This window comes from Moschus berezovskii, chromosome 1, assembly GCF_049115385.1.
Source record: "Moschus berezovskii isolate FMDL1 chromosome 1, NW_MosBer_1.0, whole genome shotgun sequence".
NCBI lineage: Eukaryota > Metazoa > Chordata > Mammalia > Artiodactyla > Moschidae > Moschus > Moschus berezovskii.
In genome coordinates, this window is record NC_142460.1 from 15,342,052 (window position 1) to 15,449,906 (window position 107,855).

The 107,855-nt window shown below is 48.5% G+C and overlaps 1 protein-coding gene across 2 annotated transcripts; it reads left to right on the top strand.

The window, feature by feature from the left end:
• The first annotated feature begins 13,970 nt into the window (after window positions 1-13,970).
• Window positions 13,971-106,676, top strand: KAT2B (lysine acetyltransferase 2B). 2 transcript variants are annotated; one of them, XM_055417157.2, is made up of 18 exons: window positions 13,974-14,345; window positions 37,896-38,022; window positions 55,193-55,338; window positions 59,804-59,896; window positions 61,152-61,333; window positions 68,566-68,757; window positions 73,152-73,258; window positions 77,244-77,369; window positions 79,689-79,825; window positions 82,514-82,722; window positions 84,043-84,169; window positions 91,227-91,337; window positions 94,275-94,418; window positions 99,111-99,225; window positions 100,738-100,774; window positions 101,015-101,078; window positions 101,177-101,261; window positions 104,621-106,676. In XM_055417157.2, the coding sequence occupies exons 1-18, from the start codon at window positions 14,103-14,105 to the stop codon at window positions 104,812-104,814; spliced, it is 2,439 nt and encodes an 812-aa protein (XP_055273132.1). In that variant the 5' UTR covers window positions 13,974-14,102; the 3' UTR covers window positions 104,815-106,676. The 2 variants fall into 2 exon arrangements, with proteins under 2 accessions (XP_088691583.1, XP_055273132.1); XM_088835457.1 differs by lacking the exon at window positions 68,566-68,757 and having other exon boundaries at window positions 13,971-14,345.
• Window positions 106,677-107,855: the final 1,179 nt, after the last annotated feature.

The window sequence follows — 107,855 nt, forward strand, 5'->3', positions numbered from 1 at the left end:
CCATAAGGCAACCAAGTTCCAAACAGGATATGTATGTTTGTATTTGGAGAGTGGAGAGTGGGAAACAAAGAGGGAAGGAAAGGATGTTTAATCTGATGTCGAGTTAAAACCAAGAAAGGAAAGGTGTGGGTGGCAGAAAGGGAGCCCTAATATTTCCTGAATGCCCACCATTTGCCAGGCGATGTTCTGAGTACTTTTTCTTGTGGACTTTATTTTTTCTTAATTTTTTTTAATTCAAAAGAATACTTACCCATATGGTCAAAATGTAATTATATTTAAAGTCTATAAAATTTAAATGCATGTTTGTTTATATTAAAAAGGTAAATGACATGAATGTAAAAAATTTTTTTTAATTAAAACTATTTTTACATTTAAAAAAATGCTATTTTTCTTCTACCATGGGCAAAGTGACCTTTCAAAACTAAAAAACAAAATGAAGTCATAATCACTGTCAGATTTTTAGTCAAAGATGCTAAAATAAGCTGTTTTATTAGCTTTTGAGAAAATTCAATGATGTCTTCCTAAATAATTTTATAAAATTGTTCATATTTTTACACTCAAAAGTTCATCTATTAATGAAAAAGAAAATCTACTTCATGCTTCCCAGATGTAAGGTTTAGATGTATAAGCACATACATTTAAGAGGAGCATGAATTCTTTACCGTTACCAAACGTCCGGGCACTGTGAGAGGCATTAGAGAATGTAGGTCTCCTGGATGAGAAGCTTCAGAACTGGGAACTGAAGACAAAGGGAAGCCAGGAAGCGGCGCCTGGTGCTCTGGGAAACAGCACTTTGTTATGCAAGTCTTCTGCATTCATGCTTAGAAGGAGGATTTGACAAGTTAATTAATTTGTCTTTTCTCTTACCTAAGCATTCCTGCCACTCAAAACCTTCCTGCACTCCAAAACGGTGCCTCTTTCAGATGCAAAACTTCTCAGTATTCTGATGAGGGCGACTTCTGTTTCCAGGCTCCAGGACGAGAGATGCAGGGAACAGCGTCTCAAGTGCGGCCTTGCTGCTGCGGGCAGAAGGTGCCGGCTCGGCTCTCTAGGAACTGCACCATCTGGAGCTCACACCAAGTGACAAGTGAAACGCTGAGTGTTAACGACTCGAGGGATTCTCTGAGCTGTGGATCCCAGCTTAGGGCTCCTCTTGCCTGAGCCTAAGGGTGATCCTGCTCTAGAAAGGAACTAAACAGCACGCAATCTTTCATAGGGGTGTGAAGACTGTTCTTAAAAGGCAACATTACAGTGAACTCTCAACGAAGACTGCGCTAGAGGGCCATGCAATACCGCACTCCTTTTGCTCCAAACATCTCACACGATGGTTTAGAGATAAAATACAAAGAGAAAGTTCAGTAAGATGATGGCCGTGGCCATGGCCACCTCACACTATACTCGGTAAGTGGTGAGACACTAAAAAGACGCACATGTGAAGGGTCAGGTCGGGAAAGCTCACAGAGCGTGTAGGGGAGGACCTTTATAAACACGGCTAAGCAGAGTCTTTAAGTGGACACACAGAAGCACTAAACACAGAACACTGACAAATTACACCTGAAAAGTAAAAAGCTTCTGATCGTTAAAGGACACTATTAAGAGTCAAAGGCAAGTCAGACCATCAAAGAGCTTCCCCAGTGGCTCAGTGGTAAAGAACCAGCCTGCCAAAGCCAGAGACAAAAGAGATGCAGGTTCGATCCCTGGGTTGGGAAGGTCCCCTGTAGAAGGAAATGGCAACCCACTGCAGTGTTCTTGTCCGGTAAATCCCAGGGACAGAGAAGCCTGGTGGGCAAAGTCCAATGGGGTCACAAAAGAGTCAGACACGACTCAGCGACTAAACAACATAGCCATTGAAGGATTCAAATCTAGGCTGTACATTTTTTTAAAAAAGGGAAGTTGCTCAGTCGTGTCTGACTCTTGTGACCCCATGGACTGTAGCCTACCAGGCTCCTCCATCCATGGGATTTTCCCAGGCAAGAATACTGGAGTGGGTTGCCATTTCTTTCTCCAGGTGATCTTCTTGAACTACGGATTGAACCTGGGTCTCCCGCACTGCAGGCAGACGCTTTACCATCTGAGCCACTAAAAGTCCACCACAAATAACAAAAAAGACAAACTGATTTTAAAATGGGTAAAAGACTAGAGCAGACATTTATTTGATGAAAGAGGATATCCTAAATGCCAATTCACAAATGAAAATGTTCTCAATGCTATTACACATGTTGTAAACGCTAATGAAAATCACAAGAAAATACAGCCACCCCAACAGTGAAAATTAAACAGACTGACAGCACCAAAGCCCAGTGAGAAGGGCAGATATTATGGTACAGTCGTTTTGGAAAACTGGCTGCTGCTGCTGCTGCTGAGTCACCCCAGTCGTGTCCGACTCTGTGCGACCCCATAGACGGAAGCCCACCAGGCTCCCCCGTCCCTGGGATTCTCCAGGCAAGAACACTGGAGTGGGTTGCCATTTCCTTCTCCAATGTGTGGAAGTGAAAAGTGAAAGTGAAGTCGCTCAGTCGTGTCCGACCCTCAGCGACCCCACCGACTGCATCCAACCAGGCTCCTCCATCCATGGGATTTTCTAGGCAATAGTACTGGAGAGGCTTGCCATTTGAACTGGCAGGACCTCCTAAAGTTTGACGTGCATTTTCCCTATGAGCTAGCAATTAACTGTTCCCCTAGGTAGGTCGGAGAAGGCAATGGCAAGCCACTCCAGTACTCTTGCCTAGAAAATCCCATGGATGGAGGAGCCTGGTGGGCTGCAGTCCGTGGGGTCGCTGAGGGTCGGACACGACTGAGCGACTTCACTTTCACTTTTCACTTTCCACTTTCACACATTGGAGAAGGAAATGGCAACCCACTCCAGTGTTCTTGCCTGGAGAATCCCAAGGACGGGGGAGCCTGGTGGGCTTCCGTCTATGGGGTCACACAGAGTCGGCCACGACTGAAGTGACTTAGCAGCAGCAGCAGCAGCAAGGTAGGTAGGTACCCTGGAGAAGTGAGCACATACTGTTAGGGGAAACCGCCCACCCTGGCCAGGCACCCCGGTGACCGTCCGCACAAGCTGTTTTACCGCAGGAGGGCCTGGTGAGCAACCGGCACTCACAAGTCACCACCAACCGGAAGAACCGGGAGAGGTCCAAGCGGAGGACGCGCCCGCGCCGTGTCCCCAGACGCCGGCCTGCGGGGAGCGCCACCCCAGGAGGGGCCCCGGGTCCGAACGATGGGCGCAGGCAGCCCCCTGTGAGGGGAGCGAATCCCCGCACCGAGACCCCGGGACCCCGGCCGCGCGCAGAGCCGCCCCCCGGGCTCCCGCACCCCGCGGCTCCGGCCGGGGCCCTGCCCAGCGACGCCTCGTGCGGTGTGAGCTCGTGCGTCTGCTCGGACGGTTCATTCTGAGACTAGGCGAGAGCCCACTCTCAGGGTCTCCCTTCCTGCAATGACATGACTACAGACAGACATTATAAAAATAGCCTTAGAAATTTTATTCATGGTAATGAAAAAAAACAACTACATTGGAACTGTTCACCAATAAAAGAAGGAATAAACCCGTGGTATAGTCATGTAATGGAATAGTAAACAACAATAAAAAGTAATATATGGGTACATGGAACAATGTAACAGACATCATAATATTAGTATTCCAAAAAATGCCTGACAATGAGAGTTCATGCTGTATGGTCATATTTATATGAAGTTCAAAACCTGTAAGACTAACCTACCATGATGAAGCCAGAATAATGATTGCCTTAGGGTCCTGACTAGAAAGGAGCAAAAAGAAGTCTTCTTGGGTATTACAAAAATTCTTTGTATCAATCTGGAAAGGCCAAGTAAATGCATCTATAAAAATCATTAAGCTGGACAATTAATGTCAGTGTGCTTATCCCAATGTTCATAGGAGCAGTGTTTTCAATTATTTGCCGAGACATGGGAGCACCCTAATGTCCAGTGACAGATGAATAAAGATGTGGTGTCTATATAGATATATATGTGTAGATACAAAATGAGCTATTAACTATAAAAAAGAATGAAATAATGCCATTTGCAGCAACACGGGAGGACCTAGAGCGTATCCTACTAAGTGAAGTCTATCAGTCTGTTTCCCTTTTGTAAATAAGTTCATTTGTATCATTTTTTCAGATTCTGCATATGTGATGTGTGTTAGTCGCTCAGTCGTGTCTGACTGTTTGTGATCCCAAGGACTGTAGCCCACCAGGTTTGTCTATCCATGGAATTTCCCGGGCAAGAATACTGGAGTGGGTTGCCATTCTCTTCTCCAGGGGATCTTCCTGACCCAGAAATCGAACCCGGATCTCCTGCATCGCAGGCAGATTCTTTACCATCTGGTGACTAGGGAAGCCTACATATGTGATACCATATGATATTTGTCTTTCTCTGTCCAAGAATATGTATATATTTATAAAATGAAGAATTATTCATTAAAGTAAAAGAAGGAAAATGTCCCATTTGCAGCTACACGGATGGAAATGTTTCACCTCCTCTAGATTTAAGGCCTTCCTTCAATAGAAGACTGAAAGAACTGCTAAACAATACGTTCAGCAAGAAAAGAAAGAAAAAAAAGAAAATCTAGACTGAAGGCATGTAGTGCCAGGAACAGTGAGCTTGGGCTTTGTTAAAATATTTTGGCTACCATGAACGGATAGAGGGAAGAAGTAGCTAGCAGGTTTGGGATGGACGTGTACACACTGCTGTATTTAAAGTGCATAACCAATAAGGACCTTCTGTACAGCACAGGGAGCTCTGCTCTATGTTCGGTGGCAGCCTGGGTGGAGGGGCTTTCAGGGGAGAATGGATACATGTATATGTATGGCTGAGTCCCTCTGCTGTCCACCTGAGGCTATCACAGCATTGTTAATCAGCTATACCCCGATACAAAATAAAAAGTTTTTAAACAGTTGGCATAAATTGTGTTAAATATGTTAATTAACTTTGTCCAGCATGTTACAAACTGAATTGTGGGACCCCTCAGAAAAACTTTATATGTTATAATCCTAAACCTTAGTACCCTGATGAGATTATCCTTTGAGACAGGATCTTTTAAGAGGCAAGGCTAAATGAGGTCACTGGGCTGGGCCTTCAGCCACCTCGTCTGGATCCTTATAGGAAGAGGAGATTAGGACACGGACACACAGACGGAAGAGCATGCGAGGACGCAGGCAGAACACAGCCGTCTGTGCACCAAGGAGGGGCCTCAAGAGAAACCACTCCTGTTGGAACCTTGATCTTGGACTTCCCGCCTTCAGCACCGTGAGGAAAGAGACCTGCTGTTTGAGCCACCAGTCTGTGGCACTTTGTTACAGCAGCCCTAGCAAACAAATGTGTTGTCCAGTCGCTCAGTGGTGTCCAACTCTTTGCAACCCCATGGACTGCAACACACCAGACTTCTCTGTACTTCTCTGTCTCCCAGAACTTGTTCAAACTCACGTCCATTGAGTCAGTGATGCCATCCAATGATCTCATCCTCTGCCATCCCCTTCTCCTCCTGCCTTCAGTCTTCCCCAGCATCAGGGTCTTTTCTGATGAGGCAGTTAAGTGGCCAAAGTATTGGAGTTTCAGCTTCACCATCAGTCCTTCCAGTGAATATTAAGGACTGATTTGATCTTGCAGTCCAAGGGATTCTCAAGAGTCTTCTCCAACACCACAGTTCAAAAGCATCAATTCCTCGGCCCTCAGCCTTTATAGTCCAACTCTCACATCCATACATGACTACTAGAAAAGCCATAGTTTTGACTATATGGACCTTTGTTGGCAAAGTGATGTCTCTGCTTTTTAATATGCTGTCTAGGTTTGTCATAGCTATTCTTCAAAGGAGCAAGTGTCTTTTAATTTTGTGGCTAAAATCACCATCTGCATTGATTTTGGAGCCCAAGAAAATGAAATCTGACAGTTTCCTCATTTTCCCCATCTATTTGCCATGAAGTAATAAGACCAGATGCCACGATCTTACTATTTTGAATGTTGACTTTTAAGCCAGCTTTCTCACTCTCTTCTTTCATCTTCATCAAGAGGCTCTTTAGTTCCTCTTCACTTTCTGCCATTAAAGTGGTATCATCTGCATATGTGAGGTTGCTGGTATTTCTCCCGGAAATCTTGATTCCAGCTTGTGCTTCATCCAGCCCAGCGTTCCTCATGATGTACTCTGCATATAAGTTAATAAGCAGAGTGACAATACACAGTCTTGATGTACTCCTTTCCCAATTTGGAGCCAGTCTATTGTTCCCTGTCTGGTTCTAACTGTTGCTTCTTGTCCTGCATACAGATTTCTCAGGAGGCAGGTAAGGTGGTCTGGTATTCCCATCTCATTAATAATATTCCACAGTTTGTTGTGATCCACACAGTCAAATATTTTAGCATGGTCAGTGAAGCATAAGTAGATGTTATTTTGGAATTCCCTTACTTTTTCTATGATCCAACGGATGTTGGCAATTTGATCTCTGGTTCCTCTGCCTTTTCTAAATCCAGTTTCAGCCACTGGAAGTGAAAGGATCACATATTGATGAAGCTGGCTTGAAGGATTTTGAGCATAATCTTGCAGGCATGTGAAATGAGTGCAGCTGTATGGTAATTTGAACATTCTTTAGCATTGCCTTTCTTTGAGATTGGAATGAAAACTGACCTTTTCCAGTCCTGTGGCCACTGCTGAGTTTTCCCAATTTGCTGGCATATTGAGTGCAGCACTTTAACAGCATCATCTTTTAAGATCTGAAATAGCTCAGCTGGAATTTCATCACTTCCACTAGCTTTGTTTGTAGTAAAGTTCCCTAAGGCCCACTTGACTTCACACTCCATGATATCTGATTCTAGGTGAGTGACCACATCATCATGGTTATTTGGGTCATTAAGAGCTTTTTTTGTACAGTTCTGTGTATTCTTGTCACCTTTTCTTAATCTCTTCTGCTTCTGTTAGGTCCTTCCTGTCCTTTATTGTATCTATCTTTGTATGACATGTTCCCTTGGTATCTCCAGTTTTCTTAAAGAGATCTCTAATCTTTTCCATTCTACTGTTTCCTCTATTTCTTGGCGTTGGTCACTTAAGGAGGCTTTCTTATCTCTCCTCGCTATTTTCTGGAACTCTGCATTCTGTTAGGCATAGCCTTCCCTTTCTCCTTTGTCTTTTGATTCTTTTTTCTTTTCTCTTCTTTTTGTTTCTCTTATCTTCTTTTGCTTTGAAGAACACAATGAAGCAGGGCAAAGGCTGACAGAGTTTTGCCGAGATAACCAGTTTTGACCAGTTTTGACCAGTTTCGCACTGGTCATAGCAAACACCCTCTTCCAACAACATAAGAGACAACTCTACATATGAACATTACCAGATGGTCAACACCGAAATCAGATTGCTTATATTCTTTGCAGCCAAAGATGAAGAAGCTCTATACAGTCAGCAAAAACAAGACCTGGAGTTCACTGTGGCTCAGATCATCAGCTCCTTATTGCCAAATTCAGGCTCAAGTTAAAGAAAGTAGGGAAAACCACTAGACCATTGTATGACCTAAATCAAATCCCTCATGATTATACAGTGGAGGTTAGTAATAGAGTCAAGGGACTAGATCTGGTAGATAGACTGCCTGAAGAACTATGAATGGAGGTTCATAACATTGTACAGGAGGTGATGACCAAAACCATCCCAAAGAAAAAGAAATACAAGCAAACAAATACATTGTGGTAAAGTGAGAAGTTGCTTTCTGTCATAGAAAATGTGGGTCAAGTATTCTAGACAGCAGGAAGAAAGTTGTGACTGTTCGGCCAGCAGTGAAAACGTTCATACGTCCTGCTTAGTTTCTATGTCAGAGAAAGCAGGGTTCCTGCCCAGAGCACTATTGGCCGAGTTGAGTGCTTCTGATAGAGACTGCCCATCAAAGCCTAAAGTACCTGGATCTAGGCCCGCAGAGTAAAGATTCATCTAACCCTTGTCTACAGGCTTCATTCTGTAAATGCTGAAAAGCAAGAATGAGAAGGACGCAGCCTTCCTTAGAGTGTTTACCTCTGGGGAGGTGGGCACTTGGGGAATGAGACAAAAGCAGTGAGAGAGGAGGGCTTCTTTCTTTTTCTCTTCTTGGCCGTGTGGCTTGGGGAGCAGCACTGGGCCCAGGCCCCCTGCAGGGAAAGCGCAGCGTTAACCACTGGCCTGCCGCTGAGGCCCTTGATTTCTTAAACTAATAATACACATCTCTCTGGCAAATGAACACATTAAGAAAATGTGGTTGGTGAACATACAGATATTAAATCTCTCCCTATATTTTTCTATAAGTTTGAGACATTTTATAACAACATACACAGCCTTGTGCTTTGGGAGGGGATCATGTTACCTTGCCTCACGTGTTTTTTTTTTTTTTGCTTGTTTTCTTCACCCAAAGTGTTTGCTGAAGTACAGCACTTCTTTTATAAATTTTGAAACATTCCCCTCCGCATTTTGATTTTAGCCCCAGAGGGTCAGCCAGCCAGGACTTAAGATTAGGGAAGTGAAGAAACCTCTTGATAAGGAGACCCTAAACTGGGAAACCTGTCCTAATACAATCATTTTCTTAATTTGTGAAATTATGTGTATGAACATTTTTATAGAGTTTGAGAATTAGACTCCCTCTTACAATGATCTGGCACTAACATTAGTAAAATTCATGATATTCAGACTTTTTACAGAAAATCTAGGTCACACCAAAGTTTGGTTCTTTGGAAATTTGATTTTATCACATAATGTTGAAGTTGCTCAAAGAGATAAATATTCACATATTACTTTAGATAAGCAGTCAGTCATTTAGCTGGAGTTCAGAAAAAGGAAACTTTATTTCTTTTACTTACTTTGCATCTTTATTGTACATGATAGGTAGGCTGGTAAAACAGGTGTATGTGTTAGTAATTATAAACAAAAAACAAGAGGGGAAAACCCTCTCTCTTTTCAAAGGCCACGCTCAGTCTAACGCATTTAGTCTTACTAACATTAGATATGAAAATTTCTATTAAGAACATCTAAAAATAAAAATGAAAAATTTAGCACTAATGGTATTTGGGGCATAGTTAAGGCTCACACTGGAAATCATGGTTTAATTGCAAAAATGCTTGAAAAACAAGGAAGGAGATTTTATGTCTCCCCATCCTAGGACTCATTTGATGATTATTTTTCAATAATTTTTCCTTAGAAGAATAGATTTGATTTTATGTATACATTTGATTTTATGTATGCTCAGTCACGGATGACTCTTTGTGACCCCATGGACTGTAGCCCGCCAGGCTCCTCTGTCCATGGAATTTTCCAGGCAAGAATATTGGTGTGAGTTGCCATTTCCTTCTCTTTCTTCTTTATTTTATTGGTTATTAAAATAAACGTCCAGTGATCACAGTCACTGATGCTAAAGCTGAAACTGCAATACTTTGGCCACCTCATGCGACCAGTTGACTCACTGGAAAAGACTCTGATGCTGGGAAAGGTTGGGGCAGGAGGAGAAGGGGATGACCGAGAATGAGATGGCTGGATGGCATCACCGACTCTGTGGACATGAGTTTGAGTGAACTCCGGGAGTTGGTGATGGACAGGGAGGCCTGGCGTGCTGTGATTCATGGGGTCGCGGAGAGTCGGACACGACTGAGCGACTGAACTGAACTGAACTGATCACAGTCACCTTCTCCAGCAGAAAGCTGGCCCAAGGATCTCCACGCTAAGGTGTCTTCATCGTGCACTCCCGCTGAGCCTCTGTCTCCAGAAGCAGGCGGCTGTGCTGGGAGGGACGACGTCAGTCACCAGGCACCTGCTCTGCTGCCACCTGGTGCAGACCCAGCCCTTGGAGAGGAGACGCGCCCTTGGTGGGAACAGCATCAATCCGCTTGTGGCCTTCAGGGTTGGTGTTTTACAGAAGCTGAGTAGGAAGAAGTATGGCCCAAAGGTACTGGATGTTGGAGCAGCGACTGATGGTCCCAAACCTGCCTTTCTTGGATGGAAAGGTGTCTCCAGCCAAAGGATCCTGGATGAATAGGGGCCAGCCGTGCTGTTTGGGGTAGGATGTCAGGCCAGACAGAAAACGCAAAGGCCCTGAGGCAGAAAAAGCTTTCTGAGTTAAACCACTCATTTGGGAGAAGGGCCCAGAGAGGTGGCCCTTGCCAATCCAGTTATGGGGTTAAGAGTGTGTTTGCAAAGTTATGAGAAGCTATCGGGGTTGTTTCAAGCAGGGGGTTGTGGGATCAGGCTTGCATTAGGCTTGAGTTGTGAGATCAGGCTTGAGTTTGAAAGCTCAACTGTGAAGAGGAGACTGGTAGAACAAGGGCAAAAGCAGACAGACCAGAAGGGAAGTTGTTAGTGGCCTGGGCAATAGGTGACAGCCATGGAGACAGAGTGGGGAAGGAAATGGCAGCCCACTCCAACATCCTTGCTGGGAAATCCCACGGGCAGAGAGGCATGGTGGGCATCAGTCCAAGGGGTCACAGAAGAGTTGAACACGACTTGGCGATGAGAAAACAGCAACGATGTGGGGACAGAGATGAACAGACTGGAGACTGAGTTTACAGGAATAGAAAAACAGGGAAAGATGGCGTATGACAGAAACCGGCACAATATTGTAAAGCAATTATCCTTCGATTAAAAACAAGTAGTTTTTTTTTAACGAGAAAAAGAAGCTTTACTCTCAAAGGAGTCCAGTGAAAGGCAACTCCATTTAGAAGTTGGCTGCAAATGTTTCTAGGTCTTTGTTTTGCTTTTGCATTTTTAAATGCACTGATTTGACACATACAGAATTGTGCTTGGATGCCAGCATGAGTTTGTTTTGTTTTTGGCCATGCGTCGAGGCATGTGAAATCTTAGTTCCTCAACCTGGGATGAAACCTGTGCCCCCTGCAGTGGAAGCATGGAGTCTTAACCACTGGACAGTCAGGAAAGCTTCAGTGTGAGTTTGGTTTTAACATAGATGGTATTATCCTGTACAGGATTCATTCAGCAGCATTTCCGGAGATTTACCTATACCCTTCTATGAGAAGGAAATGGCAACCCACTGCAGTACTCGTGCCTGGAAAATTCCATGGATGGAGGAGCTGGTGGGCTACAGTCCACGGGGTTGCAAAGAGTCGGACAGGCCTGAGCGACTTCATTCACTTTCACTTACTTGTCCTGTATGAAGGTCACTTGGGACAGCTGCATACTATTACACAGTATTTATAAGCCAGAAGTAATTTCCAGACGGCGACCTGCTCCCTTAATGCCTTTTCTCCAAGCCTTTTCTTTCCTCGTTGTGGTTTTCTTCCTGCAGCAAGTCGTGTCAGAGTAAAGGAAGAGGTAAACTGAGGCAAGCTAGAACTTTTAGAAACTGAGATTACTTGGGAAGTGAATAGGAATTGCAGTTTGAGGAAATGCAGATCCCAGGAGGCTACAGGCAAGCGAGTGAGGCTGAGGGGCTGTAGCGGGGCGGGGGGGGAGCGGGGCGCGGTCAAGCGGGGTCGGCAGCCCGGGGACCGCAGGGACTCTCTGGCTGTTACCGGTCAGGAAGCAAGGGGCTGTCTACAGGACCAGCCTTTCGGGCTAATCCCTCCCTGGCTCAGTTCTTAAGTTCAACATTTCTTTCTTTTCAGGGCCCCGGGGCGTGAGATTTCCATTTAGATCGTGGTCCTTTCACAGTTGTGAATTCTTTCTAATTGAATACCTTGCCTTTTATTTTCTTGGTGCGCTCTTCAAAAAGGACGGCACCCGGGTGCTTCCTAAACGCTCACAGCGCCTGATTATGGAGACGCAGCAAGCCTCCTGGGTCCTTTGCCCTTGAACTGTCCGGCCTGGTGCGTACAACACATTTTGAAGCAGGCCTTGACACTGTGGGCCTTCAGCCGAAGGCAGAATGTCATCTGGGCGGTCTGAGCGGGGAAATAATGAAAAATAATGTTCAGTGGATGTCACAAGCGATTCACCACTGGCACAGTGATGGTTTTCAGGGTAGGCTGAAATGAGGTTATTTTCTTCTGCTCCAAAACATCCTGGAAATAGCCTGCCTCCTGAGCTTCTGGGGACAGCTCGGGAGGGAGAGGTGATGGGCAAGTAAATATTGATACTGGGTTCCCCCCACTATTTTATGATGAAAATTTCAAACGTACAGAGAAGATTTAAAAATTGCAGTGAACACTCATATACCTACTGTCTAGATTTAACATTCCACTCTATTGGTTTGATCATATATAACTATCTGTCTATCTGCCTGCCTGTCCATTCACAGATAGATCAATCCACCTTTTTTTTAATGATTCTTAAAGCACACCATGTATATCAGGACACTGTGTCCCTAAACTTTTAGCAGGAGAACCACCAACTAGACTTTAATATTTATGATTTTTTAATTAAAAAATATTTATAATTTTTTAATATATGAAGGATATTTTTATCCAGTGAAATGCACAGATCTCAAGGGGACCATCAGTTTGACAAATGCCGCCACGTGGAACCTAAGCTCCTTGCAATATCTGCTGACATCTTGATGTTGGACTTTGCTCCTGGGATGGCAGCCTTTAAGACATCCTGCTGAGACTGTCCTGATGTAACTAAAGTCTACCATTTCAGACCTTCGGCTGGGGCTCAAGTTGGGAGGGGCCCTTTCCTTTTGCGCCGTCTAATGTCACTGGATTTACAAACTTAGGGAAAAAAAGAGTTCATTTTTATATATCACTCTGTGTTAAAAATAGAGCAGAGAGAACCTAGAAAAAGGCTAGAGAAAATTATCTGGAAAAAAGTGGGATGGGAAAGGGAATAATTCCAGGGAAAAGCACATTCCTGCAAGCGTTCTGGCTGGAGTTCGGCGAGAGCTATAAAGTATGCAAAGAATTTGATAACACGCACATTAATGGCCCGTTTTATGTAAAAATTATGACCGTTACAAAAGCAGGACGCTTGTGGAGGGTCTTGAAATATAGCGCTGGGCTTTCAAAAGCTGCTTCGGAAAGGCCGACCAAAAGTGCACAACCTTCAAATGAAAAAAACTGAAACGTATTCTCCGAATTACTAACCGCCACCCTCCTTGTCATCAACCATGAGAAGGGTAGTTTGCAACAGTCTCAACAAAGTTGAAAACGCTGAGTTGAGCTTTTTTTTTTTTTAAGTTTGAGGCCAGAATCAACACATTCTTTTGGATGCTGCCTAATTGTTTTCATGGTTAATATGCATGCTGGTGATATCAGTTTTGAAAACTGTTAAACGTTACAAGAAAGAAGGATATAGAAAAGAGTACGGTCCTAATCCCACCTGCAGAGAGTGAGCCCGAGCGGCCAACTTCCCTCCCTCTGCGTTTCGTTTCCCTACGCGCGGCGTTTCTTGGACGACCGTTCTTTCCACAACCAGCCCTTTCGAACAAAAATGTCAGAAAATATCGATTAACTGTCTTTCCCTTTCTCTGCCGGACAGGATCCAGAGATCGCTTATAGGCTGGAAGCGTTCTGGATTGAAAGAGAGACCTTGGAAGGCAAAGGAACTGCAAAGAGACACGCAAAACATCACGCCTTTATTTTGGTGAATTAGCAACAAAGAAAAGGATTAGCGTGGACGGGTACTTTTCAAAAATGTTTTTTTTTTCTCGGGCTCCCGCTAGGGTGGAGGAAGTTGCCCGGCTCCGAGGGAGGGTGGACTGGAGCCGAGGGACGGCCGGGGCGCGTCTCTCCCGCTTGCGCCCCCGCGGGGACGGCTTGGCTGGGGGCGGCCGGCAGGTGCCCGGGGCCCCCTCCCTCCGCGCCACCTCCAACCCCGGCGGGCCTCGCCCCGGCGGGCGCGGGTCTGGGGCGCGGGGGCGGGCAGGCCGCGGGGGCGGGGCGGGGGAGGAGCGCCCGGGAGGGCGGGGAGGAGCGCGGAGGAGCGGGGAGGAGCCCCGGGCGGGCGGGGAGGAGCGCGGAGGAGCGCCCGGGCGGGCGGGCGGGGAGGCCGGCGGGGAGGAGGCCCGGGCGGGCGGCGGGCGGCGCCGGCCCCTCCCTGCGCGAGCAGCTGCGGCCTCGGCGCGCGGCGGGCGGCGGCGGGCAGCGGGCGGCGGGCGGCGGGCGGCGGGCGGGGGTCCCGCGCTCCGGCGCCCAGAGCCGGGCAGAGACCCTGGCGGCGGCCGCGGCCCCGACTCGCGGCGCCTGCTGCGCTCCGGGCAGGCATGTCGGAGGCGGGCGGGCCCCCCGGGGCGCCCCCGCTGCCCCCCGCGCCCCCGCAGGGCCCCCCGGGCGCGGCGGCCGGGGGCGCGGGCTCCTGCGGGCCGGCCGCGGCGGGGGCGGCGGCGGGCGCGGCCGAGGGCCCGGGCGGCGGCGGCTCGGCCCGGATCGCCGTGAAGAAGGCGCAGCTGCGCTCCGCCCCGCGGGCCAAGAAGCTGGAGAAACTCGGGGTGTACTCCGCCTGCAAGGTAGGCGCGCCGCCCTGTCCCCGCCCGCCCCCGGGCCGGGGAGCCGCCCCGGGCCGAGCCCCGTCGGGGGGCGCCGACCCCGAGAGGCCCACCCCCGCTCCCGCGCAGTTGCTCCGCGCCCGCGCTGCCCTGGGGCGCTGCTGCTCTGTAGGAGCTCGCCGGAGGCGCCTTCCGGGAGCGGAGCGGGTCTCGGTGAGCCCCTCTCGGGGCCCCGCGCGCCCCCCTCGGCCCTCGGCCCCGCCGGGCGGAGCAGGGTGGAAGCGGGTCGCGACCCCGGACTGCGGGCTCGCGGGCCCGGGGCGCTGCGCGTGCGGGCGGCCGGGCGCCCGGTGCTGTTACTGGTGCAGCCGGGACGCCGCCCCGGCTCTCGGCTGTAAACAGCACCCGCGCTCCCCTGCCCGTCCGGACGCGGCGCCGCCGCGGGGGCCGCTGTCAGCTCGGCTTGGAGCGGGTGACGGCGGGGCGGGGACGGGCGTCCCGGCCCTGCGCCCCCCCGCAGAAACGCGGCCAGGCCGGGCGCTCGGGGTCGGTAACCCCGCGCGCGCGCGTCCCCCGACCAGGGGGCGTCAGCGTCCGCAGGGGCTTCTCGGCTCCTGGGTGCGCTCCCCTCGGCGCGGCTCAACGCCCTGGGTAGACCCTGCCCCGTTCCGTACAGGCTTGACGGCAGGTGTAGCATCCACTCAGACTTGAGTGCGCGCGGGCATCTCCCGGGAGCCGCTTCCATACTCACTCGGTGCCAAAGGGCTGGGACGAGGCTGAGACGCTGCTCTCAGGTGGTGTGATTCTGGGCGGCTCACAGGCCCCATCCCGAGGGGCAAACCCCAGTGCCACCCGGACGGCATCGGATTACTGAAACTGGGAGACAGCGGTGCCCCGAGGCTGGTGTTTCAGAAGGAGCAAAAGTGAACTAGGAGGAGAGTGCTTCTTAGAAGGGACCCGGGGGAGCCTAGATGAGTTGAGAACAAGGTGGGGGAGCCGCGGGCGCAAGGCAGGTCTGCGCCGGGCCGGGAACGGGCCCAGGTACCCGGCGGCCGCGGGTTCGGAACCAGACGGGCTCGGGCTGGCGCTTGTCCGCTCCGTGTTTCTGGTCTGGTTTTTTAATCGGGTTCCTTCTCACCCTGCTGCCATCCTAACTTGCCTGAAGTTTTGGTTCTGTCTAAAACCCTTGAGCATCTGTGCCCTGCATTCATATTTTTAATCCTTTCGAATGTCCATGAGTGAAACTAGCACCTTCTAAAGTTTGTAACTTGAGTGTTTTACCTTCACATTAACAACCAAACCTGTTGGAAGGGAAAACCTGTGTCGTCGAGGGTCTCTTGCTCCTGGGAGGCTGCAAGTGTCCATGTCTAGTTGGTCATTCAGTGTTAGAGGGATTCCCATCAGGGTGCCAGGCCTTGTGCTAGCTGGGACAGTGACACCCAGAATGTGTCCTTCTGGGGTACTGGCCGGATGTGTCCGTGGCCTTGCCTGCAAGTGGTGGGTGAACCAGTTACAGTGAATCTGAGAAAACCTGCCATCTTAGAATGCTGTTGGCGCTCAGAGCAGGGCCTTCACGGACTGGAGCAGGGGTTGGGTAGGAATAGCTTCCTGGAGGAAGTGTCAGTGGGTGCTGAGGACTCTTAGTGGTGCAGGGTGGGGTGAGCTGCAGCTGCTTGTAGTGGAGAAACTGAAAGTAGTTAGGACAGCTTGGAGCTGGGCCAGTGGGACCGAGAGTCCACTCCCCAGGGCCCCAGGTTGGTGGGGAGGTGTGTGTGGCCAAGAGGGAGGCCAGGGATCTTAATATTATCTCGGGCTTTTTGTTTGTTTGTTTGTTTGTTTGTTAACTGTTCTTGAGTGTGAGGAGGTGCAGGAGACCAGCATCTGTGTTCTTTTCTGAGCTTGCCTGTACCTTTTATGTAAGAAAACCCCACAGGACACATTCCCCTACCTTCTGTCACTGAACGGCCACTCGGCAAAAGTGACATCTCTCTGGAAAGAGACAAGTACGTTCCTGGGGGTCGGCGGAGGGGGTGGTGGTGGTGTTGGAGCTATTGAAAGAAAACAGGCCTCAGACCTGAAAAAAGATCTGGCCTTTAAACTTCACAAACAAACAGAAAAAGAAGGGAACTCGTTCCTAGCCAGGGAGGGGCCCCACACCCCGGAGAAAAAAAGAAAAAGAAACAAACTTGTTTTGCAGGATCCAGAGTAGAGTTCTTTGAACTGTGTCCTGGCCGAGGTCGCTCAGGTGACCCAGGCAGAGTGATCGTTAAAAATGTAGGCCTGACCATATTCTGTCCCTGCTGACCCTTAATTTCTCTTTACCGCAAGACCCCGCATGGGCTGGCCACTGCTGTCTCTCCGTCCTCTTTTGAGGGCTGTGCATGCAAGGTTCCCTTCTGCCTCAGGGCCTTTGCACAGACTGTTCACCAGGACCAAAAGCTCCTCTTCCCTCACCTTCAAGCGAACTCCCAGCTCTTACTGCAAATCTCAGATTCCTTGCATCACGTTTACAACCCTATTCAGCCTTCCCGTTCTAAATTTTCAGAATCCCCTCTGTACTTATTTCTTCTTCCTGGTGCTTTTATCTTGACTTTTAATTGTGTGATTATTTGATAATGTGTTTGTCACTCTGAATAGATCCTAAGTGATGTGGTTATTGACTGGCTGAATGAATTAGAAAAAACCGAGATGATTAACTGCTAGAAGACCAGTAGTGAAATTGTAGCCTGACCACTCCTTGACAGCTGGGTGGAAGGAATTGGCGATTTTTCACATAGGGCATTTCCAGGACTCTCACAGATGTGCATAGGACTAGGTTTTTAGTGTTATACAAGGAGCCCCGAGTAAGTTACAAGGAGCCCAAATCCACATCTGTTTGAATGAGAGTGTAATTTATGTACCGGAAAACCAAAACCATTACCTGACTCTTCCTAGTGAAATAGGCCATTTCTCTACAAGAGGAGACTGGAGGGGGTGGTGGGCGAGAGCCCCCTGAGTTCACATTTCAGGCCCCATTGCGTGGCCTTGGACACGGACTGTACCTAACTCTGTTTCCTTGTCTACAACGTGGGCCTAGGAGCCCCCATCTCACAGGGACACTGAGGGCTTCAAATGGGCTCCTGTGTCTGAGCCAGCAGGTGTGTGGTCCATGGTGCCATCCTCTGAGCAGCTCAGAGTAGGGGGCCCTGGAAACGCGGGAGTCGAGAAGGAACACGGGGCTTAGTCTGCTGTCTCAGCTTTGCCCCGTGTGTGGCCTTGGGCACCAGTCACGGAGTTTCCCTCCGAACCTGGCTTGCTTCATCTCTAAGACGGAGACCATGACTTCAGCCCTGAAGTTCAAAGACAGAAGGTCCCAGAATGTTCCCGGAACCTTAGACTGTTGGGTCCACAACTGGCAAAATGAACCTGCCTGGTGCTGAAACAGAAATAGAGTTTCAGATGTAGAAAACAAACTTACGGTTTCCAGGAGAAAAAGCTGTGGGAGGGGGATAAATTGGGAGATTGGGGTTGACGTGTGCACACTGCTGAGTATCAGATAAGCACAAGAAACCGTCCTCAACAATCTGTGATTCCCTCCAGGGAAAAACTCTGAGGAAGCGTGGGTGTATGTATATGTAACTGATTCACGTTGGTGGACATCTGAAACTAACGCAACACTGTAAATCCACAATACTCCACTAAAAACTATCAAAAACAAGAAAAGAAATTGCCTGGCGCTGTGCTCAGGGTCCCAGTCAGGGGCCGCCGAGCAGTCACAGGGGACGCAGTTGATGGGATTCCAGGCTGAGAGCCATACTTGAGAGAGCGACGGGGGCACAGGGCTAAAAAATTAGTCTTCGTTTAAAAAATAATGGTTTGTCATCTAGAAGGGGCCCTGGGTGTGAAAGGCAGTGGGCACAGGCACAGGTGCTGCTGTGAGAGAGAAAGCTCCCTGCGTTGAGGTATCGGGGCCGCTGGCAAATGGGGGTGGCGAGAACCAGTCTTGAAGTTGAGGGAGCACGGGAAGCCTCTGTCTGCATTTGTCCGTCCTCCTGGGAGCAGATTGCTGTTCCAGCATCTGGAGCAGCGGCTCTTACCCAGGAGCTCTTGTGCCCCCCAGGGGATGTTTGGCAAAGTCTGGGGACATTTTTGGGGAAGGTAATGGGGGGAGGCAGCCCTGCTGGCAGCTGGTGAACAGGCCCGGGGTGTTGGTGACATTCCGTGGTGCGGGCCGACCCTCCCCACCCGCTGCAGGGACCCGGCCCCCCGAGACAACGGTACAGAAGCCGAGAAACTGCCTCAGGAGAACGTTGATTTGCCCCCAAATACCATAACTTTGCGGAGGGGGGAAAAATGAATACTTTTCATGTTAATTTGAATAGCACTCACAACCTGAAAAAAATCTCGTTTGTGAATCCTGGGCATATTTTTAAACAGCTTTATTTTGGTATAATTTATAGACCATAAAACTCACCAACTGTGTGTAGTCAGATGCTTTTGAGTAAACATGTCCAGCGTTATCACTCTGCCATCCCTCCCACCCCCCCAAAAGTCTGGTCACCACCACCCCCACTTCCCACTGTGGGCGCCCTTTTAAGGTGATGTTTTACAGGTGATTGTTGGTTTGCAAACAGAAACTCAATTGAAAGTATCTTTTGGGAGACATTTTCAGATCAGTATTGTTACAGCAGACCCAGGTGGGTAGGTAAAATGTTTGAAACAAAAAAAACCTACTCAGCCTCTAGCCACATTGCTCTAAAAGGGGGTGCCGTGGAACCAAGCCCCCGGGCAGAATGTTTCATTTGGCAGGCACCATACAGAAAGTGAGAAAGATGACCAAATTGAATTATTTCCTTCTAAACTCTCAGAGAAGATTGAAATGCCAGCCTGCAAAGCCTTCGGATTACAGTTTGCAGTTTTATGTAACTGAGAAAAGTAGTTTATAGGGCAAAGCAGCACAAAAATCTGCTGGGGACTGCTGTGTTTTTGGAAGCCTGTGCTTGCAAAAATAGTGTTGTGTGAGGCCGTGCTGGTGGGTCTTGGGTGTGTCTGTGTTTGCCATTCAGTAGATCTAAACCTGGTTACCTGTCCACACTGGCAGGATTTAATCCCGCGTCCATTTAATTCTGTAAATCCATGGGTCTGACCATCGTAGGGAATGTTGGCGGGTGAAACATGCAGTTCCATTCCAGGTACCTTGGAACAATCAGAACATCTGCTTCTCAGATGACAGACCTGGATACTCAGCTCAGTGCCAGTAAAGCCTGGGTGTCCGCGGCTCAGTGGCTTCTGACGGAGTTGTCTCTTCCACCCTGAAAGGAAGGTTCGGGAAGAGTTGTCAGAGGTTTCCGGCTCTGGACAGTCTCCTAGTTCGAACCCGACTGCCACGCTTTGAATCTGCCGCAGTGCCTGTGCAGGACTGCAGGCCAGCCTTCCCCCAGCGACCTGAAGGGAACCTGGAGGGCCGCCTGCCCCCCAGCCCGGTGCCCCCGGGCAGGCCTCACCTGCCTGCCTTCCAGTCTCCTCGCGGGTGGAGTGGGAGGCAGGGGCCGCCTAGTCGGTTTACCACGAAGACAAGACTGTCGAGTGTCTCCGAGCCTTCTTAGAACACAGGCATTCCGCAGACGTCTGTTTGCTTTTTTAAAAGTTTCCGTTGCTATCAGCACTTCTGTCGCTAGCTAGCGTTTTGCTGCATGTCATCTGATGCTTCCACCTGGGGAACAGAAAGGCTGGGAGGCCGTCTCACTGGCGGGGCTGGGAGCGGAGGCGGGAGCCGCCCCCGCGCGTCCTCCGCAGGCGCTCCCCGGCGGGAGGGCGCCTTCCTGCAGATGGTTCCCAGGGGCCTGCGTTCGAGGCAGGCGTGCTCCTGCCCCCATTGATGTTCTGCTCCTATTGAGAGGATGTTCAAAGGCTTTCTCTAGTTAAGTGAGACGTGCAGGCCATAAAGCGAGCAGAGTAAGTGTTCTTTATGACTGGCCCGGGGCAGACAGATGCATGCCCCAGATTGTTTTAAAGCTGACAATCAAGAGCGCCATCGCGCTGGCCCCAGAGAGTTCCCTGTGGAAGGGAGATGAAAGGGATATCAACTCGGGCCGTCCCAGGTGCCAGATGGGCTGCAGAGGTGAGGACTCGCAGGTCCCGGGAATTTAGTAGGAGTCCCAGAATAGCTCCAGATAAGACTGCACGCGCAGCAGAATTTCAGCACAATCCAGACAGAAACAGTCTTTCTCCACTTGCGCTGCATAGCCGGTGCAGTGCTCAGATCTTCAGTGTGTATGAGGATTGGGGGTGCGCTTTTGCATATTTGCACGTCTGTGCCGCTGTCACCCAGATGACTCTGGAGCGTCTCCAGCCCCACGGAGGCCCCGTGTGCGCCCTCCCCACCGCCGGCACCCTTTTTTCTGATGCTTCATGCCAGAGACTAGCTTTGCCTCCTTTGGAGGTCACATCAGTGGAGTCACAACATGGCGTGACCTCCTTGCCTTTGGCTCTGGCACTCCACGTGGCAGCCATAGGCTGCGTGTGTGTTGTCAGCTGTAGCCCTAGTTCGTAAAAGCCTATGTTTTTAAGCTAGAAAACAAGTTAAAATTGGTTAACCATTTACAGAATGGAAGTCATTGGATGTGGACAGCTTCCTAGGATGAATTTTAATTAGGCTTGTGAAACTTTTCTATTTTTTTAAAATTTTTTGTGGCTGCACTGCTCTGCGTGGTTTGTGGGCTCTCAGTTCCCTGACCAGGGATTGAACCCAGGTTCCCAGCAGTGAAACCACGGCCTCCTAACCCCTGGACCGCCGGGGAAGTCCCCTGATTAGGCTTCTGAAAGAAAAGATGGGGATTTGATCTTCAGATGTACCGGAAGAATCTACACAAGTTTAAGAATGTGACGGGAAATCTAGGAGGCGTGCCAGCTGCGCAGATAGAGAGGGGGTCGGATGAGAGGAGGATCCTGCAGCCTGTGGCCTTCCTCCTCCCTGCAGCCTCTTGGGGAGCCCTTGCCTGTGAATGTCATGCCAAGACCTGCTGTCACCTGCCTTGGCTCCGGAAGGAGACTGAGCTGTACACTGTGTCCTGTAAGCCACGCAGAGCTGTGCATATTGCGTGCGGTGGCCAGGTTCCTAGAAGACTGGCTGAAGTCCGGTCCAGAGGCTCCAGTGGACGCTGACACCTCCGTGTTAATGGCCCAGGGGGTGGACACGCAGCACAGAGATGGTTCCTCCTGGTTCACACCCACCCAGTCTCCCGAACTGCTGAGGCCACTAGGGGCCTTGTCCTCCCCAGGAGCGGCAGTGAGGCAGCTCAATTACTGTACAGCCTCTGGTTTTCCCAAACAACTCATCCTTGAAAACCCGTGTTAAATGTTGAAGATAAGCTTACTATTTAATGGAATCATATGGACCATAAAGGAATCTTTTCTGTAGTTGATAGGGCTAACACACCAGGGTTTTCATCTTTTTGTCTTGCGTGTGCAGATATATAACACAGGGGTGTTATCCCCATGCCATTTATATATTCACTTAACATTTGTTTCCATGGGCAACTTAGGAGGACGATTGCCACTCAGGTAGGCTTTCTTTTTTTAAACTTACTGGAGTGTAGTTGATGTACACAGTGTTGAGTTAGTTTCAGGTTTCCAGCAGAGTGAATCGGTCACATATCACCACGCTGTTTTGCTTCTTTCCCATATAGCACGTTCCCTGTGCCGCACAGTATGTCCTTGAGTGACAGTGAGAGTCACTCGGTCGTGTCCCACTCTTTGGGACCCCGTGAACTATACTCCACGGAATTCTCCGGGCCAGAATACTGGAGTGGGTAGTCTTTCCCTTCTCCAGGGGATCTTCCCAAGCCAGGGATCAAACCCAGGTTCTCCTACATTGCAGGTGGATTCTTTACCAGCTGAGTGACCAGGGAAGCCCACAGTGTGTCCTTGTTAGTTATGTGTGTTACACATGGTAGTGTATTTATGTCCATTCCAATCTCCCAATTTATTCCTCCCCACACAATAGGCTTTCTTTAATTTGCTCTTCTGTTTGTACCCAGAGACCAAGACACAGGACTTATTATGTTTTTAATCAGGAGTCAAATGCATTTATTTTGGAAGAAAAAGCGTGAATGATGTCTCTGACGATTCCCTTGGAGTGACACACCACCTCACCTTAGGAGGTTTCCTGTAGTCTCTTCAGTGACCTCAGGACAAGGTGTGGGGGCATTTCCATAAAGTCCACACGATCGAGCTGGCCTCCACCCACACTGGGCCTGGGCAGCCTCCTGGGAGGCTTCTGTGGTCCGCAGGAGAGTCCGGAAGTGCAGGGTGATTCCTAACGTCCTAGTGACTGATGGCCGCTGCTCCAGTTTGCATCGGCTCTAACAAGCTGGTGTTGAAACTGGCTGGCAGAAGGCCAGGGAAGCCAAGGTCAGCGCACTTTGAGACAGCGATGTGAGTCCTGGCAGCCAGGCCTCGCGTGTCCTGCAGGACCACCTGCCCCACCGCCTCCCAGGGACGTGTCCGTGAGCACTGGCAGGCCGGACGACGGGGTGGGCTGGGGTCCCAACGTGCTGCTTTCTTGCTGTGAGTCTGTGGGGAGGTCAGGGTCCTGCCCCCTCCACAAGCCTCGGATCTCAGGGCTGTCGAGCGGAGAGAGGGTTCCTGCCAGCATCCCCATTCATCTGGCAAACCCTCCTGGAACGCACCGGGCGCTGGCGTAGATGCAGGGACACAGCGACAGATGGGCGCTCGCTCTGGGAGAGCTTGCTTTCTGGTGGCAGAAGCAGACAGTAAACAAGAAAACAGCAGAGAGTGCTAAGTGCTGCGCACCCAGAGTGAAGACAGAAAACAGTGTGGGCGAGGCTCCCTGGGCGGCTCCGCCAGACGTGTGCCCGGAAAGTCCTCTCCAAAGAGGGGGCCGTCCTGGACCTGAGTGGCAGCAGGGAGCCAGCTCTGCCTGGGGCCCCGGGCCCTAGGGAGAGGCCGCTGCAGAGACGCCGACCCAGGGGGCTTGGCGGGGTCACAGGCAGCCGGGACCGCTGGGCTGGGGGGGCTGGGTTGCCAGAGGATCGTCCTCACAGGGCGAAATGATCTGATCTCCCACTTGCGAGCAGTTTCAACAAATGCATAGGCAGACCCAGAACGTTTTTGTCACCTTGGAAAGTTCCCCCAGAAGCAACCGCCGATCTTCTTTGTGACCCCGAAGGTTAGTTTTGATATTCCTGCATTTCTTATAGATGATCCCACATGGTACACACTGTTCTTTTTCCTCTCTGCTTAGGATTTTGGGTGTTCATTCATGTTGCTGCATGCATCAGTAGTTTATTTCTTTTTACTGAGAAATATTCCACTGTATGGATGTACTATGGTTTATCTGTCTTACCTGTTGATAGATCTGGCCTGTTTCCAGTATCTTCAGAGAAGACCTGCTTATTTTAAGCATCCTCTTTGGCTGCTCTGAGAAGGATAACGTGTGTAAGAGAGAGTAGAAAGAGAGGGCCATTGGACGTTATTACAGTCCGGGTCTAAGTGTATGGTGGCTTGGACGAAGGCAGAGGCCAGGTGAGGAGACAGCTTGAGGCTGTATTATGAGTTTAGAAGCAACAGGATTTGAGTTACTGGGGGGCATGCTGGCGTGTGAAGAAAAGAGGTGACTGTGTGTGATGTGGGGGTTGTTGGCCTGAGCAACTGAGACGAGGGATCCATTTACTGAGACGGTGAGACCGCGGGAGAAACGTTGAGACGGGTGAGAGTTGAGAACTCCCTACGGTCGTGTTACGGTGTGATTCTGAGTCAAGGGTGACGTTAAAGTGGGATGATTCATTTAGCAGCTGTGTGTAATATATGGAGCATTCTAAGTAGTTAGCAAATGGTAGCTACTATTCCAGTTACAGGCAGTGCTAATGAAACCTAAGTGTCCACAAATGGATAGAGAGGTGTGGTGTGTATATACATTGGGCTGTTACTTAGCCCTAAAATGGATGAAATAATGTCACTTGCCGCAGCATGGATGGATCTAGGGGTTATCCTACCAAGTGAAGTAAGATGAATACCATATGGTATCACTTACACGTGGACGCTAAAATAGTACAAGTGAACTTACAAAACAGAAACAGACTAATAGAAAACAAGCTTACGGTCCGAAGAGTGGGGGGTGGATACCTTAGGATTCTGGGTGTACCGAATAGACACTGCTGTGTACAAAACAGGTGAACAGCAAGGCCCTGCTGTCTAGCACAAGGAACTGGATTCAGTATCTTGTGATAACCTGTTACGGAAGAGAACAGAAAATATATATATACACACACAGCATAACTGAATTACTTTGCTGTATACCTGAAACGAACACAATATTGTAAGTCAGCTAAACTTGGGGAAAAAAAAACCAGTGCTAAGTGGTAATTATTGATCCTAATCCGGTGACTTGCCCAACTGGAGGCAAAGGAAAAGTGGGGAAACAGGAACAGTGGGAAATAGGGTCCCCTGGGTAAAGAGAGCAGTTGATGGAAGGTCTTGTGTTTCAGGCAGAAAGCTTCGCACTGAATCCGCGTGCTAACAGAGCCTTTGCACCAGGAGGAGGTCGAGGTTTTGGTGTGGGGTGCTTGCTCCTTGGCCCGCCGGGTGAGTGCAGCAAGCAGGCCTCTCTGAGCGCGGACTCGCGGGTCCTGCGGGCCCTGGGGTGGGCAGGTAGGACGATGCGGGCGACAGTCGCCTTGGGAGCGGCAGACCGAAGGCCTGATTTTGCTGGTGGCATCTTTGAGCGGAGCCCGTGTTCCGTGCAGGGCAGGGCGGGCGTGTGCTCAAGCTGGGGAGGGGACCTTTCCTTCCGGCCGCTGGTGGGGGTCTGCGGGGCCTGGTGAGAGAAGAGTGACCCGGGAGAGGCTTCGGAAGGAGAGCCAGGTGGCCTGGGACGGGGCCTCGCGGGCAGCTGGGTGCCCTGGGAGCTGGGCACGCGGGTGTAGGCGAGCGCGGTGGGCAGGGTGCCGGGGCTGCGGGCGGCCTCGAGAACCCGGCTGAGGAGCCGGGTGGGGGTCTGCTCTGCGGCCGGTGCGGCTGCCAGGCCGAGCCCACGGGGAGCGGCGCCCGGACAGCGGGCGGCCCCCGGACAGCGGGCGGCCCCCAGGCTCTGCCCGCCGGCAGCCCGAGGGGCCCTTGCCCGCGCTGGGGGCTGCGCCGGCCGCCTCGGTGGTCTCCTCGAAGCCCACGTGGAACGTCCGCGGCCCTGCGCTCCAGGCCGCAGCCTCCCGAGCCCCTCCGGGGGCCGCCGCTGGCGTTGGGCCCGGGGGCGGGCTGGCTGCGATGAGGGCTCCGGCCGTTCTGACGGCCTCTGGGGGTCAGGGGGGCCTGGGCCTTGGGTTCGCCCAGGTCTGGTCAGGCACCGACTCGACTGCAGCCTGGACGCAGGGACGTCCTCCGGACCCGGGGTCTCCTCCCAGAGCTTTCCGTTGCTCTGATGTCGGCGCGTCTCCGAGGGTCTGCGGGCGCTGTGCGGACCCTGTCTGTCCCCGGTGGTCTCCCTGCGCTTGCTTCTCGGGGCTGAGTTCTCCCCTCTGCACCCGGACCTCCTCAGCCCTCGTGTTCCTGGTCCCACGTGGCTTCCAGACCAGAAGGCGCCCTGCCCCAAGTCTCCAGGGACGCCTGCGTTTCCCGGCGCCGCACTGGCCGTCGGTTCTCTCCGTCCAATTCTGCTTCCACTTTTTTTCCTTTTTATGGCTGTACCCTGCTGCACGTGGGGTCTCAGTTCCCGAACCCAGGCTCAAAGCCGCGCCCTGCAGGGGAGGCCGGAGATGTAACCGCTGACCACCAGCGGGTCCCCAGTTCTCACCTTCAGTCCCGGCAGATTCCATCTCCTGAGGGAAGACTGTCTCCCCACTTCCACTTCCTTTTACCTGCGCTCAAAGCCCCCAAATCTTAAAGACCCCGGCTTCCAGTCACAGTTCTATGCTGTCGGCGGGCCGTCCACGGGCAGTTGTGTAAGCCAGAGGGATTATCACCCAGTGAGGAAAGAAAAAAAGTTCGTGTCCCAGAAAGGATGGCTTAGCCGGTTAAATTCAGTGTGTGGAAAGCTCCGGTTAATCAGGGAGAAGACAGGTTTTAACAGTCGCATCCCCGAGGCCACCTTCACGTTTTGCTGCTCAAAGTGTGGTCCTCATGTCACTTCTTAGAAATGAGACTCTGGGGCCTCACCCTGGCCTTCTTGATTCTGAATCTGCATTTTAACAAGATTGCTGAGGTAATTCGGGGGCAGATTAAAGTTTGAGAAACACGGCTGCAAATCCCACGAGTATCGTTGAAACTGCTTCCAAAGTGGTTCACTTCCAGAGACAACATTTATTAGAATCACAGCTCATACAGCAGACCCTGGGTGTTGCTGTTTTAAAATAGGAGGAAAGAAAAAAAATTTTTTCAAAAGAAATACATGATGAAAAAAACCAAAAAGACATGCTTACAGTTAAGAGCAGAATTCAGATGGCTCACAATGGTGGCAAATAAAATCTTAGACCCTCCCACCCCAGTCCTCCCAACCCCACCTCACTCTTGCTTCTCTTGGAATCGTTTTCAGAAATTGTCAGTCTCCCTCCTTCCCCTGCCCTCCTGAGGCTGCATCTTCCATTTTCTACTGTAGTTTAAGGAGGGGAATGGAGTCAGTGTGCAGAAACCCATTTCGGATTCCGATAGAATGAATTTGCAAACAAGCCAGAAAGCTTCAGGGCAGCAGGTCAAAGGTGTCAGTGAGTGACAGGAACACCAGCAAGAGGGCTTTATTATTAGCGCGTCTTAATTGTTTCTGCCTCTCCACTCATTGTGAAAACAGGGCAGCCTACTTAACGGCTTACTTATTTCTGTCGCATGTTATTTCTCCTTTGCTGGGGTAGATTCTGATAGGCGTGGCCACCTGGATGCTCTGACTTCTTTTGCTTGCTTTTTCCCTGATCAGAAAGGACAGTGATGGAGACCCCCCCAGGGGCTGGTTTTTTATTTTGATGGTTTTTAATGTAGCTTATTAAGGTTCTTCCATTTGTATTTGAGAAAATAAGCCGCAATTTTGGGACACACTGTAGAAGACTCATATTTGAATAGATAGAATTTAATAGCAAGTTCTTGCCCTTTTAAACAACAGCTTTATTGAGGTATAATTTGCATGGCATAAATTCCTTTGGCTTTAAGTGTGCAATTCAGTAATTTTAGGAAACTGAGTAGTGTAGTTATCACCAAAATCCAGGTTTCCGTTACCCCAGAAAGGGCCTTGTGTCCTTTTGAAGTCAACCCCATGTGCACTTCCAGCCCAGACTACCGTCGATTTTCTCTGTCCATGGGATGTTCCAGGCGAGACTACTGGAGTGGGTTGCCATCCCTCCTCCAGTGGATCTTGCCAACCCAGGGATCGAACCCGGGTCTCTTGCACTGCAGGCAGTTGCTTTACCGCTGAGCCACCAGGGAAGCCCAGTCAACTTTCCACCTCTATACGTTTGCCTTTTCTGGACATTTATATAACTGAAATGTATAATATGCGATTTTTTGGTGACTGGCTCCTTGCATAATGTTTTGCAGCTCTTCCTTGGGTAGCTTGTATCATCACGTCACTGTTTTCTGCCCTGGCATATTCTAGTAGGTATGCCCCATTTTATGAATGGATTGATGGACTTTGGGTTCTTTTCACTTTTTGGCTAATATGAATAATGTTACTGAAAATGATTTTTTTAAGTTGTGGTAGAATACATATCACGTAAAATTGATCACCCTAACCATTTTTAAGTTCAGCAGTGTTGAGAGATTCACTCTGTTGTACGGCCATCCTCTCTCTCTGCTGAATCTTGTCCTGCAAACGGAAGCTGTTCTCACTGAACAACAGCTCCCCACGGCTTCAGTTCCTGTTCCTGGCAACCTCCCCTTGTCTCTGTGATTTGGCTGCTTTTCACTCTGTGTTCTTTTGAGGCACAGAAATTTTACATTTTGATTAAGTTGTGTTTTTGTTGTTGCTGTCTATGCTTCTGGTGTCCAATCCAAGAAATCATTGACAAGTCTAATGTCAAGAAGTTTTTCCCTTATGTTTTCTGTTAAGAGTTGCATTGTTTTAAGTCTTGAATCCATTTGAGGTTAGTTTTGCTATATGATGTAAGAGTACAACAACTTCATTCTTTTGCATGTGAATATTCAGTTTTTCCATTTGTCGAAAAGGTTGCCCTTTTCCCATTGAATGGTCTTGGCCCCCTTGTAGAGGATCATTTGACCACCTATGTGAGGGTTTATTTGGGGGTTTTCTGTTAGTTTAACTTTTCATGAAACTGTTGAGTTGTTTTCCAAAGCAGCTGCTCCGTGTTACAGGCCCTTCAACAGTGCCTGAGGACTCGTGTTTTCATGACCAGACGAATTACCTGCTCTTTTGATTGCAGTCATCCTCGTGGGAGAGAAGTTGTATCCCATTGTGGTTTTCGTTCTCAACCTTTGAACGTTTTGCTTTTTTCCAGCCTGGAACAGAGAGGTAGCAAAATAGACAGACACACACGCGCACACAACCACAGGCCCTGAATACACTCGGTGCTTCTGCAGGTCAGACTGAACAAACTCGGGGAGGTGTCTAGAGCTTCTGTTTTCTCTTCTGAGTAGTGGGAGCAATAAATCCCTTTCTCACACAGGGTGAGACGGGAATGTGTATGCGAGTGCCTGTTTTAGCCCATGCCATAACACTGGAGTCACAGTTTCACTCCCTAATCCCGTCTGTATGTTTTTGCTGTGGGGCATTCCCTGTCACTGGGTTAATTTCTCCAGCAAGCACGACTCTCCGCATTTTAAGCCTGACAGCGTCCTGCTGGAGGGCCTGGCGCTCCCGCTGCGGCTCCTCTGGGTGCCAACCAGGATTCTTCAGGCCTGGAGCACCCCGCTCCCTGTCTGCCTGCCATCTGGGTCACGGTTACTTGTTTATCCAGTTTTGCTTCCTTCTGTCCTGGCTTCTGCATCCTCTGACCTCTCACCCTGGATCCTGCCGGGGCAGAGACCATTTTTATGCCGTTGGCTTGTCCGCAGCAATGAGGTGGCCTTTTCTCTCTTGGCGCTGCTGCTCTGCATCCTGGGGAATGAGCTCCCCACCCCCCACCCCATGCCGGGTCGTAGCTGCTGCAGTAATTGGCTTGGCAGTCACTCCCTGCAAGCTTGTCCTGCAGCTGATACTTTGTTGAAGCTGCAAGGCCAACCCCCTTGGGAGTTCCCCGAACCAGCAGCCGTCTGGTCTAATTAAGGTATTTTGAAGGGAGCCCTCTTATCTCAGAGAACAGTGGCGGCCGGAACATCTGGAAGGGAGATAGGGAGGCCGAGGCAGAGGGCAGGTAGCAGCAGCTTGGGGCGCTTGGCAGAAAATGCGCTGCTGGCATCAGGGGTGATGCAGAGTGTTTTCTCAGGACTTAGTACGTCCTCTCTCGTAAACTGGGCCGTAGGTCCCGCACACATTAAAAATACGGTGCACTTAGGGTTCAGCGTGTCCTGTGATATTTGTGCACATGTAGGAAGTACTTTTCTTATCCCACCAACATGAAAAATCCAGAAACACGTGAGCAAAATCCAGAGACTTCCAGGTATTTCAGTTGGGTATACCTTTCATTACTTAGAAGCATTTAAGAAATGTGGGGACTCTTCTGTACCTAAGCAGTTAGGCTCCGAAGTGAAGACTTGGGTTTGGAGGGGTGAATTCCCTTTAAACTCTAGTGCAGCAGCGTCCATAGGAAGAGAATGTGAGCACATGTCTGTGACTTAACATTTCCTAATGGCCACTTGTATTGTTAAACTGTTTATTAGAGTTGATTTACAATGTTGTGTTAGCGTCTGGGGTGCAGCAAAGTGAATCAGTTATGCGTGTACATGTATCCACTCTGTTTTAGATTCTTTTCCCACGTAGGTCATTACAGAGTGTTGAGTGGAGTTCCCTGTGTTACACAGCAGGTTCTTACCTATTTTATGCCACTTGCATTAATTTTCTCGGAATGCCATAAAAAAATGATCACAAACATTATCAAGAAGTTCCTTTAATTCAGTTTTGGAGGCCAAAGGTCTGAAATCAAGGTGTCGGCAGGGCAGGGCTCTGAAGGGTCTGGGAAGGATCCTTCCTGGGTCTTCCTAGCATCTGGTGGCTCCTGGCAGCCTTGGCCAGGACCAGGGGTCGACCCGTGTTCCCTGCATTGCAGGGTGGGTTGTTAACCCCTGAACCACAGGGGAAGTTCCCTCTTGGTTTTATGGATTCTCCTCTCCAGTCTTAGCCTGTCTCCACAGGGCGTCTTCCTTATGTGTGAGTGACTTGGTGTCCAGATCTCCCTCTCCTCTCTCTTACAAAAATACCACTTATTGGTTTTAAGGCCCAGTCTAAACTAGGTTAATTTTGTCTCAAGATCCTTAAGTAATCCTGTGTCCAGACAAGGTCCCTTTGTGAGGTTCCAGGTGGTCATAAACTTTGGGGGACAAGTATTCATCACATAAAAAATGGAAAGAAAACACTTTCATTAGTTTTAATGTTTTACCTCCGATTCCGTTCCGTCGCTCAGTCGTGTCCAACTCTATGCGACCCCGTGGACTGTAGCCTACCAGGCTTCTCCGTCCATGGGATTCTCCAGGCAAGAATACTGGAGTGGGTTACCGTTTCCTTCTCCAGGAGATCTTCCCGACCCAGGGATCGAAGCCGGGTCTCCCGTATTGGAGGCAGACGCTTTAACCTCTGAGCCACCAGGGAAGCCCATTATAACATGGAATCAGTAGAAAAGAAGTCCTAATCAGATAGTTTAGCACTCTTTCCCGGCCTTTGACACCCAGTCTCTGAATTCAGAGTGGATCTGACAATGCGCCTCACCTTGGCCTTGCCTGCGGGCAGCAGAGCGGTCTGGAGCCCGCCACGTGGCTGACACAGCTTTCCCTCTTCAGGGTTTCCCTGTCCTCCCTTCTCACCCTCCCTCCACCCTTCTCTTCGTTTTCATGGAATTTTTCTGTTTATTTGGGAAAAGTCTCAGTCCTTCTGAACAAAAGAAACAAAATCCTACTTTGTAAAGCTCCTGGGTTCCCAAGACTCAGAGGAAGCAGGGTTAGCCACTTTTGAGAGAGAAGCCCTTTATTCAGTTACCTTCTACATCATCGGAGTTTCTTGTTGTGCAGTTTATTAAGCTCTCCTGTCACAAGTGGTTTCAATGTTGGGGGGTGTAGCCTTCCTTTATTGAGTAGGGGGAATGCAAGGGTCTTGGGAGGACTCTCCCTGCTGTGAGGTTCATGACCTTCGCCCCCAAGAACTCGGTAGTCTTCTGTCATATTAAGACAAGACGAGGCATCGATTTTTAACTTCCCGGCTCTAAATCTGTTGCAGTCATAAGGTTAAGACTTTTATCTCTGAAAATCCATATCCTTTTCTCCAAAAACTGGAAGCTTGTTCCTGTCTTGGCTTGAACCTCAGTGAGGGGAGGGGCTTATAAGCAGCGCCACAGGGACAAGGGTGTTGGATCCTGGAACTCTTGCATGTGGTTTATGATGAGGATGTGGTTTCCACCCTCTCTCTGTGTACTGAGCCTGTTACTGTTGTTGGAATCTCTGGAATCACGTTTTTTCCTTCAGAGGAATCAATGTTAAAGAAACTTAGCAATCAACCCATGAATATGAACTCCAGATAAGAATACAGAATATAAAGGGAATGTCCCTTCCTCTCCCCGACTTTCACTCCCGCCAAAGTGTGTATCTTTCTAGGTCCTCTGTATATCCACATTCCTACATTTGCAGTTGCTTATGCATTTAACAAACATACATCAAATCGTGCTCCGTGTTACTCTGTGGGTTTGTCTTGCTGCCATCACTAGGACCTGGGAGGTTCCTTGGCAGCACAAACATTTAGCCTCATTTTAAACCATTAAAAAATTGAAGTATAGTCGATAAATAATAGTTTTAGGTGTAAGCAAAGTGAATCAGTTACATATATATATCTTCACACATTTAAGATTCTTTCCCCATATAGTCATTAGAAGGTATTGAGTGGAGATCCCTGTGCTATACAGTAGGTGCTCATTAGTTAGTTTTATATGTAGTGTGTGTAGATGTCAATCCCAATCTCCCAGTTTATCCCTCCCCCTTTCCCTGCTGGTAACAGTAAGTTTGCTGTCTGCATCTGTAACTCTGTTTTGTAAATAAGTTCATTTGTACCTTTTTTTTAGATTCCACATGTAAGTGATATCATATGATATTTATCTCTGACTTACTTCACTTAGTATGACAATCTCTAGGTCTATCAGTGTTGTTGCAAATGGTATTCTTTTTTATGGCTGAGTAATATTCCATCGTGTATGCTTGTTTTTGTTCTGTTGGTCAGTCGTGTCTGTCTCTCTGCGACCCCACGAACTGCAGCACGCCAGGCCTCCCTGTCCATCACCAACTCCCAGAGTTTACCCAAACCCATGTCCATTGACTCAGTGATGCCATCCAACTGTTTGTCTCTCCTGCCCTCAATCTTTTCCAGTATCAGGGCCTTTTCCAGTGAGTCGGCTCTTAGCATCAGGTGGCCAAAGTATTGGAGCTCTAGCTCCAGCCCTTCCAGTTTATATTGTGCATATGTACCACATCTTTTATCCATTCCTCTGTCGATGGACATTTAAATTGCTTCCATGTCTTGGCTATTGTAAATAGTGTTGGAGTGAATGTTGGGATGCGTGTATCTTTTTTGTTGTTTAATATCAAGTGAGCAAGTGACTTTAAGTTAGGAATAACATTTTTTTGTTAGAGGATAATTGCTTTACAGTATTGTGTTAGTTTGCATGTATCTTTGAAATTAGTTTTCTCCAGATTCATGCCCAGGAATGGGATTGCCGGATCATGTTCGTGAGGAGCGTCACTTTTCGTTTGTAAGCTGACCAATCTTATTTTCAAGCTACTTTCGTTGCTTGAATCCTCTTCAGGGCCTTGCTTTAAAGTATTAACTGTCAAAGTTGATCATAACTTACAGAGCTCTGGTCTTAAGCTAATCTTTCACCTAACAGGGCTCTCCTACCATGTTACCAGCGTCTTCATTACCACTTCCATCCATTCAGCGCCTACCTACCTTCATTTCTTAAGTGCCTCTAACAGTCTTGTGGGATGGATATTTTGTGCTCCTTTCATAGATTAGGAAGCTTAAGGTTAAGGGATTTACCCTAGGTTCATACAGTTAGAAGATGCTGAAGATTTTAAATTGCCTTTACATCACTCCAGGCCCACCCTCCTGAACAGAGCTTTGATAATGTGCGCTGTCCCCTGCCGCCTGGCTGCCAACCTCAGCCCAGGATGAAACACTTGGCTGGCAAACACATTCCTTGCTCCGTCGCTGCTGTGGGCTGGTCGGGGGCAGGTGCCGGGGGCCGTGGGGGAAGTGGCCGAGTCCTCTCGGACGCGCTCCGCTTTCCCCAGGTTCCTGCCAGCCTCTGCGGCGGGCGGGCGCGGTCCTGCCTTCCCCCTGCCCTCTCCGCTGGCTCCATCCCTGCCTTCTGCGCGCCTCCAGGCTCGGAGGAAGCATATCCTGAAGGACGGTCCCAATCCCGGGTCTTTGCTGCGTGAAGATCCAGTCTCCTCCTACTGGGTTGTCTGGGAGAATTTAATCACTCGTTTAGAGAAGACGGATGCTTGCCGCCCTCTGGCGCTGCCCGCGCTCCCAGACGCAGCTTTACTTCTCTGCGGAAGTTCTCCAGTGACTCCAGCGCCTCTTAAGGCCTAGCGCCACTGGGCTGCGCCTTTATCTCCTGTGAAGAGAGGGTTCTGGTGTCTCAGCATCCAGGCTTGTGATGTGAGGGACACGCAGAGCGTGCTCAGGGTTTGAAGAGTGAGTACACGGGGCGTGAGGAGCAGGCGAGGCTCGGGGCTCGCCTCCTTTGCCCTCTCCCTGGGCCCGTCGCCCCCCGGCCTCCAAACGCAGGGAGCCCGCCCGCAGCCGGGCCTCGTGAGCTGATCGTCTGCGTGCCGCCGTCTGCGTGCCGCCGTCTGCGTGCCGCCGTCTGCGTGCCGCCGTCTGCGTGCCGCCGTCTGCGTGCCGCCGTCTGCGTGCCGCCGTCTGCGTGCCGCCGTCTGCGTGCCGCCGTCTGCGTGCCGCCGTCTGCGTGCCGCCGTCTGCGTGCCGCCGTCTGCGTGCCGCCGTCTGCGTGCCGCCGTCTGCGTGCCGCCGTCTGCGTGCCGCCGTCTGCGTGCCGCCGTCTGCGTGCCGCCGTCTGCGTGCCGCCGTCTGCGTGCCGTGGGAGGAGCCGCAGGGAGGCCCCACCCCAGGCATGCCCATGGGCTTTCTAACCTGAGGTCTCCGACTTTGGCCGCAGGAAATGCTGTCTTGGGGTGATGGCGGTCGTCGTAGCCGTGGAGTGAACAGGGTTGATGAAGCCTGCTGGCGGCCTCCCCGCGTCCTCGTAATGAGGAACCTCATGCCTAACTCGGTCAGCGCCTCTCTGAGCGTCTGGAGTGACTGGTGCGGCCTTTGGTGGCTTTAATGCTGGTCCACACAGCGCTTCTGCCACGGGTACTTCCTTCCCGGGGCTGGCCTGCCCGTGAAGCAGACCGCGGCTGTGGTTATTTCCGTGACCAGGTGCAAAATCCATCGTGTCCGTCAAAAGCTGCAGAGGTCGCTGAGGCAGACTGAGCACAGACTGCACTTCGGTCATTATCCGCTTGACCTCACACCCACCGTAAGCCCTCGGCCTTGCTAAGTCAGGAAACCCTTGACTAGGCAGCTTGGCACCTTTACGACAATTCAGGGAGCATCCTGCAGTCTCTTGGTGGGCCTTCCTTTCTGTCCAGGTACCAGAAATTTGTAAGTGCTGGGTCGTATTTGTTGTTAATGTGCTTCCCTGTGTGATAAGAGCATCGTTATCCTGGACTGGAAGTTAAAAGCAGAAGGAAGTAAGGTGATTTACTGATATAAATTAGTGACAGGAAAGTGGGTGGATTCCCGTCCCCCACGCCCCCTTGATTGCTATTTAAGGAAAAAAAGAGTGGGGATGGTTGACCCTAATGACTGAAGGAAAGAGTGAAAGAGAAAGAAAATGTTTGCAGACACCCTGCCTCAAGTCCTTGTGTTCTGTTTCCACTCCTGTTTGAAGCCCAGAGGACCCTCCTTGAGAGGGAGAGAAGAGACAAGTAACCGGGCTGACGTGTTCTCGTCCTCAGGAGGCCTTCTCTGGGGGGTCCCCACTGCCCTGAGCTCCGCCCGCCCTGGCCGTTGTGCTCCGTTGAGCAAACCAGGCATGGCTGCCTTTGCACAGGCTGCCGCTTCTGCCTTGGATGCTCTTCTGCCAGAGAGCGTCATCGCCAAACCTTGGCTCGAATGCCCCCGTCTCAAAAAGTCCCGGTTAAAACCGTGCGTTTGACTTCTCTGTTCCCAGACCTTCCTGACCCGCCGTCCGTCTTTCTCTCCCAGCACCACTCTTCTCTAAGACCCCGTGAGCTGTGCTCACCCGTGCTGCCCGTCCGCCACCCCAAGCGCCCCCGCGGCTGCTCTCCCGTGCCCGGCAGGGTCTCCTTGGCTCCTTCCATACCCAGCAAACGTAGCCGGCAGGGGTAGACCCTCAGCGCGCATCATGAGTCCTTGACTTGGGATGTACTCCAGGCTTCTGGCCACTGCTGTTTTCTCCTTTTAGGTTTGGCACGCCCTCCTTCATTGGCTTCATTTGTCATTACTTTTCTCTAGCCAAAGGCCTTTTTTGGAAAGGGCAGCTGAATCTGACCAACTGCTCAGAACAGCTGGAGGCGGGGCCGCTGGCCCACCACGAGGAGAAGAGGAGTGGATGGGGGGGCGTCTCCCCCAGCCCTCGAGATTGTGGGGTGCTTTCTGGGGAGCAGACTCTCATGAACATCCCCTCAGGAACATGGCCTTGGAGACCTTGTCTCTAAGAGGCAGATGGCTTGCCTAAGAGAATTTCAGAGCCCGGTTTAGCTTAGTATCAGAGCATGTGGTACCTGGCCAGACCGAAGAAGGCCCCTGGAACTGGGCACCGGGGGCTGCTCTTTTGGGGTCGCTGGTGGAAGGTCCTTCCTCGGCCCGTCCTCACTGTGAGGAGCAGTCAGGTGGGGCTCGCCAGCTTCCATGCACCCACGGGGAAGGGCTAACCATGAAAAGCAGGTTTTTCTTCTTGCATCTTGACCCTTCCTGCCTTGCTGGTTGTTCTTTCTTTTCTTACTCTCCTTTACACGCATTCACTTCAGAAACTATTTCTATCTTGGGGAATTTTCCGTGTGAAGTCAAGGCAGCAGCAGCAGCAGTTCTGAAATTTTCAAACTTTTGTTAACTTCAGCCATCTGGTACACCAGGGACTGGGAGGGCTGGGAGATCGAAACCAGGGAGAAAAGACGTCTGAGGGGACGAAAGATCTAACACAAAGCCCAAACACAAAAGTCTATTGCAGTTTATTTAAAGGCCAGGACTGTCCAGGAGAAGTGTAGTGTGAACCACATGTGTGATTTTAAATGTTCTGTAGCCACATTAAAAAAGAAACCGGCCAAATGGATTTTAATATCTCTTAACTCTGTGTATCTAAAATATTGACATTTCAGCATGTAACGAATATGAAGATTGTCGAGATTATTTCTTTTTGCGCCAGTCTTCAAAGTCTGTCGTGTACCGTGCATCTCCAGTGTGTTTCAGTGTGCACAGACCACGTTGCAGGGGCCCAGTAGCCTTGTGACTAGTGACTCCTGTGTTGGACGGTGCACACAGAGGGCTCTGACCCAGAGTGAATCAGCCTGTGTTTCATGTTGTTTTAGCAACTCGTATTTTTATTTCTCAGCCGTAGATTTCGAGCTTTCAATAAGAGAGGGCTGATGTGGTAAGGGATAGAGTCAGTGCAAGCCTTCCACGTTTCCCTCCTCACCTTATAACGCGTGAAGACCCAGAGTGGCACTCGGTAGGATAATCGGGGATGATTGATAGCTTTCCACTCTCGTCCTCTGCTTTATAACCCAAGGTCATCACAGAAACACTTGAGCATGTTCGCCGTTTTCTAAGAAGGTGGGGAAATGTGAAGAGTAAGTGGGAAAAGTTAAGATGCTGTCAAGCGTTAGTAAAAAGTGCTCTGGCATGGGGAACCGGGGAGATTCTTGGGAGGGAGAACTCGCGGCCTCCATAAAGAACCCTCTCCACGTGTACAGCTGGGGACCCGCGGGGACTGGGAGGAGCCCGCGGGGGACTGCGAGGAGCCGGTGAGGGTGTCCTCACCTGCTGTGTCCCTCCGTTGGCCCCAGTGTCACTGACCCCGTCAGTCCCTTGGTCAGAGCTGTCGCCGGAGCCCCACGTGTTGCGGGGACCTCAGGAGTCTGGCTTTTCCCTTCAGAAAGCTTGAGGGATGGACTCCGTGGATGCTTGCTGGGGGCCGTGGTACCAGAGTGGAGGGCACAGTCCTCTCTCTGTGAGGCAGGATCAGCAGAAAATACACCAAAACCCAAAAAGCAACGACAAAACAACATGTCTGAGTCACACACTTTCTTTGCCTTTTTTCTGCTTTTGTTTCCTGCTAATATAGAGAACATTATTAAGTCAGGAGTGGGAAGGTTGCTGTCCTGTGACTAGTGTGTGTTATTTATGTGTAAAACATTGAGTTCCTTGCTGGCTATTATATAATTTTGTTTTTTTCTTCATTCGTTTTTTAGGCAGAGGAATCTTGTAAATGCAATGGCTGGAAAAACCCCAACCCTTCGCCCACACCCCCCAGAGCCGACCTGCAGCAGATCATCGTCAGCCTGACAGAGTCCTGCCGGAGCTGCAGCCACGCCCTCGGTGAGTCCTGCCCCTTGGGGAGACCAGCGGTGCCCCCTGAGACTCTGCCCTGCTGGGCTCGGCGGCTTAGCCAGACTTGTACACCTCCCCTCTTAGGAGGCCGCAAGCACGACCCCTTAACCTCCTGGTTCTGTTGGGAGTCTTCCCGTGGGAGGCGAATCCTGCCCTGTGTGCACTCATTGTTTGTTTTCTTGAATTATCGGCTGTGCCGGGTCTTCGCTGCGGCTCAGGCTTTTCTCGAGCTGTGGCATGCAGAGCCTGCTCTGACCGCGGTGTGAGGGCTTCCCATCTGGCGGCTCCTCTGAAAGGGGCTCGAGCTGCTGGGCCCAGGAGTTGACACTTGGGCTTAGACCATCTGGCGCGCGGGATCTTCGGATCAGGGGTCGGGCCGTGTGTCCTGCGGGCGGACTCTTCGCGTTCTCAACAGTCGCTCTCATCCCTCTGTGTCTCGGCTCACTTTCCCCAGGAGCTGGGCTGACCGCTGACGGGGGCGGGGCGGGGGATTGCCAAATGGGACGAAACGTGGCCGCTGAACTAGTTAGAATAATACGTTGCACGTGCTGATTCACTCTGATTTTTATTTTTTTAAATTCTTTTCTGGTTCCCTGAACTTTCTGGGAGTGCTTCATTTTATCTTCATATTCTTTAGTTTCCTGGGTCTGCTATCTCTTTTCTTACTTGGAATTGTGTTTGGTAAATATTCACTTGTCTTTTTCCTTTCACCATTCTTATCTGTCCCTGCAAGCTAATCACTGTCAGCCCAGCCAGCCTCTGCCCGAGTTAGTCACCAGGGCTGTGCTGGTGCAGTCTGCGCCCTCATGCTAGTTTTAGGACAGTCATTTTCTTGTTAAATTACATTCTGTCTGAGGGGATAAAAGTTACTGAGTAGTTTTCCCTAGATATTCAAATTCAAATTCACAAGGGATGTTGGATGTTGCTCGTACTTTTCTGCCTTCAGTCATCAGGTCTCCCAAAGAATGGGTGGTTTGCTGTCCAGTGTCACACTGGTGCAGCCCTGGCCACACATCCTAATGTATTTTGTCTTTTCCACCTGCCCCCTTGTGAGGGTGGGTGCTTTTAGCCATCATCTTTCTCTCAAGCTTCCCGCGCATCTCGGATGGAGCATCAGCCTTCGTTAGCCAGCAGTTAGGTCTAGTTTGAATGTGATTTTGTATTCAGCTAGAGAGGGTTTCAGTCTGTATAGAACAAAGTAGGAAACAGCGCGACCAGAGTGACCAGAGAAAAGGAACTAGAGAACCTCAGTCTCACGGGAGATATAAATGCACCCACACTCACGTCACTGTGTTGGTTTAACTGGTGTCTCTTCTGGCTTTTGAAGCAAGCCGGTGCAAAGGAAAGAGGCCAAGAGTCACAGGAACGTCTGCGTGTAGCTCACCTTTCCCACAGTCATCCCTGAGCGCTGCCCTTTAGAATTGCCTCGGGGAATGTGACGCAATAGACTGAACTTGAACTGCATTTGGTATTGATTGGGAAATCCTATTATCCTTCACCAATTAACATTTAAAAACAGAGTCTTCTTTCTTATTTAGTTGAGCATATTGTCTCCTTTCCGAGCACACAGGAATGCCCAGAGGCAGAAACAGCTTCTCAAAGAAAAGCTGACTTTGTTCCCTTTTATATTTCTTAACAAGCTGTGAAGACAAATACCCTTACTGTCCTATACATAATTGAGAATGGGAGAAAGGGTACACATCCTTTGACCTGACAAATCCATGCCAGAAAGTTAACTGTAAATTGGGTGCGCCTTCAGATTAAAAGGGCAGCTATTAGAGCCATATTCATGATACTGAAAAACTAAAACAACCTAAATATCCCGATGGAAGAGGTCCTTGTTGAATTATGAAATTCATTGTGGCTATTAATAAAAGGTGTATTTTCCAACATGCAAAGACATTCTTAACATATTGTTCATGAAAAAAGCAGGCCAGAAAGAAGCTTAATTGAAGGTCTTATGATTTTGGACGAAATGGCAAGATCCGCCAGCCTAAGTTCAAATCCCAACCCAACACCCAGTAGCTGTGAGCTGGGGCATGTTAGTTAATCGCCTGGGTCCCCAGTTTTTCGGTTCTGAATGGAATCAGTGGGAGTATTTACCTCATGGGAGCGTTTGAGGAGTGAACGAATTAACGCCAGTCAAAATTTTAGCACAGTGCCTGGCGGAAGATTTGTTATTACTCTTATTGGAGTTCTTTCCTTCAAACAACAGATGGGAACGCCATCCAGCTTAAATGAGAAAACCGTGTTTGTTAGAAGGGTACTGGTTGCTTTCACAAGCTGGAGACAGAGAAATGCGGAGTCAGTTGGGTCCTGGAATCCCAGCTGCAGGAATTCAAGGTCCTCTGTCCACGCCCCTGGATGATTCCCATCCACTACCCAGAGAAGACTCTTGAGAGTCCCTTGGAGTGCAGGGAGATCACACCAGTCAAATCTAAAGGAAATTATATCTAAATATTGTTTGGAAGGACTGAGGCTGATGCTTCAGTGGTTTGGCAACCCTATGCAAAGAGCCGACTCGTCGGGAGAGACCCTGATGCTGGGAAAGACTGAAGGCCAAAGGAGAGGGCAGCAGAGGATGAGATGGTTGAATGGCATCACTGCCTCGACGGACAGTAATCTGAGTGAACTCCAGGACGTAGTGAAGGACAGGAGCTAGGTGTGCTGCAGTCCCTGGGGTTACAAAGAGTGGGACACACTCAGGGACTGAACAGCAGCCACTGCACTGCCCTGGTTGGGGATTTAAATCTTCAGAGGAGGGGCTGTGTCACGCAAGTGCCCATCACTTGCCCAGTCCACAGAGTTTGACCCTTCTGCTGAGAACCACCTAGAAGGTGGCCCTTCCCGAGGCGGGCCCGCCGCTCACCACAACAGGCTGGAGGCCGTGATGGCGCGTTTCAGTAAACAGACTGGGGTCCGGAGGGTGTATGTTGAGTTGCTGCTGACAGTGGTTTTCTCAGGGCGTCGGGGTTGTGGGCGTTTTAAAAAGATTTTCCCTCTTTCCCCCCTTCTGCTCTCCATTCGGGCGCTTCCTTAAAATGGAAACATCTGCACATTTTCAAGTGCTCTTGGAATTATCAGCAGAACGCCGGAGTTTGTTTATTTGTCCAGGTATTAGGGCTCTGACACTAAGAAGCTTCCTCTTTTAGAAGGAGGACTATGCCCCCCCACTACTTACTTAAAAAAACCAAAACTTTTTATTGTGGAAACTTTCACATATACATAAAGGAAGGCAGAATCATTTAATATAATAAGTAGTCTTGTATTCGTCACCCAGCTTTAACAATGATTAACATATGACAGTTTCCCCCTTTTTTGGGGCAGAGTATTTTCTTTTAAGCAAGACATCTTTTCTTATTCCTGCAGATTGCTGCTTTTTCTTTATGATTTCTTTGCCTTTGGCGGTGCTGGGTCTTTGTCACTGTATATGGGCTGTCTCTAGTTGTGCTGAGTGGGGCTGCCCTGCAGAGCGCCGGCTTGCCTTCATGGAGCCTCTCCTTTTGCAGAGCGTGGGCTCTAGGCTCCTGGGCTGCAGTAGTTGCTGCCGCATGCAGGCTCTTCCCGGGCCAGGAATCGAACCCATGTCCCCTGCATTGGCAGGCGGATTTTTGTCCACTGCACCACCAGGGAAGCCCCCGATTACTTCTTAAGTATTAACAACAGTGTAGAGGAGCAGGGTGTCATGTAAGCGTGAATTCTCAAACACCTTTCCATCTGTGCGCACCGTGCTATTTTCACAGGCACTATTCTGAGCCTGGGGAATTTGGATCGTACAGTACGTGTAATGTTCTCAGACTTGTCAAAACAAAGCATCCAGGCTTACCAATTGAGATAGGGTCTGCTGTGTTGATTTACTGTTGGGTGTCCTTTGGTTCAGCCAGACACAGTCTTTTGACAGTGAGCTCTGGTTTCACACGGTCTCTTGACAGTGACTTGTATCCTGGGCGTCCTTGCCGCTGCTGCTAAGTCACTTCAGTTGTGTCTGACTCTGTGTGACCCCATAGACGGAAGCCCACCAGGCTCCCCGGTCCCTGGGATTCTCCAGGCAAGAACACTGGAGTGGGTTGCCATTTCCTTCTCCAATGTGTGAAAGTGAAAAGTGAAAGTGAAGTTGCTCAGTCGTGTCCGACCCATAGTGACCCCATGGACTGCAGCCCACCAGGCTCCTCCATCCATGGGATTTTCTAGGCAAGGGTACTGAAGTGGCTTGCCATTGCCTTCTCTGCTGGGCGTCCTTGGCCTGCCTTAATTTGATACTCTGTGTCTCCTGGGTGTAAATCGCAGGGCCGACGGTCTGATTAAATAGAAGGAACATTTGGTCAGGAGGTAGAAGCAACTCTAGGTCTGCCTGGGCAGTTTACCGGGCTAGCCGCTTTGCTCTTTAGAATCTTCGCCACAGGATGGCGCTGTCTCGGTCTTTGCTAATATTACAGCCACTTGCTACATTTGGCTAATGAGCATTTGAATTGTGGCTGCTCCAAATTGAGATGAGCTGTAGGTGTGAAATCCAGGCCAAATGTTGAAGGTTTTGTATGAGAAAAAGTGAGATATCATTAATTTTGATTACATGGTGAAATGATATTTTGGATATATTCAGTTAATAAAATGTGTAAATATTCTTCAAATTAATCTCACCTGTTTCTTTTTTCTTTCAAGTTGCTACTGGAAAACTTAAAATCACGTGTGTCTAGCATTATATTTCTATTGGATAGCATAGGCCTAGAACATTCTACTCCATTCTCTGAAATTGTTTGATATTTGGGATTGTTATAATTACATCCAAAGTTTGACAAAGAGTCCTACCAGAGCAATTCAGTTGGCCCAAACACATCTTCTTACTGTAGTATTAATCAGAATTTCTTGTTTTGGGACTGCTTGTTTAAATGGCAGCCTCCTATGACCAGGACACGAGGAACACTCACTGTGATCACAACACAACTGGGACATTTGTTGTCATTTTGGAGCCCGCTGTTGTGAACTGTGCAAGGCACACTGCTTATTACATGGAGAAGTGGCCATGTTCTGCAGTTTGATGGAGATTTCTCACTGTTTTGATTTTTAATTTATTTCTCTTTGGCTGAGCTGAGTCTTCCTTGCTGGGTGGGCCTTTCTCCATTCCTGAACGGGGGCTGCTCTCCAGCTGTGACGCTTGGGTCTCGCACTGGGGCTCCGTCTCTAGAGCAGGGCTCAGTAGTTGCGGCTCCTGAGTTCAGTCACCCTGCAGCATGTGCGGTCCTCCCAGACCAGGACTGAAGACCACGGCACCGTCAGGGAAGCCCCTGATTTTTCGTTTAATGTCATCAGACTTTCCTTATATACACATGTATTTAAATATCAAAAAAGTGGAAATTGGTGTTTATTCGACCTGGGAAGATCCCCTGAAAAAGGGAAAGGCTCCCCACTCCAGTATTCTGGCTTGGAGAATTCCATGGACTGTGTAGTCCATGGGATTGCAAAGAGTTGGACACGACTCAGTGACTTTCACTTTCACTTGTGGTCATCTCTGCTTACCTGCTTGTTTACGGTGGAAACTTTCCGAGCAGAGTGAAGACAGGCAGTAACGATTCCACAGACATGTTTCTTGAGCAGCATGAAGCGTCTCACCGCCTGTCTTACGCCACTGTCTTCCTCAGGGACTGTTGAAGTTGAATCTGGCCTTTGTACCCCAACATCAAATTAAATCTCGGAAACTTTTGGAGATTTGGGAAATTTTGGAAAGACTTTTGGGTGAAATAGCAGAGAATAGCTTTATTGGTTTGTCAGGCAAAAGGGGACACAGCAGGCTAATGCCCTAAAAACTGTGTGTTTCCACCTGGCAGGTAGCGTGAAGTTTTACAGTAATGGTTCAGAGGGAGCCATCAGCTGGAAGATATTCTTCTGACTGGTTGGTGGCGAGGTCATCGGGTGTAGGCATCAAAAGCCTGGTTCCAGGTGCTCTGGGGTCTGCATGCTTACGGGCAGCAAACAGCTAACTTCTCCCACGTGGTGGGGGTTTCATAGCTGAAAGCCGCTCAGAGTCACTGCTCTGTACTCCGGGAGGGGCCCCGGGGCCCTGCCTCAAGGCTGCCTTCTTTCTGACTGCTCCTCCCTTGTCTTGCGTCCCCTCCCTTCCCTGCCTGCTGCTGCCGCTAAGTCGTTTCAGTCGTGTCCGACTCTGTGCGACCCCATAGACGGCAGCCCACCAGGCTCCGCCATCCATGGATTCTCCAGGCAAGAACACTGGACTGGGTTGCCATTCCCTTCCCCGCCCTTCCCTGACTAGCAGCTGTTTGGACCTGCTGTTTGGAATTTCTGGAAGGTCATAGAGAAGGAATGAAGCCTGTTTCCTGTAAGCAAGAGATGGGGACACGGGCAGGCTCTCCTGCCTGGGACCCTCACAGGGCCCTGCCTGGAATCACAGGGGACCAAGCCCTCCTCTGTGTTCCCACCACATCGTGAGCCCCCCACCACTTGGTCACCCCTGGGCCCGGTGTACACGTGTACCAGGCAGACGCCGCGTGATGGACGCACAGGGCCCAGCCAGACACAGAAACAGCCGCCTGGGCCACATCTGCTTATTTGTCTCGGGGAGGGGCCCCTGCTTTTCCGTACTCTGTCTTCACGGCCTCAGAATTTTCGGAAGCTGTGAGTCTGGCAGGAGTCAGGGATAAAGCTGGTAGCATTTTGTGCTCACTTGGTATATCATTACTTTCCCAGTGCCCTGGGGTCCTGAAGTCCTGGGATCTCTTTGAGCCACTTGGGTCCTGAAGTCCTGGGGGAACTCTCTGAGCCCCTGGGTCCTGAAGTCCTGGGGTTGCTCTGAGCGCCCTGAGGTCCTGAAGGCCTGGGATTGCTCTGAGCCCCTGGGGTCCTGAAGTCCTGGGGCATCTTTCTGAGCCCCAGGATCCTGAAGTCCTGGGATTGCTCTGAGCCCCTGGGTCCTGAAGTCTTGGGATTGCTCTGAGCGCCTGAGGTCCTGAAGTCCTGGGGGATTGCTCTGAGCATCCTGAAGTCCTGGGGGATTGCTCTGAGCGCCCCCTGGGTCCTGAAGTCCTGGGGGATTGCCCTGAGCCCCCGGGGTCCTGAAGTCATGGGGGATTGCTCTGAGTGCCCCTCGCACCAGCCGGTCCTGTGCTAACACCTGCAGCAGCTCTGGGAGCTGAGTCTTTTCTTGCACACCTGGCTTCCCACACAGGTGTGCGTGTGTACGTTCAGTTGTGTCCTCGCAGTCTAATCTGGGCATGTTCTTCTGCTTCGGCCCTCTGGGCACCTCTTCCTCTCGGACGGAGCCCCCTGGGCTGAGTGTGTGAGGGTCGGGCGCCTGCCGGCCCGTCCTCCCCTCTGCCTTGCACGTGGAGGCGCACAGCGCCAGGCTTACCCTTCCGTCCTTCCCTACATGGGAGCCTGACTCACCTCTGCGTCCTGGCTAACCCAGCCCTTGGTACAGAGAACCCAGAGCTCCCTGTCACTGCACTGCAGCAGTGCTCCCCTTGTGCAGCTGTGGTTCTTAACCCTCGTTGCTCTTCTGTGCTGGACTGACGTGAAGGCAGAACAAGGCCAGGAGCGGACTGCGGCTCAGATCGTGAACTCCTTACTTCCAAATTCAGACTGAAATGGAAGAAAGTGGAGAAAACCACTAGGCCATTTAGGTATGACCTAAATCAAATCCCTTAGGACTATATAGTGGAAGTGAGAAATAGATTTAAGGGACTAGATCTGATAGAGTGCCTGATGAACTATGGACGGAGGTTCATGACATTGTACAGGAGACAGGAATCAAGACCATCCCCAAGAAAAAGAAATGCAAAAAAGCAAAATAGCTGTCTGAGGAGGTCTTCCAAATAGCTGTGAAAAGAAGAGAAGCAAAAAGCAAAGGAGAAAAGGAAAGATATACCCATTTGAATGCAGAGTTCCAGAGAATAGCAAGGAGAGATAAGAAACCCTTCCTCAGCGATCAGTGCAAAGAAATAGAGGAAAACAATAGAATGGGAAAGACTAGAGATCTCTTCAAGAAAATTAGAGATACAAAGGGGACATTTCATGCAAAAATGGGCTCGATAAAGGATAGAAATGGTCTGGACCTAACAGAAGCAGAAGATATTAAGAAGAGGTGGCAAGAATACACAGAAGAACTGTACAAAAAAGATCTTCACAACCCAGACAATCATGATGGTGTGATCACTCACCTAGAGCCAGACATCCTGGAATGTGAAGTCAAGTGGGCCTTAGGAAGCATCACTATGAACAAAGCTAGTGGAGGTGATAGAATTCCAGTTGAGCTATTTCAAATCCTGAAAGATGATGCTGTGAAAGTGCTGCACTCAGTATGCCAACAAATTTGGAAAACTCAGCAGTGGCCACAGGACTGGAACAGGTCCGTTTTCATTCCAATCCCGAAGAAAGGCAATGCCAAAGAATGCTCAACTACCGCACAATTGCACTCATCTCACACACTAATAAAGTCATGCTCAAAATTCTCCAAGCCAGGCTTTAGCAATATGTGAACCGTGAACTTCCAGATGTTCAAGCTGGTTTTAGAAAAGGCAGAGGCACCAGAGATCAAATTGCCAACATCCACTGGATCATGGAAAAAGCAAGAAAATTCCAGAAAAACATCTATTTCTGCTTTATTGACTATGCCAAAGGCTTTGACTGTGTGGATCACAATAAACTGTGGAAAATTCTGAAAGAGACGAGAATACCAGACCATTTGACCTTCCTCTTGAGAAACCTGTATGCAGGTCAGGAAGCAAGAGTTAGAACTGGACATGGAACAACAGACTGGTTCCAAATAGGAAAAGGAGTACGTCAAGGCTGTATATTGTTACCCTGCTTATTTAGCTTATATGCAGAGTACATCATGCTAAATGCTGGGCTGGAAGAAGCACAGGCTGGAATCAAGATTGCCGGGAGAAATATCAATAATCTCAGATATGCAGATGACACCACCCTTATGGCAGGAAGTGAAGAAGAACTAAAGAGCATCTTGATGAAAGTGAAAGAGGAGAGTGAAAAGGTTGGTTTGAAGCTCAACATTCAGAAAACAAAGATCATGGCATCCGGTCCCATCACTTCATGGCAAATAGATGGGGAAACAGCAGCTGACTTTATTTTTTTGGGCTCCAAAATCACTGCAGATGGTGATTGCAGCTATGAAATTAAAAGATGCTGACTCCTTGGAAGGAAAGTTATGACCAACCTAGACAGCATATTAAAAAGCAGAGACATTACTTTGCCAACAAAGGTCCGTCTAGTCAAGGCTATGGTTTTTCCAGTGGTCATGTATGGATGTGAGAGTTGAACTGTGAAGAAAGGTGATCACCGAAGAATTGATGCTTTTGAACTGTGGTGCTGGAGAAGACTCTTGAGAGTCCCTTGGACTGCAAGGAGATCCAGCCAGTCCATCCTAAAGGAGATCAGTCCTGGGTGTTCATTGGAAGGACTGATGCTGAAGCTGAAACTCCAATATTTTGGCCACCTGATTCGACGAGCTGACTCATTTGAAAAGACCCTGATACTTGGAAAGATTGAGGGCAGGAGGAGGGGTCGACAGAGGATGAGATGGCTGATGGCATCACCGACTCAATGGACATGGGTTTGGGTTAACTCCGGGAGTTGGTGATGGCCAGGGAGGCCTGGTGTGCTGTGGTTCATGGGGTCGCAAAGAGTCAGACACGACTGAGCGACTGAAGTGAACTGAACTGACATGAAGGGGATTGAGTTTTTCCCTAGTTCTTGGTATGTTTAGTTCCTTGGGCATCACTGAATTTGTTTCTTCATTACTAAAATATCCATTGCATTCAGGGTCACTAAAAAGATTGCTGGTGGCGTTTATTCACAGAGGGGTTTTCATGGTTCATGATCAGTACATGTTCTATGCAGCATGGTAGTTGCCAGCCACATGTGACTGATGACCAGTCTTTAAACGTTGCTGTTCCAATTGAAATGTGCTATCTGTGGAAAATGCACATCAATCTTGAAGACTTAATATGAGAAAAGAATGTAAAATATTTTAAATTTGAGTATGCAGTGAAATAATTTGTTATCCCTATGGACGGAGGAACCTGGTAGGCTGCAGTCCATGGGGTTACTAAGAGTCGGACACAACTGAGCGACTTCACTTTCACTCTTCACTTTCGTGCATTGGAGGAGGAAATGGCAACCCACTCTAGTGTTCTTGCCTGGAGAATACCAGGGACGGGCGAGCCTGGTGGGCTGCCGTCTAAGGAGTCGCACAGAGTCAGACAAGACTGCAGCAACTTAGCAGCAGCAGCAGGTTAGATACAATGTATTAAAATTAACTTCCCCTGTTTCTTTTTACCTTTATAAAAGTGGTTCCTAGGGGCTTCCCTAGAGAAGGCAATGGCAAGCCACTCCAGTACTATTGCCTAGAAAATCCCATGGATGGAGGAGCCTGGTAGGCTGAGGTCCGTGGGGTCGTTACTAGTCGGACACGACTGAGCGACTTCACTTTCACTTTTCACTTTCACACATTGGAGAAGGAAATGGCAACCCACTCCAGTGTTCTTGCCTAGAGAATCCCAGGGACGGGGGAGCCTGGTGGGCTTCCGTCTATGGGGTCACGCAGAGTCGGACACAACTGAAGTGACTTAGCAGCAGCAGGGGCTTCCCTGATGGTCCAGAGGTCAGACTGGGTGCTTCCACTGCAGGGGGCAGAAGTTCAACCCCTGGTAGGGGAGCAAAGATCCTGCAAACTGTGTGGTGTGGCCAGATTTTTTTTTAAATTAAAATGTTCCTTGAATACCTATTGTTAAAAAATATTAAAGTGGTTGCTAAAATATTTAAATGTATATATGTGGTTCTTTGGCTTCCCTGGTGGTTCAGCTGGTAAAGAATCCACCTGCAATGCAGGAGACGTGGATTTGATCCCTGGGTCAGGAAAATCCCTTAGAGCAGGGAATAGCAAGCCACTCCAGTATTCTTCCCTGGAGAATTCCATGGGCAGAGGAGCCTGATGGGCTACAGTCCATGGGGTCGCAAATGCCTGACACACACAGACACCCCCCCACCCCCCACAGACATGGTTCACTTATTCCTTTGAACTGAGCTCTCTAGAGGGTTCTTACTCTTAAATGACCCTTTTTCTCCATTCCAGATGTGAGGTTACTCAAGATGAAACCACTTTTATTTTTAACATTGTTTCGTTTTAAATATATATATATTTTAACTGAAGTAATTGACCATGAAGGTTTACCAGGTTGTGCTAGCCTTAGGTGTATAGCACAGTGATTCAGTTATCCCTCTACCTGCCTACCCATCCATCCATTCGTCTCTATAGTACTGCGGATTCTTTTACGTTATAGCAAACTACTTTTATATTACGAGCCTTTTCCGCGTGGTCGGAAGCTGTCATTGAAGGACTTCATGTGATCTCTTCTAGCCTTGACCTCAGATTCCCACGAACCAAGTAAGTGTTTGAGCAGTTTGTGCATCCCCCAGATGCCCTGCCGCTTGCTTTCTGTAAGGTCCAGAGGAGCGAGCTGTGCCCTGGCCCCTCCTCAGGGCCTGAGGACCGGGCTGCCCCGAGAGGAGGAGGCGCTGACTGGGGGCCGGGGCTGGAGGCACGAAGGTCACAGCCCGCGGGCGCCGCGCGCGCTGGGCCCGTTCTGGCGAGGCTCGGGGCTGGGATCCCTAGCGGGTGGCTGTGGCCCGCTGGCGTCTGCGGTCTGACCTACTACACGGTCTGACCTGCTGTGCGGTGAGGGCTGCCCCGCCGGGGAGACGCACGGCTGTCAGCCTGCCGTCCAGGATGCGCCTCCTTCCCTGCGCGTGCTGTGGGCGCTGCAGGGACACCACTGCTGGAAGCGAGCCCGCCCCAAGTCGGGGGTTGGCCATTCTTGGGTGATTATGTGGATGCTGTGTACGAGGATCTTGGACGATGATTTGAAATGAAGGCAGGGTCCTTTCGGTTTGATTATCAAATTCTGGGTGGAAGAAAGATTTTTTTTAAAAAACTTTTACTTGGCAATGGTTTCAAACTTACAGAAACGTGGTGAGAACAGTAACCAGGAGCCTCCTGTGCGCATTTTGCCTGATGCGCCTGTTGGTAACGTTGTACCCTGTTTGCTCTCGTGTGTGCGCACGCCCACACTCATGTCACACGTGAGTCTGCGTGTCTGTCTGTATTGTCCTTTTTCCTGGGTCACGTGAGAGCAAGGTGCAATAACATCATGGCTTTTTCCTCTTAAAATACTTAAGTATATGCTTTCTAAAAATCAGGATATTCTTTCTTATAAAATTTTCTTTATTACTTTTTTTGGCTGTGCTGCACTGCTTGCAGGATCCTCATTGCCCACCGTGAACCCAGGCTCTGGGCAGTGAAAGTAGACCCCTGACCTCTGGACTGCCAGGGGATTCCCATATATTCTTTTACATAACATCAGTTTAGTTACCAACTTCAGTAAATATTAGCATTAATATAATACTTAATCTAGTGCTTGCGTGTGTTCCAATTTTAGAGTTGACCCAAAAATGTCTTTTAGAGCGTTTTTTCCTCTCCATTAAGCACCCAGCAGGCTAGGATCACATTCGTATTTAGTTGTCATGTGAAAGTCAGACAGTGAATCGCCTCTCCTCAGCACTTCCAGAAGCTTCTGACAGCAGACGCACGGGCTTTTCTACTCAGTTCTCCAGCAGACCCTGACTGGATGTCTGGCAAGTTAATTCCAGTGCTGCCTGCCTGTGATTAGCGCAGACCCCACAAGGCCAGGGGTCTGCACCCCCTTCAGACGCAGATCCCAAGTTGAGGTCATCACCCATCTTTCCCACTGGCCAGCTGTAAAATGGAGGTTCCTACTCCTGGGCTTTGATAACTTTGCAGAGTGGCTCACAAAAGTCAGGAAAGCAGTCACTAGATTTCCGATTTTTTATAAAATGATACAAGTCAGGAACAACCGGTGGAGGAGAAGCCTGGAGCAGGGTGGGGAGCACGGAGGGTCTCTGCCGCCTGCCAGCATCTCTCGGCTTCCCCTCCCGGAGCCTCTCAGGTCAGGGTTTGACAGAGGCCTCTTAGGCACAGTGGTCAGAGCATTGGCTGGTCTCCCCTCCCGAGGTGGGGGTTCCAGCTCTCTCCTCTCTTGTGTGCCTCCCCTGCCCGCAGTCCCCATCCTTGGGGCTTTACAAAAGCCCACTCACAAATGCAGATGTGGCTGGAACGGTCTTTATGAATAACAGCAGACACTTCTTTCACCTTTATTGTTGCCATCACTTGTGCAATTCCAGGAGTTTCAGGAGCACTTTGCTAAGAAAGGGGATAAAGACCAAGTGTGTGTTTCTTGTAAATCACAGTATCACTGCATGCCTCTTCGGTCTGCTCTGATGTGGACCAGCCCTCCTCCCCATCGCCCTCCTTTTTTTTGTCTTTTATGATATTGATGTTTTGGCTGAGGAATGTTTTCAATTTTAAGACTAAGCCTGTTAAAAGCTGGCAGAAAATACATTTTTGTCATCTTTTGATTCTACGGGAAAGCCCTTTGCAAGTAAGACCTTGATGAAATGCCAGACATACATTTGACTTTCTGAAAAATGTGAAATTCCTACATAATCAAACCACAAGCCAATAAACAAAAACCCCCAAAAATCTGGGAGGACAGACAGACCTGCATCCTAGAAAAGCAGGCAGAGGACCTGAATAGGTAGTACACAAAAGAACAAATACAAGTGGCCAGTAATATGGAAAACAATTCCAGGGGCATTCCAGTGAATGCAGATCAAAACAGTGGGGGACTTTGACTGCTTTTCGGAAGATTGAGTGAGCAGATTCTCCACTGTTGGCCAGTGTGAGGGAAGGGCTCTGTCTCAGCGCTGATATGGTGGACTGGTGTGGACTTTCCTGGGAGGATAGATCAGGGAATGTATATCAAAACTTTAAATAGCATTGACTCTATGTTATGAGTTCTGTGACTGAATTAACTGTTGTAGATTTGTGCGTTGTAGTATAGAGATGTATTTCTTCAAGAAAATATACTTTTGGCTCACTGAAGTGAACTTATTTGCATCAAAAGGTTTCTTTGGAAAATATTGAGTTTTTTTTCTTCAATAGTAAGCGAGTCTTTGGTTAAATATGAGTTCAGTAAGTAGTTTAGCTTTTCAGTTAGAGTGAAGTGTATCTGGATTTTGCATGACGTGGGGTTGACTTTGGGCTTCTTGGTGAATGTGTTTAATCCACTTGTGCATGCTTGCATGCTCAGTCGCTTCAGTCGTGTCTGACTCTTTGCGACCCCATGGACTGTGGCCCACCAGGCTCCTCTGTCCATGGTATTGTCTAGGCAAGAACACTGGAGTGGGTGGCTGTGCCCTCCTCCAGGGGGTCTTCCTGACCCAGGGATCACGCTCTATAATGTCTCCTGCACTGGTAGGTGAGTTCTTCACCACTAATTCTGGGAAGCCCCTAATTCTGCTCATCAGCCTCCAAGGAGCCATCTCTGGACTCAGTAGACGTGGGTCTGATGGGGACGGTCTCCCTCCCTCCCATGGTGACAGAGCAGTCTGGGGGAAGGTTCGAGGTCCCCATGATCAGAGGTGGAAGTGGGGAAGAGTATGGGGGGGTGCCTAGCTGTGTCTGGTGCGGGCACTGTGCCAGGGAAGGGCAGTGAAGCAGTAAGTACTGGCTCCTGGCCAGAGGAGCCGCTGTTCTGAGGATGACCTCAAGGACTGTAATTCCGAGGTCAAGTGTGTGAGGACGGTGGTGCCCTGGTTGTTGGGGTGGGGAGGTGATGAGGGGTGTGGGGATGATTGGGTTGGCGTGGGGTTTAGCTGCTGATGTGGCTTTGGTGAGAGAGAAAGCTGACTGACGGTGCTGAGAGACGGCAGGAGCGTTGGTGAGAGGGACCCGTCTGAGAACGTTTCCAGGTCCGAGCGCTCTGCGTGCTGCACAGGCGGCCAGTGAGTGCCAGAGATGAGGGCTTGAGGCAAGGACTCCTTTTACTAGGAAAGTTGGCTGACCTAGAGGAGAGCAGACTGATGTCTCAAAATAACCATTTATGGATTTTGATGGATTTGGATATGGATCCATATAAATTTATGGATCAGAGATGGAGGGATAAGGAAACAAAGGAAAGAGATCATTTAATTCTTGCAAGCCTCAGGCAGGAGGTTGTATTAGTTTCTTTCGGGTCATTCATAGGTGGGCAGGTTCACGTTATCTCCCTGTGAGCTAAACTGGAGCTCTTTAGTTTAAGAGTCAGGCAGAGGGGCAGGGTTCTTAGAGGCAGGCCATTATGTACAATTATAACTACAACATGGCAAAGACAGGCGTTCAAGTCTTAGCCTGGAGTCAAAATTAACCCTCCAGGCTACTCAGTACTGATGCCATGTGGTAGGCTGTCTGCTTTCTCACCATAGGGAAGCTTCTCTTTCTTGGCAGCTTGTCCAGAGCAGCTCTTTTCTTGTCCTGGTGGGTGGTCTGCTCCCTGTTTTCATCTGATCTCCCTCCTCCCCAACCCATTATCGGCATCTTTCTGCCTCTGAGTAGCTCCCCACCCCTGACCTGCCCCTCCCTTCTTTTCAGAGGAGGATCTGACCGTCTTTGGCTATAAGAGCCTCACCCTCCCCGCTCTGGGAACTTGCTGTTTCATTTCCATGTTCCTGCATCACCAGCTCGGGTTCTCTGTACCCTGGGTCACACAGAGCTTGAAGGAGAGATTATGGATTCCCTCTGGGCAGTCAGAAGCAGGAAGACCTCCTCAGGTCTCCTGTCTTAAGCATTTACATTTCCATCTGCCTGTGCTTCATGATGTGCAGGAGGTGGTGCTAGTGGTGAAGAACCCGCCTGTCAGTGCAGGAGCCTTGGGGTGCAGGTTCGATCCCTGGGTCGGGAAAATCCCCTGGAGGAGAGGGCAGGGCAACCCACTCCATATTCTTGCCTGGAGAATCCCGTGGACTGAGGAGCCTGGTGGGCTACAGTCCATAGGGTCACAAAGAGTTGGACACAACTGAAGCAACTTAGCATGCCCTTGAAAAAGGCAAGGAAAGGCCTACCTCTGCTCTCCACAGTTGAGACTTTCTTTAGAAGTCATCTCAAGCACTTCTCGGTCCAAGGATTTCAGCCGGCATACCACGAGCTCTTGCCAGGCCACTGTCTGTCAGCCAGTGTAGTGATGGTTCCTGGAAGACACAAACTGAGAGCCGGGCCTCCTCCCGGAGGTGCTCCTGGTGGGTTCTCGGATGGCGTGCCTCCGGAGACCCTTACGACCTTGAGACACCTTGAGAGACCCTTCCGAGTGAGGAGGACTTGAAGCGAATCAGCTCGTCGTCCGAAAAGCACATGTGCGCGTGCTTCAGGGTTGGAGTCAGACCTTCTTTGCCTTCAGATCCTGCCTCCGCCTCGTGGGCTGATATTGAAGGGAACAGCGTTAGGTCTCAGCCTCAGTTTTCTCAGCCGTAGAACAGGGTTACTCAGACCGACCTCAGGAGATGTTTGAGGAGAGAATGTGTTCACCTTGACATGTGGCCTGGGTTTGGGCAGCAGAGGGAACCTGGGTGTGGGAGGGCGGATGGTGTGGTCGGCCAGGCAAGGATAGTGAGGCCACAGAGTAGGGGCAGGGAGGGCGGTGTGGGGCGTGGCCGCGGAGGGTGCTGACTCCTGAATGCAGATTGGCCTTAGGGTTTTGCTGTAGAGACAGTGAGCTTTCAGTGAGTCTCAGGGCTGAGGAAAAGGGCTTCATTCAGAGTTTCCTGATACTGTTTCGGTCTGTCCTGAGATGTGATGTTCTTGACCACCAGAACTGTTCGCAGGACTTAGATCTAAACCCTTAGGGAGTTTGGTTTCTGGATCCTCTGAACCCATAGTCCTCAGATCCTGGATCCAGGCTCCAGGGCCACAGGGCCCTTTTGGCCTGATGGGAGTTGGCTTCTATAGGAACATAGCAGAATTTAACCTAAGTCAGTTTTATGAGCAGACTTCAGTCTTGCAGCAGTTCAGAAAGTTCCTCTATTTACAATGCAATCTGATGTAGTGGTATTCCAGAAGGTTCCTGGGAGAGAATGTTCCAGACTGGGACCTTGCTGGCAGTCCGGTGGCTATGACTCCACGCTTCCAGTGCGGGGGACCTGGGTTTGACCCCTGGGTGGGGACTGGACCTCACAGGCAGAGCAGCCTGGCTGTGAGGAAGGAGCGAGCTGTGCTGACTCCCACTGTGTTCCTTTCCGTCTGCAGCTGCTCACGTTTCGCACCTGGAGAACGTGTCGGAGGAGGAGATGAACAGACTGCTGGGGATCGTGTTGGACGTGGAGTATCTCTTTACCTGTGTCCACAGGGAAGAAGACGCCGACACCAAGCAAGTTTATTTTTACCTGTTCAAGGTGAGACGTCCACATCTGGAAAGGCTTGCTTCTCCCTCTGTCCAGATGCAGCAGGTCACGGGCGGCTGGCCCTGGGTCTGCAGAGGCGCATTTCTTCAGGGGGACCGTGCCGTGGGCACTGTGCTTGGAGCGCACCCCTCTCCCTGAGCGCCTCCTACGTGTCAGCCGCGTAGGTGTCTTTAGGCTCATGGATTTCTTTCCATCGCCCCTCTGTTCACCCCTCCATCCGTCCATTTGTCCATCCAAGCATGTGTCCTACCATCCATCTGCCGTCTGACAAGGACTTAGCGCATGCCTTCTCTGTGCGGGTGCTCTTGCGGGTGTGAAACCTGGGTCCCTGGGCAGCGAAGTCCTTGCCTTCGTGGAGTTTAGGTTTCAGTAGGAGAGGCGGAGACAGTCAGCAGGTCGGCAGTGTGCGGCTGGTGGTGGAGAACGTGCGACCCGAGCTGGCAGAGTGAGTGCGGTCCACGTGGGAGGGCGCCGGCAGGCGGGGACATGGTGCCAGGGAGACGTGGCAGGAACTTCCCAAGTCAGTTAGGGAAGATGAACTGACGGCTGTGCAGAGACACTAGCGGGGCCCCAGGGGCTGCCTCTGAAAAGGGCTGCGGAGGCGCCTTCTGGGCGGGGCACGGTCACGCAGCATCAGACCCCCAGTGGACGTGAAGCCGCCAGCCCAGCCCAGCTTCGGGGGGGCGTGTGTGGTCACAGAGCATCAAGACCCCCGGTGGGCGTGAAGCGCCCAGCCCAGTGCGGGGGCCCCGGCGGTGGGGAGGCAGGAGACCTGGCTGGATGGTGGCTGGACTCTGCTGCAAGCTCTGGTCGGTGCCTCCCTGCTCCCTGCCCTCCCAGCTCCCCGCTGCCCCCTGGTTCCCGCCCCCGGCTCCCCGCTCCCCGGCCCCCTGCCCCCCGCCGCCGCCTCGGGGAGCAGCCTCAGCTCCAGAGGGCCCCAGTCCTGTTTCGTAGATGTGCGTTGGTTTGCACTGACAGGGGAAGGAAGTGGTGGGGGCAGGGGAACAGTTAGAAGACATCCAGGTCACCAAAAAGTAGATTCATAAAGGTGGCTGACAGAAGGAATACTTAAAAAAACCCCACACCGACCATTTTGGGCTCTGTGGACTGTGCCCTTGGCTGCTGCTAAGTCACTTCAGTCATGTCCGACTGTGTGTGACCCCATAGATGGAAGCCCACCAGGTTCCCCCGTCCCTGGGATTCTCCAGGCAAGAACACTGGAGTGGGTTGCCATTTTCTTCTCCAATGTGTGAAAGTGAAGTCGCTCAGTCGTGTCTGACTCGTAGTGACCCCACGGACTGCAGCCCACCAGTTTTTACAAGGACCTTAAAAACAAAACCCCGAACCCTTCACTGGAGCTGACACCCGGGAGGCGTTTGCATCTCCTCGCGAGGCTGGGCTTCATGTCCTGTGACCAGCAGTTTCCTCTTTCGCTCTGGCTGCCGGGAATCTCAGGGCAGGTTTCGGACGCAGTTCCTGTCGCTTTGGGTTGGAGCAGGGGGGCCTGAATTTACCTGATACATACCTGTTCCTTTGCTGCTTCTGTTAACTTTTGTCTTTGAATGTAGTACTGGGGATATTCGGGGTCGATAGGGGCAAGAGTGGGAAAGACGATTATATTTTTAAACAGTGGAGTCTTGTGGGGATTTTAACACCAAAAAGGTAAGTGATGGGGGAGGGGGTGAGGGAGAGCACCAATGTTAGCAGGAACCAGGCTCCTCCAGGTGACAGCTTGTTGACACGACCGTGGGCCTGAGTCTGAGTTGTCTGGACTAAACCCCACCAGCTTCGTGCTGTTTAGGGCATCTTTGGAAAAAGCTCTTAGTTGGAGGAAAACAACGTCTGCATGGCTGCAACTATTATTGTCTTGGAACCCAGCTCCCTGGCGGGTGGTTCCCCAGTGCCCTGCTGGAGGGGAAGGTCTCCGTGCCGCTGACCTCCGCTCAGGTCTGTTTGGAACCGCCTGAGCCGCAGAGAACTCCACTCCGCCTTTCTTCCCTCTCTCACATATGTTTGCTCCTGAGAACAAAATCCAGAAGATTCAGCATCCTCCCCTCCCCTCCCCCAAAGTCACTCTTTGGGCAAGTGTGTTAGAAATCATCCATGTCTTCTTAGCTTTGGAAAAGCAGTGCCTGTGTCTCCTATGTCTCTAAATTAAAATGCAATTACACATTTTAGTGCATTCCTGAAGCTGATTTCGCCCTGGAGCCTGTCGGCATGGTGCCAGAGCATAGCTGGCTGCTTCCAGACCTGGCTGCATCCCTTAGTGACGTGACCTCGGCCAGGTTGTGCCGTTTCCTTATCTGTAAAGTGTAGATTGTGATGCATGTGTGGCTGAATCCCTTCGCTGGTCACCTGAAACTACCACAACATTGTTAATCAGCTGTACCCAAGGACAAAATGTTTTTGGTGTTAAAAAAAGATTAAAAGTGTAGACCATGATCTGATAGCACTTCCCTCAAAAGGCTCTGAGGAGGGTCCATGAGATAGTACAGGTAGAGCTACAGAGGGCACTTGGCAGGCAGGGGGCAAACGCCGCCACTGCTGCAAACATTTTCATATTGAAGATTTGCCTGTTTATCTAGCTCCGTCCTATTTTAGACAAGGAAGCTAAGATTCAGCATCTCCCCTATTCATTCATCTGCCTCCAAATTGAAACCCCCGATGGATCAAGTTTCCAAATGATTTTAACTGGGGAAAAAAAGTAGGCAGCCCAAATTATTTGTATCTAAATGTGATGGTCAGTCTTTGGATATCCTGAGAAACATATAACAGCATCATTATGGCACCTTTATTTTTGTAAAGATGGGTATGATACCCTGAAAGGATCTGCAGGTGCTCAGTGTGAGTAATTGATACGGCACCTCTAGAAGAACTGATGTCTTTGTCAGACCCAGCCCGCAGGGAACACAGGGTGATCTTCCACCTCAGGTGGCGTCATCTGTTTCCAGTAACTCCTGGGAGAAAGTTTGCCTTGTTTTGTTTCTGTTGAAAAGACGATCAGTGGAGAAAGGAGGGAAAGACGTGAATAAATGTGTCATGAACAGCTGCAGGGGTGGGTGAGTGAGCGGACGAGTGGCTGGTCATACGCCGTAAGTGGCCCGCGTGAAGCGTTATGGAGGCTCACGCCAAGGGGAGGTAAAGAAGGTCAGTATTGAACGTATGTTCACGTTGGGTCCTGATGGCTCTGTTCTTTCTCCCTCTTTGAGGAGCTGGGATTCCCGTGGCCGGGATTCAGAGCTACGTTTTGTTCTGTGGGCTCGGCGACGCCAGGACCCTTGGCCTGCACTCTGCACCCTGCGCGTGGACAGGGAGTGGGAACGAACCCGCAACTGCACGGTGCCTGCAGGAGCCTGCGGTGGCCCCTTGGGGCTGGGACCGCGCCTGTGACACGCGGCCGCTGCACACAGCTCCTGTGTGCAGAGTGGGCCTCTGCCTTTTTGGGGTTTAGAGCAGGCCCCCCAGGGTGTGAGCGCCCCTGCGTGGCCTAGGGGCATGTGCAGAGGGTGCTCCAGGCCTCAGGGTCAGCGGAAGCCACGAGCGGGTGGTGAGGGGGGTGAGCAGGAGAGGTTAGGGGGTGCCCCCCAGGACACGGAGCGTGAGACCAGCCCCTCACAGCTCAGGTCTGGACAGGGGCCGTGGGGCTTCCTGGTGGTCTCCCATCTGTTGATGTGAGGATTCACTGGCCTGTAACTGGATGGCATCACTGACTCAGTGGACATGAATTTGAGCGGACTCTGGGAGATCGCAGAGGACGGGCCAGCCTGGTGTGCTGCTATCCGTGGGGTTGCAAACAGTCAGACGTGACTTGGAGACAACAGCTACGTAATTAAGATAAATGGAATATGGTAACTTCCCTTCCAAAGGCTCTCTGCATGTGACACGGAGTGTTTTAGAGAAAAGCCTAAGCTTACATGTCTCAGAGGAAGATTTTAAAATGAAGACTAAATTTGGTACTCTTATGTATTACTTTTGTTTCACATCTTGGTTGATTAAACGCCTTAGGAAGAAAACAGCTCCGAGGTCTCAGGGGTCCTCTGACCACCTGCTGGGGCAGCCTCACGGGCTGGGACCCTCAAGCTCCTCGAGGCTGCTGTCACCCCTCCCCTTCCTCAGGCGCCATTGCACCTGGCTGTGTCCACACCCATCCCCCTTCCACACGCAGTGCATCCTTTCTCAGCTGTGACGTCTTCCCTCAGTACCAGACTGCTGAGCTCTCATCTCTGAGCTTAGACGGCACTTACTGACTTTGCAACTTACTTGGAATGTTTCTGCTGCCAACTTGAAGTTTTTGTTTGTTTCTTTTCCCTTTTGTATGTGGGAGACAGCATGGTATGACCTGTCCCAGCTCCATTATGTGGCCCTTTTTGCCCCCAACAAGATTGTAAGCTTGGAGATGCCTCTGTGTGTGTGTGTGTGTGATAGACACTGATTTTTTGAAAATGGTTTCTTACAGCTCTTGAGGAAGTCTATTTTACAAAGAGGAAAACCTGTGGTTGAAGGTTCTTTGGAGAAGAAGCCCCCTTTTGAAAAACCTAGTATTGAACAGGTAAAAAAATAAGAGAAGCCCCCTTTTTAAAATTGCTTTAAGGCTGAACAAACCTCTTCTTCATCTTCATAGCTGGCTTAGAGATGTTCAAGTCTGTAGGAATCCGTCTCAAGCCCTTTGGATCAGAAGTGAATACTCCATGTAGTAAATGATTAAGTCTTTGTCCCCGTGTTTGGCCCTGTTGAAAAGTCTGTTGAGGTGAGGGAATTCAGGAGCAATGTGAAAACATTGTAAGTCAAGCAAAAAGCACAGAAAAGAAATGAGATTTTGTATCCAGAAATTGGCTTCCTGGCACATTATGATTCCTGCAAAGAAGCCGAGGTCCACTTGGGGCATCTGTTAATATGTACAGACCTTTCCTGTCAGGTGTTGTCAGGATCTGTCATCAGTATTAAATTTTTAGCCTCTCATTATTTTCTTAAGTAAATGTCAGACACTCTGGACTGAGTTTCCTGATGAGAGTAGTTACAGAAGACATGATATGAGATACAAATAAGTAAGTGTATTTTATCAGTCAGGTTTTAGTAGAAGAAACGTTGTCTTCAAACCCTACAAAATAAGATTTCATTGTTACTTTATTTGAAGTTAAATTAGATGAGAGTGTTCTGAAGACAGATTAATCCACAGATTTTTTTCAAAAGCTCATATCAGAATTACTCAAAATGTAAGAATTTGGGGGGTAAGTTTACCAAAAACTGAAAGAAAGAATGGCAGTTAAGAGTTTAAGTCCTCGTGGTTTAGTTCATTGTACGGCCTCGCTAGCAGACTGTCGATTAAAGGCCTCGCTAGCAGACTGTCGATTAAAGGCCTCGCTAGCAGACTGTCGATTAAAGGCCTCGCTAGCAGACTGTCGATTAAAATTTTGTGAATGTAAAAACATGTTTATCCAAGAGTGTCATTATATGTGAGCTCCTGTTCTGATTGTACAGCAAGAGTTATTCTGCAAGACAGCCACATTTTACTGTTTAGGGGGTTTTGACCTTTTCAGTCCACTGTTTGGATTTTTTCTGCGCTGGCTCATCATTGCAGCAGGCAGAGAATCGCAGCTCCCAGCGTCTGCGTCCTGTCACTTTTCATAGGCTGTGATCTGAGGCATGATTCCCTCTGGGTATTCCTGTTTTCTGATAGGGGAAAAAAAAGGTTTTCGTGAATAGAGAACTGCCTGTTCTTTTGCTAATGACCGCCACTGGTGCTGACTGGGTGGGTGCTGAGGGCCGCAGAGCTGCATGAGTAAGTCCCCTTCCCTCCTTTTAAGGGCGTGAATAACTTTGTACAGTACAAATTCAGTCACCTGCCACCCAAAGAAAGGCAAACGATCGTTGAGCTGGCAAAAATGTTCCTGAACCGCATCAACTATTGGCATCTGGAGGCACCATCTCAGCGGAGGCTGCGCTCTCCCAACGATGACATCTCTGGGTACAAGGAGAACTACACCAGGTGAGCGGGGCTGGCACCTCCCCTCCGGCCTTGACACTCTGAGTGTGAAGGATCCGGGTCATTTAGGGCTGAACTGTTTACTTAGTACAATAGTTGCCCGCCACACGTGGCCACTGAGCCCTGGAAGTGTGGCTGGCCTGAATTGAAATTTACAAGACTGTACGAAAAAGAACGTGAAGTATTTCATTAATCATTTTTTATATTGATTACATGTTGAAATGGTAGCATTTTGGATATATTGAGTTAAATAATATGTTAAAGTTAATTTCACCTGTTGCTATTTACTTTTTTAATGTGACTACTGGGAAATTTAAAATTACATATGTGGCTTGCATTGTATTCCTATTGAGCACTGCTGATCTAGATAACTATATTATGCCTCTGTGATTATTATATAGAGACCTTACTCTTTTAAAAAAAAATGCAGTGCCCAAGAATATCAGTTCAGTTCAGTCACTCAGTCATGTCTGACTCTTTGCGACCCCATGGACTGCAGCACGCCAGACCTCCCTGTCCATCACCAACTCCCAGAGCTTGCTTAGACTCATCTCCATAGAGTGGGTGATGCCATCCAACCACCTCATCCTCTGTCACCCCCTTATCCTCCTGCCTTCAATCTTTCCCAGCATCAGGGTCTTTTCTAATGAGTCAGTTCTTCACATCAGGTGGCCAAAGTATTGCAGTTTTAGCTTCAGCATCAGTCATTCTAGTGAATATTCAGGGTTGATTTCCTTAAGGATGGACAGTTTTGATCTCCTTGCAGTCCAAGGACTCTCTAGAATCTTGTCCAAAGAAGGAAAGCCCACCATAGTCTCAACACCTTGGTGTAAATATAATAGTGTTATATACATGGTCTTATGGTCTTTGTCTCTTTAAATACATATTTTACATTTGTTAGAGTGAAAGAAAAGAGCATTTGCATCTTCTTTGTCCACCCCTCCCCTGCCCCGTTTAAACATTTTACTGGTTACATTATTTTCTGTTGATGCAACTTTTCTCTGTTGGTGGACATCAAACTCTGCACATATTCTTGGGTTATGTGTATTTTTTCTAAAATGGGAATTTATTTTTATTACCTATGATTTGCAGAATAATAGAATTGAGTTTATGACATAAGCATCATAAAACATGGATCATACAAAATAGTGTGACATATTCCTCCTTAAGGAAGAGAGTAGCTTGTGTTATCCACTTTATTCACCTTTTTTTTTATAACTTTTCCCATTTGTATTTTATAGGCGTATCAAGCTTGCTTCAGGGTTTTTTGTTTTTAGCCTTTTTTTTCCCCTTGAGTTAAAATAAGCAATTTTTTTTGACAGCCTGTTAAGATCACTTGTACTCAGATTTAACCACAGATGACAAATAGAAACGGGGTAGAGTTAAAGCTAAACTTTCCTCTCTAATCACTGACTTGATTTTATGAGTAATATCCATGTTTTCGTCTCTCATCCAGCCTTTTACAATATATACAGTTTGAATTATAAAATACTTTATCTTAATAAGTGTAAATAGGATTTACAGATTGCTTCATAATCCACTTTTAAGTGATAACTTTGTTTTCACACCCCATTCCAGCGTGTTGTATTAATAGTAGTTCCTGTATTGTTGTGACTCTATAATGAGCTGAAATAGTAGCGCTCTCTCTCTCTCTATATATATATATAGTTTAACAAGTTTTATTTTATTTTTTGTCTGCACAATAAGGCATGTGGCATCTTAATTTCCTGACCAGGGAGCAGACCTGAGCCCCACTGCAGCGGGAGTGCAGGGACCTAACCATTGAGCCACTGGGGAAGGCCCATATTTTTTAACTCCATCTGTGAAGAGTTGACAAAACTGAATATTTGTCAAAGCGAAACCCCTGAAATATTTGCCACTTTAAGAGAGGAAAGATTGTTTAATCATTGTGAAGCGGCCCAGGAGTTAACGCTTGATGTATTTTAGAAAACAGAATAAAAATAGTTTGTAGCAGGTGGGAATTACCACGCAATGGACAGCACGTGTGAACCCCCGCGGAGTCGTGGAAGGAGTGACGGGCTTGAACCACGGCCCCATCCCCACCCCCCGCCCCCGGGGAGGTGCTCAGACGCTGGCGGTGCTGTTCCTCCGAGCCTCAGTCACTCGAGCTGGAGCGTGTGCCGGGGGAGGAGAGCACGGGGTCTGGGGTCGGTGAAGGAAGGGCGGAGGCGGTGACCGGCTGACCCCTGGGCGGGCCACCCGCAGCCTCGGTGGGTGATAATAGGGAAGCGGAGGGGGACCAACCTGTGAACGCTGTGCGGTGCTCGGCTCGCTTCGAGTCAGACCTCACGGTCCTGACCGCTTGAGAACCGAGGGAAGCACACCGCCCGCCTCGCTGATGCCGCTTCTCAGTCGCGGCCCTCTTACCCCGCGGGCACCACGGCCCGTGGGGATGGCGGGAGCCGGGGCCCTGGACTGCTGGCTCAGCATGTCCGCGCGGTCCAGTCCTTGGGGAAGATTCTGGAATCACAGCACGGGGACGGAAGACACAGGAGCCTCGTGGAACAGGATAGACTCAGAAAGTGTGTGTTCCTTATCACGTGAGGACTTATCCGATGAAAGATTAAATGCCTGCTGAACAGCACAACTGCTTACATTACTTATACTCTCTATTCTGAAGTAAGGCAAAATATAAGTATTTTATATGTTGAAAAATCTGATATATTAATGTTAACATATACTTAACCTTAATAATCTATATGAGTATATATTAAATATACCTTTATATGTCCCCCAGAAGTCACTGTGGTTTTAGAGACAGACCTGGACAAATATTTTTCAGTTTTCTGATGGTATGCTATTATAATTCCATGAGAAAATAGCTGGAAAAGTGGGAGGAATATGACATCTTAAAATACATCTGATCAACAGAATATGCTAAAGTGAACGTGTACGTTGCTCAGTCCTGTCTGACTCTTTGTGATCCTGTGGACTGTAGCCTGCCAGGCTCCTCTGTCCATGGGATTTCCCAGGCAAGAATACTGGGGTGGTTTGCCATTTCCTTCTCCTGGAGATCTTCCCAACACAGAGATCAAATCCGGGTCTTCTGCATGGCAGGTGGATTCTTTACCGTCTGAACCCCCAGAGAAGCCCATGCTAAAGGAACGTGGCAAATTATTAGCCTTAGATTTTGAGCTGTGCAGAATATCTCAAAATTAGAAGTTACGCTTATTTTGGGGAGATGTTTTGTAAGAATCCAAGCAAATTAGATATAACTAAATTGAGTCTGGTGAAAGTTTTCTGTAACTATTGCACTGTGAGGTATGGACCATCACCAGGCTTCCAGAACGTTCATAATTAGGCGTGTCATCCTAGGATGGTGTTTATCACGAATTGTGCGAGGAACAGTGTGATGGGGCTTCACAGACCCAGCTTCTAGTCTGGACTCTAAAAATAACTAGCCTTTAGTGCAGGAAAATGGGGAGGGGTCACTTAATTCCTGAAAGCCTTAGGAGTTTCTGTCCAGCAGGTAAGTAGGTGACATGGCTTTCTTCACTGAAGCCCTCTAGCTCTACTCACGTTTTAAAGAAAGCAGGGTCACTGCAAGTAATCCAAGTGCTATGAAAATCTGAGAGTTGTTTGAACAGTCAGTGACTTGCACACCATGCTGTCTCTGTTAGGCATACAAAAATGACTGAACCATCCTTTCATTTCTTTTGAGAAGACCTGAAACCAGAGGTTTAGGTCCAACCTTGTTTTCCACGTTAGTCTTTAGAGGAACGTCTGAGCAGCAAGACACACATCCATTCCTGTTTCCTTCTGTGTCACCGCACGCCTGGACCGTGTCAACGACCGCAACACCCAAAACATGTTGACTCACCTCCTGTCTTTTCGTACAGTGCCCTTAGACATTTTTAAGATTAGTTTTGGAAGCAAAAGCAGAACTAAACTAAAAAAGTATAATCTTAAGTACTATAAAGTGATTTTCAGAGGAAATAAATGAAAACCATAAACTTGAAAATTTTGACTAGATAATATTAATCTACATTGCCTTCCTCTGCCCTGCGGAGAGTGAAAGACCTGATAAGCACTTCAGATAACATTTTGTGATTTTATAATATTTATCACTGTCATTGTAGCAGAAATAGCATCTGTCTTCAGTAGAGTCTCAAACATCTGTGACCTCCATAGATAGGAATGCTCTTCAGACTCAAAATCAGCACTGCCAAACCGAACATAACATGATCCACGAATGTGAGCCACATCTGTAATTTGACATTTTCTAGTAACTACATTTAAAAAGATAAAACAGGACATTGATATTAATGCTGTTTTATTTGACCCAATGTATAAAAATGTTATCACTTCACATGGAATCAATATGAGCAATTATTAATGATGTCTTTTACTTTTCTTTGTACTAAATCTTTCAAATCCAGTGTGGGGGGTTTATAATTACAGCATATTTTAATTCATTCGCTACATTTTAAGTGGTTAAAGCTAAATGGAGTTCTATCAAAACAGTAAAGTTGTGTTTAATGAAAACGTATTTCTCAGGGTTTCCACTTGAAAATAAATTTTTAAATATTTTTTCCTCTATTTATTTAAAAATTTCAGTGTAGTTGATTTACAATGGTGTTAGTTTCAGGCATACAGCAGAATGATTCAGACATGTGTTTGTGGTAAAGAACCCGCCTGCCGATGCAGGAAATGTAAGGGATGTGGGTTCAACCCCTGGGTCAAGAAGATCCCCTAGAGAAGGAAATGGCAACCCGCTCCAGTATTCTTGCCTGGGGAATCCCGTGGACAGAGGAGCCTGGCAGGCTACAGTCCATGGGGTCACAAAGAGTCGGACACGACTGAAGCAACTGCACATATATTAAAAGAATATAAATCTATTCTTTTTCAGAGTTTTTTGCATTATGGTTTATCATAGGGTCGTTCACTGTGCTATACAGTAGGCCCTTGTTGTTGAAAGTAAATTTTAAATTGATTAAAATTTGTTGTTCAGTTGTTCCATCATGTCTGACTTTGTGACCCATGGACGGCAGCACACCAGGCTTCCCTGTCCTTCACTATCTCCCTTTTGCTCAAACTCATGCCCATGGAGTCGGTGATGCCATCCAGCCACCTTGTTCTCTGTTGTCCCCTTCTCCTGCCTTAAATATTTCCCAGAATCAGTCTGTTGAGGAAAACAAACATGGTTACCAAAGAGAAAAGGGGTGGGGGTGAGGAATTGGGAGTTTGGGGTTCGCAGACGCAACTGCTATGTGTGAACTAGGTAACAAGGGCTGGCTGTGCGCAGCACAGGGAACCACATTCAGTGTTTCGTAATAATGACCTATAAGGGAAGAGAATCTACAAAGAAGCTCTACGCAACACACAGAAGACTGAAACTAGCACGACCTTGTAAACCAGCTGTACTTCAATCAAAACAAAAAAGAGAAATGTTTTCATTTGTACAAGTGCTCAGCAGCCACACATGGCTGGTGGCCACACTGCCAACACAGGTGTACAGCAGTCCTGTCATCACAGAAGCCTTTATTGGACAGTACTTCCAAATCCTTAAAGCCTGATATCTCCCATTGTACCACATTGGACATACTTTTATTAAGATTTACAGTCCTATGATTGCCTCAGTCTCGTGAAATTGATCAGATGGCTGCGGTTTGTGATTACATTTGTACTTTCATAATTAGTTCCCTGGGAGCTGGCCTGCCTTCAACTCCAAATATTTTAACTTCATTAAGTGGCCATGGACTAACTTCCAGCAAAGACTAGCTGTGAAGGTGATGAATTTCTATATGATGTGCCTTATAAATTACAAAATAAATGCATCCTTTAGTTTTTTCTGCTACCAAGGTCACTGTTTCCAACTTGACAGGATACAGGACAGCACTTAAGATGCCCACTTGGGTCCTGTATCATAGAGTGACATTTGGGTGTGAATTATTAGGACAGGAAAGTTGAGAGGAACAGAAATAGTAGCAGGTTTTAAGGTTAATTTTTAATCTAGGTAGATGAACTAACACTAATGAAGGTTTTCTTCCCCAAAGATGAAACGGCCCCACCCCATACAAAGGGGATCTATGAGATAATACAGAGCAACATGAATAAGTCGAAAAGCCTGAGTAGGTGAACATTACCCCACTCTGTTGAGGACTGGCGGTCATCGAGGCTCCTCCAGCCGTCTGGGCGTGTGGGAACTCGGCCGCGAACCCGAACGGGCGCCAGAAAGGGGTCCCCGGGGTCCCCGGCGGGGCGGAGGGTTCAGTCCAGGGAGAGGGGTCCTCGGTGGGGGGCAGAGGGTTCTACCGGCGAGAGGGGTCGGGAGTGGCAGAGGGTTCCGTACGAGGAAAGGGGTCCCCGGCGGGGTGGACGCTTCTATACGGCGAGAGGGGTCGGTAGTGGTGGAGGGTTCCGTCCGGGGAAGGGTCCGCGGTGGGGCAGAGGATCCTCTCTGGGGGAGAGGGGTCCCTGCAGGGCGGAGGGTCCTATCTGGGAAAGGGGTCCCAGGCGGGGCAGAGGGTTCCCTCCGGGGAGAGGGCTTTTCCCCCTGAAGAGGGGGAGCTGGGTCTGCCTCCGAGGAGCAGGACTTGGGCACTGAAACCGGCTCCCTCCCTGGTCTCTGCTGCCTGCTGGGACTTTGAGGCCTTGCGTAGCAGGTGGTGGCGGATGGATGCTCGTTTTCCAGCATCTCGGCTGACGCGGCGTCCTGAGTCTGCCGTGCATCGGCCCTGTGACCCGCTCTGTACTCAGGAGTCGGGAAAGGCCTGGTTCTCGTCCGGGGGGCACCTCTCCAGCCCCATGCAACACCAAGAAGCAGTTTTGACTTTGAGTCACTGAACATGTACCTAGGCGACAGATGGTGGAAGCATATTACTTCCTGCGTTTTGATTGAGTTTTGAGCAGTCGTGGAGATCTTTATCTTCCTACCGAAGCTGTGGGGGTGTGAGTGCTGTGTAGGCATTTTAAAGAAGCCTTAACTTTTATTCAGAGGGTTCAGTGGGGGAGTTCTGCTCCTCCAAAAGGGACATCCTCTGTTCCCTCGAATCCACCCTCCTGTTCAAAAGATGCTGCAGACCGGAGTGATTCTAGTAGAGCTGGGCCCCGAGGGCTCTGGCACGGTGAGCCAGCATCTGACCCGCTAGTGGAGCTTCCCTGGCGCGTCTGCAGGCCTGGTCTCCTGCCGAGGGCGACAGTGTCGAGCAGCGTCCTGGGTGTTCCTCCTGGCGGGGTTCGCGGGCGCTGATGCTGTGGTCTCCCCCGTGCAGGTGGCTGTGTTACTGCAACGTGCCCCAGTTCTGCGACAGCCTGCCGCGGTACGAGACGGCCCAGGTGTTCGGGAGGACGCTGCTGCGCTCCGTGTTCACTGTGATGCGGCGGCAGCTGCTGGAGCAGGCGAGGCAGGAGAAGGACAAGCTGCCGCTGGAGAAGCGGACTCTGGTCCTCACCCACTTCCCGAAGTAAGGGAGTGCTCCTGCGGCTCTTTGCACCGTGCCACACTTGAGATGGACGGATGCACACCGAAGCCTCAGGGACAGAACTGGGAGGAGGGGCAGGACCCCCATCCTCGCAGCCCCCTTGGGAGCCTCGTGGGCGTTTCCAGCCCGTCTGAGACGAGCTTTACTTTGGGCCGACTGCTCCCTTGGCCTGTCTTATCCCACCCTGAGTCTCAGAACAGAGGCCAGGGCTGTGTGGGGGGTTTTCAGCTCCAGGGCAGTTGGGACCCTGCAGAAGAGGTCTCCAAGAGTGGGTGCAGGAGAACCCAGGGCTGTTTCTAGCACCCAGTTGTCCAGCTCTTCCTGAGGCCGGCGGGTCATCCCTGTCTCAGCTAGAACGAACTGGATTCCGAGGGAGGGAGCTGGCCTCAGATGGACGGGTCTCTGGCAGGAGGATCTTCGCCCCTCTGCAGTCAGCTTCCCGGGCACGCATGTGCCCTGTGCCCCTTGCTGCTTGAACCTGCTAGACCTCCAGCGTGTAAAGACTCACTTAAATATTTTCCAAATGTAGGAAATAGGTCGGGGGGGGGGTAGGAAGGTACAGTGTACACCACTGAGCTTGGAAATGGGTTTTCAGTGTGAAGAACGCAGACTGTAAGCGAAGTGGCTGACGCGTCAGAGCTGTGACCGCGAGACAGGGCGGAGCCGGTTGGCGGGGGCGGAAGCTGTCATTTGAACGGCTTTCTAGGTCTGAGAGAGTTCTGCCACGGACACCAGAGGTGGAGAGCAGTTTAGGAGAGGTGCTGTTATGCTCCTGGAACAGAGATGAATGGAAGCCTGTTTTATCTGAAAAGATAGATTTTTGTGATCGCTACTATTTCTGGGTTACCCAGTTTGTGTCTCAGGAAAGATGATCATTTTAAAGATAAGTTAGGTCCAAAATAACAACAAAAATGATTTTCTGATGAAAACGGACAGAACAATTTGTTTTTTCAGTTTATCATGAATCTCCAGTGTTAGGTAGAGGATAATTCTCAGAAACTTTAGCTGAACATGAGTCCTAGTGACCCGATTTGCAGTATTTCCTGAAGACAGCCAGCACCCAGGATGAGGCAGAGCTGGAACACTTGGTGTCCTGCAGGGAGGAAGGTCTAGAAGGGCTTAGACAGCAGCTCGGGTGTCGTCCCTAAACAGGTTAGGAACTCTGGGATGCTCGTGTATTGCCATGGCTGCCTTTTAACTGGTCTGAGCTCCTTTCCTTAGAGACTAAAGTAGTTTTGTTGTTTCTCTGTTACGTCTGCTGCATAAGCCATATTTCGTGTGTTCAGATTATAGTTGTTCTGCCTCTAAGCCAAGGGACAGAGGACCCCTCCCTTGTCACACCTTTTATGGTGCTAAAAGAGAGATTTTAATTATCTTGCATAGGAGCAGGTTTTTGCCATAGCAAACTCATTTTCCTTCTTGCAGATATTTGCTAATTACAGTGTTTTGTTCCTTCAGCCCGTAGTTCTGGCATGCTTATGCTGTTCAGCTGAGAAAATCAATGGTGCGTTCTTTCTTTCTCTGTTACTAATGGTAGGGTAAAGCTACCACCCACTTCTCCTCTTCAGTCCCTTTCCATTGAATATGACAACATTGGAGGCTGTTAGGGATTTATACCTGCAGACTTGGCAGCAGAATCTCATGTATTGAAGCCAGAGGTGCCGTTTGGAGCCGGGGCCTGGCTCAAAGTCAGGCTGCAGATGCCTGTCACCCTGTGGGGCCCGCGTGCTTGTCGGGTGTATCCTCAGGGCTTGTACCCTTTGTTCCCGGCACTTCCTACGCCACCCTTTCTTCCTTTTTCTGGCTGTGCTGCTCGGCAGGTGGGGTCCTGGTTCCCCAGCTGGGCATTGAACCCAGGCCCCTGAAGGAGAAGCACGCCCCAACCTCTGCATCCGCAGGGACTCCAGCCTTTCCTCCTGCTTGGCTTTCGTGTGTGCCGTCCCCCACATCCACCGAGTCACACAGGTGTTCTTTAAAACTTTAGTATCTGCATTTCATTCTAAAAGTGACAAATGGACATTTGGGGAAGATTTGATTCAGAGAGAACAAAGAGGCAAAGGACAGCCCTACCATTGTGATCTACTGTTTGAGCTGTTAGATATTTCTGCTTTTTTCCTCCATGTATTGTGTTCTTTTATTCTACGTACAATTTTGTATCCTTTGTATATATAATAAGCACTTTCTCATGACATTAGAGTGTCTTTTATTGTATTGAGATAATTATGTATATGTATAACACACACATGACTATTTTCCTAAATTATTAATGCCATTCTTCTTTGGTAAGTCTCTATAGGGCTTCATGAAGTGTTCCTGTCATATAATTGCTCATAAAGAAGGAGCCTGGGAAAGGAAAGGAAAGGAAATTTGCTTCTGTGATGAAGGGCAGTTGGGAAGTCTTGAGGGCTGGGCGAGGTGACCGCAGGCTCTGCTGGGCCAGAGGAGGAGGTGCGTCAGGGACCGCCCCTGTCGTCAGCAGGTGAAGGCTGTGATCCCAATAAGGATGTTGCCTTCTGTTGCCGTCAGTCTTTCTGTGTTAGATGAGAAACATCCTCAAGGGTTTTAACTAATGGTGACTAGCTCGGCAAAAAGTGGCTTGTGCTGTTTCTTTAAACTGTGTGTCCCCTGGCTGAGTGCAGGTTGACGTTCATGCAGTGGTTCCTTATTCTTAAATCTTCTGAGTGTGAGAGGCAGTCAGAAGACCCTCAGGACCTTTCCCACCTGTCTTCACTGTTGAAACCCACCCTGTCCCTGCCTTCTGCAGTCTTACAGGGTTTGATTAATGAGGAGATTAGTGGTACTTTCCCTAATTGTGATGATGATGATGTTAATTTAAATGTTAAGTCCTTAATCAGTAACCCAAACTTGGTAGGTTTCACAATTCAAGCTTTAAGGTAGCTTGACCCCTTTATAAAGGTGACAGAATGCATGAAATATATATCACAGCTTTGGGGTGGGGGTAGATTCCCCAAAGCAAATCCATTGATATTTATAGACTGTAAATAATCTTGCATATGTTCAGGTCAGATTTTGTTGCTAAATGGATTAGGAAAAATACTTTTAAAAGGGTTTTTGGATTTCAGAATTTCAGAGACGTTTAATCGCTAACCTTTTACATCGTTGCAATATAAACTTCTTGAAGGCAAGGTAAGGTTAAATTCACTCTGTCCTCCAGGGCCGGACACGGCACCTGGCGTGTGGTGGGCATTCAGTGTTGCTGAGTGAAGGAAGGAGCCCTTTCTCAGCGGTCAGCACCAGTTGAAGCATGGCAGCGTATTCCTTGCCACCGCCTGTGCAGAAGTTACTGTTGATGTTTCCATTTTATAAAAGGGGAACCAAGGAAGAGGAAAGCTAAGACTTTGTCCCAAGGTCATGGAAATAATAAGTGGTGAGCTTGGTAGCTGGGTTTTAAACCCCAGGCTCTTAGCTGTTATTCTGTATTCCTCCATGAGGATGAATGTGCCCTGAAAAGAGCTTTGCAGGAAGACTTTGCAATACCAGAAGTATAGATTTGTGTTGGCATTTCAATCACGGTCTTTGCATTTGGGGGGAACATAAGAACTGTCCAAGGTACTTATCAACATTCAGTTGCCTGGACCTTTCTCACGGCCTCCAGCTCGGTCAGCCTGGGTGGGGTTCAGGTGTGCACTCTGACCAGGGTGTGCAGGTGACTGTGGCCCAAAACTTGAGACCTGCTTGTTTTATAACATGACAGGAAATGTAACATGGCAATTTGTCTTGGCCCTGCAATTTATTGGTTGTGGGCCTTTGAACCAGTCATTGAGACTGCCCATGCCCTAAGTTATTTTCGTCTGTGAAATGAGTACAGTAATGGATCCTATCTCATAGGGTTATTCAGAAGAGCGAGTGAGTTAATCTACGCTGACTGCTTAGAACAGTGTTCGTCCTGTAGTAAGAGCTATGAGTACCTGTGTGTGATAAATAAAAATAAAATTGTGTTGATGAGAAGATTCAATAAAACGTTCTCAGAACAGTGTAGGCATGAGGCGAGGACTCAGTAAATACGAGCAGCTTTCGTGATGCGATGACAACGACAGCTCCGAGGAGAGCCGAGCCCTTGTTCCAGGATTCTCCCAGGGGACTTGGTGAAGTGCATTTCCACTGATGTGATTCTCCGTGTGGTCTAGGTTGTATCTATTAATACCTACATGGAGCTCAAAGAAAATACATTTGTAGAAATGCATTTTTGTTTGAGTATACCAAGGCCGCCCAATTAAATCATCACCTGGGTCATACCTGACTATTTCATATTTCTGAATTGAAGATGAGATGCAGGCGTTGGTGTGATTGCCGTGGGTGCCCGGCACATGTCCCCTGGTGATGCACCTCACTCCTGCCTTTATTCTTGTGCCTAGGTTTCTGTCCATGTTAGAAGAAGAAGTTTATAGTCAAAACTCTCCCATCTGGGATCAGGATTTCCTCTCGACTTCTTCCAGAACCAGCCAGCTTGGAATCCAAACAGGTAAAAAATAAAAAATTTTTTTTGCATAAATCAGAATACAACCAGGAAGTGTTTGTTGCAGTTCACTGTGCATTTATTTGCATTTTTCATCAAGAATTTGAAGACTAGAATCAGCAAAGAACAGTAAACACTTTGGCAAACCGGGCATCGACGTCTCTGTTCCCGAGGGGAGCAGGTGCAAGGCAGAGAGCTAAGACTGCAGCAGCTGCTGCTCTGCCCCGAGGTTTGCTCAGCCTGCCCTGCACAGCTGTGCGGAGGGCGAAGCGCCTGGTGCTCAGGTCTGTAGGCAGATGCCGACCGTTGAAAGACAGAGTCTCAGGCCCGGCCGGCCCTGCAGTCGCGTCTCAGTCTGGCTCGTGAGCCTGGATGTCTGTTTTGAGCGTCAGGCTGCTCTTGGGTAATGGTGGGGCCCAGTCTCAGGACGTGCAATCCCCCATGGGCTCAGGGTCTCAGCAGGCCTTTGCAGTCACACTGAGTCTGGAGACAGGGTCTGAATTCCTGCCTAATGTTCAGAAGCTTCAGAGAACTTTGTCAGGAGGTCCCAGAGCAGGCATTTCTGTGTGGCCTCAGGGAGAGGCAGAAGGCAGAATTTTGGTGTCGACTTTTCAGTAGACCCGGTTCAGTGTGTTCCGGGGCCCGTGAGTGCCGCCTGCAGCAAAGGTCGCTTGTTCTCGGCACCTCCCTCGGTTTGTTTTTGTATCCAGCAAAAGTCACCCCTAGCGTGTGGTCCTGTGGATTCTGGTGAACGCCCAGCACTGTGTCACCCCGTGGCAGTCAGCCCAGGAAGGTCCTGGCCACGAGCTCGGCACTAAGCTCGGCCCAGAACGCCACATGAGTGGGATCACACAGCACGTAACTTTTGACTCTGGCTTCTTTCACTGTGCATACTGCACTGGAGAAGGTGATTAGAACGTTTCTTCATCTGGAGCCTGAGTTTGGATGTGAATATAATTAAATCCTACCCAGCTGAATACTTAGGGAATGAGGTATTTTGGTTTGGATGAAACCTTCTTTGTTTGGATTTTTGTTCCCAAACCATGTCACAGACACCTTTGGTGTTCAGTTTTTCACCTTAGGCCGTAAACTATAACCTCACAGTTCTCTGGTTCATAGGTCGCGGCCCTCCGGGGCCTTTCTGTGCGTGGACAGGACTCCAGCCCTGTGTCGGCCCTTCCCGGTGGGCTCCCCCCGCACCTGGGCGCCGTGTCTGTCTCTGCCCCCGTGCTGTTCGCTTGGCTCTGTCTTTAACTTGCCTGACGTCTCTCCCGCAAACCCTTTTCTAATTCTTGCACTGCCTTCCGGCAAGAGCTGGGTCTCCTTTCTTCCAAAAATTCACAGAACCTTGATAATATCCTATCCCCGGTTCTTTAACTTGGCTGCTCGGTGGCACCATCCACGGGATCTAAAATACCACTGATGTCTGGGGCTTCCCTGTGGGCCAGCGGCTCATGCTCCTCACTCCCTGTCAGGGGCCTGGCTTCCCTCCCTGGCCAGCGAACTAAATCGCACATGTCACCACGAAGAGTTTGCAGGTTGCAGCTAAAACCCCACAATCCAAAGGTATAAATATTAAAAAAATAAAAAGCCTACTGATTCTGAGGCCCCTGCCAAGAGGCTGTGGCATAATTGACCAGGGGCGTGGCCTTCAGACGTTAGAAGCTCCTGGAGGGTCTGTCGGGTGTCAGCCTGAGACCTGCTGTCCTCTGCACTCACCGTGCTACCCAGCCCCCTTTTCGTGAGTGTGATGCCTACCTGGTCAGACCCAGTTTATCCATGAGAATAGCTCACACTTGCAGTGAGTGCTGGCTGGTGAGGTTTGCTTCGGGTCTTTAAGTTCTAGCCAGAACCAGGAGAAGTTGGTGTGGCTAACCCCTGTATATGGATGAAAGATGGGAGCTCAGAGAGGAGCAGCCAGTGGCCCAAAAGCAGAGCCTCCCAAGTGACAGGACTCGGTTTCCCATCGCGTCTGATTCCCACTGCACTGCCCTGCGCGCCCCTGTGTGCCTCGCAGATGTGCAGGCAGACCCGTGCGGAAGGAGAGGGGAATGATCGGGCGGGGACCTGGGGCTCCAGGCAGGTCCAGTTAGTTCTCTACTGGAGGGACGGAGGGGGTCCTTCTCTGGCTGAGACTTCCCTGACCCTCCTGCTCAGGACGCCTCCTGGCCTGCCCTGCCCTGCTCCCTGAGTCTTGCCCGTCACCGCACAGCATGGAGACGGTGGCTGTTTCTGCCCCAGGACGTCAGGTTCACCCCAGTGGCTCTGGCTGTCACCCAGTCCAGCTGGACTGCACTCATCTGTTCCCTGCCACCGTCGGAAGCCAGCTGACTTCTGTTCTGCTGTAATTGCAGTGTGTTCTCTGGGGGGAAAGAAAAGGGTAATCTTCTCCTTAATTGGCATGTCTGCACATCCAGGCACCTGTGAGAAATGACAGTCACAGTGATGGCTCTGAACTTTGGTGAGGTTCTCAGATGTCTTGTGAGTCACCAGAGTTTCCTCTTTGTGTGGAAGCGCTCCGGCATTCTTTGAAATTCAGGAGTCCCGTTTGCTGGGAGGGAAGGCCTGCTGCCTGGTGCTTCAGTCTCTTCTGATTCCTTCGTGTGTGTGCATCTCAGGGGGTCTCACCTATATATGGCTGTTTTTATTTTTAACACTTATTGTGATGGCCCGTATGAGAAAAGAACTTAGAAAAGAGTGGATATATGTAAATGTCTAACGGATTCACCTCGTTCTGTACCTGAAGCTAACACACATTGTCGATCAGTATATTCCGGTTCTTTACATACCGGTTGCTGTTCAGTTAGGAGCTGTGTGCCAGTGTCTCCATAGCTCGTTTTGCTTATTTCACCGCCCTTGGCTGCGGGGGCGTCCCCTGTGGTCACCCCGACACCAGATGGCGTGCTCTGGGGCCTCTGTCTGTGCCGTCAGACGAGCTCTGTGCGCGGCCTCACTGATGCCCATGTTGCCATCAGCCACGCACGAGCAAACAGCGTCCTACTTTGTACCTTGGCTTTTTCTTTTTTTTAAAAGACAAAACAAAATGGTTTTGTTTGGAGACACTCTTGAACTTACAGAAAAGTAACAGGACCAGGACCAGGCAGCCCCTTGCTGTGTGTTTTCTGTCCCAGACTCACCAGTTGTCAGCGTGTGCCGTGTTGTATCGTCATTTCTCCTGCTGCTCGCTGCCTCTCTCTGTGTAGACTAACGTGTGTGTATGCACCTGTCTTCTGAACGGTCTGATGGTTACAGAGGTCATGCCCCTTTGCTGACTTCAGTGGACAAGAGTGTTTTCGTATTTAACCCCAGCAGTTACCACAGTGAGGAATTTCAGCCTTGATGCAGTATTATTCCTTAATCTGGCCACTGTTTTCCATCCTGCCTCTTATCTCAGCCATGCGGCTCATGGCCACTTCCTGTCACACTGGGAGGCACGTAAGGTAGGCCTCTCCCAGAATTGCTGGTGTGAAGTTTGTCACTGAATTAAGGTGGGGTTTTTGAGATTTCTCCACTGCAGTGTTAACTTTTCTGCTTCGGTAATTTTTTAAAAAAAGGTACTTTTGTGGGGAGATACTTTGAGGCTATTCTATCTTTATCAAAATTGCAGTCACAAGATTCAGTGTGCACAGATGATTCTTCCCTGAATCAGTCATTCTGTTCTGGCTGCTCCCTAACCGCTCCCCACCCCCAACTTCCATCATTGCTTCCTTATTTGTTGCTATTCTCCTGTAAGGAGAGTTTTACCTTCTCCTCATTAGTTATTTGTTCATTTCTTATTTTATCACTTTGGACTCAGATGTCTTTATTTTATCCAATGGGTTGTAACTACCCTTGTCTTTATTATCAAGCTCACATTGGCCCCAAAGCTTCTGTCTTAAAAATAACTTCTTTGGGGTGCTAGACAGGAATGGAATGGTCTCGTGTGCACTTGGGTCATTACTACCCAAGGAAGATGGAATTTAATACCTTCTTTTCCTTCTTCTGGGGGCAGTTATCAATCCACCTCCTGTGGCTGGGACAGTTTCCTACAATTCAAGCTCCGCTTCCCTTGAGCAGCAGAATGGAGGGAGCACCAGCCCGTCTTGTCGAGGCACGTCTGGGATTGAGGCAAACCCAGGTAAGCTCGGAGGGTGTCAGCGAGGGTTGTGATTTGCCCGAGAAGCCCCGTTATCTGAGGAGTGCCAAAGGGAGCCTTAAGTCAGCTGCGTGCTGTGCTTGTCGAGGGTACTAATGGCCGGGGCCCCACCTGAGCTGCATTGGTTAGTTGTCGCTGTAACAAGCCAGCTCGAAATGCGGAGTCTCAAACTGATCCTTTATCAGCATAGCTCGTTCACTCTGTGTGCTGCCTAGGGGGTGGCTGATACGGCTCGTCTCCGTCAGGCTGTGCTCACATAATTCTTGTCCTTCTTTGAGGACCACTGGATGTCTTTTCCTTTCCTTGGGGCAGAATACGTCCTTATGATGATGGCAGAAGCACCAGAGAGCAGGAAGAAATGCAGTGTCCTGCAGCTTAAGCTCGTAGCTGGTACACCATGATGCCTGCCTTATTTTGTCATCAGAAGCGAATCACGTGGTCAGACTCAGAGTCACGGGGTGGGGAGATGGCCTTGACACCTTTTGTAGGAAGAGCCGCAGAATCACGTGGCAGAAGCTGGAGACAGGAGGGGAAAGAATTTGGCCATGAATGTAATCTGCCATGTGGACCAAAAACCTCTTAATGCTAGAGGCGTTTCGCAGTTATAGAATGTTCCAAAGGCTGCATTTGTGTCCACCGCTGTCACATCAGACACATCTTGGCATGAGCAAAGTTTGACACTGAGAAGTGTCGTGAAATGGGGCAAGAACAGGGTTTTCTGTGGAGGACTAAGCATGCAGCACCGGGGCCACTTCCAAGGGGGACATGACTGATCATTCTAGAAACTGCTGTTGAACTCAGATATAGCCCAGGGTGCTTTCTTACTGCAGAACTCAGCAAGCTATCAAGTTTGGGGCATATTGGGTATAAATCTAAGCTCCAGAATAAATAGTTCACACCATTATTCTTGTGGAATGGTAGGATTTGATGAGTTGGTCAAATGAAGGAAAATATTCTCACTCACCTCCAATAATAACAACTAAAAAGTTGTAAAAACACGAACTCAACAAAAGCTGTTTAGTAAGTAGTCTCATATTTGGAAAAGCATCTTGTATGGACAAGATGCTTGACATTGCTCTGCTGCTGTTTAGCTCAGGATGGTTCGAATGCTATATGGAGCCTGCTTACTGGAATTCACACCTGAGGAATAAATTAGATTTGAGCATTTAAAAATTTAATTGTAAAAATAAATACATTATGACAGAAGAAAAGAAAGAAAAAGAAAAACCAAACACGATAGTAGGACAGAAGGCGGCCACGTAATCTGAGGAGGAGAGTGGGAGAGAGTTCTCCCCGCGTTTGCCTGGCCTATTCCAAGTTGTGATGTATTGGACATCCTGGGAATGAACGTGTCTACTTCCAAGGCCAGGGGCCCTACTCACTGTTGAGGCATCATTTTAAGGCAAAAAAGGATTGAGAGAGATCATGAGAGTCATTTTGTAATGACAAAAATTAAATTCACCATCAAAGTGAAATAGTTCATGAGTGTATTTCCAATATATGTAGACACACACACACACATATAACATACTTTCAAAGATGTATATATACATACATACATCCATGCAAACATATATGAAAGAAAGAGTTAACAGAACTATAAGGAGAAATGATCAAATCAACCAGAAGTTTAGTGCTTGAAGAAACATCTCTGATTAATTCATAGATCAAACAGACAAAACTATCAGAAAGGACAAACACGATCAACACAGAGAGAGCACGAAAATCGGGAAACACAGTCTCTAGAAGATGCTCAGTTTACAAACGTTGATCAAGTTTTAGGTCATAACTCATTTCAAGAAATTTTGACCTTTAGTATCAGAAGGACCATATTCTTCTGACCACAAAGGGACAATTAATCTCCAACATGGAGATTAATAACCAGTGATAATTAGACTCATCCCTCAATATGCACATGAAGAGGCGGTGCCTTAATAACTCATATGTCAAGTTAAAAAACTTAGTGTAGAGAGGAAATGTTGTTCAGAATGGTGGGCACTTGGGGGACTCCCTGATGGGCCAGCAGTTGAGACTCTGTGTCCCAGTGCAGGGGGCAGAGATTCCGTCCCTGCTTAAGGAAATCTCACATGCTGCCCAGCCAATCAATAAAGTAGAAAAAAAAAGAATGGTGGGCAGTTACTGCAAGCTCCTCTTCCCCACCTGCTGCTGCACTGCTCCTCCCTGGTACAGGGAGGCTTGATGTCCACACCTGTCAGTGTTATTAGAAAATCAGTTGGATTAGTTGGCATGTGCTTTGTGTTTAAAACAACCATCGTTTGCCCTTTTGTTTTGATCATCAAGGAGAAAAGAGGAAAATGAACGACTCTCATGTTTTGGAGGAGACCAAGAAGCCCCGGGTGATGGGCGATATCCCACTGGAGTTAATCCATGAGGTCATGTCCACCATCACAGACCCCACCGCGATGCTTGGGCCAGAGGTCAGTAGGGGGAGTGCGAGCCGCCCGCGGGTGGACCCCATCCGCTCTGCAGCTGCTGCTGTTGGGGATGGGGTGTTGTTGCCGAGGGAGCTGTGCCCCCTGTTTGCATGTTGTCTGGTCCTCAGGGTGGAGAGGCGGGCAAGCTGGTGAGAGCGTAATTCCACTGATGACGGCTGCGTCGTGGGGAAACATAATCCCCACCACTGAAGGCATTCCTCCCGCTTCAACTTTTTATCTTGAAAAATTTAAACCCTCATAAATGTTGCAAAAATTCCGTGATAAAGATCCAGAGGCTCTTTATTTAGACTCACAAATGGCTTGCATGCCACGTTCACTGTCCCTCTGTCTTCCTCTCCTGTAAGCCATGTGGAGCTGTTTCAGAATTAGATACAGATGTTGTGACACTTCACCCCTAACTGTTGTTTGCATGTGTCTCTGAACACTGAGACTATTCATTTGCATTCCCACAGTGCAGTTATCACTGCCGGAAAAGTCAGCTGGATTGCAGTATTATCTGATGTGTGGGTAGGCAGTCTACAGCCTGGGGACCAAATCCAGTCCACTTGCTGGTTTTATAAAGTTTTATTGAAGTATGTTCTCAAAGCCTAAGGTATTTGTCACCTGGCCCTTTGTCAAAAAGTTTGCTTAGAGTTATATTCAGTTCAGTGCAGTCGCTCAGTCGTGTCCGACTCTCCGCGACCCCATGAATCACAGCATGCCAGGCCTCCCTGTCCATCACCAACTCCCGGAGTTCACTCATACTCTCACGTCCATCGAGTCCGTGATGCCATCCAGCCATCTCATTCTCTGTCGTCCCCTTCTCCTCCTGCCCCCAACCTTTCCCAGCATCAAAGTCTTTTCCAGTGAGTCAACTGGTCGCATGAGGTGGCCAAAGTATTGCAGTTTCAGCTTTAGCATCAGTCCTTCCAATGAACACCCAGGACTGATCTCCTCTAGAATGGACTGGTTGGATCTCCTTGCAGTCCAAGGGACTCTCAAGAGTCTTCTCCAGCACCACAGTTCAAAAGCATCAATTCTCTTGGCCTAATGTACAGTCCATATCCAGATTCCCCATATATCCTAATTTTGTTGTTTTAGTATCTATTCTTGTTATTGGAGGATCAGTCTGGGGTCACACATTGCATTTAATTCGATCTCTTCACCTCTTTAGTCTATCTAGTTCATTCTAGAACAGTTGCCAGCCCTCTTGTGGCCTTTTGTGGCAGCTCCTGCTTTGGCATAAGGTCCCTGAGTTTGTGTCTGTTTACTCACGATTAGATTCAAGTGCTGTCATCTCGTGTCATATCCAGGGGCAAAGGAGTTTTAGATGCTCTGACAGCTTCCAGGAAATGAAGAAATGAGATGATTTTTCAAAACATCTGTAGAAATTTTTTTTAGAATGGCTCTGCTGGGTGAAGGTTCAGTTCAGTTCAGTCGCTCAGTCGTGTCCGACTCTCCGTGACCCCATGAATCACAGCACGCCAGGCCTCCCTGTCCATCACCAACTCTTGGAGTTCACTCAAACTCATGTCCATCGAGTCGGTGATGCCATCCAGCCATCTCATCCTCTGTCGTCCCCTTCTCCTCCCGCCCCCAACCTTTCCCAGCATCCATGTTTAATTTGTCATGTTTCCTTAGAAATTTATTTTGTGCAGTTGAGGATAACTCACAGAATTGGAATGCTGTTAAGAGAGTGATCTCCTTGTAAAATTGTTCTTTCCATTTCCTTTTAGGTATCCAGTCCTTGGGACTTTTTGTGTACCTGTCTGTCGGGGATTTAGTAACTTCAGAGAATAGTTTTGCTCAGTTTGTTTCAGCTGTGAAGTGTGGATGTAGTCACACATGTCAGGATTTGTTGGGTGGATTTAGTAGTGTCCTGAACTTGCCTTGTACTGGTATGCACAAGGCAACTTAAATTTTCAGGAATTTTGTGAGATGGTCGTTAAATGTGTTGACTTCAGTGGCAGATGGGCCTCCGGCATCAGCCTTAGACCAGTGAAGTGGGCACGTGCCAGCAGCTGGCCCTTCTGCCATGGGGGTTTGTTTGTTGAACACTGACCTGCACCCCACTGAGTGGGTTAAATAGGATGGGGCACAGGTTGCTGGTAGGAGGTTGTACTGCCAGCTTGGTTGAGAGTGGTCAACACGACTCCTTTGCAAAGAAGACTCTCTTCCTCTGAAAAAGAGGTGCTGGTAGTATAGATGCGACTGCCACTCTGGGCCTGCAGGGAGGATTTGGGGTCTGGGATCCCAAGGGTGCTCAGCCAGACGGGATTCCCCAAACCAAGGACTGGCAGGCTGTAGCGCCCAGGACAGACGCAGACTGCCTCCCCCATTGAATCAAGTCCTGGGGCGCTCGGCCTTGCCCACGCGGACACGTCCCTCTGCGTTCTCCCTGCTGCGGTGTCTGCAGCTGCCGCAGAGGCCTCCTGACTTGCAGATCGAAACATGAGCTGTTTGACCCTTCAGAGAAAGTCTGGTGACTCCTGGTGTGTACCAAGTCTCCATGGACACGTGGGGGGCTCTGCCTAGCTGTCTGTTTTGTTTTCATGGCTTGTGTGTTATTGTTTGGGACCCCGAAACCCACAAATACGCGTCTTATTAGCACACGGAGGAGCGGCGCTGCCGTGAACGATCCCTCCCGTCTTAGGGAGGGGCTCCGTGTAACCTCCTGTCTCCTGCTCCCAGACCAACTTTCTGTCAGCGCACTCAGCCAGGGACGAGGCAGCCAGGCTGGAGGAGCGGAGGGGTGTGATCGAGTTCCATGTGGTGGGCAACTCCCTGAGCCAGAAGCCCAACAAGAAGGTGCTCATGTGGCTGGTGGGGCTGCAGAACGTGTTCTCACACCAGCTGCCGCGCATGCCCAAGGAGTACATCACCCGGCTCGTCTTTGACCCGTGAGTCGTGCCCCACTTTGCTTTCTACTTTCCTGATTTATTTTGTATTCTTTTTTTTTTAAGTTTTTTTTTTTACTTAAAAAAATTATTTATTTTTAATTGAAGGGTAATTGCTTTACAGAATTGTGTTGGTTTCTACCAAACATCAACATGAACCAGCCTTGAAGATTTTTTTTTGATGTGGACCATTTTTAAAGTCTCTTTTGAATTTGTTGCAATATTGTTTCTGTCTTATGTTTTGGTTTTTTGACCCTGAGGCACGTGTGATCTCAGCTCCCTGATCAGGAATCCAATGGGGGTTTGATCCCACCCTCTGTGTTGAAAGGTTCGGTCTTCACTGGACCACCAGGGACTTCACTCTCCTTTTTAAGTGAAAGAGGAACTGCGTGGGCAGTGAGAGTCAGTCAGAGTCACCCACCAAGCCCTGCTGCTTCTCATCAGCTGTGTGGACAGAGTGGCGGCACAGCTGTGGCCGTGGCCAAAGGCGTCCAGATCAGTTTTCCAGCAGCTGATCCATTTTTTGTTAATGAGGCTTTATATTTAAAGCTCCGGTGACCGTCCCATGCTTCATTCATTGCATCCGTGAAGGAATACATAAACATTAAGAGGATGTCCCAATTTTCGCATAGTCAGGTATTCTGATTTTGGCATATTAAGTAGGTTCCATTCTTACCTGAGTCTGGAAGCCCTGACAAGATTATCGTGGTGTTAGGTTAACTTTGATCATCCATTGCATTAAAAAAAAAGGAAAAGACAGGAAAGGAAGCTTCCATAATTAAATGCGTTTTAACATATAGAGCCCAGTCGCCTGTGTGGACTGTGACCCATGACCGTTCAGAGTGACGTTTTTAGGCGGAAGCCCTGATGGGATTCTGGAAGGCAGGTTTTAGCAAACCGTGCAGGTGGATTGTGTTTTTGTTTCCTTATAGCTTCTGTGGCATTTCTGAGTGAGAGTGAACTCTTCAGAAACGTGTGCCCACATCCCTGGCTTTTGCTCCCCCTGGGCTCCCGTCCTGCGTTCACAGTTGTCGGACATGACCCTGTTTCAGCGCCTGTCCACGGGCTCTCTTCTTCGTCTGGGGGCTCAGACCCCCTCAGGTGGCTGGCGCTTGTCCTCATGGACACTCCGGGGACGTCCCGGGAGGCAGGCTTGCTCTAAGACATCCACTTAGAGAATGTTCTAGTGAGATGGTGGCCAGACAGAGGTGGTTTCCACAGAAAAATCAAGAAAGAACTCCCCTCCCTTCCAGTTTTCCTGACTGGTTAGTGAGGAACACCCCAAACAGGAGGTGAAACGGTGACGCAGTCTTATTCTTCCAGGAAACACAAAACCCTTGCTTTAATCAAAGACGGCCGTGTCATTGGCGGTATCTGCTTCCGGATGTTCCCGTCCCAGGGCTTCACAGAGATTGTTTTCTGCGCCGTAACCTCTAACGAACAAGTCAAGGTAAGGCTCACCCAGGGTCTCAGGAGAAACGCAGGATGTGGTGCTTTTCACAGAAGCCGCAGAGCGTGGCAGGATCTCCACGTCCAGAGAGTCCCGGACTCTGTGAGGAACCTCCTCTCGCTGCGTGTGTGTGTGTGTGTGTGTGTGTCTGTGTGTGTGTGTGTCTGTGTGTGTGTGTGTGTCTGTGTGTGTGTGTGTCTGTGTGTGTGTGTGTCTGTGTGTGTGTGTGTGTGTCTGTGTGTGTGTGTCTGTGTGTGTGTGTGTGTCTGTGTGTCTGTGTGTGTGTGTGTGTCTGTGTGTGTGTGTGTCTGTGTGTGTGTGTGTCTGTGTCTGTGTGTGTGTGTGTCTGTGTGTGTGTGTGTCTGTGTGTGTGTGTGTCTGTGTGTGTGTGTCTGTGTGTGTGTCTGTGTGTGTGTGTGTGTGTCTGTGTGTGTGTGTGTCTGTGTGTGTGTGTGTCTGTGTGTGTGTGTGTCTGTGTGTGTGTGTGTCTGTGTGTGTGTGTGTCTGTGGCGCGCACACGCGGCCACATACCCGCAGTGAGGCTCTACCGGGCTTTGTTGGACCTCGGGGCTGGGGCCGATGACACCAGGCCGCCCCAGGAGCAGCTCAGGTTTAGTTAGTGGCATGTGAAGAGGTGATGATTTCCATGTGCAGACGTGTCCACACATGCCTGGGCACGCGGCACCACCAGAAGAGGTGGGGTGCCATGTAGGTTAGGGAGAGGACTCAGGTATCTCAGACCTCAGGAAGATTCCGTATGACCTTGTGCCTGAAGTCGGGGGCAAGGACTACAGAAATCCTGTTGGGAATCCACGAAATTTGGAATAAATGTATGACTGAGTTTCAGAAATACTCAGGCAAGGGTTGGAACATGGTCTTTTGGGGAGTGTGTGTTAACTACTGATCTGTGTGTGTGTGATTCTGATCTGTGAGTGTGTGAGAGACGGACCTGTGAGTGTGAGGTACGGATCTGTGAGTGTGAGAGACGGATCTGTGTGAGTGTGAGAGACGGATCTGTGTGAGTGTGAGAGACGGGTCTGTGAGTGTGAGGGACGGGTCTGTGTGAGTGTGAGGGACGGATCTGTGTGAGTGTGAGGGACGGATCTGTGTGAGTGTGAGAGACGGATCTGTGAGTGTGAGAGACGGATCTGTGAGTGTGAGGGATGGATCTGTGAGTGTGAGGGACGGATCTGTCTGAGTGTGAGGGACGGATCTGTGAGTCTGAGGGACGGATCTGTGTGAGTGTGAGAGACGGGTCTGTGAGTGTGAGGGACGGGTCTGTGAGTGTGAGGGACGGATCTGTGAGTGTGAGAGATGGGTCTGTGAGTGTGAGGGACGGATCTGTGTGAGTGTGAGGGACGGATCTGTGTGAGTGTGAGGGACGGATCTGTGAGTGTGAGGGACGGATCTGTGAGTGTGAGGGACGGATCTGTGAGTGTGAGAGACGGATCTGTGAGTGTGAGGGACGGATCTGTGTGAGTGTGAGAGACGGATCTGTGAGTGTGAGGGACGGATCTGTGTGAGTGTGAGGGACGGATTTGTGTGAGTGTGAGGGACGGATCTGTGAGTCTGAGGGACGGATCTGTGAGTGTGAGGGACGGATCTGTGTGAGTGTGAGGGACGGATCTGTGAGTCTGAGGGATGGATCTGTGAGTGTGTGTGATTCTGATTTGCCCTCCCAGCTGTCCTTGGCACAAGTCCCTCCCCAGGAACCAGACTGTCGTGTTGACAGTGTGGTTGGCTTTGCCATCTGCCTGGAATAAACCAGATTCCTAATTGTCAGGAAGATCTAGATGATGTTGTGTCCTACTCAGTTGCTTTTATGGAAGCGGAACCAGAAACGTGTCTTGAGAGTGTTATTTATTTGGTACTTGGGGAGTCCTAAAGTCAGGCAAAAATATGGCAATTGGTGGAAAGATAAGTAGCTCAAGATTCAGTAGCTGCTGACATAAATTATTGGAAAGTCTAAGTCAGCGCTGCCCAGTGATCTGTAACATGATGTGCCCACGTCAGCTACATATGTGAGTTTAAATCTTCTGTCAGTGACATTGCAGATATGCAGGAATAATTCTAGGAGTAGATCCTTCATGTTGCTCAGTGTATCCAAAGTCCTGTCTTTGCAACGGCACTCGGTGTCCGGGAACTGTGGAGACCGTTTACACCTTTGATTTCTCCTGAGTCTCTGAAACGCACCGTGTATCTCACATCGCACCTGTCTCGCTCAGGACTAGGGCTCTCTGGGCTTGGACAGTGAGGGTAAGGACACTGTTGCCTTCCTCAGTTACCATGAAGCAATGCCGGATACAGAAACTGAAGATGGATGGTCTCTGGAAGGAATTGTGCTTGGCCTGGGGGCCACAGCCAGTGCTGAGGGCGCTTTTGGCCTCATTAACAGCTCTCCTCTGTGTACAGTGACCGTGTCGATCTCAACAGCTGCGGTCTCCTCTCAGAAAGCGCAAATGGGGCTTTTGATGTTGCCTCAAAACGCGAAGCGTCCAAGGGCACACAAAATGCACCAGTGTCACATTCATCCTTCTGATTGGGGAAGGTGAGGGCACACGGTTGCGTGAGACTGACCTCTGCGCCTGTGTTGGGGCGCTTTGGCAGTGTGTCTTCAGATGGTGTGGTCGCTGTGCTTGTCCACGCTGTGTGGTTCATTTCCCCATAGCCAAACTGAGAAACAATCCCAGGGGTCCAGAATTTAGGAACTTGCTTAAAAAGAAAATTTGGTTGGGCTTTTTGTAGGGAGAGGAACTTGAAAATATGCCCTTGGTTTATAACTTCAGAAGATTGCATAATATTTGTTTGCACAGAAAGCTATACCAAGCAACTTGTTTGGAAAGGTTGGCTAAGGTTGCCTTGCACACTTTTAGGATTCCAGAGGGAAACTAAAGGTGTTAATATGAATTGGATGCTTTGTCTTCCCAGAAGGGCAGTGTATGTTTTTTCCCCCAAACCATGTAATTTTCTAAAGACTTGAAGGAAGGTGGCCAAATATCACAAACTGAGCAGGAAAAACGAAAAGAAAAGCCATTTTTTGTAAGTAACTTGAAAGTATTTTTAGCAAATGAAGGTTACTCTTTAAAAACTGAAGGGGAAAAAAAACTGAATGGGGTGGAGGACTCTGGTGGAAGCCCATGCTGCTGCGCTTACCTTGTGAGAGCTGCACGATGCTAAGTGGAAGCTTACGGCTTTGATTTGAGGTATTAAAAATCTGGGCTAAATGGTTTAAAATTTGCATCCACTCATTTTGGAGACTTAAGCTTATATATAAATTCCTGTAATGCCCCAAATAAGATTTTTGTGTGAATTTATCTTGCTCAGAACACATACAAGATAACATTTGAGAATCTACTTAAAGCTTCTAACCTTGTTTTAAAATAGATTATCTAAGTGTTTGGTTTTGACATTGTATGCAACTTTTAAGTTACGGGACTAATACTTATTTAACGATAGTAAGTATTTAAATAAACAGTGAAGTTACCAGGTGGATTTCGAAAGGAATCCTTTTGGTGACAGTTGAAGTGAAGTGAAAGTTGCTCAGTCGTGTCCGACTCTGCGACCCCATGGACTGTACAGTCAGTGGATTTCTCCAGGCCAGTATCCTGGAGTGGGTAGCCTATCCCTTCTCCAGGGGATCTTCCCAACCCAGGGATCAAACCCAGGTGTCCCACATTGCTGGAGGATTCTTTACCAGCTGAGCCACAAGGGAAAACCAAGAACACTGGAGCGTGTAGCCTATCCCTTCTCCAGCTGATCATCCTGACCCAGGAATCGAAGTGGGGTCTCCTGCATTATAGGTGGATTTTCTTTACCAACTGAGCTATCAGGGAAGCCCGTGACAGTTGAAAATAAAGGCATGCAAAGAAGGGAAACTGTGCTGGGGTGAAAAACCTAAGCGTTTCTGCATGTAATAGCTTAACTCTGTTACTGTTTATTTAAACAAGCAGATATTTGAGCTTCTACTACTGCTGGTCACAATACTAGGCACACAGGATTCAAGATGAAAGACAGCCCCTACGCACAAGCAGCTGGAATCTGGAAATTCTTTGGAGAGGTGAAGGGTCAGTGGCCAGCAGTAAAGACTGTCTCATGCAGAGTTTGAGACACTGCTAACACCAGAACCATTATTGTTCTTTTTGAGTAAAATTCTTGGATTGTGAATGGAGGGGAGAAAACGTATAGTTCTGTTCAGTTCTGTCGCTCAGCCGTGTCCAAAATCTTTGCAACCCCGTGGACTGCAGTACGCCAGGCCTCCCTGTCCATCACCAACTCCTGGAGTTGACCCAGACTCATGTCCATCCTCTGATAAATCCATTATTAACAATGTCAGTGCTATAGTAAGATGAAAAAACGCAGAATACAGGTTCTAGAAGTTCCCAGGGGAAAACTATCATCTGATAGGTACTGAGTATATACCAGGTACCTGGAATTGATTTACATGCTGGAAATAAAACAAAGAGGAACCCCCTGGAGGTTCAGAGGTAAAGAATCTGCCTATAATGCAGGAGACCCGATTTTGATCCCTGGATCGGGAAGACCCCCTGGAGAAGGGCATGACAACCCACTCCAGCATTCCTGCCCGGAGAATCCCATGGACAGAGGAACCCGTGAAATTCTAATAGTTCTGTTAGCTCCTGACAAGGTGGTGTATGCAGCAAAAGCCTATCTCTCTTCCATCAGCTGCATCTAGGTTTCATCAGAAGACTCATTTCTTACTTAGCCCTGCTGCCGCTGCTAAGTCGCTTCAGTCGTGTCCGACTCTGTGCGACCCCATAGATGGCAGCCCACCAGGCTCCCCTGTCCCTGGGATTCTCCAGGCGAGAACACTGGAGTGGGTTGCCATTTCCTTCTACAATGCATGAAAGTGAAAATTGAAAGTGAAGTCACTCAGTCGTGTCCAGCTCCTAGCGACCCCATGGACTGCAGCCCACCAGGCTCCTCCGTCCACGGGATTTTCTAGGCAAGAGGACTGGAGTGGGTGCCACTGCCTTCTCCCTAGGCCTGACTATTGCTCTGCACATGCAGTAGCAAACCCTTCCCTTTTCTCCAGTTTTTTTCCCCACTTTTCTTTAAAAATAATATTTAATGTTGTAGGTCATGTACAAATCCGTTTTCAAATAAAGTGGAAATCCCGCCCCCAGTCTCCCGGTCCGTCCCCTCGCTGTTCCCTTCTTGCTGTCCGTATGTTTGTTCTATGTGTCTGTGTCTCTGTTTCTGTTTTTCAGACATTCTCTGTTTAACTGAATGTGTCCAAAATACTGTCATTTCAATATGCAATAAACTTTGTTAGTTGTTAGAGGTTTTTTTTACACTTGCACACCTCAATTTGGACTTGTTGTATTTCCATTGCTCAATAGCTACACATGGCTAGTGGCTGCCGTATTGAACAGCTAGTTGTTTACTGTAATTATGAGTTTTATATGTTTATTTTCCCCATTTTACTCTCTTCTCCTTAAGAGAGGTTTCCTTCATTCTTTAATCTGAGTTATTTTCAGACTTGCAGTGTGTCAGTATTGTGATATCTTTGGGAAAAGCTAATCTGTCTACAGTTAATACCAGTGGAAGAATAATTTCCAGAATAGGGAGACAGTTGCACTCTTTTCCTACATGCTGGATAGATCATCCCCTGGGTATTATTATGCTTGGTCATGGGATCTGTGCTTTAGGAGTGTATTGCTACACAGGAGCAAGCCTTGAAAGATACCAGTAACTTGAGAGGGGGTCTTCCAGTCATGCATACGCAGCAGGGCTGAAGCCTCAGTGAGGCTGGACCTGGGACCTGAGAGGTAGGGATGGACGGGGGTGATTTTCAAGGGCTTGGGGAATTGTTAAGAGCAGGGAAGAGTCACTGTTACTCTAGGAGCAGAACTAAGGCCAGTAGGCAGAAAGAACAAGGGGTCAGATCACAGGTGAAAATTAGAAAGAACTTCCCAACCACAACAGTGGTTGGAAACGAACTGGGCCAAGGACAGTGAGCTCCCCAAGCTGGAGGTTTTCTCGCAGCTGACTTCCCTGAGGTAGACAGTAGAAGACTCCTAGCTTCACATAGGGTAGAATTAGACCAGATGACTTCCAAAGACCCTTCTCCCCTGTGGTGCTGTAGTTCCATGACGTCATACCTGTGAGTCTCTTTTAGTTCTTTAGAAAAATGTGTCATCAAATTCTAAAATATTGATGTAAAGGTATTCATGTCTGGGTTTACTTTCTTCACCTTTTTATGAGATTCTCAAACCATCCCTTTATATATTTTCTTTAAGTTTTGTCCATCACCAAAAAACTTGATTCCTTTTTTTTTCATATTTCAATCATTAATTTATTCAACATTGTTCACTATTTTTGCTGCTGTTGTTCAGTTGCTAAGGCACGTCCAACTCTTCATGACCCCATGGACTGCAGCACGCCAGGCTTCCCTGTCCCTCTCCATCTCCCAGACGTTGCCCAAACTCATGTCCATCGAATCGGCGATGCTGTCCAGCCATCCCGTCCTCTGTCACTGTTCTTAGTTACTTCCCAGTGCCTCTGGCTTACTCAGAGCTTCGGGGCTCCTCAGACTTTGCTGGGAAAGGTCTGAGAAGACCAAGTTGAAGATACTGTGATGATACAGCTCTTTGGAAGGATTGCTGATTTGTTGTCTATAGGAAGCACTTGGATTAGTTACTATTCTAGAAAAGGTTAGCCCTTCTCATTTATATTGCTCTTTTGATCTCAGTTTCTCAAATACTCTAAACATAAGCAGAAATTCATGATCAGTATTTACTCCAGACACCTCCTTATTAATATTCAGCCTGTAACCTCTAGATGTGAATGACCAGCTTGTAGCTTTGGTATATTCTTTTCTAAGAGCCAGAAACTTAGTGTTTTCAAGTGATGATTGTATCTAGATCCAAGGATTTTGAATTTTTTGGCTCAAAGTTCAGAAACTCAGGAAGGGTGTTGCGTTGGTATTACATTGGTAATACATATGCCTACATTTGCCAGTATTTCTCAGTGAAAATGTGGGACTTTCTTTTGTCCAGAACCTAATGTATTTGTCTGCGTACTGACTTGCCCTTAGGGCTATGGAACACACCTGATGAACCACTTGAAGGAATACCACATAAAACATGACATCTTGAACTTCCTCACCTATGCAGATGAATATGCCATTGGATATTTCAAGAAGCAGGTGGGTGTTTTGACTGCAAACCTGTTCTGTCCTTACTTTTCTTGACATGCACTCAAGTAGCTTTTGTGCAAATAAGTGTCTTCTCCTTTTAAGGACATACATTTATTTTGCAAGCCTTAAGCCAGAGGTAAGCTTCAGCCTGGACTAGAGGGTGTGACTAGCAATCGCGCTGTCAGTACGAAATAAATGTCTGAGTGAATGAAGGGATGTTGTCTGAGAGTGGAGTGCACTGTTGCATCCTAGCATTCTGAAACGCGGTCTCCCCAGGCTGAGGAGAGATTCACATTGGGGGACTGGAGTTCTCCTCGAATGAGAGAAATAGATTTAATCTCTGGAAGGCAGAGTGTGTTTCTGTTGGCAGAGAGGAAGTTCTGATGTTACAGAGGGCTCCAGACAGTCCTGCTCCATCAGCACGTAGGCGGCTAGGCGCTTGGCCGCATCTTCGTTCTTTCTACCAGAAGTTTCATCTCAGCTCTTTGAGGGTTCTTCCGTCTCTTTGCCCTTGTGGCTTGGCATGTGGGACCCTCCTTCCCTGGCCAGGTATAAAGCCCCTTCAATGGAAGAGTGGAGGCTGAACCACTGGACCACCAGGGAAGCCCCTGCTACTTGTTATTTTAATAGTGCTTTATAATTCTAGATTCCTAAACATTTTTCGTTTACTTTTTTGATGACAAAAGTAATGTATAGTTATCATAGAAGTATAATAACTGGAAAATGAAATTGGAAAATGAAATAAAACTCCAAAAAAAGAGGAAAATTGCATGTGATTCCACCACCCAGAGAAATTTACTGTAAATGTTTTGACAGATACCCTTCTGATGTTTTTTTCTCTGTGTGTTTGTGTGTATATAAACACAAAATTGGCTTATACTGTATGCAGTTTAAATAATTGCCTTTTTTACTTAATATAGTCTGATTTTTTAATTATGATTTTTGATGGTTCTCTGAATTGTTGTAGAAATGGAAACTAATTTCTCAAACCAATCCCACATTTAGGGAACATTTATGTATTTTCGTAAATAAGTGTCCATGTGTGAGTGTGGCCTTCCAGACATGTCTACTGTTTCGTTATGTGCTGTAACAAATAACAGATGCTGTAACAGTTTCTGCTCTTGTCAGTGGCATGTAAAGGGGCTCAGGAAAGGAGTTGATTGAAGAAAAAGTGTTTTTTACCCCTTTCCTAGGTAACAAATGGCCCATGTTTGCATTTATTTGATTATTGTGAGGTTTGACCTGTTTTTCCTTGTTCATTGACCCTTTGTATTTCTTCTTTTTTTGAATTGCCAGTTTATTGTATTTTGCCTCTTTTTCTATTAAAGTTTTTATTTTTCTATTGATTTATGAGAACTCATGTATAAGGATATGAGAGTAGTAACCTTTTATGATTTTTCTCCATTATTTGTCTGTTTCAGCATTACTTATGGCTTTTTTTTAATGTACAGAATTTTAGAGATTTTGTTAGATAAAATCTGTTAACCTCTTTGAAAAAGTCCTTATACATATGACTAGAAAGCTTTCCCTCCAGTGTCAGATAATTAACCTTTTTATTTTCTTGTCATTCTTTGGGATGCATTGGTAACTTTTACAGTAAAACTCGCTAGAGAGAGCTAAGTGGCATTATTTTACTGGGACTTGAGTGTCAGCTTTCCTAGGCTGTAATTGCATTGCAGACATAGTAACTCAGGCAGGATTTTTTTTTTTAGAAAAAGATTAGGAATTTTTCACTGATTTATCTCTGGCTGTGCTGCCTGTTGCTGCGCTGACTTCTCTCAGCTGCTGTGAGCGGGCGCCCTTCCCTGCGGCCCTGGCTCCAGGGGGTCTGCGCTGGGCGCGGGGCGCAGGCTCTGGTTGCGGGGTACAGGCTCCTTAGAGCACGGTCCTGGAGCACGGGCACAGTGGGACTTTCCTGGACCAGGGAGGAAACCTGTGTTTCTGCATCGGCAGGCAGACTCTTTACCACTGAGCCACCAGGGAAGCCCTCAGCCATGCTTTCCCCCCGCAGCTGATTTTTTCTAATGAAGGAAGATTGCTTCCCATTCCTGTGCTGGCCTCCGCCACATCACATGGACCAGCACAGGTTCACGTTGGCCCCTCGCTCCTCACCTGCCTCCCACCGCCCACCCCTCCCCACCCTCTGGGGAGTTCCGGAGCCCCAGTTCGGGCTCCCTGAGTCAAACAGAAACCTCTCCCTGGCTATTATTTTACACGTGGTGGTGTGTATGCTCCCTTGTCACTATCTCCATTCTGTTTTCAATGATCGGTTTGCGTCTGTGGTCCTCTCTGAGGCTGATGGCAATAATTGCTTGGAAAATGAGTTTTTACTGAAAGAGAAGGCAAGAAACTGAAGTCCAACTAATTTTCTGCAAAAATTTGAAACAGACCCACAAGGAAAATTGTTATAAATAATATGACTGTATTCCCTGTATAACTATGTTATTACAGCTTAAAATATATAAATGAATATATTGCAAAACATTAATGTCATTGAAACAACCACACTTGTGATGGTCTGGAAGTTTTTTGCCTATTAAGTGTTTCGTTTCTTCAATATCAAGGTGGTTCTTGCTAGATTTTTGGACGAATTTTGCTTTCAAAATAGGGTTCATTGTTGATTTCCAGAACATCCTCGAGGCCCTCTCTCTACTTTGGGAGAAAGTGTGCAGTTTAATGCAAAATTAAATCTTATTTTTACTTAATAGCCATTTCTGTTAATGAATTTTTAATATTTTATTTTACTAGGATTATTATTATTATTTTATCTTGGATTGCACAATTTGTTTTTTTCTGAACTTCTTAAGAGAAGCTTCATGCTAATCCACTGGGATAGTCAGAAAGGAGCTTGGACCTCTGCCAGCACCAAGCCAGGCCTTGCACGTCATTTGCACTCAGGGTATTTGATGCTCAGGGCTTGTATAAATGAGGTTATTGGTTTTACAGGGTTTCTCCAAAGAAATAAAAATTCCTAAAACCAAATATGTTGGCTACATCAAGGATTATGAAGGCGCCACTTTAATGGGATGTGAGCTAAATCCACGGATCCCATACACGGAGTTCTCTGTCATCATTAAGAAGCAGAAGGAGGTAAGTGTGTGACCGACTTGGTTCCCTCTGCAAGATCAGGCTCCTTTGGGGCGAAGTGCTCACCCCTGGGCTCTGTGTGGGGGCGTCTGATGGACGCCAGGGCCTCGGTTTGCTCTGGATTGTCTGGATTTCTTCTTTGAAGGTATCCTTTACCTCCTATCTAAATGACCACTTCAAAGCAGGGGTCAATACTTACTAAATTGGTGTAAAATGCAGTGGTTTTGCCTTCAAGGCCTCGTACATGCCGGCCCTGTGCCACCTTCCCAGACTTGTCTCTTTATTCCCTTTTCTAAACTGCTGTCCAAGGCTGTTGCTGACACTCTAACCCTCTTACGTGCTGCGGTCACCCTCCACCCGCCCCCTGTCCCGGTTCACTCACACACACCACTGCTGCCTGTGCTCCTTTCCTCTTTGAACTTCTCAAGCGCTAGTTTGATCCACTCATTTGAACCTGTTACTTCTGTATTTATCTTAGTGAGTGTTCATCTCTCTTTTCCATTGCAAGTTCTGACAGTGTATGTTTCCAGAGATTAAGTGATTTATGACACCACACAGCTTGCCGAGTCTTAGCTCCCTGACCAGGGGTTGAACCCATGCCCCCTGCAGTGGCTGTGCGGAGTCTTAACCAAGGGACCCCCTGGGAAGTCCCAAGTGATTTGTCCTCTGATACTGGGGTCAAGTCTTTTATGCGTATGAACTAAAAGAGAAGGGGTGATGGATTTGATTATATAGCAAGTTTTACATTTCTGTAAGACAGGAGAAACATAAAGGCCATTTATTAAACGAGTGAACTTTACATAGTAAACCCAGGATCACCCTCCTGGCCCCCAGTTCTTGGAGGTCAAAAACTGGGAAATCACACCCCACATCAATCCCGCTTTGTACCTGTCCTGTTAGTTTGCTTCCTTCGAGTCTGAGTCTCTGCGACCATATGCACTGTAGCCCCCAGGCTCCTCCGACCGTGGGGTTCTCCAGGCAAGAACGCTGAAGTAGGTTGCCAGGCCCTCCTCCAGGGGATCTTCCCAACCTGGGATCCAACTCACATCTTCTGTGTCTCCTGCACTGTAGGTGGACCCTTCACGCCCCGAGCCACCTGGGAAGCCCCAGTCCCACTTATACTTCCGTTACTCAGCCAAAGGCGCTTTTCTCTAGTGAGTAACAAACAAAGGCGTCCACCTGAAGCCTGGCTTTCTTTCCTGGTGTCTGCTCCTGTGCCTCCTCCCAGACCTTAGCTCCTTGTCAATATCTCTGACGTTGCAGAGACGGAGCCGCCTTCTCAGTGTGTCCGAAGAGCAGGAGCTCAGTGAGTTCCTCCCTTTTGGTTAAAGTAGCTCAGACTTCTCTGTACACGTCCCACGGAAGTGAGCCAAAGGTCTTCTATTAAACTAGAAAATAGAAGCAGCCTTTGTTGTTTCTTGGGCAGAGGTTCCAGTGTGAGATGGAGTTCCGAGCAGGCTGCTGGGATCTGGCACCCGGCTCCCTGCGCCCCATGCCCCGCGCCCCCGCTCTCCACGTCCCGCAGCCCCTCTCCCCGCGCCCTGCGGCCCCGCCAGCCCACAGCCCCGCTACCCCTTGTCCCCATGCCCCTCTCCCCTCGTCTACGCTGTGGAGGCCAGAGCAGGACCCTGCAGAGTCCGCGGACTCCAAGTCCAGACCCATGGGTGGGGGACCCTCTGTCCGGGCTGCCTCAGATCCAGCGGAGCCCGGTGCTGAAGAAGACAGGCCCCCTCCCCTCCGTCCCCTTGGGCCCCCCACCTCGGCTTCCAGTGTGTCCAGCAGGCAGCCCTGAATGCACCTGTTCACCTCCTTCTTTTAAAAGAGCTCGGAGGTCACCTTAGTGAGGTTCTTGGATTCACCTGGCAACCTCTACAGAATTCAGGTGACTGTCACACATGTTCAGTCCAGCTCTGGAAGGCCCTGAGCAGGCGGGGACCGATGGCCTTCCCCACCTGGGGCGCAGGAGCAGAGGCCTCGTGGTTGCCGTGAGCGGGGTGCAGAGGGGACCAGGACACGGCCGGGGTGCAGAGGACCCGGCATCACCTGCGTCACCGGAGGGGCCAGGGGACCCATGTGAGGATGGGGGGCCCGGAAGGCGGTCAGCAGGAGCAGATGGAGCCCCACAAGAGGAGGTTCCTGGGCCCCAGAGCGCCTGGAGCCTGAGGCGTGCGCGTGATGAGAGCCTCTGAGAAAGGGTGGCCGGCTGGGAGCGGGCAGGACGGATCAGGGCTGTGGGGCTTGGGGACGCTTGGAAGAGCCAGAGAGGGAAGAAGAGCAGCAGGCGTTTTGTAGGAAGACATCCTGCGACTCAGTGAACTGTAAACGTGGGTGCTGTGCCCTCTGATTCTCTGGGAAGACGAAAATGACAGAAATGGGATGGAAGGTGGAGTTGAGGAGAGGGAGATGAAGATGTGGTGATGAGCTGCAGAGAGTTTCTAGGCGGGCGACGATGAGAGGCTAGAATGGGATTGAACGGTCTGCGCGCTCTACCGTGACCCTCAGGGCCAGAGAGGTTGGGTCACCCCCCACCAACATTACCTCAGGGTGCTCGTGAAGGGGTGGAAGCCGCCTGATCGTTTATCACATCTGAGAGCATCCTTGGTGAAGAGAGAAAAACATTTAAAGCTGTGTTTGAAATTAAGTTTTCTGAAGGCCTTCATTTAAGAAATTGCCACTGTGATTCTTTGAAAAAAATTTTAACTGAAATATAGTTGATTGACAGTGTTGGTGTTGGTTTCAGGTGTGCAGCAATGTGATTGACTTATATACGTGTATTTGTTTTAGATTTTTCCGATATGAGGTATTATGAAATACTGAGTAGCGTTCCCTGTGCTGTGCAGTAGGTCCATGCTGGCTGTCTGCTTGTTATGTAGCAGTGTGCAGCTGTTAATCCCAAAGCCTCAGTTTATTCCTTCCCTCCTCTCCTTCAGTAATCATAAGTTTGTTTTCTATCTGTGAGTCTGTGTCTGGTTTGTAAAGTTCATTTGTGTCAGCGTTTTTAGATTCCACATATAAGTGATATCATATGGTATTTATCCTTCTCTGACAACTTCAGTTAGTATGATAATCTTTAGGTTGCTGCAAATGGCATTATTTCATTCTTTCATTCTTTTTTATGGCTGAGTAATATTCTATTGTATACCTGTTTCCAGAAATTCTTCTTTTTTGGGGTGGGATCTTAGTTGGAAGTGTGGAGTCTTAGCCACTGGCCCTCCAGGAAAGTCCCGAGGAATCTTTTTAAAAAGACCTGGACTCACAACTAATGCCCAGCATCCGTTCTGATCTCCTGTCCACAATGGTAGCCACTACCCACATGTCGCTACTGGGTCCTAGCTGCATGGCCAGTCGAAGCTGAGATGTTCTGCAAGTGTAAAATGCATTCTGACTTTGAAGACCTAGTGTGAATAAAAGCATGTAAAATATCTCATAATTTTTTCTCTTGGTTATATGCTACAGTGATAGTATTTTAGCTATATTGGATTAGATTAAAATATATTGTTAAAATCAATTTCTCCTATTTCTTTTTACTTTTTTTTTTAAAGTAGCTGCTGAAAAATTTTAAATTACATGAGTGGTTTACATGATATTGGACAACCCTGAGCAGATTTACCAGCAGTCTCTGTTACCACTTCATTTTATGAAGTCCTGTGTTTAATTGTTAAGATTATGTATTCGTGTTGTATTCATGTTGTAGCATTTACCAGTTTTCCATTTGAGATCAAGAAGTTAGGAACTTGAATTTTTTCGTTAATTCGATTAATGATTGCTACTGTTGTAGTGTTTTCCAAAGTTCAGCGCTGACATAGTTAATTTCAAGATGGTGGTTTTTGAGTCTGTTGGTCTTTCTTTCCTTTTTTTTTTGGCTGCTCTCTGTAGCATGCGGGGCCTTAGTTCTCTGACCAGGGATCGAACCTGTACCCCTGCATTGGGAGCATGGAGTCCTAACAACTGGACCATCAGTCCCTTTCCTTCTTTAAAGGGAAAACTGCCCTGAAAGTAGTTACATCAGAACATTGGGCTTCCCTGGGGGCTCAGACGGTATAGAATCCAGCTGCAGTGCAGGAGACCTGGGTGTGATTCCTGGGTCGGGAAGCTCTACTGGAGAAGGGAATTATTTTAAAAGACAAACAGACTCCTCTCAAAATTCCCTAAGTAGTTCTGGGGGACCCTGTCCTGGCGGGTTGCCTTCAGTCTTCAGAGCTGCTTTTTGGATGTGAGCATCGAAGGTCGGGGCTCACACCTTGAAACATGTGAGCACTGGGAAGTCCGTCCTCCTGGGCTCTGGGGACTTGGTGAGTCCGCCTGCCCCTCAGGTGCAAGGGGCGGCGCCTGGTCCTGAGATGTCCAGGGACGCTGACAGTGCCCGGGCTGCAGGGCTGTTTCTCGTCGCTGTGGCCGAGGCTCCCAGGGTACTTAACGCTGGCAAAGAGGGCAGTGGGCTCTTGGGGCAGTGCAGTCTCTTAATACTGGCTTTTTTTTCAATGGCAGGGGACAAGCATTCAAAGACGGCTCTGTCAGTGACACTAAACGTGCATGGCCTCATAGAATGTTTTCATGTCTTACCGTTTAATATCATTTACCCTTTTGTTTCCTAAAGACTTAATTTTGTTGGGAAAATAACTTCTTAGATTGACTAACTTAAGCTGGAGCCACAAACTTCGGTCACTAAACTTAGTTTCTTCTTCTGCTTTGCAGATCATTAAAAAGCTGATAGAAAGAAAACAAGCCCAGATTCGGAAAGTCTACCCTGGACTTTCCTGTTTTAAAGATGGAGTTCGGCAGATCCCGATAGAAAGCATTCCTGGAATTCGTATGTATTGATCTTCTAAAGGCAGAAGCTTTTGATCGTGCCCCGAGACCCCGGAAGCAGCTCCGCTGGAGCGCACTGCTTCGGGAGGCTACAGGCCCGCGGTCTCCAGTTGGGACGCTGCGGTCTCAGAAGAGGGCAGTGCTTTCGTTTGCGTCTGCTCTGCCTCCGGGGCAGACAGACCGCGGAGAGCCGGGGCCATCTCCCGCTTTAGCTGTTCACGTGCATCGCTTTGAGAGCCTGTTGTTTGTGGCACAGTGTCGGCCACTCCCAAAGGTGACCTTAAAGGCAGGGAATTCTGCTCATAGGGCTAGGAGGTTGAGTCCCAGGCTGGCTCAGCCCTGTAACCGTGAGCGGCTCGTGGCCAGTGACCGAGGGAGCAGCAGCCCTGCCTCCTCCAGGTGGCTTCCCGTCCACGCCCTTCTCCATGCCCCAGGCTGCCCCAGGCAGAGCTGTGCTCCGCTGAGCCTAGAGCCCCTGACTTCTAAACCATCTGACCCGACAGTGTAAGGCTGGTTTCAGGTTCCCTGTTTTAGAGTGGTTTTCCAAGGGTTCTTCTCTGTGAGTATGTTAGAAGTGAATTATATTGGTTTAAAACATAAAATAAGTGTTTTTGTCGATCAGAAGCTATAAATATTGGCACGTTCATTCAGTTCAAATCCAGGATCTGCTAGTGTATTGAAGATTTAATAAACCAAACTAAAATTCTCCAGAAGAAAATAAAACATTATTTGAGCAAGATAGATGTCTTCATTACGAAGTATACCCTACAGCAGATCTTTCTTTGCTAGACCTGGAAATTGTCCTTCTGTGTATTGTCCTTATTAATGGCAAAATAGCTACCCTGTCACTGAATGTGTACGTGTGCCAAACATTCTTCTGCTTGGGTTTTTTTTTTTAATTTTTTACATGTACATCAACTAACCTCAAAAGGAATCAGCTCAGTTCTGGAGTTCTGTCTTATACATTGATAAACAGAGGCAAAGGCTGACTAACTTAGGGAGTGCAGCTTAACTTTTAAGGGGAGAACAAGACGTCAAATCCAGGTCTGTTGGACTCCAGGCTGTGTCTTCTTTCTGCTGCCTGAGACCATCTTGCGTTACAAGCAGGTTCTGTGCCAAATAAAATAGAGAGCAGGACAGAGTTTGTTCCAACCTAAAATAACAGCTTACCTCTTTCACATGGTGATTAGCAGAAAATGTGACTTAGAGTTTTGAAAATATACGTGCCCATAGTACCAGACATGCTTGTTTATTTTGCTTTCCTCTGAAAGGTTGGAGTTCCTGCTTTAAAAAATACTAGCAGATGGAGAAATGCCAGTCTTGGGAATGTTTTATATATTCTAGTGTGTAAGGAAGTAAAGAATTAATCGCAGTTAATTTCAGTCTCTTTTCAGAAGTAGTCTTTTATTGCGTCCTGGCTGTACGTGATTGCATTTTTGATAAGTATTAACTGTGTTATTCTCTTGACCGAAAGCAGCTCTCATTCAGTGTTTGATTTTGTTGGTATGTGTAGGAGAGACAGGCTGGAAACCGAGTGGAAGAGAGAAAAGGTAAGTGCGATGGGCCAGAGGATGTTGACGGAAGTGCTTTATCTCCCCTCCCAGCAGCTTAGAGAAGACAGGGGAATTGATTGTAGTCACCACCACAACACTCGTTAGGTTGCACTTTTCGTAAGACATGCTGAAGTAGTTCCAGTCTTAGGTTTCTGTACAGACGAGCTGGATAGGAGTCGCCTGGCAAGGGGGCAGGATGCTAATCCTTGCTTCTTCGGTGTGCCCTTTCCTTTCAAGTAAAGAGGCCAGAGATCCCGACCAGCTGTACAGCACGCTCAGGAGCATCCTTCAGCAGGTGAAGGTGGGTGTTCGCTGCTTCTCCACTTCACGCAAATGTTTTGAAATGATTTCCCACATGGAATTTCCATATTAGATACCTTACTTTTTTCTTTACCCAAGAGCCATCAAAGCGCTTGGCCCTTCATGGAACCCGTGAAGAGAACAGAAGCTCCGGGATATTATGAAGTTATAAGGTTCCCCATGGGTAATGCCATTAACATTTTCTAAGTATAGACTTAAAGCTCTGGATGGCGGTGTTGGGGACAGAGGGTGGCCGAGGGTGTGCTTCTCGGTCGTAGGGTAGGGTGCGTGTGCCGGGTAGTGGAGGGTTAGGAGTGTCAGAGCAGGGAGAGGGCACCGGGGCGGGCAGGGGCTCAGAACAGGGAGAGGGGAGCGGGGTGGGCAGGGGCTCAGAGCAGGGAGCCGGCACCGGGGTGGGCAGGGGCTCAGAGCAGGGAGAGGGGAGCGGGGTGGGCAGGGGCTCAGAGCAGGGAGCCGGCACCGGGTGGCCGTGTTCTTAGAGACGACTCTCCACTGTCCTGTCAGGGCTGCTCCGTCAGCGTGAGCTCAGATGGCACCAGAGATGAAAGTGTGCTGTTTGAACACAACCTCGCTTATAACCTGTTGGGCTGCAAGTGGAAAAGCATCAGCTTTTCCCCTTGGTAGCTGAGAGCCTGAGGGGTCTGGAAGGTAAACAGGTGAAGTTAGCTGGAGCCGCTTGCCCGCTGACCTTGTAGACAGAGAAGTGACCGTTAGCTGATTTGGCTTTCCCAAGCACTCAATGGAGACTGGGAGGCTCACTAATTATAGTCCTGTTTTAAGCCTTGTCCCACACCCAAAACAAACAGAAAATGCCTTTAGAAATGTAGACCTGTGGAATTTGCTGCTGAGTCTGCACCAGCCTGAAATGAATGATTAATGGAGTCAGCTGAGAATCCCCAAACTAGACTCATGTGGCATTGTGCAGATTGAAGACCACTAGCTGAATTTCTTTTCTCCCAGTCAGTTGTGGGGCCATCTTTCGGGAGCAAGCCAGTGCCTTCTGTCCGTTTCCTCCCTGCGGCCTCCTGGGCTGAGCGGGAGCGGGGTCCCTCGGCTCCCTTGTAGTACAGTCGTTGGCGAGGGTTTTCTCTGGCCTTAGTTCTCTCAGGAGTGTTTCCGTCGTGCAGTGATGGCTCCAGTGGTCTCCAGGCCTTGCAGTGACCACGCATGCTTGCCGTCCTCTTGCTCTTTTCTCTCAGCCTTGTTTTTGTGGATTTCAGTCTGAAAGTCTGAGCGAGGGTGCAGAGAGTGGAGAATTCTAGCTGGAAGGCTGACCTCGGCATTGGTAATTCCCATGATTTTGAAAGGGCTTCCCGGGTGGCACTGGTGGTAAAGAACACTCCCGCTAGTGAGAGGCATGTTGGATCCCGGGTCGGGAAGACCCTCTGGAGCAAGGCCTGGCCACCCGCTCCAGTGTTTGCCTGGAGAATCCATGGACGGAGGAGCCTGGGGGCTGCAGTCCACAGGGTCGCAGAGAATGGGACACGACTGAGCGACTCGGCGCACACGCGCGATGTGAAAGAGATGCTGGAGCCCTCTGAGCCCGCATCCAGACCTCACCGGCCTTTGCAGCCTTGACACCGGGGCCACCCCAGGCCCTCCTGAGAACCAGCCCGGGAGGTTCATACTCCCGGGGCGGCAGTCCTCAGCCCTGTCCACTGATCGTTACCACTGGTGTGTGATCTTCTTCTGTGACCCGGGCCATGTGGTCAACTGAAAGAGTCTAAGAAGGTCAGAGGAAGGAAGGTGCTCTCTCTCAGTTTAGAGGAGAAAGAAAATGGAGAAGGAAGCCTGCAGCAGTGATTATCACTATTTAGAAAGGTCCAGAAACTTCCCAGACTCTCCTTCTGCCGTCCACAGCTGTTCTTTCGTCCTCTCTTCTAAAGAATAGCGTGAGAAGGTTGAGGCTAAGCTTCTTTGTGTCAAGGTTGATTATCCCCCCACCCCACCTGCTTTTGCTAGCACCTGTCTTCCTTCTAAACATTGTAACACATTCTCAGCCGCCAGTAAGGGCATTTAGGTGGAGGGAAGGGTGAGCCTCCAGTCTCCCCCAGGAAGGCTGTGGCTCTTTATTAAATGAGAGCACATCCTCACCTGCTCACTCACACTTGGGAGACGGTTCCTGGGGCGTCTGCTGAGCCTTCACAACTGTTTCAGTTAGAGAAGAAAGAAAGTAAAAAGTTGAACTGACACATGTGATGACTTATTTCTAACCAAGATAGGCTTCCGTCAAAAAATATATATATATCCTTAAATCAAAGGAAACGGGAAAGCAGGTATTTCCCGTGTCTCCTTTTGAGTTTTTTGGTAGATTTTGGAAGAATCTTGATGCAAATCAGTTTCTGCCCATTTGGGACGTTGCACATAAATTTATCTTATTAAATTATAATCTCAGTGTATTTGATTGTAAGTGTCTTTCCCTCTGGAAAATTTGATAATAGAGTAGGAATTTGGGTCGTTGGTAGTCAGAAGCATTCTTGAGTGGTTTTGACTCATGCTTAATTTATATATATATTTTTTTCATGCTTAGTTTATGTAAATTTTTCTCATTCTTTTCCATTTTGGTTTATTACAAGATATTGAATATAATTCCCTGTGCTGCACAGAAGAGCCTTGGTGTTTATCTGTTTTATATGCAGTCGTGTATATCTGTTAATCCAGTTTAATAGTTGATATAATTTTTAATGATAGAACCAGGCTTAGAGACAACTAGGGACCTATAAACAGACAAATGTCAGCATCTTCTAATCTGCATGGAATTATTTAAATTGGTTCTGAGAGTGAGAATTAAAGAAGTCCCATTATATTCTTACAAGTTTAGATGAAGCACTTTTCATTAGTAAAGTAATATTATTTAAAGCAAGCAGATATATTGGAGAAATATTGTTTTTACAGTTGTCTTGCAAGGTTTACATGCTTTAGAAAATACTTGATTAAGTAAAGTTTGTCATTCTTATTTCATCAGTGGAGCATGAAACTAAATTCACTGGAAACATTTTATATGCAAGGTCACTGGTATACTTGCAGATGTATTTATGATCTGTTTCCCTACTTTAGTTCTGTCTCTACAACACCAAAAACAACTGGGAATTTAGAGAAACAAACTCATCCTGATTGTTTAAGTAATGAGATAGTTTGATACAAATGTTCCAGCCGCTGTACTCCATGTAGGTAGAGCCTCTTCTCTATGCTGTTGAGTGAAGTGCTCACAGTACTTAGTTTATCATACTTATTGCTGCTGATTGATCTACTTTGCTTCCTTGTGCTGAGTAGGGGATCGCACCAGATGACTGCTAATGGTCCTTCAGTGTTAAAACACTGGTTTTGCACAGGATACCCTCACAAAAGAAAGAATACAGCCTCAAGAACTGTTTTCCTGGATCATATGAATTTCTCTTAAACAAACCATCGAGGTGGTGAAAACGTGGGCAGGCTGATGACACATTTCTTTCCCAATCTCACTTTTGTCAGCGAGTGTTTGAAAGGAGTCAAAAATTGCTAATATTTTTTTTTCCTGTGTAGATCTGAAAACCATGAGCGAACGCCTCAAGAATAGGTACTACGTGTCTAAGAAATTGTTCATGGCAGACTTGCAGAGAGTCTTTACCAATTGCAAAGAGTACAACCCCCCTGAGAGTGAATACTACAAATGTGCCAATATCCTGGAGAAATTCTTCTTCAGCAAAATTAAGGAAGCTGGATTAATTGACAAGTGATATTTTTTTCCTCTGCTTCTTAGAAACTCATCAAACAGTGTGCCTAAGCATGGTTTAGTTTTACAAAGAATTGGACATAATGCATTGAAGATACTTGTAACAGTTAGCACTTTTGAAAAACAAAAAACCTCCTCTTAGCTTTTCAGATATGTATTTAAATTGAAGTCATAGAGCATTTTTATTTTATGGAATAGATTTTAATCTATTTACTACTATTAATGTCAGTTTTCTATGGCATGTCCTTTAGCTGGATATTCAGTACTAGATGATCAGGGGTTTCCTCACAACTTGTATTTGAGGAAATTGCACACAGTACCAAGATCTGGGGAGATGCAGAAAATTTTCAGACCGTGAATGTTTCCATTTTTTCCTAATGGAATGTGAGAGTTTATTTTTATTTTATTCTGAAGGACTTTAAAGGAAGGGATACATGATAAAAAGCCCGTAAAAGGTGAAACGTAATGTTTGAAGTCTCATGGTAGACTTTTTATATATATTTTTAAAAAACACTCATCTAGATGAGGTGCTTTGAGCATTTCTGAAAAATGCAGTTCCAGAAAAGCAACTTCTTTGATTTCTAAAGAAGAAATTCTAAATAATGCAGACTTTTTTATAAGTGTCTGGGTTTTTGATAATTCTGTCTACCGACAACAAACTTATAAGTGCGTAACCACTATTATAATAATTATTTTCTCTACATGAGTCTGTAGAGACTTTGCTTATATTTGACTTTGCTTATGCAGGCCATAAGTTCCACAAGGCAATTTCTTGGGCCACAAAGGCATCCATTTGAAAACACTTGAGATTGAATGAAAATGCTTTAATTTAAAAAGATGTGTAATCTATATTTTGGATCAAATTTAGTGAATCCTTTGCTTTTTTTACAAAGAAAGATTTTTTTCCCCTTTTCTACAATACACTCAGCCCAACTGATAATGTATTTATGGACACTTGTCCTTTGGCGTCTCCAGATTATATTCATTTTGGAGATGAATTCAGTTACCACCAAGACCTTCTGTCAGTATTTTAACACCTGCTTTGATCCAGGGTAGTGATATCCCACCAAAATCCATCATACAACCTTGTTAACCTGTCTTGGGATCCCAGCTTTGTGCTGGGACTTATTTCCTGATTAACACTACACTGAAAAGTGGGATGTCTGCAACCCCAGCTCTGGGAGAACTGACCCAGAGGAAGCAGATGATGGCCGTCTTGATGGTCTCGACACTAATTTTTATGATACAAATTTATATACTGCTTTTTGTACAAGGACTAGGTTTTAAAGGTGTCTCTAACTCAATGTTTTCTGTCAGCATAAACTAATTCAAATGATCATTTGATAGACTTTGGACACAGTTGCCAGAGAATCTGCATGAAGGAGAAAGCCCTGCAGATGGCTGTGGAGTTGAAAGGATGGTTTTTAATGTGTAAGATATGCTCAGAATGCTCTCAACTGAGAAATGCCTCAACTTTTTAAAGAAACCACCTTGAGTGGCGTCTAGATCTCTGATGAAGGATGATACAGTTTGGATTAAGTATCTTGGACTGGTTTTAAACGAGTGCTTCATCCTGGATCCGCTGAAGCACCTGGCCAGCTTGGTATCCTGTGAAACGTTTGTTATTTTCTGGGTAGACATTCTTATAGAGTACTGTCTTTAAAATCAGATTGTCTCTTCTATATTGAAAGCATTTTTATGTTTTCTAATTTAAAAATTAATATTTTCTTATAGATATTGTGCAATAAAGCTGAAGTAGGATGTGTGGTTTTTGCAAATGCTTTAACAGCGGATAAAATTTTACATTTGTAAAATTAATATATTGTACTGGTACAAAATAGTTTTAAATTATATTTTAAAAAGCTCTGTCTGCTGGTGTGTTTTCTTCTGACAGATTTGTGTTTAACGGGGCAAATGTATGATCTGGTTGATGACTGACTACATCCTTAGTTATTAGGACGTAAGTATTTTGAGGGAGGTGTTCAGAATTGTTGCATTTGTGGGAAGTTTCATAAAAATTCACAGCCCATTTCTGAGATTTTCAAGAGGAGAGACACTTACTGTGTCTCTTGAGTGATCCACGGCATCTTGCCGGTTGTCACTTATCAAAAAAGAAAAAAAATCCAGCTAAAGAAATGGTTTTGGTTTTAGAAGCAGCAACCCCATGCCCCAGTTTTTCCTGCTTTGCATCTGTAAGACAGATGAATAAGGAGACACCCACCGCCCCCAAAAAAAAATACAACTGATTTTTAGACATCTCCCATGTTTCTAATGTTATTCACAGTGCTGAAAAAACTATATCCTACTGGGGTGTGAGTATCCACCAAAGAGCATCATTCTTCCTTTCTGAATTCTGAGCCAGCTCAGCAGTTGAAGGAATGAGGCTCACGATGGCCCGAATGTCTTTATTAACACTAGAACGCATATTGGAGGCGGTGACTTCTGTGTCTGTGGAGATGGGCTGATGCTGAACCTTGGGCTGTGGCTGACTCACCCGTAGCTCCGCTCCCCATCACATCCTCCCCAGGGCAGGGCCTTTCCCCTTAAGCTCTGTGCGTGGCCCAGGCAGGGTTGCCCTCCACAGCAGGCCGACTCCGAGGACGCACAGGACAGGAAGGAGCGGCCAGCCCAGGCCAGGTCCTCGTCTGAGTGAGTCTGAGGCGCCTGGGGAAGCATGGGGAGCCCCAAGCCGCTGGCGCCCTCCTGGGGGCAGTGAACACGTGCAGCGCAGTGCCGCCCTCCCACCCTAGCCCGTGCACCGCGGCCCGCAGTCTCCGTGAAAATGTTGTGATGGTTCAACTCTGGTTGTATTCATTATAAAAGAAGAAAGCATTGTGGTTTTCATGTTACCTGGAAGTAAAATTTATAATTATGGAACCTAAGAAGTAGAAACGGGATCAGACAGGCATCGCGGTCAGCTTAATAGCGTGTCACCCCTCTAAGCTGGCCTTCCTCAGGCCGACCCTCGCGGTTTTCTGTAGGAGACACTAGAGCAGCACAAGGGAGGGCCACTGGCTGCAGCCCTCGGCCTGTTCTGTGTTGTTC

Bases quoted from the DNA above. Each gene is read 5' to 3' on its own strand.
- KAT2B (XM_055417157.2), top strand. From the start codon at position 14,103: ATGTCGGAGGCGGGCGGGCCCCCCGGGGCGCCCCCGCTGCCCCCCGCG. The intron at 14,346-37,895 runs GTAGGCGCGCCG...TTCGTTTTTTAG, and splicing joins GGGTGTACTCCGCCTGCAAG to GCAGAGGAATCTTGTAAATG. The intron at 101,262-104,620 runs GTAATGCCATTA...TTTCCTGTGTAG, and splicing joins AGTTATAAGGTTCCCCATGG to ATCTGAAAACCATGAGCGAA.